General features: G+C 39.6%; 8 protein-coding genes across 9 annotated transcripts in view; 2 read left to right on the forward strand and 6 right to left on the reverse strand.

Annotated features, from left to right (window-relative positions):
- Positions 1-6,265: 6,265 nt before the first annotated feature.
- On the forward strand, positions 6,266-49,757 carry acot7 (acyl-CoA thioesterase 7; the record flags this gene model as incomplete). The annotated part of the gene is made up of 9 exons (XM_083895669.1): positions 6,266-6,417; positions 8,035-8,152; positions 9,733-9,889; positions 18,348-18,439; positions 18,730-18,844; positions 19,861-19,947; positions 31,678-31,794; positions 38,559-38,743; positions 49,642-49,757. The coding sequence occupies 9 exons, from the start codon at positions 6,266-6,268 to the stop codon at positions 49,738-49,740; spliced, it is 1,122 nt and encodes a 373-aa protein (XP_083751795.1). The 3' UTR covers positions 49,741-49,757.
- Positions 49,758-69,887: 20,130 nt separating this feature from the next.
- Positions 69,888-88,394, forward strand: gpr153 (G protein-coupled receptor 153; the record flags this gene model as incomplete). The annotated part of the gene is given in 6 exon segments (XM_083895395.1): positions 69,888-69,974; positions 69,976-70,373; positions 74,313-74,742; positions 81,127-81,316; positions 84,456-84,640; positions 87,549-88,394. Coding segments are annotated over 6 exon segments (2,136 nt in total).
- A 6,025-nt stretch (positions 88,395-94,419) lies between these two features.
- her3 (hairy-related 3) lies at positions 94,420-95,593 on the reverse strand (the record flags this gene model as incomplete). Its single annotated transcript, XM_083895462.1, has 4 exons — positions 94,420-94,889; positions 95,153-95,234; positions 95,338-95,433; positions 95,540-95,593. The coding sequence occupies 4 exons, from the start codon at positions 95,591-95,593 to the stop codon at positions 94,420-94,422; spliced, it is 702 nt and encodes a 233-aa protein (XP_083751588.1).
- Positions 95,594-102,358: 6,765 nt separating this feature from the next.
- LOC310931566 (taste receptor type 1 member 1-like) lies at positions 102,359-106,811 on the reverse strand (the record flags this gene model as incomplete). The annotated part of the gene is made up of 6 exons (XM_083894753.1): positions 106,708-106,811; positions 106,175-106,490; positions 105,312-106,037; positions 104,973-105,179; positions 103,674-103,797; positions 102,359-103,284 (listed from the first exon to the last, which is right to left on the reverse strand). The coding sequence occupies exons 2-6, from the start codon at positions 106,460-106,462 to the stop codon at positions 102,359-102,361; spliced, it is 2,271 nt and encodes a 756-aa protein (XP_083750879.1). The 5' UTR covers positions 106,463-106,490; positions 106,708-106,811.
- Positions 106,812-110,038: 3,227 nt separating this feature from the next.
- LOC310932170 (taste receptor type 1 member 2-like) lies at positions 110,039-114,018 on the reverse strand (the record flags this gene model as incomplete). Its single annotated transcript, XM_083895463.1, has 6 exons — positions 110,039-110,967; positions 111,060-111,180; positions 112,117-112,323; positions 112,451-113,176; positions 113,273-113,579; positions 113,849-114,018. The coding sequence occupies 6 exons, from the start codon at positions 114,016-114,018 to the stop codon at positions 110,039-110,041; spliced, it is 2,460 nt and encodes an 819-aa protein (XP_083751589.1).
- Positions 114,019-120,092: 6,074 nt separating this feature from the next.
- LOC310932172 (taste receptor type 1 member 1-like) lies at positions 120,093-124,030 on the reverse strand (the record flags this gene model as incomplete). Its single annotated transcript, XM_083895465.1, has 6 exons — positions 120,093-121,015; positions 121,270-121,390; positions 121,530-121,733; positions 121,916-122,647; positions 122,740-123,046; positions 124,014-124,030. 6 exons carry the CDS (start codon positions 124,028-124,030, stop codon positions 120,093-120,095), a joined length of 2,304 nt encoding a protein of 767 aa, XP_083751591.1.
- Positions 123,895-130,978, reverse strand: rer1 (retention in endoplasmic reticulum sorting receptor 1). 2 transcript variants are annotated; one of them, XM_083895389.1, is made up of 8 exons: positions 130,872-130,978; positions 129,103-129,184; positions 128,167-128,271; positions 127,362-127,458; positions 126,994-127,072; positions 126,176-126,311; positions 125,391-125,445; positions 123,895-124,093 (listed from the first exon to the last, which is right to left on the reverse strand). In XM_083895389.1, the coding sequence occupies exons 2-8, from the start codon at positions 129,181-129,183 to the stop codon at positions 124,083-124,085; spliced, it is 564 nt and encodes a 187-aa protein (XP_083751515.1). In that variant the 5' UTR covers position 129,184; positions 130,872-130,978; the 3' UTR covers positions 123,895-124,082. The 2 variants fall into 2 exon arrangements, with proteins under 2 accessions (XP_083751515.1, XP_083751514.1); XM_083895388.1 differs by lacking the exon at positions 123,895-124,093 and having other exon boundaries at positions 124,914-125,445.
- A 5,693-nt stretch (positions 130,979-136,671) lies between these two features.
- Positions 136,672-144,179, reverse strand: part of tp73 (tumor protein p73) — a gene marked incomplete at its 3' end in the record, with an annotated part of 17,364 nt that continues 9,856 nt past the window's right edge. The window contains exons 4-9 of the mRNA XM_083894698.1: positions 139,382-139,568; positions 139,142-139,257; positions 137,957-138,066; positions 137,165-137,307; positions 136,986-137,074; positions 136,672-136,803 (exon numbers count right to left, since the gene is read on the reverse strand). Of these exons, the coding sequence (XP_083750824.1) occupies positions 136,672-136,803; positions 136,986-137,074; positions 137,165-137,307; positions 137,957-138,066; positions 139,142-139,257; positions 139,382-139,568 (777 nt within the window). The remainder of the gene's footprint in view (positions 136,804-136,985; positions 137,075-137,164; positions 137,308-137,956; positions 138,067-139,141; positions 139,258-139,381; positions 139,569-144,179) is intronic.

Raw genomic sequence — 144,179 nt, forward strand, 5'->3', positions numbered from 1 at the left:
ACCGCCGTCTACCAATCACTGCAGTCAGTAGAGTCTCAGCTGCCGAGCAACCACAGGTTACCAGTTACGTCTGAGCTACAATGGCGGAGAAAAACCTAAAAGACCTCAGTGTTTTGTATTTGAGTGTAGTTTTTGGCCACATTCTTACATATGGCGCCTTTAACACTAGAACTAGGTACGTAATTCTCGGTAGTTCGAGTGTTAAAGAAATGGCCCACTATGACATTGAATTATCATACGTTACAGTCTCCTAAACAGATCACGGATGTGCACTGATGGACCAAACGTTGCTCAAACCCCTGCCTTTATGCCCCCTGACTATAAAAGAAAGACATTATTAGTTATGTTATTGTTCTATTGACCTTAAACATCTGCATAAGTCTGATTATTAGGTCTGTCAAAATTCGGACTTCTGTGTATGTGTATATATTTATGTATCTCAATTAGACCAGAATCCGACTCAAGCTGTCCATCAGCATCTTATTAATATCAGTCATGGTAGTGACATCAGTCAGTGTACAGTCGTTGAGAGTTAAGTTTGGATCTGAGTTAGGAGTGTTATTCTGCACTGCTGGCTCCTCCTGGATTTTATTTCCTCTATCTTTTTTAACAAAGTCATCCTTTTTCATCCTGTGTTTCCTTTTTTCTTGGGTTCTTTGATCTGTTAGGTCGACGTGATGAACTGATGGAGGCAGGTGATCCGCTGTGGCGACCACTTAAAGTGAGAAGCTGAGAGAAGAAGAAGAAACTGGCTAAAGAAGTGTTCCAAATGATCGATCTCAAGGTTTGTCTCAGAATGGATGGATGTGTTTGTGTCTGTAAAGAAATTGCCGTGAGAGTGGGACATGGAACAGAAATGGTCAATATTATAGCTCTCTGCAACCTTCTGTTGGAACTGAAGAAAATATTTATTTTATTCAAAGAAGAGGGACTTTGAATTGTGATGGCGAGCTTTGAACTGTGTTGAGGAGCTTGTACTGCTTTGAAGGACTTTGGAGTCTAGTGAAGAGCCTTGTTGAAGAATTCTGAACTGCAGATTAAGAACTTTGAAGGTCTGAATTATACTTGTCCGTGTAAAGCCTGTTGAAAGGTATTGTTACTAATATTAGGATTATTATTAGAAGAATAACTTTTGGGGAGAACAAAACCTCGTCCTAATGAGACCGAGCCTCATTTCTAGGAACAGGGTAAGTTTAGGGCTAAGACTAGGGCTTAGTCATTAGCTGGTTATAGTTAAGGTTAGTGATCACACTATGTTTAGGCTGTCCAAATCAATGGAGATCAATGCATTATCCTAAGAACAAAGCTGTACAAACCTCTCTGTGTTAGTAATGGTTAATACACCAGTATGTAGAAGATCTTTAACTGAAATTATATTTTATAATAGTTAATGTTATCCATGAAATGTACTGTACGAGAAAGCAGGAAAAAAAATTACTTGATGAAGATGTCAAATTATAGTTATTTACTTGCATTCCTGAACAGAAAAACTTTTTAGTGGTTTAATTTTATGCTTGACTCAAATTTGAGCATAAGAAGATGAATTCAATTTATTTGACAAATAAATAACAAAACATTTTTCAGTTTTAATCAAGTTTTTTTTTGAAAGATTTCTAAAAATATTTGTTTTTATGACACATGGTCTAATAAACGTGTTTGTATATAACAGTATACAATATTATATAATATATATAATATAACAATATTTGTTCAAACCAAGGTCATTTTAGTTTTGAAATTTGCATTAGTTTTTCAGTTTCCAAAAAAATCCAAAAAAAAAAACCTAATGGTTTGCCACTGAAATGTTTGGTGCCCTTTTTCCACTGGAGCCCCCCTGCCCCTGAAACGTCTGTGCACGTCACTGCGTCGCATACAAACCTGTTGACTCTTCCCTCAGATAACATGCACGTTACACACTTGTCATTTTAGAGGCGGGGAAATCTCTCTGATCCGACCTACATGGGCGGGGCTTCCTGTCAACACACTAGTCTCCACATCATATCTGTGTCCATGCCTTATTTCGTAGTATTTCCTGTCCGGATGAGTCATAACAGGCCGGCCGGCGTCTGATATCCGCTTTTACAGCAACAGCAGCAGCAGCAGCACACAGGAACCTAGCTGCAACACAAGAGAGCCCGAGAGAGAGCGTAACGTCAACCTCTTCATCAGTCTCCTCACCATCGTCATCCTCATCACTATCGTCATCATGTCGGTACCGCAGAAGCGCGAGGCGACATCCTCCGTCCAGTTATGCAGGTAAGGTAACCTTTACGTCACATTAGAACACGCGAGCGGGTAAATAAACGCGCTACTGACCCGACAAGTGACGAAGGAGAACGCGTCGCTGCGTGATGATGATGTCCAGATAATCCGCTTCATCATGTCCTGTTACAATACGCAGCACTGTACACACACTCACACACACATACATAAACACGCAACGTTTTTAACTGTGTTCGTTTGTCATCATTGAACTGGTGTGTGTGTGTGTGTGTGTTTCCTGTGGAGTGTTCAGTGTGCGTCAGTGCACCAGCGCACTTATGACCTCACCTCACCGCAGTACAACACCGGTGAGACCCGCATAACTAGCAAGGACATATTAAAGGTCGCCATCATTTCACCGAAACTCCAAATTAAAAAAAAAAAAAAAAGTTTTATTTCATAGCGCGTGACCGCCAGATAATCTGCTTCATAGGTGTGTGTGATGCATGTGTGTAACTGCGTCTTTAATGATTTCACCGCCACAGACACAACACAAAGAGTAACATTGAGAGAAAGCCGTGATTGCTATCTATTAAAATATAATGAACACGCTTCATTTTCCAGCAGGAGCATACAGTTTTGGTTATACATGTGTCCGCCTGCAGGGGGAGACATTTCCCTTTGTCATAGTATCTGTGGTGGACACAGTGATAAAGAATGACAGAAATAACAATGTTAGACCAGGCAATGGATCATTCTCAAAGTATATCAAGAAGAATTACAATGAACAAGAAGAGAGAGAGACAACTAAATATTTATTATTATTTATTTATTTCAAATAATGTGGTCCTTGAGGTTTTGTGTATTGTTAAAGCGGACCTAGACCGGAAGTTCCAATTAACGCTGTTTTTTAGTGTGTATCTGCGTCATTACCTTGTTTAAGAAGCCCAGAAGGTTCAAAACAAACAGTTCAGCCATTGCTGAGAACGCTGTGTTTTATTGTAATCTCGGGCTCAGCGAGATCTCTGAAAAAAAAACAGTCCGGGTACGTAAACAGCGGTTCTCCTGAACAGCAGATCCTCCTGCTCCGGGCACTAGTCCGGGTACATCCGGTTGCGTACATTGAACCACAGAAGAAGAATAACGTTTGTTGTGGAGGTGTTTCACGAGTGACAGTGTCTTCTGACTCTGGGTCAAAGTCATAAAAGGGACTGAGGCGGGGAGTCGTGACGAGGCTATTTTTAAACACTGTTAAAACAATGTTTTGATAATGAGTAGCAGTGCATCCACCGCTCCAGAGGGGGGAGCTGTGCTTCTGAGAGCAGGTGTGCTGATTATGTCACTTCCGGGTATTGGCCAATCACAAGACATTTGGGAAGGCTCAAAACTGGCTGGCCAATCACAACACACTCTGTCTTCTGGGTGTGAGATTTCAGTCTAAAATATCGAGGCTGAGGACACCATTAGAAAAGAGAGATTCTATTGGCTCGTTTACAGCAACTAGGAGGTTTTTGACCATACAAACAAGTTAATGTATGTAAGTAAACCTCCATAACTAACATATATGTGCAACAGGACCACTCTATGTGAGCTTTAAGCTTTACTAGAGTCTCACTGCACCCTTCTTTTCCATATGTGATTGAGTATATTTTAGAGAGTTTAGTTTAGTTTATGTGCCAAGTTATGTTTAAGTAATGAAAATAAAACGAATGAGGTCTTGCTTTCATGTACCTATTTTTATGTGTGAAGTATTTACAGAGGATAATGATTGTGTCATTTTCTAGGTCACGTTTAAACCAAATCAAATATTTTTTTTATCATTTTCTTTTATGGACACGTTACCCAGGAAGTGTAATGTGTTATCGAAACTAATTACATTACTCATAGCTATATACCATATTTTGTAAACACATTTAACAGTGATGTACAACAAGCCTAGTTCAGAACTGAAATCACTTTATTGAAACAAAAATTAACAAACAGCAGAACTGCAAAATAGATAAATAAAACATTAAATAGAAATCCAGTCTCTTCCAAACGGTATTATTTTCGTCACATCTCACCTGCCACGACCTGCTGCTGTGTCTACACATCGTCATAAGATCGCATTTAAAGGAGAAAAATACGAATTGCTTTTACATTTTAATTTTACAACATGAGTGATGAAGGCAACACCTCAGCTACTTGGTGCTAGTAAAGCGAGGCGACTGCCCGACGTGGGTGATTCTGTCTGTTAAATTTAGAAACAAACAGTAGTTTCAGCATCTATATCTGTCAAATATGTCCTAAACACAGCAGGTGCTGATTTTGTTTCAAAGTAAAAGCACTCCAGTGTTTCCGTTCCTCTGTTGATTACATAGTATTCAGTCTTTAAAAGTATGTTTTATGAGGTTCAAAGGTGAACTATGTTAAATAAAACACACAGAGTACACACTGAACACCATGTAAGAAGATAATAATGTGATAAGGGCTTATTTATACCTAAAGGCAACTAAAAAGTTCACACACCATGACCTGTGTTGAAAAATATGTGTAAGCCATCAGTGGCTGTAGGTGTGGCTGTGTTTCCATCCTCCCACCTACCGACTGGTTTATTTGTCTGTCTGCTAGAGGAACCTATGACACTTTTCTGTAATTGTCTTAAGACATTTAAAGGTGCAGTGTGGGACTCAAAATGTAGGTGAAGAGATAAAATAATGCTACTTAATTTCCAGAAATGTACAATCACCTGATTGTATGACTTGTTTAAGGAGCCGTATCAGCTGTATGGGGAACATAGTTCCTCCAACACGCTTGGAAGGGAAGGGTGAGGTATAATCAGCAGCAGCATCCAACACACTGTATCCTCAATAACCAGTGTGTTCATGATCTTGTTAATTTTTTTAAACAACAATAGGATTATTTTTGCCCTTGTTCATCGAAAAATCCCACTAAATCATAAATCAACTAAAGCTACACTACACATCTTTCAAAGTCCTTGGTGATTTTGATAAGACTTGGAGTCCACACTAACTGCAGATTTTTTTATGACGACTGAGCCTGATGCGAGATCACAGACGACATGATTTGTCAAATCAACTTGAGCTTACTAAACACAGAAAACTCTCACGAGAGCGACCATGTCTACGCCGTCGTTGTTTTGATATTCCCGCGACTTCCTGTCGCCTTCGTCTTCTGTCGCTATTTCCTGTGTCCCACCGACTCTTTTTCATTGGCTACATGTGTTTGCTATTGGGTTCAATAATCTAAGTAAGTCTAACATGTTTGATTGACTGCAACTGAGGTCGGGTCCAAGGTTATTATCGTAGCAACGAAATAACGGAAACTAAAATTGAAAAAAACGTTGTTAACTAAAACGAACTAAAATTGTAGCCAAAATGTGCTTAGTTTTCGTCTTTGTAAATGTATTTCATATATAAGCCATTTGGGTTCATATGAAATGTATTAATTTTGATTACAATGTGGGACATAAGGATATGCAAGTTATTAGTAGACGTGTCTCATGAGGGTTATTTATGTTATGTTCATGTGAGTCTTTAGTCTGTTGATTTTATTTTATTTTTACCTTTCACACTAACTGCAACCAACCACAGCAGTAATTATGCACATCAGACTAATTTCTTGTAGACTGTTATATTTATACTTATTATGACCTTTTTGCATATTGGTCCTGGCAAATACTCCGTGTGACAAAAAACTAACACAAATACTAAGTATTTACATTTAAGTAGTGTCCCTTCCTTGAGGTAGATTTTCTTGAAGACTGCCCACATTGTGACACATTGTCTGTTCACAGACAGACAGGTGCAGAATGTTACCGCCTTACATATTTCCTTCACACAAAACTTGTGGCTATTACACATTTCATTGGTCACCTGTAGGCATTTGTGGGTGTGTTGTAATCCAGTTTGACCAGTCAACATGGCGAAAGGGCGGGGTTAACATTAAACCGTGCCAGATATCAGTCGCTGCACCGGCACCAGGGCCCACACCACTCTCGGGAGACTTGAATGTTGAGATCATAGGCGTCGACAGAGGGCGGAAGAGTCAGCAGAGTGCAGAGATGCGTTGCTTTAGACCTTGGAACAGAAGGGTATCGGATGGGGTGGATAAGACCGCAACGCTGGTGGAGCGTCAAAGTCGGCAGGTTAGCAGAGATGTCAGGAAAGATGAAGAGGCTGCAGCTCAGCAGGGCTCCAAATATCTACTGAGCAGGTATCTCTCTCTCTTATACACACAGTATGACGTGTGCTGAATATACAGGAACATTTTTTATACTGTTTTCAAAAACTGAAGTCAATATGAAAGAGTAGAGATATTATATATACCAAATACCCACTTCCTTAAATGTTTTAATTGTTGACACACAATGTCAGAGGGATGTTGGTTGTTTGATAAGGTCTTACACTTCATGAAGGAGCCACAGCTTATCTACATTTTTTCCAGAACATCTTCATTTCCAGGTTTGACAAACACTGATGAACATTTTTTTTTTTACATTTTCTGACATTTTATGGACAAAACCAAACAATTAATCGAGAAAATAATCGACAGAATAATCAATTACTCTAAACTCTAGTGTAAAGCAGTGGTGAGTGGTCATCATCAAGACTAGAAAAGTTAAATACACTATAAAAAAGAAAACTCAAAATTTTAAGGCAACTTGCTGCAATCAATTTTTGAGTTTACAGCCCAACGAAAGATCTTGAGTTTTTATAAAAGTTCCATCAACTAATATTATTTTGTTAGACAAACTTGTAAGTTAGAGTTGTGCCAACCCAAAATTTCAAATTGTATTTTTTTAATACATTATTTACATTATCTGAACAATATTAGTTGACCAAACTGTTTGAAAAGAGAATTTGTGTTGGCACAACTCTAACTTACAAGTTTGTCTAACAAAATATTATTAGTTGATGGAACTTGAACCTTGAAATTTAGAGTTTTCTCAACTTTTTTTTACAGTGTACAGACCATTTACCATTCATTGTAATGATTTTTATCATAAGGTTCGCATTTCTGAGTCCTACAACTCTTCCATATGTGTTTTACAAAAGTAGCATTTGTTCGAACTAACTAAATGGCAGTTAGACTGACGTCACAGGAAGACATATGTAGTGATTCTTCGAGCAGGAACAGACTGTATCTGATTTCCGTGATTAGTCAGATCTGAGTGCAATCGTACATACTTTGTTTTTGCAATCTCAGAGTATGTCAGCAGATAAGACTGTAAGTCGCAAGACTAGTTTGACTCAACGCTGAACAAAAGCAGCACACAGCTGATGTGGATGAGGTGCAGAGCGCTGTCAGAGATAACGAGACTGTATATAGGTTGTATCTACAAGCACATCACATCACATATATGTTCTTTATTTTACATGATTATATCAAACAGCCTTATGCCATGGTGGAAGGCTTAACAGCGAAATGATAATCTTAATCTTAATAATTTAATAATTAAGGAAACTAAACATGATTGAAATTCAGTCCAGTGAACACACATTGTTTCCAAACAAAGGAATCAATGTAACGTTACAGAATACAACGGATGATAAACACCAAATAAAAATGTATGTATGTATTACATGTATTACAGAATATAAATAACATAGAAAAAAAGCACATAAAAGATAGAATGCATTCAAATATAGACAGGACCTGTCATTTAAATCTAAAAACACAAAGTCACTGTAACAATTAGACAACCAAACGAATGATTCTCACCACTTTTTAAAAACAAACAAAAAAACAAAGTGACAATAACACATGTTGAAAACGCGTCATCATCGTCAGACCCACATTTTGTACTAATGCACATATTCTTTGCGGCAGGATCATGCGTCCAGACGATGCCAACATCGTGGGCAACGTCCATGGCGGACACATCCTCAAGATGATCGAGGAAGCTGGCTGCATCATCAGCACAAGGCACTGCAACACACAGAATGGGGTGAGAGACTGAAAACGATGGCAGACAACAGCATCAAAATAAATAAAATTGTGCACATACTGTGCTAAAGAAATCGACGCTTATACTGTAGCTGGTTTTCACCATAGGTCATAGAAGGAGAACCACTCATGTAAATCATCAAATGAATGGGAAAGAACTGAAAAGTTACAGTAACGCACATTGTCCAGTTTTAGTCAGTGTCAGGTGGTAGTTTTCCAAAAAGAGAGAGAAAATTCAGTTTAACTTTTCATTCTCACTCATTTAAATCTCATATTTCCACGTTGCAGACATGATTGTGTATTGTTTGTGTATCGCATTGTTCACATTTTTTTGTGTCCCGTTTAAATGTTGAACTTTTACCTACTTCTCTCTTGAATCATTTGATCTCACCTGCTGTTGCATTCTGCTCATATTTTGATTAAAGATAACCCACATTTCATTGTTCAGATAAGACTTTAAAACAAGCAACTTCAGAACATGCAAAACATGTAAAAACACAAGAACATGTTTCTGTATGCATTACTTAAAGGGACACTGTGTAGTATTTATGGGTTTATATTACCCAAAATCCACTTTTTTATAGATATTATGTGCACTGCATTGTCTAGTCGCTGTATAATAGTTTTTGTTTAATTTTCGTAGTGTTTCAAAAAGTCATGTAAAATAACATGATCGCGGGCCGCGGTTGCATTGCCACTGTTCGCAGCGAGACGCCATGTTTCTACCGGAGCCTGTAAGGACAAACGCGAGGGGAACAAATCAAGCGTCTCTTTACTTGTAGCGGAAGTCCCGCCTCCACTCTCTCCGCTTCGTCTGCTACGGCCGACATTTGACCGGTTGAGGATACCATAGCGCTCAGGGAAGGGAGGGGGTGAGCAGAGGAGCAGTTCTTTGTTGTAAGTTTCAGCCTCTCCTCTAGATGGCACTATAAACTACTTACTTCACCTTTAATTAAACTTACTCCTTGCGAGGACTTCCAACCTTAAACGAGGACTGTTCAACATTTTTCAACAACGTTCCTGTCACCTGTATTAACCAGGTAAACGCTGAATCACAGATGATGATAATAATAATAATAATAATCACTTGTATTGTATCTGAGGTTTTGTTTTGTTTTGTTTATGAAGATAAAAAAAACGCAGTTTCCTCCGTCTCCACATATTTGGATTTATCTTACACAGACATCATGGTACCTTGGAACTCCTTTGACTTTGACAGTCACCAGTTCATGTCTGCCACTGTGATGAAGTGGTTAAAGTCCCTCATATGTTAGATGTACATTTTCTGCCACTGATTTTGTTACGTTTTCTGCTTGAAATATAAAACACATCACACGTGGCTCATTAATCTCGTTTTATTGGATTTGTTGATGTACCTTTATCTCAAAAAGATTTGACAGTGGATTGACAAGGTAAATCAGACTTCCAGATAAATCCGATGTCTAGGTACTGAGATTCAAAACTTAATCTACGGCTAATCTGCCCAACAGAGAATCATCCTCTGCCACTGAATATGCTATTAATGTTATTATTATTATATTAATGTATGATGTTTTCCGGTTTGCCGTCTCGTCTTTTCAGGACCGCTGTTTGGCTCTTCTAGTCCGCGTGGAGAAGACGGAGTTCCTGTCTCCTGTGTTTATCGGTGAGATTGCCCACGTCACAGCTGAGATCACGTACACCTCCAAGCACTCAATGGAGGTGCAGGTCAAAGTCATGGCTGAGAACATCCTCTCAGGTGGGTGACTCATTTTTAACTGTTCCACTTACCATCTATCTGTTCAAATGTTTTACATTTCTGTATTTTATAATGAAGGATTTAACTAATAGGAAATGATCAAACTTCACCCTCATTGATGGGGAGATAAGACACATATGTTTTCTAACGGAGGCTGCAAACTAATTTGCAGAAATCTAAAAAAGTGGGTTTTAGCAATGCCAATAATTTATGTAATTTGAGAAAACCTAGCAAAAAAGTTATCAGTGTATAGATCATCAAAGTATTTCAATCCTTTTCTGTGCCAAATCTGAAATGCGCCATCAGCCATTGAAGGAACAAATACATGGTTAGCAGCAATTGGGCTTTTATGTGAAAAAAGCTGTAGTCTAAGAGGACTGCAGTGCCGAAGAGGGTAGGTAAGGAAACAGGGTTACTAGCACAAGCTAGTGCTAGTAGTAACCCTAGTAAACCTGTAAAACTGATAACCCTGTTTACTAGCACTAAACAGGCCAGAGGGGAGGGTTTAAGATGGAAATGCCTCCAGTATAAAGTAGAAGCACCTAATATTTGCTGCCCAGTAATAGTACTGGAAATTAGACAGAGCCATTCGGTTCATTGAAGAAATGCTTTCCCCAACCGAGGGTGTTTACCATTCCAAATATAGGACAACATTAATGAGTCAAGAGCTCTAAAATAGGATTTTGGGATGAGAATGGGAAGACATTGAAATAAATCGAGGGTCTTTGGAAGCAACTTCATTTTAATAGAGTGTATTCTTCCAATAATGATCTTCCACCATCTTCAATGGGAGATCTGTATACTCAAGATTAAGAGCTTCTTTATGAATTGGGAATAGTGGTTGGTTTTGAAACAAACAAAAGTAGGTCGTCTGCATACAGCGAGACTTTATGTTCGACACCTCCCCTCCATATTCCCTGTACCTGTCCGCTGCTTCGCGAAGCAATTGCAAGAGGCTCATTGGCAATTGGGAAAAGGAGTGGGCTAAGTGGGCAAAAACGCTGTTTTTTAGTGTGTATCTGCGTCATTACCTAACAGTTCAGCCATTGCTGAGAACTCTGAAAAAAAACGGTCCGGGTACGTAAACAGCAGTTCTCCTGAACAGCAGATCCTTCTGCTCCGGGCACTAGTCCGGGTACATCCGGTTGCGTACATTGAACCGCAGAAGAAGAATAACGTCTGTTGTGGAGGTGTCATAAAAGTCATAAAAGGGATTGCAGCGGGGAGTCATGACAAAACTATTTTTAAACACTGTTAAAACAATGTTTTGATAATGAGTAGCAGTAAATATACCATTCCAGAAGGGAGTGCTGCGCTTCTGAGAGCTGGTGTGCTGATTACGTCACTACCAGGTATTGGCCAATCACAAGACAGTTGGGAAGGCTCTACGCCGGCTGGCCAATCACAACACACTCTGCCTTTGGGTGTGAGATTTATGTATGAAATATCGCGGCTGGGGAACAGCATCAGAAAAGAGGATTTCTATTGGCTCGTTTACAGCAACTAGGAGGTTTTTGACCATAAAAAGTTCATGTATGCAAGTAAACCTCCATAACTAACATATATGTGCAACAGGACCACTCTATGTGAGCTTTAACAATAAAGAGAGAGATATGAATGTCTTCATCTCCTCACTGTCATGCACAAAATACACAGGTTCTATTTGTCTGTATGTGGTCCAGGAAAGTTATAATTTGTTTCATCAGTTTGATCCAAATGCTGGATATTTCAATTATGGGCAAGGTCTTGTTTTGTGAAATTATAGAATGGTCTTACAGTGACTGATCAGTAGAGGGCAGCACACAGTAAGTAATGCAGCTCCTAGAGGTACAGCAGAGAGGAAGAGCTGAGACAGGGGAATAGAAACTCAGAGCCATGTTGTTTTTCAGTTTTCGTGTTTGTACCAAGTGATTCAGTCTGCATATGTTTATTGATTATTGATTTGTGTGCATTTCATTTGTACAGCGGACAAACCTGCACACGTACACACACACACACCACGTGCTTGTGCAGGCTTACACACACACCTCAGATTCCCTCGAGAGAAGACCCAGGGAGGATCACATTGGGCTGACCTAGCATAGTCACTGAACCTTTAAATGCCAGTGGCAACAGTGATGCACAGACTGATCTGAAACTACCAAATGTCACATGTGCACCCTGGTATAACTGCACGAATTTCTATCAAGGAGTGATATTGTCTTTACTCATTAATACTCGTAAGCACACACAAAACATATCATTGAAGTGCTCGTAATTAATGTGTTTCACCAACATCAGTGCAGTTGCTTGGTACATCTCACAGGCCTGTATTTTGTAATTTAATTAATTTGTAATTAGCAGCTATTGGCAACATGCCCATCGTCCATTTGAAGATATTAAAGAGAGTGACACACTGAGGAAGAGACAGAGTGAGGGAGATGAGAGTGAGACGGAAAGACAAATGGGAGGAGAGAAGCAGGCAGACGTTATCAATGGGCATAAAGATGGCTGCGTGAATGAACGAGGGAGCTGGAGTGAAAGTGGGGAATGTGATGATGGAAAGAAGGATGAAGGAAAGGAGGTGTGAGAAACAAAAGAAGTATCCCCTAGACAGTCGTTGCCCTAGCAACAGGCTTATACTGGTTGGTTGGTTGGCTGGCTGGCTGGTTGGTTGCTGGGTTGGAAGCAGGTTGACGGAGGGGGAGGCAGTGATATGAGCTGACAGGTGGAGAGCAGCGTATATACATACAGGCATCGTCACAGACACCCTCTTGTCACCACAGTGCCCTGCCAGGAAGGACCCCAAGCAGGAAGAGAGCTAATGGAGAGAATTTGCTTAAGGGACTGTTTGTGTTAAATATTTTGTCTCTTGAACACGAGTCAATTGGACGATCTTTGCAGGACCGGATAAGCACAGATGTTGGGAAAAACATTAAATGGAAAATAAAAACACACATATCCACCTGTTTTCTTTTTTTTTTAGATTTCATTTTCTCATAACATCATATTTCATTCTAATGAAAACCAAAACACATTTTGAGCGGCTGTCCCACTTTAAGAACAGGAATTATTTCCCTGCACTGTGGAGATGAGTTTATGTCCTCAGGTCAGACACACACACACACACACACACACACACACACACACACACACACACACACACACACACACACACACACACACACACACACACACACACACACACACACACACACACAGGCAGCGTTGACATTAAAGGAGAGCCAGAGGAGGCTGCAGCTTGGTGATCTATTAGTTCATAGCTATAGGATGTAGGTCATATGTGTAAAAATGTGTGTGTGACGTGTATATTTTATAATGACACAGCTATTACCCATAGAGACTTATGCATGTTTGTGTTTCTGTGGATTTAGATTCACCTAAACCTCAACAATTGTCCATTCTTGGTTGTTTTGGTTTGTTTTAAATCTAACATTTGCATGATTTTATTCATGTTTTGGTAAGTGAGAAAAGGGGGTGAATTAAATGTGTGTTTATCGTTTTTGCACCGTGCAGATGGATGCATAATGTCGCTGTGTGTTGTACTTGCAAGTCTGTGCATGGACATCATGTGTGTTTTCATCAGTGTTTGGCCCTTTAAAAGGTTCCTGCAGGGCCGAGGGGAAAGAGAAGATAACGGGAGCAGACGTTATTTGCCTCTGTCACGTTGGCTTAGTGTCAGGTCTCACACTCACTGTGGCACAGTCGGATACAAACTCAAAGTGGATGTACCTGCGCACACGCTCCGACACGACGTGCACACCCGACTCACTGACACACACAGCTGTGTAGGGGAGACCTGCGTGCATACAGAACTTGATCTGCACATGCTGACCCATTCTGCATAGGGAAATGTCACACATTCACATTCTCACACTTGGACAGATTCACACTGAACACACACACTATACTTCTTCACAGAAGAAGTCTCAAACTGAGGCAGGACTGGTAGGGTTCTCATGTTCCTGGTTGCACGTTTGCCTTCTTTTGGGCATTGTTTATATAAACACTAGAGGAGGAATGTGCAGCCATACATGCTTTTTCAGTTTCGTAAATGTACATGCTTCTTGTATACTGTGACAGAACATGCATTGCACTCTTTTTATTTATACATTTATGCTTTACTTCACATGTGTGTACACCACTCTCTCTTTCTGTGTGTGTGTGTGTGTTGGGGGTGGAGGCAAAGGCAAGCGTCCAGGTTCCACAGTCAGTCAGGCAGCATCTCGTCAGGCAGTTCTCAGTCATGGCCCCCCAGGGGAAGGCTGCATACTGTGGGCACGAGCCGTGATGATTGTCCCTGCTGGGGGGATTGCACATGCGCTCTAATACGCTGCACATGCTCATTCACACGACCCAGCACACACTTTTGCGCTCAAGGATTTGCATCTATGCTCAAACATGTATGTAAATGCACACACACATGCTGCACAGTGTGTAGTTAACGGCACACAGTCACGTTTAACACACATGCACACATCTAACATGATACACAGGGATACAGAGTTGCATCTATTCAGGAATGCAAGCTTGTGTATATACATACGCACACACACACACACACCAACATCTGCCGATATGACATTGCCACACAGAGCAAAAAACAGTGAACGTATTCAGGCTTTGAACCCACACACACTCAAGCAAAATTCCCACAGAGGTAATAATGCTCGAATTTGATGCACACTCCGGTGTACATTTGCATAAACACAGCACATAACACACACACACACACAGAGGAAGAGATGCATACATACACACAGATGCATACATAGAGCTGAGAGCAATGCATTATGGGTTGATGCTTAAAATAATCATGGCAGGAACTGTCATGATCCTGGTGGGTCACACAACTGCATATACTGAAACATTGCTGTGGGAATACACACACACACACACCCCCACACACACACACACACACACTCACACACACACACACACACACACACACACACACACACACACACACACACACACACACACACACACACACACACACACACACACACACACACTGGTTTCCATGACTTCAGAGGACATTGCAGTGACTTACATTTATTTGCTGGAGTATTACTGTAAACTAAAATTATTTTTTACTTTAAAATTACTACTTGCCTAGCCTTAACCTTAACCTCAGCCTCAACTTTCTTTGACTTGAGGTTTGCCTCCATAATTAAAACAAGTCCCCATAATGTTACTGTGTAACAGATTTAGGTGCCCACAACATAAGGGGTACCAGGTACACACGCACACACATTTTAAGTATTGTTTTCGTCTTACATTGAGTAACACAGTTTTATTTATTAATTTTAAACATTTAAATAAAAGACCATAAGTAAATGAACATTTATAAAAATAAAAATTCAAAAATCACTTAATAATGAGGGAACAGAGAAAATAATCCATAGGCCATGTCTGAGGTCTGTAACAGGACAGATGCCAACAGTGCTTCACTGCTGCAAACAAGAGAACATTTAGATTCTCTCCGCAATGTGTCAACTGTGGAGGTGTTTCTTTTCTCACAGTTGGATCTTCAATTTTAGGATTCAGCGCGAGAAGACAGGGGGAGTACTGTGCTCACATTAACAGTATTCAACACTCACATGCTTAAAATACACCTTAATGTTTAAATTGAGTGTTGAACGTTCTTTGTCTGTCATAAAGCTCCGTCCCAAACTCTACTTTTGGCCTGATTTCATTTATTCCTGTCAGGCTGTAACATCCCACAGTGCAGCTGTAATGTAGTTAAAGCTAATAGAGCCTTGGCTCAGCACAGTGGAAAATGTGGTTTTGATCATGGGGATCAAGCACTAAGAATGAATCTTGCTGCACTTTGACTGAGACTGGAACATGCTGTTCAGGAAGGGCCAGAAAACAAAAGAGGGTGTTCTGCTTGGAGGAAGAATGAAGGGTTATGGGTCCGAGACAAAGCGGAGAGCTGAGGGCTGAACGCAAGTAAAAGGCAGCAATAAATCAAGTTAAACTGTTTGCGGTGAAAGAAAGTGATGAGGCTGAGGAGGACAGAAAGAGATCAGTGCTGTTAGGAGGAAGGAATAGAAGGAAAGGAAGATTGAGATTAGAGATAAGTGCAAAGTGGGGTTTGGGATGTTTGAGGACAGAAAATGTGCATTTCACACGGTAAAAAGGTAGATTTAAACAGTTAGAATTGCTTGTTTGTTCTTTAGTTTACACCTGATTCTCTGCATGTTTGTCGACGTACTTATTGGGAACATTTTCTCTTTCTACAGGTCAATGCACTTCTGCATCTGTTCCTTAAATACACCACCAATTTCAGCATTTCAACATTTTCCTACCACTGTCAGGTGTCTGGCAAACTGCAGAGTGGCTCTTTACATTCACGGAGCTCCGTTTTCTAAAGTGAGAAGAAACCATGCACAAAGTCACTGAAGGTTTTTAGGTGAAAACAGTGACTGTAGTTGGCCTCGTTATTTTTTTTCTCCTTAATCACATGATAGCTGACAGTGTTTGTAGTTTGAAGGATGCAGGCGATAATAATATGGTCAAACACTGACATTGAGAGATTTCATATTCAAAGCCCTTTTCCTGATTACATTGTGGCCACGAGGGTTATCTATCAGACTGAGAATGGTTCTTTCTCCACTGATTCCTTCCAGTGCTTCTCCCACCAGTCCTTGTCGCGTTCTTCTACTCCTCTTCTTCTTCCTCCATCCTTAACACAGTTCACTTAAAAGGTCCAGCAGGAGCTAATAATAGACCGGAGTCACTCAGTCTTGGTAGAGTCAAGGATATGTAAATATGACTCTCTTTCCTCCTGTGTGCAACTTCCTGGTTGCTGGCAATGGCAGTGAGAGGAGGAGGAGGAGGAGAGAAGTGTGGTTGGTATGGTAACACAGCACAGTGGTCTACATGCATGGTTTTAACTTGGGTGTAAAATGCAAATGTTACTCCCTAAGAGTAGCCTGTCGTGAGCTACCACTCCCTCAACTTCACAGTTCTCCATTGTATCTAGGGATTCCTTTTTTCCTGAATTGCCCTGCATTTTTGTCCATGCTAATGGAATAGGTCGTGTAAATGAGGCTTCACGCTATGCATTTGACACAAGTAAAAGTGTGATTCGAAAGAATTTAAGGAAACAGGAAACCGTGCAGTCATCTCAACACCTTAAACTCATGATTCATTTAACCAACTGAACTATTTCATCAAATGCTGCATCCGCAAGTGAGACTCTTGATGACAGTGGTTTAATTTGAACCAGCTGGCCCTGTGCTGTCTTTAATCTGTGTACGCCATGATAACACAACCTCAAAATAGCCCCCATCTCTGTCTCGGTTAGGGAATTTAGAGCAAAAGTGTAGGCAGAACAGAGCAGATATCACTATGACAACCTTTATGCCTGATTGCTATGAGATGTGATTTGCACGCAGCTTTTGTCCTTTTTATGATTCTTACAGTAACTGTCTTTAATGAAGAAGAACTAAGGCCACAACCTCCTATGGCCAAAATATGCAAGTAAACAAAGGTCTGTTTTCAGAAGAAGTACATTTCATTCATTGATGATGTCCATGGTTTTATTCATGCATCTGCAGGACTAGAAATGTATAATACCATATAATACCATAATGTATTAGATGTTTGTAATAGGTCTGAACAATTAATCAAAATTATATCGAAATCACAATACGGCTCACTGCAATTTTCAAATCGCAGTGATGCGATGTTTTGTTAAAGCCAAAATGTGTGTCATAATATCATTTTAGATTCATTATTGTATTGATCTATACACATCTTACTTACAGACTGGAGAGAACATAATATCAAATATCACACAGTAATCCTTTAAATATGTTTTTCAAATGAAAATTAGTAAAAAATCACCCCTTTCTCTGATATTATTCCTATCAAAATAATCACAATTAGATATGTATTCAAAATTGTTCAGCCTTAATTTAAAATTAAACTAAAACAGCAATCACAAACGAAAGCAGTCACTGATGTATATAAACACATACACACTTTTTTCAGTTGAAAATGCTCATGAAAACATATTTTCCCATATATTTGCAATAAGAATAATGTGTCAACTGACAAAAGAATGAATGTCACATGAATGTACAAAAATGCTAACGCTGAACCATCAGCTAACCTCGAGGAGGATTTGTGTGCATGCAAGCTTGATATGAAATGAATGAATGTTGTGGAACAATGTTCTCATTTATATTCTATTCCTTTGTTTGTAAAAGAAAGACTAAGCCTGTGACAGCACCAATGCCTTTATATAACTTGGATTGGTGCGTGTTATGTCAACAGCCAGCTCTAAATGGTTTGCCCCATTTTTCTTTTTGGTTGATAAAACGTGCCTGGGTTGCAGCCACAAACCTGAAATGGAAAAATATCTCTTTTGGTTGAAGGAAGCTGTTAAAGTTCTCGTTGAAGTTTTCCTCAATATAATAATTCAATCTCGTCTCTGTGACTACAGGTGCCAAAAAGCTGGCCAACAAGGCGGCGCTGTGGTACGTCCCATGCTCTCTGCAAAATGTCGACAAGATTACGGAGGTGCCTCCCATCAAGGTACATCTATTCTGACCTTAAGAGATAGAGTTTGGTCTGTTTTCCTCTCTCCAGCTGCCTCTCTTACCTCCATGTGAATGAGAAATAACACACAGAGATAATCCATGAGAGAGAGGCCAGTGTGAAGATAAAAAATATTGGCATTTGACAGTGTGAAAAGCCCATTTGGCGCGTGGAAAAATCAGTGTGCTAAAATGATGTTGTGCATATTTAGAACTATGCACAGTTTGGGTTTTTCATGGACGTGAATGTATAAATGTATATCATGTACTTGCATGTTGTATGAGTAGTATACCAGTGAAGAGGAAGAAGAGGAGGGCAGGACGCGCTACGAGTGTCAGAAGAGGGAGAGACTGGAGACCAAACAGAGGATTGAAGCCGTGGTGTCCCCTTCACCCAACCCAGGTAGTGACCTTTGCAGATGTATCACTGCTCACACTGACGTAATAATAACTTTTTACAAGGCATTTTACATCTGTCCATCCATTCTCTACCACTTTATCCTCCTCATGAGGGTCGTGGGGGCGCTGTACCAATCCCAGCTGACATCGGGCGATAGGTGGGGTACAGCCTAGATTAGGGATGCCAGGGTGAAATTGACCTGGCAACCCTGGCCTAGACAGATATCATATTTAGAGACAAACAACCATTCACACTCACACCTAGAGTGTCATATTTACCTCGCATCTACTGTATTTGTTTTTATGATGGTGCATTGTTGTTTACTTAAGTCTTCCGCTGAGCTTGTGCAATTTCATCATCAGACTGCAGTGCATCATTTTTGGTATTTGATGTTGTTATTATTCTGTCTCTGTTTGGTCTTTGTGGACAGATATAGAGACACAGCCCGTCAAAAGGACAGCAGGACAGTTTACTTCTGAAACTTCGTACTTGATGTACTATACTCGGAGTGTTGCTGTGTCCTCCATCTGTCTTGACATACAGCAAATGAATGTCGCTGGGAGGGCACTGGAGCCAATCCCAGCAGATATAGGTCGAAAAGGACATGGACAGTTCACCAGTCCATCACAGGGTTCACTCCTATGTTAATTTAGTTTTCAATTATGCATGTATTGTGGGAGAAAAGAAGAGTATCCGAATAAAAACCCACATGTGCCTGGGGAGAACATGAAAACAGAAAGGCCCTCAATTGGTCGCAAATTTGGTTATTTTTGATGGAAGGCAACAGTGCTAACCACTATGCTGCCATGTGGCCTTTAATGTATATGCATTTATTTTAAAAAGTTATACTTTAATTACAGTAATTTCATCAAAAAGTGCTTACTTACGGAAGATACACTAAATGAGCCTGTCTGTGCTCGATGTGAACACATGCAGTTTTGTCTCTGTTGGTTTGATTTGGTGTAATAGACATTCATAACTTGTGGGCCTGTGTTTGTGTTTGTATTTTTTCACCACAGAAAAGCACAGCGTTGGTTTCAGCCAGTCCAGCCTGATCCATCTTGTGGGGCCCTCTGACTGCACCATACATGACTACGTTAATGGAGGTGAGTACAAGTGTTTGACAGTTGGCTGATTGGGTTTTTAGGTTGATACGACACGGCAGTGGTATCTCAGGTTTATATTTCTGCTGCATGATTGTTTTTTTCTGACCTCAAACTAACTTTTATTGGTGACCAACAGGTTCAGAAATCAATGTTTGGTGTCATTTACCTCATTTTCTCAAAATCCTGGGAGTTTTGTATTCTTTATGCCAAAAGAGAAAGTTACAATATTGTTTAATCAAACTAGTCAAACTTCAAATCAAACGTTGTGTCCTCTGCTCTCTCTTAGCAGCTAATCAACTGAATAAATCCTATAAATTGTTGTTTTAAGGTGGTAATAGCTTCTAGTTCAGCACTCAGTTTCCCTCTTATCACATCATCTATAGTTCTCTTTCATATTTATTTGTCACACATTGGTTTGTATTTTGCGAGGAATGGGCCAGATCATCCTCAAAATTAGCATGTATGGAATTCGTGCAGTGGGAATTCAGCAGACAGCTTGCAGAAGGAGATGATACGACACAGACGTTTGGAAGGATGGTGGGTGGGAAGGTGCAAGAGATATGAATAGTGAGAGAAAAGAGATAGACTGTGTAGATTTTGAGTTAAAAAAAAGAAGTAAAGATGTCAACATCTCACTTATTGCACGTTTCCCCTTTCTTTTCTGTGTCGGAAAATGTTTTTTTTATATTTATCCCAGCATTTTTCTCATGGTCCACCATCAAGGTTCCATTAAGCTGTAACATTAACCCCAACTCTGTACATCACAACATAGTTTCCTGTGGTGACAGAGCAGAGTCACAGACAAAGAAATACGGCCCAGTTTAATGTAAAATGAAACATCCTTCATAAAGGTTTTCATGGCCATAAGTGCTCATGTCAACACTGCGTTTACATTGCTGTGGGGCTTAAACAACTGCCTGGGTTTATGTAGTTCTTTCATACTTGTTGTCAGTATTCTATGCTGTTTTGAGCAAGACTGTAAAAGGAAAACAAAAAAAAACATCTCAATGGCACTGACCAAGCATTTGTTAGTAAACTAAGACAACAAAGGAAAACCAAAATCTGTGCTTAGCCGACGAGATAGTTAGCTCAAATATGTCTTCTTTCATTTGGTTTTTGACCTTGTAACTAAAACTTTGTACTGTATAATTGAAAATAAGTAGAGCAACTAAAACAAATACATATCCAGATTTAATGGTTTAGCCACCTATAGATAAAAGTTTGATTATCAAACGACAACAAAACAAACTTCAAATCCCCCCTAGAAACCATTCTGGCAACATCTGCAACAGATCCTACATTTTATCAGCACAGAACGGATGCCTTTTTTGTTTTGTTATCCGATGAGGTACATCGTCTTTAGCGGGATATTCCCATGAGAAGGAGATAGGACAAGACGGCAGTAATGGAGGAGCAGGGAGCAAAGAGAGAGTATAAGTGTTGCATGGTAGTCATGGTTGCCTTTTTAATTTGAGAGAGCTCGCAGAGAAATCTGTCCAATTGAAGATCAAATGTGGAACAAGCGTGCAGGTCATTTAGTATGCAAGCACACACATACACACACACACACAAAACACGGCTGCACTCTCTGTACATGCCACCGCTCATTAGGCAATGTTCCCTGTTGTTCACTGCTGCTGCTTTCACTACACTTATTTTGTTTACATAACCGAGTCAGGTCAGGCAGTCCGGCTGCTAGCTCTCTCTCTCTCTCGCTCCCCCTCTGTCCTTTTACTATACCCTTGTGGGAGAAAAGCAAATTGAGTTCTCCACGACAATAACAGTTTATTTGGATACCGCATGCTTCCCCATTGTGCTGGTAAAAGTAAAAAAAAAGCAAAAAAAAAGCAGTACATATTATGAGCCTTAGGAGATATAAAGCATATGAACATGAACATCTGAGAACAACAAACACACCATTTTGTATACACATAGGGAGTGAATTAGCATATTTAAAAAAAGAGGGAATCCTGACAGACGGCAGATGGTAATAGCAGAGCAGCGATGAGACAGCACATCCATACAACCAGGGATTTGATAATTATGTCACTAATACTAATGCAATTACATCTGTGTCACATTAATAACATCTATTTGGTCAGGATTGATTTGACAGCCATATGGAATCCCAGTCTGTCTTGTTTCAGCATCACAACCCTTAAAACACACACACACACACACACACCATGTTTGTTACAATAAACAAAAAAATAAAAAAATCAGATATTTTTTTTTACCAACTGTTCATAGGAACCGATTGAGTGAGTGGTATGTGTGGGTTCAGTTATTTGAGTCTTATTATATAAAAAAATGTAAATAAAACACATTTCTGCTGCTTGGCAGTGGGAAAACACTGTCACTGATAAATACCAAAACAACAGCAGATTATGAGGCCGAGGCCTGTGACTGTACAATGCAGACACCTGGGTATCAAAGTATTATACGTGCGTGGACATTTTCTAACTAAATGGATCAAAGGATCTGAAACATTGAGTCTCGTTAATTTGACATTTTTCCTTTTATTTCTCTCTCTTTCCTTATCTTTGTTGTAGCTTTTTTCTTTTCTTTTTGCCCACTTCTCATTATCTCATGCTCTTTTTTTTCCCTCTCTCTGCGAGTTACCCTCCCCTCCCCTCCTCCATGTTCTAAGGAAGCGTAACAACCTGTTTCTATGGAAACAGCAGTTGATTGCCACAGGTGGACACCATTGCAGTCCTGGTTAAATCAAATTGACAGAAAAAAAGCAGAAAAAAAAAAAAGAAAACCCAGAAATATTGTTAGATGTTTTGTTTTGATGTGGTGCTCTCTCTCTGTATGTGTGTGTTTGTGTAAGAGAGACATTCTGTGCACACCCCTTGACTTTGTGTGTGTGTCAGAGAGGGAAGAGGAAACCCAGATGTGTGACTATAAAGCAGATCTGATGCAGATCTGAGGCACCTCGCCTGAACATGGGAATACATCCGTCACCGTGGCTCCATATATTGTCTGTCCTCTGCTGTGATTCTTGCTCAGTGACTATATAAACATGTCTCTGCCTGAGACATAGGGATTCGGGCATATGTCCACTGGAGCTTGTTTGATCGACCTTTATTAAGAGAGAGAGGAGTTCTCAGAGGCCAAATCTGGCTATAATGAAGCAGACCCTCTTTTTTTAAAGCTCTTTTTAAAGCTGTGAATTGTAGGCATGTACTATATGGTTTAGGTTAGTGATAAGGCTTTCAATAAGCTGTCCTAATGAAGTTCTTGGTGGAACCCTCCAAAAGGGTTGTTCTACCTGGAGCCAAAAAGTGTTCTCCTATATGGACAAGCTGAAGAACCTTATATGGCTCTACTCAGCACTTTGTAGAGTGTAGACCTCATGGAGACCCAAAACCTGGTCCCAACAAATCAGAATTTCATTTCTGAGAAACTGGATAAGTTTAGGGCTAAGCTTTGAGTTGTGGATAGGTTAAGGTTAGGGATAATGCTTTGTTAATGAATTATTTTGTTCATTCTTGGGATTTTAATGGAAAGCAACTTGTGTCCTAAGATAAAAATATGCGAAGACCTGCATTTGAGTGTGTTGTGGGATGAGCCGATACGGTACTCAGTAATGAAATCTCTGGATCAGGTTGATGCAATCCAAAAAAAATCCTATATATATATCACATGTCACTATACAGACTGTAGAAATGTCAATCAAGATCAGCAACAGCATTTTAGCTGAGTCATGTTGTGGGCTGTTATATCTTTGAAATTACGCAGGATGGCACAAATGTCTAAAATAACTGCATCGGACTGATATCTGCATCTGCAGATACTCGAGTTTGTGATATCGATATCTGTATCAGACACAAAAAAGTGGTATTGTGCCATCTGTAGTATGTGTGCACATGGAAATTGATGGATCCCTTAATCAATTTCATTCGGCTGCCAGTTGTCTATAATGTGAGTCATGCTATGAAAATGTTGAGGTGTTGTTCACAGGTACAAAAACAATCCTTGCATCACACCAACCACATCCAGCAGTGATGCTCAACCTTTCTGCCTCATTCAGTCACTGTAATCTTTAAAGGGGCTGTATATATATTCATGCATTATTCATTTTTTAATGCAAATGAATTTCGTTGCTTACAATTATGAATGGACTTATATGAATTGGAGTTAGGAAAATGTAAAGGAGGTGATGTAATATGCGCTCCTGCATGCCTCCTGGTAAACATCAGCGGATGACCTCTGCCATCCGTTAATGAAGCAGGCTGAGTAGTGAGTAGCAAGTGTGTGAGCAGTATATTAGCATAGTTTGCATCAGAATGGAGTTTGCTAATATCACCAAGCAACCAACTTCTAGCACAACACATTCTCCAACAGAAAGGCCACACAAGCATAAAGAAAGAACGTTTAATCAAGCGCGAGCTGATGGGCCAAACAAAGTGACAGACGCTGAGTGAAAACTGGTGTTGCTTTCGTTTCCTCATCAGCGTGCATCTTGTCTGTGAATAAAACACTGCAGCCTCATTTGTCATCATTTTTTGGCTGGAGCCCAGGATGCTCACTTGCAGATGTCACTAGCTTCACAAGCATGAGCATAATAATGAGGCTGTAGTTCAGTTATGGCCACACGTGTTGCTTGGAACAACTGTTTTGCCCCTTTAACGAGATGGGATATCAGCCCTAAATTCAGTTTCTGAACTGAACTGTGGTCCGAAAACCTGGACTAATAACTGGAATGATGACATATTGTGTTTTTTCCAAAATTCACGTATAGCAAGTAAAACATAACGAGTGACTGTGACAGTCAGTGCATTCACATGCCTATTAAAAGTCAGATTTTAGTCAGGCAAGACGATCATTTGTTTTTTTAATGTCATGTAAAACGTGTAAAAGTTAGTCCGACTGAAATTGAGCCTGTCTTAATCGGACTATGAAACACATTATCCAGGTATGTTAGTCAGATTAAGACGGCCTCGATTTTAGTTGGACCAACTTGTTACTCGTTCTACATATGCACCAGCATTTCCTCTGTGGTCTTTGATGCAGAAGTCGAAAGAAACTAGAAAAGCACTTGGAGAGCACAGACCTCCACCAAGGCAGCTCAGCCCCCCACAAAATAGTGATAGAAATAGTTATAGCGTCTACGGATCACGCCCAAAATGTAATCACTTGTTCCTGGTCCCATTACGGACAAATCCGTCTGTGACTTTTCGAGTTATGTTGCTAACAGACAGACAGACAGACAAACAAACATACTCAAAAAAAAACATATACCTCCTGGCGGATGTCAACAATGAATAAACTGCAGTATTTGGATCAAAGCCATCCTTGATCTAATTGATTAACATACAGCAGGTATGAAGACATACCAAACCACAATACGCACTAGCTTATAGAGATACAGCACCACCTACGGAGGCGGAGTCACACATACACGGCCGCATGTATAATTGGGCTCGGCAAGTTGTCCGATTGCCTGTCCTAGTCAGACTACGGCATTGTAAATGTGCTAAGTGATAAGATTGCCCTCTCACCCCCAAAATACACCCCTGCCTACTTTATAACAAGCTGATTTGAAAAAGGTAGAGATAATGGCTCAGTGTTGAAGTAATTGCGCCCTAGTTTAAAACACAAATGAACTGGGGGCCATGTTGTACATTTAGAAAATTAATCTGCAGGAGCTTGTGACCTTTACCATCACAGCTGGAAGGTTTTTTATCTGAAAGCCCTTTATCTGATAGACTTCCCATCACAGGAATCATATCTCATTGATTTTCCCAGGCCCGCAGTGTGCAGTGAGCTAACAGTTTAACAGCAATTCGGACAGCATTCACCCCCCAATTTGCAGAACTCAGTCGCACATAAATTATGTTAAGATGCTACCCAGTGTTTAATAAATCATTCAGCTGCTGGAATGGTAATATACACAAAAGATCTGCAGCTTGTGGGACTTTGTAAGAAGATGTGGGTGGGTTGCTGCGTGGCAGTAATGTTAACAGGAGCCGTTTCTATAGTAACAGCTCATTAGGAGGCAGTTTGAGCCGTTTGATACTGTCCACGATTAAAGCACATATTGGGAGGGGGGATGAGAAGGACAGGAGGAGGTAGGGAACTGTCAGTGGTGGATAAAGGTAGGCAGAGGGTTAGAAGAGGGATGAGAGGGAAGGAATGAGATAAAGATGGGAGTAAGTGATAAGAGAATATGTAAGAAAGGCAGAGGTCAGTGATTCTTTGCCGCAATCTCTTGGTGTTACAGTCTCTTTCCCCTCACATCACTGGCTGCTTTGCTTGGAGTGCTGCGTCTGAGTTGTTTCTAATTAAAATGGCTCTAAGTTCTAACTCGACAGAGTTGATGAATGACAAGAGCTGCCCAGAAGAGTCTCCACTTTGTTCTCATGCCTGCTGCTGATGGACGCCTCCGAATGCGAATGTTTGGGTAAATCATCACATGGGATCTAATCACAGAGGCATTCTGCCCTGTGGCGAACTGGGCTGCACTAGGAACTTGGTTACTAATTGCCCCTTTTCCCCATTTGGAGTAGGTTGTCTTTCCCCTTCACCCAAGCCATCTCCATCCACCCTCCCTCCTCATTCCACACCCGGACTTTCGTGTTCCCACCCTACGGCAAAGGGAGAGTCATAGTGTGCCATGTCACCCTGTGAATGTGTAACGCCAGGCCTGGGGCTGACTTGGCCTTGCTTGTCCTCATTTCCAGTCTCACACTGAGCCTCTCTTCAACCTTTTACATCGACTGTACAAGGAGAGGGTTGGGGTTTGTGTTTTGGTTTTTTTTATGCAGGAGCTGCATTAACAGTTTCACTGATGGTATGTGACTAATGAAGACAACCATCTATGGTGTTCAAGGACAGCACTATTCTCCACTTGATTTTTTTTTTTTCAGTGTTGCAGTCACAGGGTTGCACCAGATGAATCGCTGCAGGAGGCAGGGCTGACAAGTGAAAGTGAAGCACACAGTTGCATTAAAATGAAATAAAAATGCTTAGGGACGCAAAAAAGATGACAGTAAAGGAGAGCCGGGTGAAAATCCTGTGGGGTAGTGAGTGACTGCTGTATATTTAATTTTTTTATGTATAGTCAAATCAATATGAGTGTATTATAGATAAGATAGATAGATACACCACTATAAAATCACCCTCGCTGGTCTGTGGGAAACACTGAAGTCAGTTTGTTGGATTATTTACATTATAAGACGTGATCAGCTCACACTTTGTTTTATGGCAGTGACGAACTCTCCTGCCATCTCTCATGATCTTTGGGGATCTGGTAAAAATATGCTCTCCCTTTGCTTGTCCCAGACTGTTTTGGTATCCTGGGGCACAACAGCCGAACCCATTTTTGACACCGACTGTTGCATGCTGGGATTGCATGAAGTCAGCTACCAGACCTCTATAGCGCATGATGTTAATTTTGTAAATTGTGCTCCCATTTAGAGGAAAATAGAACATGATAATGTGGACACCAGGGCTGACAAGTGGTGTCTTCTAATAGGAGGTTGCAACTTCCAAAAAATTGACACAGCTCAAATCGCCAATGTCAAGGCTTCACATCGGGAGTTGGTTTTGCAATCAGAAGACTACGTTAATGTCTATACACAGTCTATGTCTGTACATCAGTCATTGTTATGTATCGATGTGCCTCACGTCCACATTTGTCCTTCGTTTCCCAAGACAAACTTAATGAAGCGTTCCCATATCTGTCTGAGACATCTCCATTCACTTCTGTAGTCACTGCGCTGCTCACAATGAGGATTGCAATTGAGCCATTTTTAGAAATTGCTGAACCTTTTTCCCCCCCACAATGTGACAATATTGTAACCATGCACATTTCCCTCCCAGCTCTTCCGCCATCACAACCAAGTCTTTGTATATGACAGTATTTTCAAACGTGGAAAAAAAAATCACGTGGAAAGTCTCTCGGGGAGTGTGGCAAAGTGAATAGTGTGAACAAACTGCTGTAATTATCCCCCAAACACCCGCCATGCTCTTTTTCTCAAGGCATCTGGAGAGCTGCAAACACTGGGAGCTGGGAAACGAGTGCATGCGACCCCACTCTTACTACTCCACTCAGTATCAAAAACCCTCAGAATGTGAAAATCAGTCCAAGCCCAAAATAACCACGTCAGTTTCTGTTAAAGTAATTTCACAGAGCTTCAGAGTCCATGCTATTCTCTCTTATTGTTAACTGGTCCAGTCCACCATTGTTACCTCAGTGCAGTTGTCTTTTATTTACCCTGAAGATCATTTCATTCTGGGAAGAGCCCTCATATTACAGAGAAACACAAATCGCATTTTGTTTCTAGTCAACATTTGTTCATGGAAAATCAAATGAGATGAAATCTCATAAAGGTCAGGTCACATTGTTTCAAGGATTAATGTGATCAGCTGATTTGTGACTTGTGTAGTATATGGTCTAATGTTTAATGCAGATTGTATTCATCATTTTTTTTAATGAGTACATTTCATTTGTAATCCTTGTATCCCTTCATCATAAATGAATCTATAATAGTAGTACGATCAGGAATGTGGCCTCTCAGAAAGAAGGTCACCGACCGGTTTGACTGAGGTTTGACTGAGGGCCTTTCTATGTGGCGTACTATGTGGAGTACTCTCTTGTACTCCAACTTCCTCCCACAGTCCAAAAACATGCAGATGAGTTTAACTGGACACTAAATGGACCATAGGTGTTTGTGTGAAAGTGAATAGTTGTTCATCTCTGTATGTCGGCCCTGCCTTTCGCCCAATTTCAGCTGCGATTGGCTCCAGTCGCTAAAAGCTACTTTATGGTATCTTGACTCATAGACCCATTAGCTTCCACCACAATCCCAAGGACGTCAATGTTTTTAAAAATCGATCGGCTGGGGCCACTGTAACAGACTCAGGAAGGGTATCTAATGAGTTAAATGTCTAAATTCAATTTTGTTCAATACGGCGTTCAATCTCATCATTGTGTCAGGCCGTGCTGAATCTCCATTAAACGCTACATGCTCAGACACGACCGCTCATGGCAGCAGCAGCCTCTGCTTTGTACCCGGGGGAAATTTTCAATCTCAGCCGAGATCCCATCAATTCTCACAAATAAATAAATAAATCTTCACACTTTTCTAAACACATGCTGTTACCACCTTCCTGAAAAATGGCCACATCGTTATCGTTATCATTAAAAAAGTTTGTTGATATTGTGACATTAACACAACTTCAACTACTAGTTCTATTAAAGGTAGGTAATAGAAAAACAATAAAGAGCAAATTAAAATACTTGAGTTGCACAAAACCAGACAGAGAACTGCTCAAAATGAGGGAAATGAAAATGAAATATTACATTCTAAAAATAATACAAAAACAATTAACAAGTTCGGAGGCATGAGGATGAAAAAGTTGAAGGTGAACACATAGCTCATATTTAATTTCATTTAAAATGTGTCTTTAAATGTGATTTCAAACAAAAGGCCTGATCTCCTTTGATCCTTAGCTGAGACTGTGGAATGGACATTCTGTACATTATCCATCAGATAATCAGATGTCACTGCTGCACCGCTCGATGTCAAAGTAACCGTGGATTTAATTCCTAATCATCTTGTGTGAAAAACGAGAGACACTGCATTTGAGAGCGAGCAGCACTTTCTGATTTTACTCCTACACTTTTGGCTGCCATAAATGAAGAAGGTGGTACGAGCCTTTTTGGCCAAAGTAGCAATCAGCAAACAGACCTATTGATTTTTTGTGGCATGAGAAATACAAAAAAGCAGCTCCGAGAGAATGACTAAGGCAGCTGGAGTGTCAAGTGAAAGATCTGAATATCTTTAAATGAGCATACGTTCACAAAGACATGCACATTAAACACACACACTCCGAGATGAGAAGCAGATGCCATCCTCTTCCTCACTTCTCTCAGTTACTACCCACCCATGCAATCCAAGATGTTACACTTTCTGTGAGAAACTCACAAACAACTGTTTGCGTCCCACATGACACAAGCTGCCACAAGCTGCCACAGGGCCCAATGTGTGGTGCAGACTGACACAGGTTCACAGATTGTGAATTTCTGTGTATCCACACTGTGATCACTGCTGCAATAAGGAACTCATATAGGTTTCAGGCTTTATTTTGATTGTGAAACTGTGATTTCCTGCTAACGGCGTTGCCTCGTGCTTTAAATCATCAGCGAACTTTTAGCGTGACAAAGTGTTCAATAAACTAGAGATGCACGATATATTTGGCACGATATTGGTACATATTGGCTTTAAAATGTACTATTGGATGTCTGCAAACACACTAGTATCTACCGATATGAATAATGACTACAACAGTGCCAGTGCAACTATGCCGGCGCCCTTTATAACTATTTAGAGGAAAACCTATATATATATAGTCCAATATCTTGCATCCCTATACAGTGAACCTTTTGATGATACATGTATTTTCTCAGCTGCTTTGCCCAACAGCTGTATATTTAATCTCACTACTGTACTCACTACCTGTAGTCCTAAAGCTCCCATAGAACGGAAGTTCCATTTAACTCCGTTTTTTTTGTGTGTATTTGTGCCATTACCTCGTTTATGAAGCCCTTAAGGTTCAAAACAAACAGTTCAGCTACTGCTGAGAACGTGTTGTATTGTAATCTCGGGCTCAGCGAGATCTCTGAAAAAACCTGGTCCAGTTACGTAAACAGCATTTCTCCCAAACAGCAGATCCTCTTGCTCCGGGCACTAGTCCGGGCACATCCGGTTGCGGTTGTGTACAGTTGAACCGCAGAAGAAGAATAACGTCCGTTGTGGAGGTGTTTCATGAGCGACAGTGTCTTCTGACTCTGGGTCAAAGTCATAAAAGGGACTGCGGCGGGGAGTCATGACGAAGCCATTTTTAAACACTGTTAAAACAATGTTTTGATAATCAGTAGCCGTGCATCCACCGTTCCAGAGGGGGAGCTGTGCTTCTGAGAGCTGGTGTGCTGATTATGTCACTTCCAGGTACCTGACCAATCACAAGACAGTTGGGAAAGCTCTCGTTGGCTGGCCAATCACAACACAGTCTGTCTTCTGGGGCTGAGATTTTAGTCTCAGCGTGGCTGATGAGAGACTAGGAGTTTTTTGACCATAAAAATAAGTTAATGTATGTAAGTAGACCTCCATAACTATGTGCCATAGAACCACTCTATGGGAGCTTTAAAGAGGTGGCTGTTTGTATTGTATTGTCTTACAGTTTGCTGAGTTTTCATGCCGAGTACAAATGATTGATCAAACAATTTAAAATGTTATTTTCTTCCTCCCTATCTTCACAAACATATGATTTCATTGCAGACATTTTAGAGCTCTATTATCTAGGTCAGTGTTTCCAAAACATTTGGACGGGCACCCAGTTTCAAAAGATGACAAACTATTGGGACCCAAATCACAAATAAATTAGTTTTAAATTAGATTTGTGCATAATGTTGCACATGTTTCTGACTGTATTATACTGCCATTGCCAAGCCATCTATGTTTGAATGTTTCATTTTATGGAAGCTATTTGATAAATCTTGACACAAACCATCGCAACCCAGTAGTTGGTAATGACCAATCTACTGTCTATCATACTGTTGAGTTCCAGTAATCATCTCTCCTTTTAAAATCACTTTAGAGAGAAATGGGCTTAATGGACCTAGCAAATTGTGGCAGGATGTGACTCAGCATTTCTACGCTCCTGCTTGGGCATTCTGCGTGCGCTAATGAAATCAAACGCTGCTTGTGTTTGACACAGGTGTGACCATGAAGCTGATGGATGAGGTCGCCGGCATAGTGGCATTCCGACACTGCGAGACAAACATTGTCACCGCCTCTGTGGATGCCATCAACTTCCATCAGAAGATCAAGAAAGGTGAGGATGACACAGAGACACTAATTAGAGCTGTGGATCACTGATACATACACATGACTCAACCGCTTTAAATAATCCATACCTGTGTAATACAAAACAAAACAAGTGCTGTTGTGCAGGTACAAGAAGCTGTGACTTCATGTGTAAAAACTCAAATCCATCCTCAGACAGTGTTGCTTTAAACACTAGTCACACTGTTATTAATCGAAACCAGTTGTGTTGTGTCGTCCTGCTGCTCTATCTGGAAAAACACATCAGTGTTATGACTTAACTATTTTCCATTACTTATATTTGTCTCTGAGCTATTTCCCCACTGAGAGAAAGTAAGAAACCAAGTCTAATTCTTTCATTAATTTTCTTTCGAAGTGCTGTGTATAAATGTTTGTTTTCTGCATCTAGCAACAGATGCTGTGTATATTCTGATGTTTTTTTTTGTTTTTTTTTACACATGATCCAAAGTATTTTACGGACAATTACTGTAAAACACAATAAGCCAACAAAGATCAAACATACTCTAAAGTGCAGACACACACACTCACACACAGCCTTAAATATAAGACTGTTACTCAAAGTGTTGGAATCCAAACACGCTAAAAGTGAGTGAAAACAGTTTTGTCAAAGTGGTGAAGAACAGTGTTCTTCTGTACATGTACAGTCATAGGTTTATCTGAGCTCAGTGTTTGTGCCGTCTGTTCATGTGCTGAACATGAGGCGATCCAGACGTCCAGATGTTTTGATTATCTCAGGATATGATGTTAACAATGGACCAACTGCATCTCTTTCTATCATTGGAATATAACGGGTTTGAGACAACCTTTATGTACGAGCTGCCAAGTCCTAATTGCATCACATGCATTTTCAAACACTTAACCGTCATAAATAATTCATTCCAAAAGTATCTTTACATGGAGTTTCTAAGTAAGATGGAGTGGAGTTGTGGCACTGAAGGTTTTATTTGGTTTTCAGATCAGAAAACTGAACAGTACAGATGAGACCCATCACTCTGAGTCTTCCACAGTGAGTTAGGTATTTTCCATTTAACCGAAGGTGGTCAGTAGTCACAATTCCATTGTCCCACAGTATTTGGTTGCTGATTCAATTTGTATTTATTATGATTCTACATATTATAAATCCTAGTATTGCGATTTTCTTTTCCTCCTCATCATATTATTTCCTAAATCAAGTTGACCATTTATACATATTATGTGCATTACAACTTACAGATCACAGTGGATCTACAAAAGCACAAAACATTTAGTTTACAGGTATCTGGAACTGAAAAATATAGTTTTTCAATGTGTGAAATTTTCACAAATTCAGCCTGCGGGCTGGATTTGACCCTTTTGCGGGCCAGCTCTGGCCCACGGGCCATGACACCCCGCTTTAAGCTATTTCTGTCCATCAAGCTTGTAGGGATATCAGTATGTTGAAGAAGAAATAGTCTAAAAAGAAAACACAATCACGATATATCAATTATTAGAGACGTGTGTGTACCAAAAATAATCTTTATCTTTACCTTTATTTTGGCATTTTCTCATGTTTTTTTACTTCCTCTTTTGACTTTAAACCATAGCCAGTTAATTATAGATAAGAAGTATAATTTCCTGCACAGATTCAGTGAGAGGTTACAGTCAAATGTTGCTTCGAAATTTCACCTTTTGCACCCAGAAACCAATAAAAGCAGTGTGGAAATCAACAGACAATATTTTTTATCATAGGGGAGATTGAATGAATGGATGAATGAATAGTAGGTGGGTGAGAATCGTTAGGTGTAGAGGATCTTTGAGCATCATGAGCATGTCTGAAGTATATACCATTAAATGCTGTTTTATACAAGCAGAACATTTTAGTTTCACTACTCCTGGGAAGGAGAAAAATATCAACAAATACAGAAACGTATTTTCCACTGTGAGCGAGGACCACACACCAGCATACAAATGGACTAAATGAACATTAAGTGAGATGGAAAGCTATAGGTCCACAGCATTAAACACACTGAGGTCTCTGTCTGTACATGGCCATTTGTTTACAGGTTTTTGGAGGTCCCGCTGTGTCGAGCTTCAGCAGCCCACTCATCTAATTGCACATATTTTCTGTCATGTGGGGTTCAGTGGCAGAAGAAAATCCCTGCAGAGCACAGCAGAGACAAAGACACAGACACGTTTAATGTAATCTATAAACTATTTTACAACACCCAACTTTTAAGAGTTTGATGGAAGGTCATTTGAAATCTTCATGACACCCATTTATGGACGAATAAGAATCAATAAAGACCACATGTGATCAGTTATGCTTATAAGAGCTCAGAGATCCTGTGTTGAACTGATGAAGAACATACTGTATGTCATAAACAGCATAATTTTTTTTTTCTTACAGTCTTCCATTCATATCACATAGTTTGTCACCTGTTTCTTGATAACCACACAGATACACTGAGGCATGAAGATGAGTATAATTAGATAAATTAGATTAGAAAATGGCTGATCTTACATCATAGCGTGTGAATCACCTGTTTGCCTCATTTAAAGTCTTGTCTACCTACACAGTGAAGTGTTGGATGAAGTTTTACTGAACATTTGTACACTTTTGAACTAAGAATAAGTCTTTGAGTTGCTGTTCAATGATGTACCACAGTCATGTTGAGTCAGTGCTTCTCTCTCTTTATTCATCACAGTGAAATGCCCAGAGGAGAAAAAAGACTGAGAAGACAGGGAATAAAACTTCAATAGACGGATGTTAGATGAAAGGAGGGAGAGAGAAAGCGATAAACAATGGAAACATAATGCATATTCATAAGGACTGCGTGTTGTTTGTTTATCTAAAATCTATTTTTATTGATCCAGCTTGATTTGTATACTGGAGATACTTTGGGTCAATGTGCAGCCTGGGATTTGAGGAGATCCAAGCTAAGGCTTTCTGTGGCTTAATACTGTCAACGTCCACCAATGGCTCCTCCCACCGCCACAACCGTTTAAAGACTCTTACTTGTTGACAGTTGTGTTACGTATGTAAAAGGGAAAATAATGATGTTTTTGCTGCCTGTAGGCCCTAAAATTTCAACCAATGTGGAGCCAACACTGACCCATGACACACAAATGAGCAACAGTTTTATTGCCAAATAAGTAATTAACATACAAGGAATTTGATTTGGAACTTTGGTGCATGAAACGACAGTATAATATAGAAACAACACAATACAAAAAGAAAACTTAGACAGAAAAATATTTAGATAAAGATCTGCTGGGAGGAGTCTGATAGATTGTTTGAGCTCAGGAGTTCTGAGCTGCAGTGGACAATGTTGAGTGTCTGCACTCAGTCTATTATGGTTTTCCAAGCGGAATCCTGGATCACCATGTCATCTATGGAGGGGTGAACTGGCCCAGGTCGGTTTGAATCTTTTTAAAAAGTTATTCAAGTACATTTTTGTTAACTTTGCTAAATAAAGCAAGTAGTAGTTCCTTCCTGTCCCATATGTAATTTTATGATCCAATCCAAATGTATTTCTATAGCACAAACACCAGAATTAACCAAAGTGCAGGATATGAAACAATATAAACTAAATGCAATATAAAAAACAATAAAAAATGGAATATAAAACACTGAAACAAAGTATTAAGTAGTAAGTAGTAATATAATAAATATAAAACATTATAAAATGTGGTTTGGAGGGCCACACACACAGTTCTCCCCCATGTGTTCATGGGTTCTCTCCGGGTACTCGCGCTTCCCCCACAAAACATGCAGATTGGGAATGAACCCTTATCTGGAGGATAAAGTGGTAGAGAATGGATGGATGAGGGTTGGAAAGTTAAGGAAAATGTGCAGTACTGTACTTTCTTTGATAGTTAATTGTTGTTTCTCCTGAATGTCACATTTTTTTCTTTTTTTTCTCTGACCACTACAAAATGCGAAACCACGTGCGTACAAAAACATTTATAACAGCAAACAAAACACCACTCAGTCAATTTCTTGAACTTGTTCTTGCAGATCTATGGCTCAAAGGCATTGTAGTCGCAGCTTAGTACATATAACAATACAACTCAGTATGGACTCTCCTCACAGAAGATTAGTGGCATCAAACAGTTCCTTGGAGATGGGGCCTCTGCCAATGTTGGCTGACCTTCAGTACTCCTTCAGAGTCCATGATCTACTTTCAGAATAAATCAATTATTAATCCTGAAGGTCTTTAAAAAAATAACCCAGTCTTTTCAAGGCTCTTTTTTGGGGGGTTTAATGTCACTGAGCAGTTCATGCTTCACAGAACATCTGCACCACAGCTGCTTTACCTGAAACCTGAGACACTTTTATCTAAAGACTCCACTACACAGTTCCAGCAAGACTCTCTTTTTTTTGCTTTTCCATTAGCAATAGTACCTGGTACTTTCTTTTTAGATTCTATAGAGTGTACATAGAGTGTACTAAAATGTGACGTCGACAGACTGACAGCCACTGAGTGGACAGAGTGTCGTCAATGGAAGAGTTGTGAGCGCGACGTCTGACACAAGAATCAAATGGAACAATGCCGAACTGTAGATCAGTTAAAACGACTTCGAAATCCTGAGGACATGCGTTTATCTCCAACATTTAGCAAAGTAAATGTCTAAAATCTCAACACTTTTTTTGCGACTTTTTTTGCGATATCGAGAATGAACATTCTGGAAAGTGACGTCATTTGTCCTACGAAAAATGACATTGTGGATGGGAAGAATGTCATTGTGGATAGGAAGATGTCATTGTGGATAGGAAGAATGTCATTGTGTATAGGAAGAATGTCATTGTGGATAGGAAGAATGTCATAGTGGATAGGACGAATGTCATTGTGGATAGGAAGAATGTCATTATGTATAGGAAGCATGTCATTGTGGATAGGAAGAATGTCATTGTATGGGAAGAATGTCATTGTAAATGGGAATAATGTCATTGTGGATAGGAAGAATGTCATTGTGGATAGGAAGAATTGAATTACAGATATCTGACAAATATAATGTATTGTTGATGCCGTATTATAACCTACTTATGTGGTAGAGGTCAGCAATCATTCTTAATGCACGCCGCGATATCTTATCAAGAGCTGTCATATTTTCTGAAGAGCAACAGCCTGAGCCTGATTCTGTGAGCTGAGTCGTGTCTCAGGCTTTAACAATAATGGACGTGACTTTTATTTTGCTCAGAAATACAAACCTTGTAAGGTCCTGCCTTTGGTACACAATTTGTGGTGTAGACACGGTGTCCTCCAGGAAAATGTAGTCAACGCTCTTAAAGAGGGAGAAATAATGTTTTCTAGAGCCATATATATCTGAAAAAGACTGAATGACTAAATCCAAAATGGTTTATTCTAACAGAAGCTGGGACAGAAACATTTCAACACAAAATATTCTATTTTTCTCCGACTTGTTTGCTTCTGTTTTGCATAGAAGCAGCATCTCTTTCTCTGGCCTTACTTGACCCAACCCATCAAAAGGATGTTTCACACACAAAAAGCTTTTCAGGCCTCTGTGGACGTTTTTCTAAACTCAAACGTTAGTACAGTCATTCCCATTAGTTGATGTTTTCCATCAACCTTTTTTTATTGTCAGAGGATGTGTGCTAGCACTTTGGTTTTTGATTATGTGCCAATAAAAGTCTGTTGGTAAAGTTTGAAGTGCTGTATCTCAGTGCAGCAACTTCCGTCCAGGCGTCCACATTTAGAGACAGTGTTCCTTTCACTTATTGTTGCCATATCATTGTTTGTTAAGGTCATTTTGTATGTTATTTTTTCTCTTTTATAAGATCTTGGTCATGTACTTAGGATCTTTTTCTCAGGATAACACCTCCTCCTTGTTTCTATGGCAACAGATGCAATAATACTGTACAGCCTGAGGAAAGCGAATAAGGAAACATATTAGCAGGGCACAGTAATATTACTTGACTTTTGTCTCAAATCCCTGTAGCAACAAAAGGTGAGCAGCAGTATTTTTTGTGACGAGTGAAACATTAATGAAGCTCGGGTGGAAATCAGAAGCGAGGGTAGCAAAAATGCTCAGAATAAGTGGACATGATGTCCCCAACATTAACATCTTTAGAATGGTTTTGCTTCAATCAACTGTTCAGTTCTGCTTTAACCTTCAAAGACACATCCTGAATTCTAATAATCCAAAAAGAATAGAGCACATCACTGAGAACAGCGGAACAGACTCCATGAGGTTCATAAGGTTTACATTTTCCACAGATGACAATATCTGGATTCAGCTTCTTTCATGTGCATGTGTTTGCAGTCTGAGTAAATATACTGTATTTTAGTTTGACTAGTGCACTGCCCGTGCAAAATCTGTTTTCGTCATCTGCCTCACCTTGACGGTGCCTTATCTGACATAATCACCCACGCATCTTGCACTCACTTAACTTTTTACCCGAAGATACCTTAGTATGCTTATCCTCTCAGCTAGCCCACAGTGCTGTGTGAGTGAGAGGGGGAGTGGCTACAGTAGAGCAGCGACTTATCCAAACTGTGTCAAACTTGGCACTGCACTTACTCGTGCCCATAGCAAGACACCTGTCCAGTTTGACATCAATCAGACCATCGGTTGGGGAGATATGTGAATAACTCACGCACAGATTTCTATTGATATTACTCAAAACTTATATAATCAATATGGCGCAACGTAGCTACAACAATGTATTTTTCTATGGAAATGTATTTCGTGTGGACGACTGAAGGACAACGTAGCTTTTATGACACATAATGCATTCTGAAATGTTCTTATCTCACTTTTCTTTTTTCCAAGGTGCCGTGGTGACCGTGACGGGCCGCCTCACGTTTGTCAGCAACAGGTCAATGGAAATCCAAGTGTTGGTAGATGTTTCTCCACTGATCGCGGCAGAAAAAGGGAAATATCATGCAGTCTCTGCCTTCTTCACCTTCATCTCCCTGGATAAGGACAACAAGCCGCTCCCTGTTCCTCCTCTTAAGGTTGGTGCCAGCCACACTCTGTTTTCTGAAGCTTTTCAGTCATCGTTTAAATTCTATAAATAGGAATTTCATACGAAATGTGTACCCTTCTTTGTTATGCAGTGTTTTATGGTGGGAAAAAACTTTATTTGAATTGAATTGAATTGAATGACTTGAATGTGGGGGGGGGAGACACACATTTACAACAGCAAAAGAAGAAAGAAAGACAACGTAAAGATAAGAGTAAAAATAGGATAAAATAAAATACAATATGGTAAAAAATCACACTCTAAATATAAGTAAGACTAGAATAAAATAAAATAAAATATGGTAAAAAATTAAATTAAATTAAATTATACTGTAATATAGAGTAAGTAATAAAGTAGAGATTAAGATAAGAATGCACAATATCCAAAAATGTACACACAGTGTAGAAAAGGACTAAAACCGAGATGTGCACTCAGTTCAGAAGAGAAATCCTGAATAAAGAAACTGACATTTACAACATTAGCAGAGGTAAGTAGTATTTTTTTTTATTTTACAGAGAAGATATGATTTAGCAATTAAATATTTTTTTGGTCAAAGTGACATGACATGCAACTGCTTTATTTTTAACCCAACTCAATGTAATCGCTTATTAAATGTCAGTGTGGTCTTTTTTAATCTTCTCTTTTCTCATGGTACCAGTCTTTTTGGTCAGTGACATCTGTGACTTTTGGAAAGGTCACAGAGTGAGAGACGCTGTCCTTTATTTGGAATTTCTGCCTTTTAGTGTCTTTTCACTGCATTAAATCCTTATATGTGTCTGCGTTTGTCTTTAACCATTGGCACAGAGGGCTTCATGCTAATTATGCTCACAACCACGATGTCTGGTTGACTTAGCACTCGTTTAGCAAATGTAAAACTTCTGTTTACCTGTAGGAGGGGGGACGTCTTCTGTTTGATCTGCCCCGTCTGTTCACAATGGTCCAATCCCTATTTACATGCAAACACTGTATGCACAATCCCTCTGTTTAAATCAGCATATTCAATTATTTCCTGGTGCCATTCACTCACTGGTTGCTGCGTAATGATCCATTTAAAACTCCATTCTACCTCAAATCCCTAAAGAAAGGATATTGTTGATTATCATTGATTTTAACATGTATTTCATTTCAATCTAATAACTGTGCCTTCATATTTTGTGACTCAATATTCCATTTGAAATGTGGATTCTACCTTGGTTGAAAAACTGTTTTATTAGACTTTTTTTCTCTGCTGTTGAATCAGGTTCTTTTTATTTTTATTATTATTAGGTAATGATGAAAATAGTTTTATGACATTTCAGTCATCCAAAATCCAGAACAATGGGATTGAGCTGAGTGGGCAGCTTCAGTGACATGTGATAGATTGATCGCAGGTCATTATTCTGTCAAGTGCACACTTGTACAAAACTCTCAGTGTTTGCACCTGAGCCAATCATTAAACTTTGATTATGCGTAAGTACTAAGTAAGCCGGTAAAGTGCATTGAAAGTGAAGACGATTAAGCAAGAGCAACGCTATATCCTTTGTTAACCTGCACAAAATACACTTTTGAAAAAGTATAGCACCATGTAACACAAGTGTGTACTTGGAAATGTGCAGAGTAAAGCATGGAAAACTCATCTTACCTTAAACATTCTCATACACATGAAGACGCAACGTCACCTTTTAACACCGTGACACATCTTTTTGAGAACAGAACTGTTTGTACTCGTGTCAGATAGAATTGTGCATCTAATCTGTGTCCCTGCTGCCTTTTTCTAAAGTACCTGTAAGTCTCCACATTTCCATATCACAAAGACCCAATGCTTGCTTCTCCCATTGTCTGCCTCCCTCTATGAATTCATTACCTGGTTTTCCAGCTCGCTCAAGCTGCTCATGGCTTGTGTTTTAACGGCAGGGTATTGCAGTGGTGATGAGAGTCATTGTAATTTCTCTGTTCACCTCAAATTTATGAAAAGAGAGGCTGGGGTGGGAAAAAATACTTTAGTGATGTTAATAATTCATCCTCAATGCTATAAATGGAAATCTAAATGGAAATCTAAATGGAGCCGTGGGCTGCCTGTGCTCTGATGTTGCACGTCTGATAAACAAGGGCAAGGAATCAAGAAGTTTGTGTGTATGAGTGAGAGAGAAAAGGTTGCACAAATATACAATATATGCAGACTTTGTGTGTCAGAGAAAGACAAATAGAGCTCCTCCCTGTGTGTGTCTGTATGTGTGACAGGGGGCTTTGTGTGTTGATGTGCCTGAACAGATCACAGAGTACACATGCATGCAATTATTTATATGAGTGAGTGAGGAAAGAATGTCGAGGCTCAATCACTGCTATTTCAGTCTTGGTAAGTCTTTACCTAGAGCTTGAACATGGGATGAGGTTGACACAAAATGAGGAGGAGGGGGGACATTCGTAGTCTGTCTAGTCTCCTGGATATAACTTAGTATCCAGATTATTGCTGGAGAAATGATTATGGGTGGAACTTCCGGAGCAGAAGCAGAAGCAGCAGTGATTTTTTTATTTCCCAGTGGCGAACAAAGTGGTGGTGGTTTCAGGATTGTGCTGTCCTGTCCTCATCACTTGATGGTAGGTGATATACAAATTGATATACCAGGCTTTTGTGATGTGGGACACTTAAAACCCTGGTATACCTGGAAACATGCGACATCAGCCCAGCAATGAGCATGTTAGATGCGTGTGGACAGCACATACAGCAGTTAACGTAACTGCTAGACTCTTTGTGTTACATTAACACTAAATGAGTTAAATAAAACGCAATTCCCGAATGGTTAATGTCCTAGTTAGTGGTGTTAAATAGACACTTTTAGTGTTACTTTAACACTGCAAACGTTACTGTGTAGATGAAGGCAGAGGAATGATTGCATTGTCTCTACTGAGGTTTAACAGGTGATGTTCCCACATGTTAAATTTCACAGTCTTCGCGTTGACTTACCATCAAAAAACACCATCGGCAGACGTTGAGCCAATAACTCACACAAGGTATCATGGGGGGATAGAAATAAGCGAGTTGGAATCAGAGAGTTGTATGGGGTTATTTGCCAGGCACCATCTTTGGAGTCTTTTAAATCTGTGTTGAAGTGGCACTTGTTCCTAACAGGTTTATGCCATTTGATTGTTTTTGTTCGAGTTTCGCTTTATTTTTTCCTACTACTGTTCATTGCACAGTGACCTTGGGTTCTTTAGAAATTGAAATTATAATTATTATTATTCCCAACTACAAAACTGCCTCAAGAGAATACGCTGTTATGTTGAATTATCTTATATTATGGTATGTAATAAAATGCTAATCTGAAAAGTATAACCAAATATAACCCCATACACAGTTTAAACGTCTTTCCTTTAGACCATCTTTATTTGCTTGTATTTAAATCTCCTATTATAAATAGCCCATAATAAACAGGTAAATAATCTGTATCTGTTACAGGTGAATCCTTATGTGTGTTCATGACCTGCAACATCTGATAGGTTCCAGATTAAATCTGATCTGTTGTGGACACACATTATGAGATTTTACCTTAGAACTCAGCTCTCTCACCCATGTTTTAAGACATTTTCATAACATTTCTCTGAGCACCAGGACGAAGTCTCCTCATCCTCTCCTTTATTTGCATTTTCACTGAATGTCTTATCTTTCTTTCATTCACCTCAAAAAAATAAACACCCTCGTAAAGCTAAAAATAAACATTGGCCAGGACATTGTGGCAGCTTTTGCTCCAGTTGTGTTCTATAAATAGGCCGATGGAAAGGACCGCTTCAGCTATTTTTGACTGCAGGTGCTTTTCCCCCATTCTCTCATCCTGGCTTTTTCTCAAGTGTGCCTGCTGCATTTACTATCTTTAGATTTTCCTATTTTAGATCTCCCAGGGGTTAGGGACTCTCTCTCTCTCTCTCTCAACCCCCACCATTTCTCTCGTCTTTTCTGTGTCTGTGTGTATGCGGCTGCTTCTAGATGATCTGTCTCTAATGTAAGCATACTGTGGGTGATGCTGGAGCGGGGAATGAGAACAGCATGAGCAGAAGGGAGAATATCAGGGGGATGCTTTGCCTCTCAGCAGCAGTACCCTTGAAAATCACTGAAATAATAGATGGACGTGCTGCGCCAGCACAGATGTAATCAAAAAACGCCTCAGAGCAACTCGCTGTGTTTTGGATTATTTTGTGTTAGTGGCTGCATCAAGGTTAGAATAACATCCTTGTTACCAGATGGTCAGCTCTTTGAGTTGTTATCCCGGCCAAACTGAATAGGAGCTGGTGGTGGGAGAGTGTTGATGTCTAATATATTGTGAATGAAACTGTGTTGTTGCTCACAACTGTACAATTAAGCAATTTACCAATCACCTCTCACTCCCTCTGTTTGTCTTGCCTGTCTCCCTCACGTTCAGCCTCTCCGTCAGTCCCTCTTTTCTTCATTTCCCCCCCCTCCTTCCTCCTTCCTCCATCTCACCCCATCCTTGCTAGCTCAGGCTCAGCTGGCCTCCCTTGACACAAAAACAAGCCCGGTTGTCATGGCAACTTCCTGTAGTCCACATGAGGTGATGTACATTTATTTTTAGGTGCCTCCCATTCAAGACAATCAGAGACAAGTTAACAGGTACACTCTCGCCACAGTCACACAGCCATTTCTTCCTCTGCGGTGATCCAAGGCACTACACCGAGAACATTTTAGGGCACGAATATGTCAAGGATGCTTAATTTTTCATGATGTCTTATTCATGAACATGTATATGTAAAAGAGCCTGTACTCTTGACAAAATCATGGCCACATCTCAACCTTTTTTTGTTAAAGAACACTTTCTAATTTGACTCTTAGAGAGATGATAGGTGCTGGATCAATTCAATTTGCAGCACATCCCATAATGACCAAACTCCCATTTTTCGCCTGGAGATTCACAGTTTGACCTGTGCCATGATAGTTTTTGAAGCTGGAAACTCACAACAGATATCACCTGCAACCTGGTGTGGACGATACCAGCTGTCAATCACACTGGTATCCACTCATACGTGCTGTTCCTTTTAATCGATTTTCCTCTAAATGGGAACATAATTATTAACACAATTGACCTTAAACTAGCGATTCAGACATGAACTCCTCAGGAAACTGATGTTTTGAATCAACTGAGCTGGATATTTTCTTTTGCGACCTCCCTGGTGGCCGACTGCTACTACTGTCCCACTTCCTGGGTTTAATTTTTCAAACCAAAAGACAACATCCATTTTATATAATCTGTGGAATCATGTGCGTCTTTCTTTTTTTTCCCTTCTATCCCAAACATTTGCTGAAGGTTATGACATCCCAGATGAATGTACTTCCTGTGTGCTCTTATCTGTGTTATGTTAGGCACTTATTTACAGCTCAGTGCGACTTTGGAGACACTGGCGTTTGGCAGTGCCACTGATGCCCCGTGTGCCCACTCTAATAACAGCTCGTGCCAACACAAAGGAGCTCCTCTGGCATTTTGCTGGCTTTATCTGAGCGATGCTTCTTCTTTTTTTTTACAAGCTTTGTCCCTGTTCCAGGTTTACACCATTTGGTTTGTCACTCTGCAGCTAATGTGTGACCTGTGTGCCAGGTGAAACAGCTGGTTGTCTTGGCTTTTTGACCATGTTCATCCAAAGTACTTGGGTGCAAACTGTCTTTGTTCCCACTGGAGATTCCAGTGTAATCTGTAACAGATGATCTTTGATTTATTTATCCTTATTTTGTTGTATTCTTGTAACCATGTTTTTTTCTTCACTGCATTCACACAGTTATATGACGTCTTTTTGGTCCACGCTAAAATATCTTAACAATCGATTGCCATTAAAATTAAATCAAACATTATACAAACAATAAGCCCCTGATCTTTTCACCCAGTCACAGACACTGAGCCAGTGACTTGCAGAGCTTTGACAGTAGCGAACCTGCAGACAGAACTGGAGAACGTGATATATTATCTCTTTACTCTTGAATCAAATATTTAACTATAAATAATGTCACAGTTTCCAAATTGTTTCTGCATTGTCTTTCCAAACTGCCTTCAAGACACATGACGTCTCAAGTGTGATATATGAGCCAAAACACGCCGTCTGTTGTCTACGATAATAACACAGTTATTACAAGTTAGCGCAGAATTGAGTTGCCTTAAACACAATGGGAATAGAAATAAACACGCTTAAACACATAAAACAAGCACGAGTGGTTTTTGTGAGGTTGACAGGTTCTGCAGCCGAGAGTCACCGTGTAGTAGCTGATGATCCTGTGTAATCATAGTTATTAGAGCGCAGCAGCGATGGGGATACCAATTACATGGGGACACCGAAAGGACATTTTGAGCATGGCATTGCGTTGTCTCATTGAGTTATGCAAATGTGATCTACATTAGCATAAACATATGTATGTGCAGTCTCGCCATAATGTGCCTGTAATGCAAATAAAGCACATAATGTGTGCTCATACATGGACTGCATAGGAGAAGAATTGCTATTAGTCTTAAACGGGAGTCATTAGAGACAGACCAATATGTTTTTTTCAGGGCCGATACCAATTGGTAGTAGTCAAGGAGGCACATAACCAAAATTTGCAGCCGATAGTCATTTGCAGTAAAAGTGAACATATGGGCGTCAAAAAAAACGCCAACACTTAACTTTAACGTTTAAATGCCTTTAAGCATGCGTTTATTAAACAGCTTTTTAGATTTGCAACATCCTAAAGGTTTTTTTTTCCTTTGTTTTAAAATTATAACAAAAAGTGCAGGAAGCTCCCAGGCTCAGCAGCATGTCTTATGAAGTTGAATGAAATCTTAAACAAATACATAGCTCCCCAAAGTTTTCTACAGTAAATAAAGTTTTCAAAAAGAGTTCCCAGGGCCAGCAGCATCTCTTATAAAGTTAGTTAATTAATTATTTAATTCATTCATTCATTCATTCATTCATTCATTAGATATTAAATAAATAAATAAATCTCTTATCTGCAGTCTATCCCTATTAAAAACCTACAGTTCAAACAAAGACAAAAAGTGCACAGAGTTCCCAGGGCCTGCAGCATCTCTTATAAATTTAATTCATTCATTCATTCATTCATTCATTCATTCATTCATTCATTCATTCATTAAATTATTAAATACCTACATAAATAAATAGTTCTCTTATCTGCAGTCTATCCCGATTAAAAACCTACAGTAAGAACTAAAGAATACTCTCTGGGGGCACGTTTAATAACATTGCATTACAAGACAACAGTAGGTGAGGAAACCTCATTTTTCACTGAATACATGAAGGAGATTCCAAAAATAAAAAAGTACATGTAGGTCCTCTGTGGATTTATCCCTCTAGAGACTAGAGAGTGAAAAACAGGACAGTTTCATTCACATTAGACCCCAATAAAACAATACGACTGGAGGTTTTTCCTGTTCACTGAAACATCTCGACCTGTGCTTCAGTGCAATTAAATCATTTTAATTAATTAACCGTTTCTGTTCCGTCAACACATGCTGGGGCCACTTAAATTTAATTTACACACGAGCAGAGGTTAATGTTAACATCTTCCCTCTTGGACAGCTGCTATCTTTAGAACACCGTATTGACTTCTTATCACGTTACACAGTGACATCAAATAGATGTTTATCTTTGGCCACTGCAGAGAAACTCTCACCACGCATAATAATTTGTCATTATTGCGTGAACTGATTTCCTTGTGTTGTACTTACACTGCTGCAGTTTCTCACCCTTACTGCTCTGCTTTCTGTTTGACTGACAGTCAAATGTAATTTAATTTACACACACACACACACACACACTAGAGTCTGTGCATATTGATTTAGAATGAGCAAAAAGTAAAACAATATAGGAACTGTGGTGAATATTTGTCTCTCGCTTTCTCCAATTTTATTTTTGCTTTCAAAGTCAAGGCACTGGAATTATCCATTACTTTCAGATGAATGGCAAAAAGCCAATTTTGTGTGAATCTGCTTTACACAGACCATGTTCCCTGGAACGTGTTTGCAGCTCAACCTGACTTTTTCCAACATTCTCATCACATTTGAGTTGTGAGCAGGCTCTCTGATAGGATTTTTACTTTCGTTGTTTTGCACACATCCGTTACCACCGTGCTCTCTCCATAAAGTTAAGGTGCCATCTGCGAGTGCTGCCGAGTGACAGGTGCTCTTGACGCAACCAACCACCTGGCGTTTAACAGAAAAGAGACTCCATCAACATTTATTGAACATTTTGTGTACAAAAAAACCGAACATGTACAAGCTCACACACAACACCCTTCCTTGCTCGCCCAGAACAATGTGAGGATGAGGTAGTGGGTGAGCAGGTTGCACCATAATAGTAAGTGTTGACACGGTCACTGGTTATGTTGATTAAGTCACGCCGTTGCCAGGCAATCTAATTAAACTGTACAGGCTAGCAAGTGCTTCCTCCCACTAATCAGCAGCCAAACTGAGCTAAGTGAGGGAGAAAGACAAGAGATTTGCTCTCCACCGGTTAGAACATGCTGCTTCGAATTAAAACTTAAGTGTAAAAGGATCATTTACAGCAGTAAATCTACAGGGGCTTTAACAAAAATCCTGGTTATAAAAATGCATCAGGTTCAACACACGTATTACTAAACTTACACAGGAACATACATTCATTTATCTTAGGACCAGGGTGTCCGCGGGGTTTTAAAAAGCGTTAAAAGTTGATAAATCAACTATTGTTTTAATAAACCTTGCCTTTGGTTTAATGTATTCTTTCCAGCTTATGAGTTCCTTTGTATGGCTGTGTTCTATAGATTTAATCGCAACTAAAACAGTTTTGTAAGTTAAATATGTGTTGCTGATTACAGCTTGAAGGGGCGATAAGGTCTTAAAATATTATAAGAAAGTCTTAAAAAGGTATTGAAATTAACTTCAGTATTCCTGCATATACCCTGTAGGACCTTTCTTTGTGAAGTATGCACGTACTTCTCTTGGGCGCGCGAGTTTTCTTCAGGTACTCTGGTTTTCTCCCAAAGTCCATCCATCCATCCATCCATCATCTACCGCTTTATCCTCCACTGCAGGGTCGTGGGGCGTGCTGTGCCTATCTCAGCTGACATAGGGCGATAGGCGGGGTACACCCTGGACAGTTCACCAGTCCATCGCAGGGCCACATATAGAGACAAACAACCATTCACTCACACTCTCACACCTACAGCCAATTAAGAGTGTCCAGTTCCACCCTAATCCCCAAATCTGCATGTTTTTGGACTGTGGGAGAACCCGAAAAAAACACGCACACAGGGGAAGAACATGCAAACTCCATGCAGAAAGACCCTTGTTCCAACCAGGGCTCGAACCTGGATACTCTTGCTCCCAAAGTCCATGAACATGCAACACATACATACTGTTTATATATTTTTCGGGCACTAGTTTTTTGATTTGTATGTAAAAGCACTTTGTAAAAAGCTGTTTTTAAAGGTGCTATACAAATAAAGCTGTTATAAAGGTTAACTGGACACTAAGTTGACCATGGGTGTGAATGTGAGAATGAACGGTTGTTCGTCTTTGTGTGTTGGCCCAGTGATAGACTGGTGACATGACTCTAAGGCAAGTGGGATTGGCTCCAGTGGCCCTGTGACCCTCATGAAGAGGATAAAGCGGTAGCTAATGAATGAATTAACTTTATCTTATAAAGGGCTGTAAGGGGAGCTGGAGCCAATCTGAGCTCTCTGAAGGAGGTCTGTGCATCCTCCACAAGAACAGAGAAATGGGTTTGCTTTCTTGAGGTGGCAAGAACAAGAACACAGTTACTTCTGGCCAGGACATTTCATACGTCACGAGAAGTTCTCATAGGCCCCTCCCACTGCAGCACACGGACTTCAAATTTCTGACCAATCACACGATAGTTATCGAACACCACGCGTGATAAAAATTCTGCGTCGAGAACAAGCTGCGAGAACTTCCTTAATTCCAATAACGGTCCATCTTAACTTACATACAATCTGCATGTGTTTGGACTGTGGGAGGAAGCTGGAGTCGGTCCTCAGTCAAACCAGCTCCAGGTAACACGGCAAACGTGTCAGTTTTTCAGTTTGGAATTTGAACATGGTGACCTTCTTACTGTGAGGTAACGAGGTCAACCATCACACCGCATAAACTTCATAAAATATCTATTTAATCATTGAATAACTCCCCGAAGTTTTCCCCGTCAACATCGAACATCTAATTGTAAATGTCTAATGTTAGATTAGATAGATGTCAGATTATAAACATTAGATATTTACAATTATATGGTCGGATGTCGAACGGGAACGAGTTCATTGAGCTGTCACTCAAAAACTGCAGCCAATCAGCAGGCAGCTTCCTAAGCCCCGCCTGCAAACCAAATAACCACAGCGCAAAGAACAAATCACAGAGCACAAAGAACAAATGTATTTTCAAACAACAAAATACATTTTTGAATTATTAAATTGATAATTTTTATGCTTCTTAAAAATTCTAGTTTGAAAATATTGACACAAATCTAATTCCATAGAAATCTGCCTTCTCCAAAATTTCAGTATATTTTCTCCACCTTTGCATATTTCCTAAGATGGAAAACATTTGCCCCGATAATGTATGAATGAATTTACTCATGGTCCTGACTAGGGTGATGTAAATGCACCGGTGTTGTGCAGATGTTGTCCCTCCTGCAAATCACCACACAAGGTTTTGTTCCACGTCTCTGAAACTGCGTCTCACTTGCTCAAAAACAACATGGAGCCTCTCCGCGATTCACCCTTCATTCACTTCACCAGGAAGATGAATGGCTTCTACTGTCACCGTCATTTGATTTGAACGTCATCATCACTGCAAGTTGTGTGTTGTAAATGATGAATGTGACTGAAAGCAAAATGTTTTGTTGTTGGTTTTTTTTGTGCTTGTTTCTCAGATTGAAGGAGAGGAGGAGCAGAGACGTTTTGAAGAGGGCAACGCACGTTACCTCCAGAATAAAGCCAAGAGACTCGCTGCTCAGGCTCGCCAGCAGTGACGCGGCTCTGTCGACAGAACCACGCCCCCACACAACACTCATACAATATGAAGGAGTTGGAATCCCTCGCTCCTCTTCTGTAACTGTAGCTTCGTGTTAAACCTGTGATTCTCCTTATTTGTGCTGTACGCCAAAGTGTCCACAAATATCTCGCTGTGTATATAAGAGGCAGAGTACGTATTTAAGATTTGACGAGATTATTTTTATCGTTGTATGAAGACTGTTCATGCTCACTGTCTGTTTACAGTCGGAGTCATGGAGCTATTTTGTTTTAAGAAGGTTTTTAGGTATGAAGACTTGGATAGTCTGAGCGCAAGGAAAAATCATAATTAAGTGAGTAAATAACAATAAAAATAAAAGATCCAAGCGTGAGTCTGGGGCTCCTGCCTCGTGTCCTTGATGGTTTGATGATGATGTTGTCCTGGGTATGCCTCAGCAGAGTGGAACCACTCGATATTTTCATCACTTTCGCTGTCACTGTCGTTCACAGAGACATCAGTGAGCTATAGCTTAGGGTCTGTCTGTCACACTTTCACTCCAGCGTTTCATTCTGCCTTAACTGTGCTGTGCTTTTCTTGTCCTGGTTGCTGACGTGTCCTCATCCATCCTGCAATGTCTCCTCTGTTCTCCTCACTATCTTATACTCTTTTTATACTCATTGCACCCTGACTGGAACCAGAAATAGGGGTAAAACACGTCAGTACACATCTGTCTCTCTTTGTAGATATCTGAACAATGAATGGGGGTCAGCTGCAGCCGGTGAGAAATCAATATCCATATAGACATGTAGGGCTGAAAAGGATGTGATTAATAAGCTGCCATAAAATCTCTTGTTCAAATATTTTTGCAGCAGTGCTTTGCCATCTGTCAGCTGGCAACGTTCTCAGACTTGGATGTGATCAGTCGGGGAGATATAGGCGTCCACACCCTGTGCAACAGATAAAGCCGCGACTAATTTTAGATGTTACTAAAAAATCTGAGGTTTATGAGAAGAACATCAACACACGTGTTTGGACTGTTTTTTTTTTCCTTACACAGACGAGAACTGATTTGTCATTTGATCTTGAAGGTTATTGTTTTCCCTCTGAGCACCCCCCCCCCACACACACACACAGCATGTGTACATTTCATTTCCCTCATGAAAATAAAGTTTGGTCCAATCTGCACTGGTGGAAGGAGGAAATCTATTTTTAACCCCCCACTGAAAGTCGGCGAGCAAACAGGGAGCCAAGATCTAGAGATAGTAGCGGTGGGAAATATGAGCCTTTTTTTTTAAATAAATAAAAAGCATCATCTTGTGTTTAAAACATTCAAAGATGAGCGTTATTTCTCAGCGTTCATCATTACTGTCTTTGGCCATTTTCAACTGGTAGCAGCTGGCTTGTATACATACAGACCCACTATATGGTAACCATGGTTACTTATGTGGGAAAAGAGACTTGAAGTGGAGGAAGTTGTCATAAAATGATGTTTCTCTGGTAGCAACAACAACAAAAAAATATAATTTGCTTTAGGAGACGCGTGTTAATACAGCCACTGATTTTACTGCAGGACAGAAATGAAGGCAAAAGCTTAGCCTATATTTCCATTCATGTCCTTTTCTCAGCAGAAAGACACTGACAAGGCTACTTAGAAGATAAATGATCCTCCAGTAGTGCAGACGGAAAACCATTAAGGAAGTATAAAGTGATAAAGCGGAGTGGTGTAGAGAAAACTATCTGCACATCGAAGTGGCTTCAATTTGCATTTCCTCCCTGTTGCGCGTGCGGCTCGGCGACTTCTGTGTCTGCGTTGTCAGTCGTTCTCTGACAGCGGAGCTCTGATTCCACACAGACGCCGGAACCGTGAGCACCATTATACTTCAAGGTCATGTGAAAACAAGTGTGCCGATACGCCGCCAGGGTTATGCCGGCAGAAGTTTCCGATGCTCAACACTCAGCACTGAGAATGGATAAACAATTGAACGTTTCCACTTTGTTTGTAGAGGTTGTTTTATTTGTTCATTCTTGGAACACCTTTAAAAACAAGGCAGAGATACGAGTCAGTGCTAGTGTTTTCTGGGCTTGGAGCCAGCAGGGCTTTCCTTGCAGAGGAGTAGGTGACGGGCTGTGCTTTGTCTGGCCTGGATCCTCCCTTTTTTGTACAGGCTCTGGGGAGTTTACTGGAAGCTCCACTAAATTAGGCTACCTTTGCCTTTAAGGTACACAAACTCCTCCACACAGAGAGGTGGGGATCCTGAGAGGGTGTGGAAAAGCAGATTGTAAAAGACAGCAGGACATTCAAAACAATGTTAAGTATTAAACAGCTGCCGTGTGTGTGTGTGTGTGTGTGTAGATGTGATGTGATGTGTGATCATGGAGCTGACGGTAAAAGTGGAGGGCAGCCGTGTGCCAGCAGAGCCAGTGGGCGGGAATGCCTTCTGTTACTTTTTACTTCCAGGTCACCTAACATCACACAGGAGAAGCTCGGCATGGGTAAGCCTGCTGCTTTGAACAAACTCTCTTACCCCGTCCAATTCCAATGATTGACTTATTTATGTCTGAAAGTACCGAAATAAAAAAGCCGACAGCCTGAGGATACAGTGGTTAGCTCAGCGGAGGGGGGGGGGTTTCAGTTTGTGTCTGTGTGGGTTAACTCTTTGCGGTTAGGTAAAACAAACTCTCTAAAATGACTGTTATTAAATCACAACATACATGATCTGAAGGCACTGTACATAGTAAGGCAGAACACTTTTATAATAATATTGAAATTGGACCTGGATCCTGCAGCCTGCAAGATGAGGACAGAGAGAGAGAGAGACAGGGAGGAAAGAACAAGGTTAATGACATATAATGAAGTCTTATTCATACCCTGAGTGAGTGTGAGTGCTCCACAGAATTTCCCACAGCAGTCGAGGTCTATATCAGCCTAACTGAGACATTATGTCCGACTCTAGAACCCAATCTTTTAAGATTAAGATTACTTTATTAGTCCTGCAGTGGGGAAATTTCCAATTTCTGCATTTTAACCCATCCGTGAGTTAGTGACACACAGAGCACACAGTGAGGTGAAGTACATGCTAACCCAGAGCAGTGAACTGCCTGCATTCAGCGGCGCTCGGGGAGCAGTGAGGGGGTCAGGTGCCTTGCTCAAGGGCACTTCAACTGCGGACAGGTCATGGTTGGAACCGGCTACCCTCCGGTCTCAAGCTTGAAGCTAGCTAGGCCATATTCCTGCTTTATCCGTCAACATACTGTAAGTAATGAATTTGGGCAAATGTAATTATTGACTGTATTAGCTGAGAAGCTCAGGGGAAATTCTGACTCAGCATCTTAGGACACTTTTGTTTTCAAAGCTCTTTAGGAATGAAAGAACTGACATCTCCCAGGTGTGGTTGTGTGAGCGCGCGGCTGGCTATCCATTTTGATGAATGGGAAGCAGGGACAGTGTGGAGTACTCATCGGGCCAAATAAAAGACAATGAAAACAATCCTTTTAGTAGTTACAAAATAAACACTGGGGACCTCTCAATGTCTCTCCTCTCATGCAGGGCCTATTAGTTTTCTCTCTGGGTACAAGCTGAGGCCTGAGGGCAGAGAAGTCTTCTTACAGAAATCATCCAGTCTTATGTAACAATCATGTAAGGTCAGTGAAAGAGGCCAATTTACAGGAGCATGAATAACAAGAGGAAACGCACTAATGTGATTGATACAGTGCATATGAGATACAGTGAGTCCAAACATCTCATCTTCTGCTTAATCAATGCTTTCCGTATCGGCTGCAGTTATTCATTTATTCATTGTCTTGGGCTTTATCCTCCACATGAGGGTCACTGCTGAAGCCAACCCCAGCTGACATAGGGCGAAGGACAGGGTCCACCATGGGCAGGTCACCCAGTCCATCTCAGGACATCTCACATTCACACTTATGGTCACTTTAGAGTGTCCAATTAACCTCTGCATGTTTTCGGACTTGGGCGAGGGAACCGGAGAACCCGGAGGAAACCCACGCACATGCAGGTACAACATTAATCTCATATCTATTGTTTCATTCTGTTCCGTTTATATGACTCCGTAAACCATACAGAATGGACGATTAAAGCAGATCTTGCTTACTTGTGTACTTTATTTGTATATTCAAACTTAACTGTACGTTCAGCTCTAACCAGCCTCATTACTTCACTATGTGTCACACTCTAAGCGCTCCCCGGAATAACAACAACTAGGAACAACAATCCTATTGTTACATCTATTACCTCTGACCCTTTAGCGGTGGTTTCCTACTACATTCTTAGAAATAAGGGTTCCAAAAGTGTTCTTCTACAAGGGCTGAGGTTTTACCTTGAACCATTTGGTTTTCAAGGGTTCTTAGTAACACTAATGGTTTCAGTAAGAACCATCTTGATCCAGAGAACCCTTTAAAACCCCTTTCCTGAATAAAGTTTTTTTTTTTTTAAAGGGTTCTTGTTTCTACCTGGAACCAAAAATGGTTCTCCTATGTTTGTGTAGTAAGCGTCCACTTCCAAACGTGACACGCATTAGCAGCTTTTAAAAGACCATAAGATGGAGGCTCAATCTAAAACCATGGAATCCAAAACCAACATTTTTGTTTTGAAGGTATAAAATATTTATACAAATATACGTATGGGTAGTTTCTGCCAGTTCAACCCTCCTGAGTATAATTAACTTCTATTTCTGTTCATCGCTGATTGGAAAATAACAGTTTTCAAGGCCGTGGGGAGTTTTAGACAAACCTCCCCCTAATTCAAACTATGTCTTTTAATAATTTAACTGTAAAGAAATAAAGAAAGGAGGGGAGAACTGAAGCGCCCTGTTTTGAATGAAAGAACGACAAGCTTTTCAGTTTATTTATGTGCAAATGAGCTTCTCTTCAGTCAAAGCTGAATAAAAACACTTTTATATTGACCTCGTTCACGCTAGATATGTAGTGGGTAGACGCTGTGCATCAGCATCATCACCAGTCAAAATGACGACCTCTTTTTCATGAATTATTTCTTATTGCAGCTCACTCCCACCACCCCCTGATCGCAGCCGCGCGGACGAGCCTCAGCAGTCGGGAGCGCGCAGTAAGTCATGCCTCATCCGTCGCTCGTCGCCTCCTCGTCAGTGTAGAGAAACAACAACAACAAAAAAAGCAATTAACAAACAAAAAAAACAAATCCGTGCTGTTCCTGAATTTCCCTCGTGGTTTTTTGTGTGTGTGTGTGTGTTGCTCGTGCGCGTGTCGCGTGGCGAAGAGAAGCAAACGTAAACGCACGTCGTCGATCATTTCTCCCCCTTTTTGTTCGGTTCAGAGGAGGAGCAGGAGAGGAGAGGAGAGGAGTACAGCTGTGGTGATGTGGTGTTCCAGGGCTCATCCTTCATCGCTCTTTCCTTTAACTCAGTGAGGAGCAGATGTAAAACGGACCTAAACTGATGTGACTCAACGAGCGTGTTTTTCAACATGAGCCTGTAGGAGCCTGGGCGCCATCTGAGAGAGGTAAGATCACACTGATCACACTGATCACTGCTGATGTCTATCATCACACACTCATATATATATACATATATATATATATATATGTATATATAGATATATAAAACATCAAGGCTTCAATCCAAACAGGTGGTGTCCTGCATCAGCTCAGCAAAGTAAAGTAGAGCTCTGCACTGGTGCATGTGAATGTTTGCATTAATAACATTCCTGTGGTGTCACTGTACTGTTATCTGTTATCTGACCTATTTATGACCGATCATTGATAAGGAAATTACAGGCAAGATGGAGTAGTGGCCTAAGTCTCAGTTGCTTATATAAGGTACATACATATATATATATATATATATATAACTGTGAGAGTGAGGTCTTTAACATGAGAGAATAATGATCTTCACACAGGGATCATTGGATTTGACCATTGTGAGACAGAGTTTAGAGTAACAGAGTGATGGGAAACTCTCATCGTGCTGAAATATGTGCACAAATTCAGCTTTGCTGTCTGATTCTGAGCTCGACTCGATGTCCTCCAAGTGTTTTTATTTATAGCTATTTCTTCAGCATATATAAGTACAAGTATGGCGTTATAGTGAGATTTATTACACTGAGATGATGATGGTTTCAGATTTACAGCATGTATTTGTGTCCTTCGGCATACATCGTATCATCTTGATTTGTTTTTTTTTATTCAGTAAAGGTAAAGTTAAAGTGCTTTTAATATCTCACAGTTGTGACAACAGCACCTTTACCGTTCACATTGACCTATGGGACGGACAGATAAATGGAGAATGAACTGCCGTTTTAAAGTTTAATGTTTAATATGTTTTCCCAATCAGAAGTAGAGAGTGGTTTACATGCAGTCACAGATGAGGAGGAGTGTGGCCACAGATGCTTGGACAGAAGTGCTGGAGCCTACATGTGACAGTTGTCACTACAGATCTTAGTGTTTCACTGGGCTGAATATGTGACATTTGTTTTGTTTCTGTCATTTTCAGAGCGTGTTAGCCTGTGTTCACACTCAACCATTTCCCTCTCCAAACACACACACACACACACACACACACAGAAAGGCTCTACTCTCCCTCAGACAGCGTTAGCCTGCATGATAATAAGGGATAAATGACAATGAAAGATGAATCCTTGAAAATGATTCTTTTTCTTTCCATTTTTTTTTACTGACCATTGTTCCATAACATTGCAGTGCACGTCTGTTTCTGATATGAACTCTAAACCTCGTGCCATATGGCACCCAGTGATCCAGCTACAGTCATAGTTGGAGGTAGCTTTACATAAACAGGAAGAGAGCTCTAGGGTTACACTTCTGATGGAAAATTCAACCACTTACTCTGTGACCACCTGGTTGCTCGGCTAGTTGAGCTCAAAACTTGCCTCAGGATCATCACACAGCATTTTGTTTTCTGACCACCATCTTTTACCTTATTAGTTCATTTGTGCTCAGGTGTCAAGGATTATTACCATTATTGACTAAATGCAGACCACAGCCAGAGTTGAACATAAATAACAAATCATTTTAAACAAACACAGTTTCCTGATGTTTTTCCAGGCCTCACAGTTAAAGGTTCATAGCAAACTTATCTTAAACCATTCATTTCTGTCACTATCAGTGCACTGGAGCACATTTCATTCATTATATGTGTTGTTGTTTTCAGGGACAATACAGAAGAAAAGTGTGGCTCATTCTCAATTTCACCTTTTTTTCCTACACTTTTAGAAATAAGGGTTCCAAAAGTATCCTTCTACAAGGGCTGAGGTTCTAACTGGAACCATTTGCTTCTGAAAAACCCTTTCCCAAAGAAAGGGTTTTTCAAGGGTTCTTGGTAACACTAATGGTTCCAGTAAGAACACTTTTGATCCAGAGAACCCTTTAAAACCCCTTTCCTGAATAAAGACTTTTAAAAGGGTTCTCCTATGAGGACCAGCCGAAGAACCTTATAAGAGTGTTCAAATCTGGGGAAGGATTCTGACGTAACACCTCTCAATTCTCGATATAATTCTTGATAAGTTTGCTTTAAAATAAGTCACAGCACAGTATTTATTTAACGTTAACAGATGTGTCCATGTAGTAGGTTTGGTAAAAGTTAAAAGTTATTAGGAAAAAGTTAGGAACATTTTCTCCAGGGAACAGCAAAATAAGAGGAACTTTCTAAACTTACTTTGATTTTAAAGAGATCAGCAAACAACAACTCTCAGAATTTGCTCAGTTCAACTTCAGTGTCGGTGTAAAATGATCAAAATGAAAGTCAATCTGGAACCTGATCCTCATCGATGGGCTCTCACTGGTATTCATTTCACGTGTGCTGTGGAGAGAAGAGTACAACAGACTCTGTTTAACTACACAGCACTACAAACAGTCCATCACAGGTTCAGAAGATTTACATTTCCTCAGAGTACCACTGAGCTCATATTCGTTGATAGTAACCGACGAGCATTTGATCAGTCAATCTGATACTTAATCTGAATCTGTGTGTATCTGACTCAGCATACGCAGCTTTGTGACACCATCCCCTAGCTTTCCTCTGTCCTTTATCATAATAATAATAATGAATTTACAATGATACACGTACAGTTTCAGATTTAACACTAAAACTGTATGTTCATGTAAGGTGTAGCATGCTACCTTTAGTAGGGTTCATTGGCAGAAAATGAGTATACAAGCCACAAGGAACAAACATTGAACAATCAATAATATTGATTGTTCAATATGGTCTGTCAATTTAAAAAAATCGATTTTCTTCCCAGAAATGTGATCTTGCTACTAGCTTGATTGACAGAAACAGCTTAAAATAGCAGTTAACCAATTTACCAAGTTACATTTATCAGTGTCATCTGCAATACAGGCGTTTGAAAAGACATTACTCAGTTACATTTGAAGACACATTTACAGGATATAAACATTGTCTGGTATCATGATACAATCGTAATGGCAAGTATGTTTGTATGAGCGTATAATCTCTTTAAAATGAGATTGCTCACGTGTAATTCAGGCAGGGGTCGTGCTTTATTGAGGCCGCCATCCTGCGCCACCATGTTACCTGTTTTAAAGCAGAAGCTACTTCCTGGTATATGAACCGTTGTCGTGAGTTATATGTTTGTTACAATCTGCATGTCATTCATTTTTACACTCTGAACCTTTGATGGATTGGGACATTTTTTTCTTTTCAAGAACGTCTCGCTGAAGAGTAAATACAAGAGATTCGTTTTATACCTGGCCATAGGGAGACAAGCCATTTTAATTTTTAAAATGTATTCACTTTAAATAGCGCCCTTATAGGCTGATTGATCTAAGAGCTAGTATTGCATTCACTTTGTTATTTTGATGGAGAACCTACAGCAGGAGGATATTGATTCAGCAGAGAAACCGTCTTAGCTGTCAGGAAGGTCAGAGGCAAAGGTCACATGACTGGAGCTGATAAAGTTTCACTTTTTCCTGCACGGAGATCACACATGGACTTTAATGGATCCAGAGGCCTCATTTATTAAAAAAACACTTTATATTAGGGAACACATATTCACCATTAACTAGGTGCCTAATAAGTTGCCTACGAGCCCTTTATTAGTAATCATTAAGCACGTATTAAACACCTTATTCTACGTAATCTTATTCTACCTCTATTACGACATGAATTAAGATTTTTCCTACATAAGGTTTTAATATGTGCTTAATATTTACTAATAAAGGGCTAGTATGCTACTTGTGTTAGTAAGCACCTAGTTAATGGTGAAAGTGTTACCAAAAACCTTCTCAGAATTAACCTGAAGAGTTGGCAGAGGGGAAGATACACAACGTGAAATAGAGATACTTGTTGTTGTACAGTGCATTATCTGCAACACTGTTACGTTCTTCACAATGGAAAAAAAACAATATTTTTTTATATAATAAAACCAAAACATGAAAACATCATTAGAAGCGTAATATGATCATATATGGAAAAATGACTCTGATCTTCTGAGCTGAAGCACAATTATCCACATTGACAAAAGCATTGTTTTAAAATTATAGCATTCTATTTTATTATTTTTTTGCAATTACAAATACCTTGTATGCATTTGAATGTTTTTTTTCTGTGTGTGTATGTGAAGATGCATATTTCAAGGAGTAACAGTCAAGCAGGTATTCCTTTATTTGTATAAAAATATGTCTCATCCCTTTGTGCAAACCCTTATCTTGTTATGAGTCATAACAGTTTCTGGTTATTCATCCTTCTGCCACTGAAGTCAGTGGTCAGTGTTTCCATGAAGGACTTTTTCACGCTTCCCGTCAACTTGTTCTTCGTAAATGTCAAACTTTGCGTAGAAAGAGAGACGCGCGTCTTCTTTTGTGCGTAAGCAAACTTAAAAAAAAAAAAAAGAGTTCCCAGGTTCTCTGGTTGGAGAAAATACTGTGATTAAATGGAAGAGGCTTTTGCTCACAGCATGTTATTGTTGTTTCAGTCCCTCCTGTTGCGCGTCACAGGCTATAAGTGGACACAGAAATGAAAGCATGAACGGAGCAGAGTTATTGTGTTATATGACATTGATAGATTAAAATATATCCGCGAACACATACTGAACTTTGACCTTATGTTTTCACAAACAGGCAGGATGAAAATGTGGAAAAACTAAAATGTGCTCGATCAAATGTAGATTATTTCAGTACCACGGGGAGTAATAGTGGGCACTCCTCACCTCTGCCTGACTGATAATTATATTATTACAAGAAAGCAGCTGACTTGAAAGAATGTTGACAAAGGAAATTGAATTACATGTTCATTATACTGTAATTACCATTTCTGATATCTTTGGATTATCTCAGCGTGACTTAAAGGTGCAGTGTGCTAACATTTAGGAGGCTGTGCAGATATTGAATACACATAAGTAGGTTTGTACAAGTGTATAATTGCTTCATAATCAACATTGTCTGGCTTCGGGAGCTGAAGAATAAGCCTGTTATATGACCTTTAGTCAAGGGCCTTGCTTGCCGCCATTTTGAGTTGCCATGTTTGAATGGATAAAACATCCAGAGCGTGCTTTTCATATGATGAAGTGGACGATTACAACGCAACAACATCCTGTTTGGTTTGTGAAGGCCACTGTGAAACCACCACGAAAGGGCAGTGTGATTTGAAGAGTCCTCTGTTTGTTACTGTCATAATACAAAAGTAAATGTCGTCTTCTGGTTACAATACCTTGAGATTTTGGTTTTGACAGGGTCTGGACAGTTTTTGAAACTGGAAGTTGACAGATTAACAGGCGCCCACTGGACAATACAAGTTGTCAATTACACTGGTGTTCACTCATACTGTATATCATCTATTTTCCTCTAAACGGGAGCATGTCATTTACAAAAGTGCTGAAACTAGCAAATGAGACCATTAACTCTGTTTACTGACGTTATAAATCAAGTGAAAATTAGACCCATTTCCCCATAGACTCACAGCTTTGACTTACCCTGCAAACACGAATACGACATCTAATTTTTAATCATGGTGTATGGTTACAATCTGCAGTCTCACCATTGCGCACCATATGCTGCTGTCACACCACCACCAGCCCCAGTCAGTACCAGTCAGAATCATCATGGTCTGGCAGTGACATAAACAAAAGGTAGACTGCTCCTTCTCTGGGTAATCCAATGGCATATTCCACTCTTGCTGTCTTCTCCCATGGATTTTGCCTCCACACAAACCCACCAGGTTGGAGTCAGGAACAGTGGGATTGGACCTGGGTGCTGCAGGGTCATCCAGTTCCTATTCCAGGCCCAAAACTTTGGTTTTCAGTTCCTGTTCAGCTCATGCCAGTGAATAATCATAGAATTTTACTAATCAGTTTTAGAGAATAGCTAGAGAAGACCTGCTATAAATCTGTCTGACAATGTGAGTTTTATTTAATCTCTTTGGAATCTGTACCTGGCAGTGGCGTACACAGTCATTTGGAAGGGAAGGAGCATTTTTCTATCCAGCGTTGAATGTCATATCTTCTAAGGACATCCTCTGGGACACTTTCATGTAGGGACAGTAGCGACTTCATAAAGGCACCCTTTTTGGTTGGAAGGGCACCCGTAGGAAAGAAAGTTGCCAGGCCATCTTAAAGGGCACTGCATCACAGTTCTCCATTAGAAAGACACTCCTTTAGAAACAATCCGTTTTTTAAATTTCTTTTTTGCTTAAAGGGGAAATAAGTAGTTTATAGTGCCATCTAGAGGAGAGGCTGAAATTTACAACAAAGACCTGCTGCTCTGCTCACCCCCTCCCTTCCCTGAGCGCTACGGTATCCGCAGCTGGTCAAATGTCGTCCTCGTCGTCTTTCTCCGTGTCAGCAGATGAGGTTCGTGAGGCGAGGGAGAGGGCGAGCTACCGCGGCCGTAGCAGACGAAGTGGAGAGAGAGTAGGCGGGACTTCCGCTACGAGTAAAGAGACGCTTGTGTTGTTCTCTCGCGTTTGTCCTTACAGGCTCCGGTAGAAACATGGCGTCTCGCTGCTAACAGTGGCTATGCAACCACGGTCCGCGGTCATGTTATTTTACATGACTTTTTGAAACACTACGAAAATGAAACAAATCTATTATACAGCGACTAGACAATGCAGGAGCACATAATATCTATAAAAAAGTGGATTTTGGGTTATATAAACCCATAAATACTACATATTGTACCTTTAAGCAGCCACAAATGAATGGCAGCCAGCAGTTGCACTTCCTCATACCTGGGATGGTACGGTTCATGCATGTTGGTACCCTTGTCAGCATAAGGCAGAGGAAACACAGGTATAAGTTGTCTTTGATAACCTGACGTTTGGCCCATGCCTTGTTTATTTTCACGGTAACCACAGTCTCTATTTTTAAGGACACTGGGTTAAAGCAGATTGTGCTGATTGTTTGTCATGCAGCAGTGAACCTCTCTGGGATTCTGGTAACCAATAACTTAATAATGAGCACTTACGGGCTCTGAGGAAGACTGATTGTGTTTTGGCCTCTGAAGGGCACAGCGATCGCTCAAGAGTTGAAGGAGAGAGGAGAGCTCTACACCTGCACTCTGTGGGTGATACTTTACACTGGCTGAATCCATAATATGACAGATTAATAATCTGCACGTAAGCAGTTGTAGTAATGCAGAGCTATATTGCTATAATAGTGCAATTTTAAGTATTTAATTATATTATTAACTATAAATGAGAGTAGAGAGAGAGGTATGGTACATTTTTGTTTCCTCCCCTATCACAGACCATTTAGCTTCACCTTAACTACTGTTAATTAGCTGTTTTATTTCTTTATTACCCATTTACTCTTGCCAGGAGGCTCTAATTGCCTGCACATTTTGAATAATAACCTTAATAACCTCACTGTAAAATTAGAGAAGTGCCTCTGGTAAATCATCTCCTCGGCTCAGTGTTCCTTTGGTACAAAAGCTAAGACTGTAAACTATAAAACAGTTTTTTAAGGACCTCATTATTTTAAGGACTGTGGGTCTGCCCATGGCCAAGCGGAAAGGGCACATGGATTAGAACTGGAGGGGCACATCCAGAATGGGAGGGTTGTGTCAGGAAGAGCATCCAGCATAAAAAATCTCTGACAAATCAAACGTGCGGATCATCGGCTGTGGCGACCCCTAGAGAGGGAGAAGCTGAAAGAAGAACAGGAGACGTATTATGCAAAATAATTTTTTTAATCATTTGAATGCTTTTATTTGGGACTCTGGAGGCCCAATGAGTAGGCAAAGTGTGAAAAAAGATGACTCACATCATGTTTTTGTGGTCCGCCTCAGTCTAAGTACAGGACATAAAACACACGATGTTGACTTGCGCACTCATTGCTACGTCATGAGACAATGATACATTCCTGGAATTGTTGTCTCGCGGAGCTCCGCTTTGACCCCAAAAAACGTGAGGGTGCAGGACAGGGCAATAGTATCTGGAAGAGTGGAGTTCCGCAAAGTGCTCTATTCTTGGCTGCACAGTGCAGCCCAGAGTTCTCCACAAACTTCCAGCCTCAGAGGATTTACGTGTCCAGTGGATACATTTTATATATGACGGCAATGTGCCGGCTAGAATCTGCAAATGATGGCCAAATGCTAACTGCTGTTAGCTGCCAGAGCCTCAGTGACGCTGACGTAGTTTCCTGTGTCTCCTTTGCATTTAAAGAGACAGGCACTCAAAAGCAAGTTTTCTGAACAGGGCTGTTTTGGCAGAGTGATTGAACTGATGTGGTGCTTCATCCTTAAGGTATTGTGACCAAAGCATGTCACAGACATGTTCATTAGGACACCAGGGAACTAGGTTAACTTGTAGAAATAGGGTATAATATGAGTCCTTTAACCTATGAGTATGCAAGTATAGATACATTTAAAACGTGTTTTCACAAAAACCTTTAGTAAGTTAAGGCCAGATTGTAGAACAACACAGAGACTATAAGCTGTAAGAAAAAAATGTGGCCTTTCCTGTTGTGAGCCTAAATACTTGTGATCATGGGGCTGAATAACAATCACCCAATAAATGAGATTTGATACCTGGGTACAGAAATGTGCTGGCAATAATCTGTGGATCAGGGTTGCTGAAAAATATTAGAGTGGGGGAAAAAAGACTTACAAGAAACACAGTTCCAATTATATTGCAAATCTAACAGCAGCGATATAATAGATTTAATTTCTTTAAAGCGGAGCATGGAATAAACTGAATAGCTGCCCCTGACATTTCCCAGACAAAAAATCAGCCCAGGACTGTGTAAACACTGGGCACTGGGAGTGTTTATAACTGTTAAAGTGAAGCTGGGTGCCACTGCAAAAAAAGCATACCTGCTGACTCAACTGTCCCAGTAAAGCAGCTGTCATGGATAAGCATCTGTGACGTAAAAATTAAAGACCTAGGTTGTGCTCTGGGGCAAAGCTGTGCTGCCTCCTGGGGCTGAGTATTTACCTCTGTGACAGCTCCAGGGTTGAGTGGCTGCAGTCAGACTCCGTGCAGCAGAGAGCTTTCAAACAGACGTTTACTCCCAACGTCTGCCGGTTCGAAGCTGTGAAGGGATGTGGTCAGATTTCACTCTGCAGTGAACGTGGTTGTGTTGTGATTCTTGGAACAGGTTTCTTTGTAATTACTGGTTTGATCCCTCATCCATCTGGGCCTTATAGATCCTTTTCTGGCCCCACATGCCAAAATCTGTTCAGACACACTTGTCTGTTCGTCTCTGTGTCTCCACTGATGATAGTTTAAGGTGAAGAATGAAAAGCATCTTCAGTAGTGTTGTAGTGTAAATGTCTAAAGTGATAAGAAGCCTCACTCTCTGCATAGAACAGTAAAACAGTAATGTTGACTAGTCTTTGTTGGAAAACAACATTAAATAAGATTATAAAACATACCTGACATCAGGTAACTAATATGTTCTGCAGTTCACACACTTATCTGTTTTTTATACTCAATAGATAACCTACTTGTCGTGCTTCTTTATTTTCATCAACACTTTTTCTAAACACCTTATTACTATTATTTGCAAGGCTCAACCTTTGACACACTAAGGCCTTATTTATTTCATTTGCAAATTAAACAAGTAGAAGCACTTTATTCCTTTAAACAAAGTCTCTTTGTTTGAGTCTCAGAAATCAATTACCTCGCGTCACGCCAAAGGTTAATTGCTCCACCAAATTTCATCAGTTCAAGATATGAATTATTTATAGGACTTTGCTCTGAAGCCGCTCTTCGTATTTGGACGTAAACAGCGGTGAAGTGTAAAATGCGTAATTATTAAAAAAGGCGTGGCGTGTTCCTAGTTTCCGATCTTCCTTGTATCAACACCTCAGTGAATCTGTGCAACACTATTAACACTCAATATCTTGATGTTAAAGCAAAAAAGTCTGTCCAGCATGTGTGTAATGGTTGGTGCTGATTTCCCCCGTGTCGTGGACAGATTTGGCCTGGAGGCCCAGGGGATTGTGGGTGATCAAGCTGTGAGATCCACTGTGGTGATGAAACTCACCGGTCATCAGTCAATCAGCGCTACAACCTCCTGCTTATGACTGTAACGGCAAATAATTATTTGTGAGTGCGCAGGCAGCGCTTTCACCATCATGTTTATGTTTTCTCTCCGTTCACGTTGTAGTATTTAAACGTATTTTCCAGCCGTCACAGAAAATGCGGTTTAAGGAAAGCTCAGACATCGCTTTGAGTGAGAGAACATAAAGAGAAAAACAGAGAGAAGATGCAAATTAGCTGCTGATTATAATTATAAACGTTAAAAGTTCAGTTTTAGTCGGACTAAGACAAAAATTCAGATTTCTAAGGTCATGTAAACACGTTAGTCCGACTAAACTAATCAAACTAGTCTTAATCGGACTAACCTGCCTAAGTAAGTTCTTTGACCCGGAAATAGAAGGAGACGACAGCATAAGACATTTCACCGTCCATCTCGTCATTCGCTGTTGTTTTTCTGTGATGTGTAAATTTCAACAGGAAACCGATTCAATACCCGCTATCTTACAGAGAGATACAGCGCCAACTACTGCTGCGGAGTCAGACGTACGCAGCCAATAAATCAATTTCTGGCTCGGCAAGTTCTCAATTGCCTGTCTTAGTTAGACTACATCCTTAGCTGGATTAAACGGTGCATGTAAACAAAAACAAGTGTGTATTCTTTTTCACATTGAAGCCACTGATGCACAAAAATACACAGGTTTACAATGTGGCTGTGCAAATAACTTAAAATTAATTCAATTCAATTTTATTTTAATTGTATAGCATATTTGAATCACAACATACATTATATAAGTCACTGTTCATAGATAATATTGTATAGAGAAGACGAGAAACAGCCATCTGCCTCGACTGGTGGGGGTGAAAGGATAAATGGTGGACAGAGAGGGTGAGGTAGAGACAGAAGAAAGAAACCAGGAGCAGATACAACAACTGAATGAAGTTCTAAGTTTAGACAGGACAGTTCTGAGTCAGTGATGACATGTTTATAGAACTACAGTCATTTATACAAGCAGCAAATTATACTTAGTCGTCCGTCACAGAAACATCCCAATCTCTGTGTCATTGTGCATATGGTGATCCTTTACAGTCACAATGCAGCTCATTGTCTGTTCATGATAAGAAAAAAAAATCACATTTATCTTTGGCCTAATGGGTACAGCACATATTGTAGTGGTGGGACAAATTTCCATTGGCAAAGGTGTGGAGTTACATCGCTGACACGTAAAGTGTTTTCTTCACGAGGGGGAAAACTTTGGGGGGAAATATATCATTTTCAGGAACAGAGGTGAGTTTTTAGGGATTTAATCAATGCCAAAAGAGGACATTACATCCAGCTGTTCGTCGAGGCACAATAACTGCAGTTTGCTTATAAACATGCTGGACTGACCTTGTTAGACCCTGCTGAAATTGTTTGTATGTAATTGAAACGTGATGTTTTCCCTCTTCAGCCTCAGGTCACTCAAGTTTTTTTTAAATTCACAGTTCTCTGTCTATATTGGTGAATTACAAACATAAGAGGAGAGACAGCGATGGGAACTGTTGTGTTCTCTGTCATGTATACAGTGCTTGTTTTCGGTTAATCCTGTGAAAGGTACGATAAGCTGAAATCAATAGCACCTATAATTCACATAGAGTGAATTTCCGACAGCCTAGTGAATGATAACAGAACTGGAATATAAACAATAGACGTTTGTAATCTGATTGATAAGACATTGTATAATTACCTTGAACTTAGATGTCAAACTAAGGCATCTGTTGCTTTCTAGTTTCAAATTTCATTGGCTGAAAATACTGTTAGTTGTGGTTCTTGAGCACATGCACAGCTCTTCATTCTTGTTCCGTCTGTTAGTGAAGTTCAGTTTGCATATGTTTAATATAAATACCTGGCTCTCTTTGTGCTTAACCTCACTATACAATTGTGTTTTAAAGCTGCAATACCTAACATTTGGGTGTTGTTGATGATGTTATTAATCCTCCCTCTGTTTGGTCTATGCTGCATCCTTCTTCTAAAAATAGGTACTGAAATACAATCAGACCTGGTCACCTGACCTTGTTTTGTTCTTGTTTTTTTTAGCTTTTTACCTGAAGGTTTTTGTGGGCGTACTCTAGACTGTTTGCAGCCGTCTCGCTCTACTAACACAATGTTGCTGCTGCCTCCATGTGTCTGAAAAACACGGAGAGAGTGTGAGATTGTGGAGCTGATAGGTTTAATCAGCAACCACTGAAATGAGTGTGACAGACATTTGTTTGTGTTTATAACACATGCACTAGTTTAAAGTCTCAACTGTCTGCTGTGGCTTGTACCTGAAGACATGCCGTGCTTGCTTTAAAAAGAAAGAAAAAAGGTTAAAGGCGACACAGTAAAGTATATTCCCACTGAGTGGATGATGGTGAGGAGCAGTAGATTAATAAACTGAGAGGTGAACATGTGATTTAACCAGTTATAGAACAAGTGATTTACTCTGTACGAGACCTCTTTGTGTTTGAAAGTGACACAGACTCCTCTCAAACTAAACTGAACTACCTCACTCTCAATACTTTACCTGCATATTGTCAGATGCTAACTTTCTTAAGTCTTTGTTGCTTCTAAGATAAAAAAAAATAGACGTGCTGCATGTTTCAGTCACGGTGTGACACTGTTGTCGTCATCTTACAGTCAGAAGACAAACTGTGGAAACTACCATAGGGATTCCTGTTCTTTTAATATCGCAGCCTGCTGTAACGTGTTTTCATGAGTTTTTAGGGTGTGAAAACACTTTTGTAAAACACTTTGTTTTCTTTGGTCGATCTTGCTTTATTATCTTTTTGTAAATGGGACGTCTTGTAAACTAAATTCTCATGGACAATCAGTCTTATCAGTTTTACTTAAGCTGAGTGTAATAGATGCATAGTTTAGAGGAGTCAGTCAGATTTAGCTATGCTTTATGCTGACTCAGGTGTCATTTTAACATTATTTCATCAGTAGGTGTGTTGATGTAATGCCATCGTTTAATTCTTATTCAACTGTGCCATTTTTGTCTGGATCAGAAGTTCATATTTTAGCTGTTACTTGGAGGTTAATCTCCAACCTGAATATGATCGGCTGTCAGGTATTTCGCTGTTATCATTTCCACCATCCCTTCTCTGAGCTCCTGCCCCCCAGCACGTCAGTGTTTGGACAAGCCAAAAGCCAGGAAATAGCTGTGAGGTCATGCTCCAGCTGTGCCAAGCATGTTTCCCACCACAGTGAGAAAACCAAGTCGTAACTCATTTTGAAGCCTTGAGACCATGTTGATGTTTTGCAAACAGATTAGCTGTCATTCCCATTGGTTTCCACTCATACTCATCAAGCTTCATCATCTGATTTCCTCCAAACTGTAACATAATTGAGCAATTAAGACCATTAAGTCCTCAAATCAAGTGAGAAGTTTTCCCATAGACATAGATAATTCATTTTGGCAATCATCAGAATCACCCCCTAGTGGATATTTAATATATTTTTATTTCCTGGTTGGATTCAGGAGGAAACTGGAATACCACATACATCTTTTATAAATATGTCAATGGAGAAAACCAAAGTCATATTTTCTGATTTGTGAGCTGTGATTTACTGGAAATAAGACACAACTGTAGAAAGCTACAAGCTTTGTTTTTAAATGTGTGCTCCCAAACTGTTGGTAATAACACTACATACAATTCTGTTTTGTTAAGTGAACATTTTAACAAGAGCCGGTGTTGATACTAACCCAAAAAAGCGCTGTACAAGAAAGTGAAGTCCATGCCCCAAATCATCATCACAAACTGCTGTGAAATCATTTCTGTCAAACTGGCTCAAAATCTCTTAAACTGCATCAGCAAAAAAAACATAAGCAGAAAACAACGCAACTCCATTAGTAGGATTGCAAAAGAGAACTGTTTTAACTATTTGAATATTGATTGTAATTTATGAGTAGCAGAGTAGTGACTCCAGTCTGTATGTGTTACAGACTGGGTTAATCGATTACAGATCATTTTTCCTGAGGCTAAACTAACAGATCTGACATCTTTTAAAGTTATATCTAAATGATCTCACACAGTATTAACCATGTTAAACATTTTAAAAACCCCTTGACACCTCTTTTAACGATTAAAGAAGTTTTTAACAGGTCTTTTTAGCCTCATCTTTATGAATTACAATGTTTATTCATCATTTAAAATTTGTGCCACTTAATTTTCGAATAATTGATCAACTACTCGATACATTTTCTTGCTGGTTCAACATTTCTTTCCAGTCACGTCTCTGCTCAGGAGTCTCAGCTCCGTCACAGCTCCCACATCAGCGCAGTTTGGACATTTAATTCTATAAAATGGCAATTGCTTAATGCCATTTTCTCCCATATCACTGTTCAGTATTAACCACATTATACGGCTGTCTGTCAGTTTTATCAGCAACCGCTCACTGCTGTGATTAATGTAACTCTATTAATCCTCTGGAATGAGAAATTATGGTTGATTAAGGATTATTTTGAATTGGACTGACTAATGTCATTTTCCTTGCATCTTCATTCACTCTCTGATCACTGTGTCCCTCCTTTTTTCTCTCCCCCTTCTCCAGCCTCAGGCTTGCAAAGGAAGTGGCCCGGCCCTGCTGTCCTCCCCCCTCTAACGTCCCACTGTGTCACACCACTGCTGTATTCTGTTCCCACTGTGGCCGACCCATGGAGAGTGCACACCCACCCAGATAGGATGCCTGCCCTGCCCGATGCCCTGCATCCCCTCCTGCCCGTCACCACCTCCTCCTTCTCCTTGCGTGTTCCTGCTCTTGCCAACAGTTCCTCTAAGTCTCCCGAGGCTCCACCCCGCCCCACTACAACATGGTGGATGAGATAACCACCATGAAGGATGACGTCATCAACGCCAACACGCTGGCTTGGCTGGTCTGCTCGGGCGTGTCCATCCTGGCCAACACGTGGAGCATCCTTAGCGTCAGTGCCAAGCAGAAAAAGTGGAAGCCGCTGGAGTTTCTCATCTGCACGCTGGCGGGCACGCACATCCTGAACATGGCCATCCCCATCACCATGTACTGTGTGATAACTCTGCGCCGCAATCACTCCAACTACGATTGGAACGAGGGTCTGTGTAAGGTGTTTGTGTCCACCTTCTACACGCTCACGTTAGTCACCTGCTTCTCCGTCACCTCGCTCTCTTATCACCGCATGTGGATGGTGCGCTGGCCTGTAAACTACAGGTAAGATAGATGTGTTGTGTGTGTGTGTGTGTGTGTGTGTGTGTGTGTGTGTGTGTGTGTGTGTGTGTGTGTGTGTGTGTGTGTGTGTGTGTGTGTGTGTGTTCAGTTTACACATGGAGGCAATGCCACTTTTAAAGGGGTGTTTCTGTCAAAACTTAATTCTTTTAACATATTGCCGGGTATTATTGCAGGAGACAAAACTTTATTTACAGTTCATTAACATTTTAATTGTTAATAGTAATAATTAATAAGGTAATATTATACCATCTCCCAGGAAATATCTTAGTAATAATAGTGGTAATCGTGTGGTAATGACATAGATTCGTGTTGTGAAGAGCCATGATAGTTTTTGCATCACCTGCAACCAGACACCTATTGATATGATATTGATACCAGCTGTCAATCACACTGGTGTCCACTTATATGTGCCATGTTTTATCATCTATTCTCCTCTAAACGGGAACATAATTAACATTAATGCAAATGAGACAGAAACCGTGATTGAGATCATTAACTTTTCAGAAAATGAAAATAAATGAGAAGTGAGAAGTAGACTTTTTTTTTTTCTCATGAACTTCCATTCAATTCAGTTTTTTTTGCAACCAGTGGAGTCGCCCCCTAGTGGCTGTCTGCCAGATGAGTCCTTCAGGTCATTTCTATGGGTAAATCTAAATGACTATATTATAAAGTTGAAATGCATCCTCTTTTATGTTCCACAAACCATCTTTATTTTAATACTATTAATATGGTGTTTTGTTTTGTTTTAACAATATTTTTTATTAACTGTTCACTTTCAGTAAAGGATGGTTACACAATATGGTTCACAGAAATAAAAAGCAAAACAATAAAAAACAATACAAGACAAACAAATCAAAAAACAAAACAGAACACCAGCTCAGATCCATATAAATAATATTAATATGGTGTTTAATGCAGGGACTAGTTACCTGGAAGCACCTGTGGTAGTTTATGTGTTAAATCTAATTAATTCAGTAAATCTATCTGTTTTTAATTGATTTCATGATTCTATCACAATAAACCAAACATGACATTCACTGAAAAAATAATCAGCATGAAAACTGTTGTCAGTGCGATCCGTGGATTATCACCATGGCTCGATACCAGGACTAAAGTGAGAGAATTGGTTTTGTGTTGCTATTCACGGGAGCTAACGCCTTCCGATGCATCGACACTTTCCGTCACAAACACTTGGTATTTTTCTGTTTTTCATATGTTTTCGTTCATGTGTTAATCAGAGCGATATTGTGCGGACACACTGAAAATCAAGCACAGTTCTTTAGCTTTCGTTTCACATTCCAACATGAATTACTCTGAAGTAGAATCTATAAAGAAAGGGGGATGTGACTGCTTTTTGTGATGAATGTCACTTTGTTGACCTTTGTTTTGGCACAAGGTTCATTTCTCCCCTGCTGGTTGCAGTGGTTGGAGAGAACACCATGGAAAACCCACACTAAGACTTCGCCCAGACTTTGCTGACATTACAAAGTAACTCTGAATAATGATAATGGATCAGGTTCACATCACACAATTTCTTCTTTGCTTCCTTCACAAAACAAGAGTTTGATTCTAGTCTTCATTCAGGAGTGTATAAAACCTGCTTCAACAAGACTGATGCACTGATGATTATCAATGAGCAGTCATCAACTTTGCTCAAATAAGAGCCAATGATTTTCAGACAATTCGTGATAAACATAGTTGTGATACAAGTTGTGTATCTTCAGAATATCTCTGGTCATCAGACAGTCATTTTCAGATGAAGGTTTTTAGCGAGCAAAATACTACAAGTTGAGCACAGATGAAATCTATCTATTCATAAATGCTGAATACTAACACGCTACTGTGTGGGTTATTGAAATGATACAGGAACTGATGCTGTGGTGCATGTGGTGAGAATCAATTTCCTAGTGCCTCCCTCTTCCTTCACTACTGAAAAAAAGTTGTGATTGTACTTCCTGTGGCATCAGGCCTGCAGATGCTCAGCCTACAATCAGCCCGGGCCAATTTCACAGCTCTGTGCAGATAAGCACACATTCAAATAAGATGTGCAAACTTCCTTGAAAATATAAGCTCCGTCTTACTATCTCTATTGCTTGTACAGCTGTCACTGGTGGTCGATGCTCGCACAGAGATACCAGGTGATACACTAATGCTTGTACCTCCCTCGTCTGTTCTCTCTCTCATTCCACCTAATTGTCTCATCTCCTGTCTGGAAACACGGACTTCCCTCTCGAAGCTTGATTTCCAGTCACGATCAACAGTAATGGCATACAGCGATAGCTCAGGTGTTTGCGCTGTGTAATCGCTCTTCATCTTTCAATTCAAATTGCTCCACATTTGCCTTGCTGAGCTTGCACGGCTGCCTTTTCCTCTGACATTAACGCACAGCGAAGGCCTCATTATGAATTCCTACCTTGTACTTGGGCAGCTGTTCTCATCGCCCCGCGCTGACTATCTCTTAGGACCATTTTCCCTTGCAACACTCTTTCTCTGGTAATAGATTCAAGCAGCTTGGTGACGTAACCTCGCCATCATGCGTACCCCGGGCACATTCAGGAGAGGCTGGCATTATTACTCACGCTGACAACAAGGCCCACTTGTGTTTTCACAAAGCCATAGCGCAAAGGTAGTGGCTGCTGCTGCTGCTGCTGCTGCTGCTGCTGCTGCTGCTGCTGTCGCTGTCGTCTTATTGTGTTGGTGCATATAAGCCGATACATGAGTAGTTCCATATTTTTAACCACATTTTGGAAAATGAGAAAAAGGTGACATGCCCTAGTTTTCTCGAGGCAGACAGACGGGGCTTCTGCGCTAATGAAACAGGAAAAGTACATTTATGTTAGCACTCTGTCTACACATCCTATATTATTATTATTATTATTATTATTATAACCTGGACTAAAGTGACCAGTGACTTGTGAATTCATGCAATAGACTATGTGCACATTTGTATTCTACAAGGCAAAATGCGCCTCCATTGTGTATTTCATTGCCGATGCCTTGGACAGCTCACTTGAGGTAAAAATGTTTTGGAAGGATAGTGCAGACTTTAATTAAATTTTGGAAATGAGAACACCAGTCACTGCCTGCCTTTTTTTTTTTTTTCCCTTTTTGCTTTTTTTTTTTTTTTTAAATGTACTCCTGCTATTGCAAACCTTGCAAAGTAGCCACGCTGCCAGAGGACACAGACATATTCAGCAAATTGCTCGACTGTAAAAATGACTTGGAGGTGAGAGGAAATAGAAATCTCCTCAAACTGAAATAGACCTGGATGACAAATAGACTGACGTTTATGGAAAGCAATCTTTTGCCATCAGCAAAGCATTGATTTCTCTCCATTCTACTCTACAGTTAATCTCAGTGATGACTGTGGGGTTTTATTTTAACTCATATGTCTGAGGGACACATCTATTATTTTGTCACATGTCTATTAAATTGCCATATCCTAGGTATTTTATTGTTAGATTGTTCTTTCTGCTGATAAACTGTACTTATTTCTAGTCTGTCAGCTTTTAAATCTTCTCCGTGCCAAGTAGGTGAGTGAGAGTGATGTTGAGTTGTGTTGTTCAGAATTCCACCTTTTACAAGTATGTAATTTATTTATTTCTCAGAACTTCTACATAAACATACTTTTAGCTCAATATTAGTGGATCAAGCACCTTAACAGTGTGTGTGTTAACAAAATAATTTCCTCAAAATAAAAACAAAACTAAAACTACTTAATCATCTGTTGAATTAAACTGAAATAAAAAAGAAAACTAAATAAAAATAAAAGCTAATTTCATGAAAGCCTTGGTCCATACTCTTCCACCAGTAACAAGGGACAACGTTGACAGGTTTGTAAGACTCCAACTGGATGTGCCTGACAAAACAAAGAGGCAAAAACAATGTTTTAAACATAACCGTGATCTGTTTCTGTTTCAGGCTGAGTAACACCAAGAAGCAGGCAGTGCACACAGTCATGGGCATCTGGATGGTCTCCTTCATCTTGTCCACACTTCCAGCCGTGGGCTGGCATGACACCATCGACCGCTTTTACACCTCTGACTGCAAATTCATCGTGACAGAGATCGGCCTGGGCTTTGGCGTGTGCTTTCTGCTGCTGATTGGCGGCAGCGTGGCCATGGGCGTGATCTGCATTGGCATTGCTCTTTTCCAGACCTTCTCCATTCAGGCAGGTCACAATGCCGACAAGAACAAATTCAATGTCCCCACCATAGTTGTGGAGGATGCCCAGGGCAAACGCAGGTCATCCATTGATGGGTCGGAGCCTCTCAAGACGTCCCTGCAGATCACTTACCTGATCAGTGGCATCGTCTTCATCTACGACTTCCTGACCGGCTTCCCCATACTGGTGAGTTGACTTCCCAAATATGCTGTCAGTGATAGAGTTGGTCCAAAAGCCAATACCTTAAACTTGGAGTGAGTGTGTCAAGATCTGTTTGTTCCATAGCAACCGCTGCAAGACTAAAGAACAGCAGAAATCTAAAGGGGACATGTTATGCATCAACTTTTTAATCATTTTAATACTTATATTTGGGACTCTGGAGGCCTTGTGAGTAGGCAAAGTATGACAAAAAATGACTCACTCATGTTTTTGTGGTCCTCCTCAGTCGAAGTACAGGAGATAAAACATGCGATGTGGACTTCCGCACTCATCGCTATTTCACAATGAGACATTCCTGGAATTGTTGTCTTGCAGCGCTCCGCTTTGTCCCTAAAAAACTCCAGAGTGCAGGCTAGGGCAATAGTATACAGAAGAGCGGAAGTCTGCGAAGTGTTCTATTCTTGTCTGCACAGTGCAGCACAAAGTTCTACACAAACTTCCAGCCTCAGAGGATTTGCGTGTCCAGTGGATACATGTTATATATGACGGCAATGTGCCCGGCTAGAGCCGGCATATGATGGCTTTTACAAATGCAAACTGCTGTTTTGGCAGGGTGATTGAACTGCTGTGGTGCTTCATCCTTAAGGTATTTTGACCAAAGCATGTCACAGACATGTTCATTAGGACACCATGGAAGTCCGTTTACTTGTAGAAATAGGGTATAAATAGGGTTTTCCTTTTTCCACTGTTCCATCATGTTCTGCAAAATATGATCCCACCACCAATTATTCTCCAACTTCTACTATGGGAGTGTTCCAGTGTGAATCTGCTGACACCTTTGAGGTCCACAGACTTTAAACAAAAGGGTAAAAATAAAGAAGCATAACTGATAATAATAATATTACATACAGTAGTAGAACCCTTCACAAACCACCAGGGGGCCAATGACCCATATTTTGGCAATCGCCATTTTACAAGATCAGCTGAGCTTTTAAAAATCTCTGGTCTAAAAGACTATTTTTTTCCAATTTTTTTTGTGCCATCTGTTTCCACAGGAACACCTGTGTGCTGAGCTGCAAGCAACAACACAAAATGATAAATTACGGCTCATACGCGCAGAGAGTGCAGCTTGTGTTATGATTGTGACGTGAGTAGGTAACACTTTATAATAAGAACACACTATTGGCATTAGTTAAGCATTGATAAGTAATGAATTCATCATTTATAACTCATGAATAGTCATTAGTATGCAGTTTATAAACACAGTTATAAATGTTTTACTCATGTACTTGTGAGATGATCAAAGAGCTGGTTTGTTGGAGGTGGATGCTGATTGGCTGCTTGAGTAGAGCAGCTATTTGGACACTGTTCCTCAGCTGATGAGTAAAACATTTATAACCGTGTTTATAAACTACATACTAATGAGTATTCGTGAGTTATAAATGATGAATTCAATAGTTATTAATGCTTAATAATAGCTGATAGTGTGTACTCATTATAAAGTGTTACGACTGTGAGTCAGTCGTGGTGTTAAATAATCCTCTCATCTGCTTTACTATGAAAACTTGGGTGTGCACTCTTTGAGACGTGACTCCTGTGGTGTAAACTGGTGTGTTGCCCTTTCTTAGAAAACAGCCACACTCACAAGTGTACAGTGAGGTCAGGCCTGTGACCTCTTTTTCACACGCACTGTGGGAGACATACAGTATATGCTGAATGAAATCATCAGTGGAGAGAGAGAGAGAGAGAGGCAACAGGGTTCATTGGGGTAAAAATTAAAAATTAAGGTGAAAAGAGCAGCGGGTGGAATTATCCACCACAGCTCCTAGTCCTGGACAATACCATGCTGTTTTATTATTTACATGAACTCAAGTGCTTCTGCTCATGTAAGTGGGTCAGACTAATTGAGCATGGGTGGTAAAGTATGCGCGTCTTCTTCATATACAGTCTGTGGAGTGTATCTGATGTCGGAGGCGGTGGCGGCGGATGATAGCGACAATAATAACAGCACTGAGATACAAAGACGAATATGTCTCCCTTGTCCCCGTATGTGACACAGTATGTGTGGGTGCCTTACGCTTGTCCCAGTTACACATTGCTCGACTTCCTGTGCTGAAAACCAATCACCAGTTGGGTTTAAAATTCTACCCTCCAGTTCTCATTGATTTTTTAACAAGTTAGCTCTTTGGTTTTGTTTGTGCAGACTTGACAGCCAGTAGAAAGCCTCAGGCTCACAGTTTGTGATGCATCATTCTACAAGTCGTCATCCCGTCGTCAGAAAAATTGGACTGTTTCTATCAAAGCACAAAGCCTGTGCTCGTGTCTAAGCCCTGGGGGAATTACAGCTTAATGTCTTACATTTGAACAAAAAAAATAAATGTGAAATGAGATCGTATATGAAATCACTCTCTGAACATGCAGCTGAAGAAGAGCATGGTTATCAAAGTGCCTCGGTTCTGTAATGATTTGTAGAAGCCATCTGTTACTAGTGTTAGTTTTATTTAAAAAAAAACATTTTTAATTAAGAGTTGTACACCTAAGGTGGGCCACACACAACCCACACAATATACTGTTGAAACCTGAAGCACACTGTGAGATAATAGTTCTCTCGATCATAAAAAGAAGAAATACAGTCGTCTTCTGTTTTCTTATTGTATTGCTTGTAAACGACTATTCTAGCTGCAAACGTCTGGTTTTTAATGGAATATGTACATAGGTGTATAGAGGCCCATTTCCAGTGTTCTAATGGTACATTGTGTTTGCTAATCACGTTAGAAGGCTATTGGATGATTAGAAAACTCTTGAAAACCCTTGTGCAATGATGTTAGCACAGCTGAAAACAGTTTTGCTGGTTCTTTGACGAAAGCAAAGTTTGAAGGGTAAAATTATTATTTTGAATAAAAATCATTATTTCTAATCTTGTCAATGTCTGTGACTATATTTTCTATTCATTTTACAATTACTTTTAATGGAAAACACGGAAAAATTCTATAGGTGTCCCCAGACTTTTGACCGGTACTGTAGTTTGGCTGGCCATGCGACCTATATTTAGAAGCGACTTATATATCAAAAACATACACTATCATCTATGACCACAAGAGGGCACCGTCCACACTTGTGAGAATTAAGTGCTGCTACTGCCCCACAGACAAAATGACATGACTAAAGCATAAAGACAGGGAGAACGCAGATAAAATTCCACCAAAAGATAAAAGCTACACTGCATAATTTAAACTGCAAATTATAAAGTATGCAGCCGAGAATGTTAATCGAGCAGCAGAAAGAAGGTTTGGAGTGAGTGAAAAACTCGTCAGGGACTGACGAAGAGCCGAGGTCACTCTTAAAGGGGATCATAACTCGGGCGCGATGGCCAGAGCTGGAGGAAAGAGTCCACAAATGGTTCTTGAACAGTGTGCTGCTGGAGTGCGACTTATAGACCGATGCGACTTATATATGCTTTTTTTTCCCCGCTTCATGACGTATTTTTGGACAGATGCGACTAATACTCCAGTGCGACATATAGTCCGGAAAATACGGTACTAGCGCAGTACCCATTGAATATATTCTTGTTTTCTTGAGTTTTTTATGTGTTTTGGACAGATAAACTTGTGGGGCGTCATATAATATGCATTTGCATTTCTTATATAAGCAATGAGAACGTAGTCTTCTGCAAAGTTTGAACCCTGTCCAGAGAACTGTTCTGCAGATTTGTGATTAACAGACAGACAGATTTTTTTTGGGATGTCCAGTATTTTTGAAACAGGTTAGAGAGATCGTACTCACCCCATTCACCTCTCCCCGATCTTTAACTCCCGCTGCAGTCCTCGACACTTACAAGGGCTGTGGGCGACTTTAATAAGCCGGTTCTTCATGCAGCTCAGCTGTGGAGTGTAGAGGAGCTTTATTTGGGTCAGACTCATAGTGACATTGATTTCATATTACCTGTGTTTGATAAAAGAATAGCTCATTTTAATCCTATCCACTCTGTCCTCTCTGCCTGGCACACACACACACACACACACACACACACACACACACACACACACACACACACACACACACACACACACACACACACACACACACACACACACACATACACACACACACACACACACACACACACACATACACACACATACACACACACAGCCAAAAAGCGAGCAACTGAATATCACTGTAACAGTAGTGAAACAGCGACGCTCCTCAGTGTTTGTACAGAATACAATCGTAAATGCTCTGTTCTCAGAACAGAAGCGACATTTTCAGCATTTTGGTGGCAGTTTCACATCACGCTGTACACAAACACAACAATGGTTCAGCTTCAGACCTCCCTCCCCCTCCCTCCCTCCCTCCCTCTTTTCTCTAATAGCAGTACTTGCAGCCTCACAGCAGTCGCCTGTTCTTTTTTCTGTTCTTTCTCTCTAAACTTCAGTCAGGCATGTTATTTATTTACTGGCAGTGGCCCTTTGTGCGCTTTGCAGCTCTGTTATCAAGGATCAGACCAGGATTTGATATTAGCAGACACTGAATATTTGTATAATATGGTTATTTTGGTTGTAATAATTTAGTATATTAGCATTATACTGCTCGAAAGAAACAATAAAGAACATTATGTAGTTTTTGCTGATGAGTCATATCACAATGATCCACTAGGATCAAGGAAACCCTTGAATTTCTATATTTAAATGCACTGTATTACTTGTTTTTTGGTGTACATGATTACATTAGGAAGAACTTCCTATGAGGATGCAAAGTAACATGTTTTAATTTTTACTTCACCCCACAAAGTGGGAGTGAAATATTGTTTTTAGCAGCTCTGTGTGTCTGTTTGTTTGTTTGTCTGTTTCTGCACCTGCACTTGCCACTATGACCAGCAGATGGGGCCAGAGGCTTGTTGTGTGAATGGGGTGAAGTCTGCCATCTTTGATTGCCTTGTTTTTTAATGTGATATGAATTTAGATTTTTTTTGTCTCCCATAGAAAAAAAATTAAATGGAATATTACAAAGCCCTCCCTACCTGAAGCAGGCGGCAAAAAGTCTCTTAAAATGTATTTATTAAATAAATAAATTTCTGCTTCTACAGTCACCACTGCGTTTCTCTTCGTATCCAGTGTCACAACTCTAGAACAAACAACTTTGTTTTCTTAGCAGGCCGTAGTTTCTACTACAGCAGGATGTGAATTAAGGTTACAGTGAATGAATGAACTTCATTATTAAATCCTTGCAGGTGAGAGTAATTACTCAGCACAGATGAGCTCACTGGTCTTGAGGCACCGCAGCTGCTGTTTGTGGTTCAGGAAGAGTCAGAGCACTGGGACATGAGTTTGTGAAAGTCAGTGTAATGTGAAAAAAAAAAAAGGGAACAACATAAGTGTCATTGTTCCTTCGATCAGTCTGCTGTCGTCACGCTGTGTGTTGATTCGTTTGAGTGTGTGCGTCACAATTGTAAGTTTTAACAACATCCAGCACCTTGTATCCAAATGTAAAATTCAGGATCACAGATGAAACTGTGTTCTGTTGCTTCATAAAGCTGAAAGTAGATGAGAGAGTTTATCTGCAAAGACAAAGGCTTATTATGTGTGTGTGTGTGTGTGTTGTAGAAAGTAAAGATCATATTTTCCCAGCAGTGACAGCAAAACTAACTGCTGCTAGCCATCTTTATGACCTGATGTAATGAGCTATTTAAATGCATGGAAAGCTGTAACACACAAATGAGCGTGTATACTTGTTTTCAATTGTAAGGCCTCAGACTGAGAAATATTGAAGAGAAACAAGTGTGTAGAGAACAGAAAATAACCACCGCGGTTCGAAAAAGTTCCTGATGTTTCAAAAAAAAGTGAAGTAATAAGAGTTATTTCTGTGTGGAACCTCCAGGAGGTTGATGCACAACGAGACAAAAATGTGTGTATCCAACTTTTTCATATGACATTATGTTATCTGTAGTATGATAGACGTAAAAAGGTCTTGTGCAGCCAGAAGTTGTTGAAACCTGCGATCAAAAGTGTAGAGATCATCACACTGTAGCACCAACACTCAGAGTATATGGAGTAGAAGATACATCATGACCCTTTCAAGTGCACTCGCAGTTAAGTTCATAGATATGTTATAAATCCACAGACATGAAAGAGAGAATCTCAAAGTTCAAAAGTATGGTATCATACTTTTTTTTTTTTAAAAGAGCTGATTTCTGAGAAAACAAGGAATGATTCAAAACGTAATGATGCTTTGTCTTCTATATTACACACATTGTGTGTGTGTGGTTGGTGCTCAAGTTCAAGGTGTGACCAGAGAAGTCATGGTCATTCGGTTAATGCTAATTTCCTGAATCTCCAACAACAGATTCACTGGATTTAGGACTGACGTGTTTCTCTTTTCTCTGACCCTGTGGCCGACACACACGCCGTGCAGGTGGTGAGCTTTGCCAGCCTGAAGTTCGACCGCTCCTACAACTGGATGGTGTTGTGTGTGCTGTGGTGCTCCATCGCTCAGTCCATCCTGCTGCCTATGTTCCTCTGGGCCTGCGACCGCTATCGGGCTGACATTCGCATGGTGTGGGAGAAGTGCGTCGCCATCATGTCCAACGACGACGTGGATGAGGGTAAGCATCAGTCAGGTGTCTCCCTCGTGCCCTGCTCCCCCCCCCCTTCACCTGATGATGTGAATGATTCCTATCTCTTTAGACAGCAGTGATGTTAGAGTCTGTGTGAGGAGACACACAGATACTGAGATACTGTTCATACTGTTTATTCACAACAGAGTTTCAGAATATATTTGTTAGAGATAGACCGATATGTTTTTTTCAGGGCCGATACCGACTATTATTAGTCAAGGAGGCGGATAACCGATATTTGGAACCAATATTAATTTGCAGTAAAAGTGAAAATATTGGCGTCAAAAGTTTGAATAATACAAACACCAACCTTTAACTTTAACCTTTAAATGCCTTTAAGCATATGTTTATTAAACAGCTTGTCAGATTTTTTTTAAATCTTAGACAATAGACATCAAAAAGTGCAGGAAGCTCCCAGGCTCAGCAGCATGTCTTATAAAGGTAAATGAAAACTTTCTACTACTTTCTACGGTAAATTAAGTTCTTTGAAAATTTCAATATAACTTGTTATATGTTATTTATATCTCTCACTTATCTTTGTTTCTTTGTTCAAACAAATACAAACAGTGCAGGGAGTTCCCAGGGTCTGCAGCATCTCTTATAAAGTTAACTGAAATTTTAAATAAATAAATTGATCTCTTATCAGCTGTCAGATAAAAAAAAAAAATGCTGATGCTGATATGCGCCGATATACGTCAAAATGCTATCGGCCCGGACGATAATCGGTCTATCGCTAATATTTTTAATGTTCTGCTATGATTGTCTCACAGCTCTTTAGTTTATAAAGTAATGGTTAAAGACAGTTTAAAGGCATGAGTCTCTGAATGTAGTGTTTGGAAACAGAAAGTTGCGTTGTGAAATCCTCTGGATTACAGAGACGGATGTGATTTAATAACCCAAATAGTTTTGTCTTTTAGCCCAGGGAGAAGTTTTACTGAAGCTGCAACAGAAGTTAGTATCGAGCTAAATACAATCAAACATTTGTGACAAGAAAAGCAAATATTCCTGAAAGTGCATCACTCAATACACGTCTCAATAATATTTTATATACTGTAAAATCATGATGTAGCTGTAACAATGTTGTGTGTGTCAGTGGTATTGTTGTGTTTCTGTTAGACAATACACTATTCTATTTTTCCGTTGAACAAGAATCACAGTTTTGTCAGAAGTCGCTCCTCATAAGATGCCACAGCGCCTCCTGGTGACCCCGCTCATGATGCAGGTTTAAATTGCTAATTGACTGTGAAGAGCCTGTGATTACTGCAGCTCCACAGTGTCATCATCCCTCTGCTGTGACTGCTTCGCTTGGTGCTCTCAATGTGAAACCATGCATTTTTGCAGCCTATCGTCTATTTTGAGTCACCGCTATCAAACACCCGAGTTAAACAGGACAGGAGCTGTGAAGCTACGTCATTATTGTTATGGAAACATTAAGCTGATGTAGTCTCACTGGAATAACAGTATATTGTAAATGCAGAAATGTTTTTTACCTTTGGGTGGAAAACCTAAACTATCACAAGACCACAGCTCTAAATAATATATAATAACAATTACATTTACAGTAAATATAAAATGATGTGAAATATCATGCATTCATCTAGAGCGCCTTCATTTTGTCTGTTTGTAGTTTCGCCGATAAAGTTATTTAGTTTATTTTAAATAGCCGTTTGTTTTAGTTTAAGGTTTAAAATCACTGGTCAGTTGTTATCATGTGACCTATACTGTAATATGACCTTTGTTGTCAGGAGAAGTGACTGATCAAGTGTCTGTGTATTTACATTTTAGATACTAACACGTGTTTTTCTGTGTTTTTCTGTGTAATTTACAAAAATGCTTTGCTGTTTCACGCTTTGAGAATGATGGGGAAAAAGAGAGAGTGAAATATTGCTGGACCAAGGGCAGACTGTTTTTTTACCTCGTGGCATTTCTTTTTCTCTTACACTCCAGTGCATTGTAAGCGGACAGTCTTCCTCTAGAATGCACTGGCACGAGAGGATGATAAAATAAATGATTTTCCACTTGTTTGTTAGAGAAAATGGAACAAATGTATTAAAAATCTGGAAAGCATTTCCATGTCATTATGATGGTCATATTTTCCTCAAGTCACAAAGGGACACAGCCACATCCTCAGTAATATATTATCTTTATTCTGTACTTATTTTTTTTTTTTTTTTATCATATTACTGTATATTTTACAAGCAGAAGTAGGACGTGGTTAGAAAAGTCGGCCTTTCATCACAGAATAGAAACTGAAATGAAACGTTTCACAAGGAGTCACAGACACTTCAACTATTTATAATTTAGGTCACATGATAATCATATAAAATATTTGTGGGCTCACTCCATGACAGATCGTGACAATGAATGCAAGCTAATGACAGTGTGAAGATCTGTCTGTTTTCCTATTGGCACTGTTTAAACTCAACCTGATCTGAACCCCTTCTCTCCTGTCTCTAACCTTCCAAACCTTCTGATCCTCTCCCTCTTGACAACCTCCCCCCAACAACTGCTTGTTGTCCAGCAGGAGCCATAAAAGCACACAGGCTAGTCCATGTTCTGAGTGATAATTAACACTGCCAGTTCTCTGCTTTTTTCCAGAGGGCTTGCCATGTATAACCCATCACAGTTGTATGTATAAGGATCGTTTCCTGTTTTTTTTCAAAGCTACTGACTTGCATGCCAAGCTGCCTGTGCACACAGCCTCTTCCATCTTTTCCATCTTTTGGCCAACATTTTCCTCAAGATCAGCATTTTACACCCATCTCCAATTGATCTTAAATGAACATGAATGCAGTCAGTGAGTTTTTATTCACAAAGATCACCAAAGACTGTTTTTTACCCCCCAGACAGTAACCCCTTTACTAGCTCTTTGTCAACTATTTGGCATGCTTTCTGGATCGTTGGCTTTGTATCCCCTTTTTAAGCATTGAAACTCAATTATTGGTTATTTTTGTTAAACTGTTTTAAAACAAATTTTCCTGAGGAGGCTCGTATGAAAAATCAACAAATCAGAGAACAATTGAACTTGTCTCTCTCTTATCTATTCGTCTGTCTGTCTGCTGTCTGTCTTGTGTATTGAGTCCAATGCTCTCTAATCCTGATGCCCGTGCTTTTCTGCACTTTGCAGAAAACAGCCAAGATGGAGGAATTCATGCCGACTTAATATATGACAGACCATATGACTATAGCTCGGCGCCTGAAATCGTGACCATAGACCGTAATGCCAAGTATGAGTTCTCAACCTTAGAAAGGGGGGTTCTGCAAGGGTATCCATTGAGGGAACAACAGGAAGATAAAATGCAGTATTTGCAGGTATATTTTTTTTATTGATTTTCTTCATTTCCTTTACCTGATCAATTGAACTGCAGCATTTGAAAATGACACTTCATTGCTAATGTGCATGATGAAATGGCCTTGCGGGCCTTTGCAGTATCGTGCATCTTGCATTTTGTGATGCTATCTCTTCCAGATACGCCATTTATTTGTCTTTTCTATGTGAATCCAAAAAACACTCTCGCTGACTGTTGTTTGGTAAATATGACCATCAGCAGTCCCATCACCACATTAGATGTGCTTCATTAAACAGCTAGAGTGTTCTGGCCATAAACGTACATGCAACCGAGTACATTTTGATTCAGTAAGAGGGTAAGAGTTTAGTAACTGACTTACCTTCTACATTTCAGGAGTCCCTCTCAGGAAAGCACTACAAACATCTGCTCATGTTCTACCCATAAGCATTGTGTCCATTGGATCCAGCATCCATCCCAGTCAGATGCAGGGCTGTGAAGTGCTTCTCTTCAGCCTGCATTAACATTAACACAGCTTGTTCTGACACGCAGCCTTCTAGGGCAACACAACAAAAACGTTTAATTTAATAAAACTTTTTAAACAAGAAAAACCTGGCCCAGAATCAAACATTGACATCAATATTAATGATGAATATATGCAATAATAAAAACTGTGCGGGACTTGGCCTGGAAGACTGTGGTGATGATATGTAACTTTACAAACAACTGATGCAACTCACACAATGTTAACCTTAGTAAAGCATATTAAGACTGTGTCATCTTTGTCATAAACAATGTAAAATTACATTTGCTGGAATAATTATTATGCATATTTGATTAAAAAAAGGAAAAACACCAGATTTCCACCATTATAATTGATATTTGAAACACCAATGCCCTATTCAATTTGATATTTTTAAAAGAAGTCTTGAAACAGAGATGTATACAGTAGCTATCATTACTTCCAACCATCACTCCATACATTGTTATGTGTCCTATACACCTGTATTCATGTCACTAGATTCCTGTGATTGCAAAGTGATATTGACTCTGCTATTACTTGTTGTTTGTGTGTGATTATGAAACAAATGAGGCGCATTTTTCTCTCAGTTACAGGATGACTGGTTGAACAGTGACACAGTTGTGTTATTTCTGTTGCTGCGTGTGAGGTTAAGGCCCAGTTTAGTCCAAGCCGACACATTATTAAGTAGCACCTCCATTTGTGATTTGCTATGACACCTCTCAAGTGGTCTGATTACAGAATAAAGCCTCTTTGGCTTTATTGGCTAATGTTTGAGTCTCCCTCTCTCTCTCTCTCTCTCTCTCCCTCTCTCTCCTCATTCAAGTCCTGCATCTTAATTCATTCGAATGCTTTTGCTGCCCTCTGCTGTTTAGCCCTCTCACCTAACACACTCTATGCTACTGTATCGTCTGCTGTCTTCATTTTTCTCTGCAATCTACTGAAAGCCACCACTGGGGGGCAGGCTGACATCAATCTTGTGGCTCTTGACGTCACCTTGACAAATTCTCTCTCTCTTGCATAGTTGTCAGAACAGAATGGAATGTGAGTATAACACATAGGAAACTACCAACCTTTGCAGTTCCAATAAAGAGTAGTTCTTCAGCTATAGGCCTGCCTGCTAGCGTATGTAAGAGTTTATAAAAAGTCCATAGATGTCTGAGGAATATAATCAGGTAAGACTTTATTTTGATAGTCCATAGTCCACTCTTTACTGGTAATCCACAGTTGTTAAGTATCATGTCAACAGATACATCTGCTGTTCTCAACTGGTTCACTTTAATCGGATGATCCTGACATAAATATACAGATGCAAGTGTAGTATCACGACTAACAGTCAACCGATAACTGACCGTCAACAGATAAACAACTAAGAATTTACCATTGTAGCGATCACATTAACTAATCAACGATACTCAACAAATGAAATGCTGACACAATCTACAGAGGAGTAGTTAAATGGTGGTTAATAACACTTTTTATAGGGTTGGAAACACTTGAAGCTCAACTTAAAGTCTACTGGCACAGAGTTCATTGTGTATAACTTACCAGTCGAATAAGTGTCAACTTATTATCTGGTTGACATGATACTGAATACCTCTGTTGGTTACTATTAGAGAGTCAACAATGGACTATGAAATTAAAGTACCTATGATTGATGATCATAAATAACTTGGACAAACTTGGACAAGAATCGTTTCAGAACAAAATTGCAATTATTAGCGCTATGAGCGGTTGCAATTTTATGTAATTGTTCTGTTTTTGGATTTAAAAAAAAAAAATGTTCTATGCCAACTTTAAAGATGTAACACATACACGTTGGAGAACAATTTCTATATGGTTGAATCTTCATCCTTACTGTTCATTTATAAATGTCAGTATTTTAATGGTGTCTCATGTTGTCATGCTTTGCCATGTTTAAGATCTATAACACGAACTGAAACTTTAACTTTAACTTGATGTTTCATTGGAAATCAGATCTCACAATATCTGTCAGGCAAATTTGCAATTTGATGTTTACCCCAAATGATTAATCCTTACCAAAGATATGAAGTAATAGATACAGAGATGTACCAGAGAACATGGTGAGAGAGAGATTTCCTATGAGCTACATACAGTATGTGTCATCAACACAAACATTTCAAAAAGTAGCTATTTAGATTCCTCTTTATTGAGTGCAAATCAGTATGACGTCCAAAGTTACAGTTCACTATCAAAGTCGCTCCTCCAGTCACATAAATTTCAAGAATCCCACGTTTAATATTCTTATTTTTAGAACTGATCTATGATAAATAATCATTACACTTGTGCAGAGCCAATGCTAATGTATCCTATAGAGTGCCATAGAGTTCTAAGCGAATGAATGTCAAACCCATTTGGAGACTGAAGTGTTTGGTCTGTGTCTTGCGTGCAGGTGCCCCCTACAAGAAGATACTCCCACGACGAAACCGACATGTGGACCAGCGACCAGATCCCCTCATACCTACACCGATGGGGCTCTACCGAGGACATGATTGTGAGTGCCCACTACAGCTCCACCTTGCCGCGCCACGAGAGGCGCAGGAGCAGCCTGGTCTCCTACCACGAGGAGAGCCACCATCACCATCATCCGCATCGCAAGCGGCGGCGATCTGAGGATAGCATGCACTCACTCAAGCACCTGCCCCGCGTGGTTTGTGGCGGGGAGCGCTACGAGGATGAACTGCGCTGTTTCAGCCGTGACGAGGTGATTAACTTTATAGATGAGACGCCGTTGCCGAGCCCCAGGAAGAGCCCTCGGCGCACGTCCACCATCTCACTTATCCCCAATGTGTATGAACACCACACAGTCATCCTCCCTCACTTTCCACTCACGGACTTTGAGCGTGAACCTCAAGCTCTCAGGAGGCTTTCAGAGCACAAAAGGAGCAGCAGTCGGGGCAACTCGCCTGAGACTTCCCCCAAACCAGAACGACCTGGTGGAAAGAAGAGCCATGGGGCTTGTGGCTCTGGTAAAGGTTACCAGGAATGCCTGCACGATGGGAAAAAGCATAGTGGAGAGAGTTCACCTGGGCGCAGCCATCAGAATCAAAGGCACTCTACCTGTAGGCCCAGGACAGGCAGTGGAGCTGCGGCTGGTGCTGGAGGTGACTGGGGGAACCAAAAGCACCTGAGCAAGGGAGAGAGTAAAGGAAGCACAAACAGTTTTGTAAGTACACCCTCTGCTTCGTCCTCAGGATACATCACCTTTCAGTCTGATTCTGTGGGCTCTGCTACCTGAAAGCAACATTTCCCCTTCATGTCAACATTATTATTATTATGAAACTTGCGATCATAATGAAAACCACTGGAAAAGTGGTTGTTATGGAAAAGTGAATTATTTGGCCTTTTAACGCGTGCCATTGCTCCGCTTCACTATGGGTTACCAACATGTAGGCAAACGGCCTGTTTGAGTTTTGAACATTTGTTTCTGAATGGACCTCATGTAGACTTGTAGCCTGGTGGAAAGGTTGAGTGGTCCTTTATTTCAGCTTTCGCATCACAAAATATCCACAGAGGACACGTTTTTTGTTTCCAACACTGACACAAATTAACTTTTTCAATGGTGTGACATTCCCATATCTTGTTTTTTGCTGTTTAATATTGTTTTTCTATGACACACTCACAGAATCAGACGACGTAGTTGTGTGGGTGTTGTTTTTTATCTCTTTTGTTTTTGCACTTCAACAAAAACTCACATAGGATATTTTTTTTTTTTTTAGCCTGAAGTGGTTTTGTGTTTTGCTGTGTGGACACATTTGCTTTCAAACCAAACTTTTCTGAATACTTCTCATTAACATTAAGATGGACTTAGGGTTATGCTACAATACATGTTTTTATTTAACATTTATTTTGTTGATAAAGACTGAGAGTGGTAATGCGTATTGGTTTTACAGCTTAACTGTGTCACCCCCCAACATTTCTTAATGAAAATGTGAAGTCAGTTTTGAAAGGATATTGACTTGTCATGTATATACGAAAGAGATTGGATTTATGGTTTTGGTGTTCTTTATTGTTTTTGATGATACATTTGCTTGAAACATTTCCCCCTTTTCTTATTGTTCACATGGCGATGTTAACTTGGGAGGTCATCGGGTGCAGCATTTTTCATTTACATACATAACATCAAAATAATATCTGGAAATGGTGCTTTATTCTCAGCCACTGAGCACATCAGCCTGCATCACTTCTTTGTTTCAGTAGCATGTTAGAAAGCACCAGTAATGCAGGACTTGTAGGAGTGAAGCTCTAAAATACGTCCGAAGTTGATTCCAAAGTTGAAACATTACAGACATCAGGCCGACGAGATGTAGCAGAACTTAAATGCTGGTGCCAAAACCTAAACCAACAAAAATGTTAGCATTGTGTTTAGAACATTGTGAATAGAACAGGACTGGAGTGTAATCACTTAGAGTAAGTTATACTTGTGTTTGGTATTTTATCTCATAATATACAGTGATACTGCAAATGGTTCTGTTCTGTAAGGTTGTAAAAATAAATGTAAGCTTTCCCAAGGCATCAGTAAGGCATGTTGTAGGACAATGACAATTTGTTTGATTACCTGTTTAGAGAGAAATCGTGGTTGTTTCTGCACACATGAAGATATAAAATACCAAAGACTAAAAAGCACCACAAAATCAGCAAATTCTCCATAATGCCCCACACATGGTCACTCAGAATGGATACAGGAGTAAAGCAACAGTACAACCGGCTGTACAGAGCCCTCAATCAATCAATCACTTAATTTGTTGTGTTTATTTTGTAAAAACAAAATGAAAATTCTTCTGTTGACAAAATACAGCAGAACCAAGATTAAGCGTTGACCTCTTGTGAAGAGTAGCTGTTAACATGAATGTATTTGTACAAATTAGGTGAACAACCTCATAGAAATGATTGAGAATATACCTTAAGTAATTGGCTGTAGGTAAAAGTCTTAACTCAAGCAAACCCAGTTGCCCACAGCTAACTACTTAAGATGACCTGGATGACTGAGAACCTTCACAGTCGTTCAGATGCTGAGTTTAAATTCTTTCACTCACTACAGCCTGATCAATTTGACAAGTTAAACTTTTCCTTGAAATGTATATTTCTTTAAAAGCATAACGTCACAGTTCCCCTGTCAAACTTTGCTGTGTCATAAATTCTCTCATTTTGTTGTGTTTACAAATTTCAGGTATTATTTTGTAACATATTCAGAGATTTATGGCTCAAATATGAATGATGTTAAATGTTATGATTTTCTTGTGCAGATGATGACTTTGTTAAAAAAAAAAGAAGAAGAAGATATGACTGATGATTAAATTCACAAGATGGTGTTTCAGAGGGTGTGTTGTGCCAGATGCTTACTATCTGTTATGTTGTTGTGGAACAGTTGTGTGCATCCATGAGTATATTTTCTTAGTTTTTCCTTATGCTGTTTTTTATTAAGTTGTTTGACCATCATAAAGAAATGGTTACTGTACTAGATAGATAGATAGATAGATAGATAGATAGATAGATAGATGCACATGCCCGAGAACCAGGATTGGGAAATACTAGGCAAAGCAAGCAATTGCCTGTGGCCCCAGGCTGAGATGAACCCCACCAAGAACAGCTGATGGCACTTTCCTATGGCAACAACAATTTGAACTTGTAATAATACAAGTTTCATGATCAGGTATGTGCAGGAGCCTGGAATGAAGCTCGCTCACTCACTCATCTTCTACCGCTTTATCTTCCACATGAGGGCCACAGGGGGCGCCGGTGCCAATCTCAGCTGACATAGGGCAAAGGGCAGGATAAACCCTGGACAAGAAATTCACTAACTAGGCTATTTGGTTAAGATGGAAGGTTCCCCCAAGTCACTGCTGCATATGGGGCCATTGTATACTGTAACTGTATATTTACTTATTTTGGCCAGTAAATACTCACTGGTTTCTGCTGCATGGCCTCTCTTGTGGAGAGGTTGATTTTACAGCAAAACTGATAATATGATATTGCATGAGGTTGAATGGACTGAAACCACCTTCTCCTATAGGTCTCTTTTTTCATGACATGATTGCATCTTGTGGTGGAGAAAATGATTGACAATGCAGAAAGCTGTGAAGTATTTACGGCCTTATAGCTTTAATTAAAATTTACACATTACACAGCAGTGGTGCAACAGTCAAATAACATCTCCTGGGCTCAGATCTGACCGTTTTATATAAACCAACGAGCATGCACTCACTGTCCTCCTTCCATGTGAGTCTATTACAATACTGAATGCATGTGTGTGCATATAGATGTGTGTGTGTGTGTGTGTGTTATTCGGAATTCTTTCCAAATGTTTTCCTGTTTTTGTGATAAACTTAAAGAAAATATCGCAATATTAGCAAAATGATGAAGATGAATGTGTGTTTATAACTGACATTACTAGTAAATCAAAAGCTGATTCAAAAAAAGTAAAAGATAAATTCCATGCCAAAGCAGTGACCCTATCAACAACGCTCCGGACGTCACGTGACCATGCACGTGACTCTGCTTCTTGAGCCGCCATGTTGGCGGCAAAAATGAACAGGACCGGTGCGTGATTTAACGTCCATGGATTTAACCTGTCACTGTTCACTGCGCTCTTTAAATCCACGGTGATCGACCGCAGTGAATAATATATCTGATCTTAATAGTGTCTCCGGCGTGTTTGTCATGAGTTCATACTCATCCTGACATATTCAACTTCCTGAGTAACGTCATCTTACTCCAGAGTATGACTGAAAGTTTACACGAGCCTGGAGGGAAACAAGTGGACGAGATCTGGCTTCGTGACGAACATTCAACTCTGGAGTCACTGGACAGGGTAAGTGTTGCGTTAGCATAACGTTAGCATTAGCAGCGGGCAGTGCAATGTAAATGGTTGTTAACGTTGATGCGCTGTGTGTCATTAGACAGAGAGACCTGTACTTAATTCAGAGAGTGTTCTTCTGCCGCAGTGATTTACCTGGTTATGTGGTAACATGTTCTCCTGTTAGCCTGTTAGCCTGTTAGCTTGTCTCTGACTGTTTTGGCTTCTCGGGGCACAGTAACTGTCCATCATCTTCACTTTTATGACGAAAACAGCCGGCGAAGAGACGAGTTGTGTGACATATTGCTTGGTTTATGTGCTGTCTAGTGTCTTCTGTGTGTATGTGAATGAACCGCGTTGTTTGTGGGCGTGTCGGAGGCGTTACCTTGATTGTGTGACGTCAGCTACCGGTGCTCAACTTTGTGTAGATAATATTATTGTACATTTGGGTGGCAACAAAGACAAAGCAAAAACAAATCTACGACTTTTCATACTTATTACATGTCTTAATTTCACTTAAGGCTTGTTTTTCAGGCGAATTATTTATATTAATTAAATGATTTGCTGTATTTAAACAGGCATCTTATTCACACACCTTCCATGTAGATGTGGTTTCGCGTTGTCCTGTGATGCACACACTTAATGAGGAGACGTTGGTGCTGCAGCTACGGCAGCTCGTGTGTCTCAGTTGCACAAATAATCAAAAGATATGGATGTGAATATCAATATTCTGATGTTATTGTGCATGACGGAGCAGTGAAATGAGCAGAGTCTGTAGCTCTTCATCGTCGTCTGCTCTCTTTAGAGCGCCTGACTGCTCCCAATCTAATGCTAAAACCTTTGTGTCCTCTCAGGGACACTAAGCGTTTGATATTAGTGACGAAACGAGGTTACTGATATACTTGAGAGTCACGTGGCGTTTCTTTTCTTGTATAAAACAAACTTTTCTTATCCAGTGTATTGAGGAAAATATTTACAAAGCAACCACTCCATTAAACTCCACAATTTTTACAATTACCTACCGGTCATATATTATAGCCAAGAAATGTGGTTCAGTGAAATGCAAACCATAACCATAAGGATTGTGGCTCTCAGAAATAATGAATCACATTTAGTCGCGTTACTGTGATTGAGTATAGGTCTTTGTGTACTTTTTAAAGTCATTTTTAAAATTTGTATTTTTTTTTTTGAAAACACATCCGTTACTGAGTAAAAATGTGTGAATGTTGGCCTGAATTAAAAAAGATTGGTTAAATCATTTCTGACAATTCACCCATTTTGACTGATACGTTATGTGCTTTAATTTGTATTGTTAGTTTAAATACAATTAATGTTTCAAGAATCCCAACCTTGTTTAAACGTAACTAAGTAACTTAAACAAGCTACTTCTTTAAAACAACTTCAGCTTGAGTACATTTTTCGGTCAGTACTTTTACTTGAATGGAATATTTCAGCACTCTTTCCCCCTCTGGGAAAATATACTCATTAAGGCTGATTCTTAATTTTAGATCAAATATGGCAGCGCTTGATCAGCGACACTGTGAATCCTCCAGTTCACATGGTTGCATAGTCTCTCTCCGCCAATCTGTGACAACATCTGATTACTTTGTTACTTCGTGAGATCTTTTCTTTAAAAAAGTCTTAATAAATTCTTCAAAAACAGAAACAAACAAATGCTCGCCATAAGGTGCTGGAGCTGTGATACTTTGATTTGTGGGAAAAGAAAAGACACACAGTTTGGTTGGAGGCACCGGGTCCTCTGCGCTGCACAGGCGCGCCCCTCTTCCATGCAGGAGCGGTCTTTTGAGCATGTGCCATCTGAAAGACATGTGGGCGTTTCAGCGATTCTCCTCGCTGTAAGGTGCCATCCTTTCCAGCGATGCTCATAAAGAATGGAGAGACACTTTATGGCATCCTGACCAAACCAAAACAGCGGAAGAAATCCATAAACTTTAAAAGACAGGAGAATGGTTTTGCGCACATGGAAAGTAGGCCACAAAAGAGGCAGAGGCAACGGGGCATGACTTAAAATAAATGAAATAAATATTGGCGAAATAATACCTATCTTCTGAAGGCACTGTTTGGCTTTGCTGTCCAACTATTTGATTTGAGCGCCATTTCCTCGGTACTTATGCGTGAACCAGAGAAGAATGGAAGATCTTGGATCTTGTCTTTTTTTCATCAAATATCTCCTTCATTTTATAAATAAATTGGATGAATAGAGGACAAGAGACAGAACATATGGCACTCTCTAATTAATAAATATAATCAATTGATCAAAAGCTTTAAAGGACTTCTACTTTGGTCATACCATGAGGCTGAAAAGATCATAATGTAGAGATGAAAAAGACTTTATTTTTGCAACTTTTATTATGAAAATAAAACATATAACATTGGCAATATAAGTAATAACATTTGTGAACATCTATACAGTGCATTTATAGGAATTAAGTCAGTATACAGCTTTCTACCAAGGCCTCCAAACACTGTGCTGAGTGTTTGAAACTTCGTCCCTGTGTCTCACAGAGAGACACTTTTTGTGACTTGATCTTTGTTCGTTGTTGTTGTGCGCGGGCGCAGCAGCGTCCACAGCCTGTTTTACTGCAGCTGAGCTTTCACTCGGTCGTAGACGGGACGTGGTCGCATTGTTCGGTTCCGGTGCTTTGGTCCTGACTGTGTTTCTCTGCTCGTGTGCAGCGTCCGCAGATGGAAGGAGCCCTCGCGCCTCCTCCTTTGACTCAGCCGCGATCAGGCCGCTGTCCATGGTGCTGGAGGCTTGACCTCGTCCCAGAGAGCGGCACAGTTTACTGGAGAGCTGCGATAGCATCCAGTGATCCATCCCGTTCAATGTGTCTGTCATGAAGTACTGATTGACGTTTGCCAGACAACTGCGGAAGCCGTTTTGGTAATCAGAGAACTCTGAAGCAGCGACAGAGCCTGTGACAAAATGAGAAACATCTTAAGGTCAGAGATGCAGCTAATAAATGCATACAGTTTTCTTATAGCACACATTAGCAGAGTATCTGAATATGTGAAGTCTTATATATACTGAGTATCAGAAAGATCTATGTTTCACCCATAGTTTGAACCTTCCCTTCAGGAAAGCGCTTGTATGATGACATAATTGTTATGGAACTTCGGGATCTCCAGTCAAGTTTTACTTATAGCTTCCATCTATATTTGAAGAGACTTTAACTCACAGCTCTGGATCTTTTGCAGGTTCCTCAGATGTTTCACAGTGAGCTCCAGGATGTCGGCCTTCTCCAGTTTGCGCTTGCGAATCTATGTGTAAAGAGATGACATTATTGAGCCAGTTCCCTCTAATGATGTAATTAACAGTTAACATTAAATGAAGGTGTGTTTTTCTTTCCACCAGCATACTTACATTAGTGCTGTAGTAACTCTCCAGAAGAGTTTTTAACTGGTCCAAACACTTGTTAATGCGAGCTCTGCGTTTCTTCTCCATGAGTGGTTTGGATACCTGTTTTGAAAAAAAATATATAAAAATTAATATTTTATACAACACTTTTCAATACAACATTGTCCTCCTTAAAGCTGGTTCCTCTCAGTGTAGTTGTTGAACGCACCTTGTGTCCAGTGATCGGCTTCGACTTTTCTTCGCAGTCTGTTGTCGCCACCATTCTGTTCGCTTCGACTTGAAGTTGTTTTCTGTCCCTCTGAGTAAGAATGGAGGAGCTGACCCTGGGTGCATTTATATAGAGACACTCACTTAACATCTCAATGCAAACAGTCCCGCCTGTCTCTTGTGCCTCATGAGGGACGCATGACGTTGCAGATCAACCCAATCAAACGGCAGAATACGCCATTTTTATTATACCGTTGGAAATATATTTTATTGATTATTTCTCACAGCTTCTTTATTTATGCATTTTAATAATGACCCCATTTCTTTCAACTTCATTTTGTTTTTAATTGTTCCCTTAGTTCTTTAGTCAACCAACAACATCATGTTAACAAATAGTGACTTGAGGAGAGTGAAAGTAACAAATTAATGCAACGTGAAATAGATTATTGGCGTGCATACATGTTGCATTAAATTTAGTGCCAATATCCACTAAACAACGTGTGGGGCAAAAACAGAAATCAGCGTATAATCATAATCATAATGTTTCTTTTTGGTGAGCATGTGGAAACTATTGCCTCCTATAGTTAGTCTTTTATATGTGAGTTTCACGCCACCCGCTCGAAGGCAGCACCGTGGTAATTCTCTTCGTGTCCCCAAGACATTTCGATTTTCTGGTGCCTCCACGAGTTTTAAAGTGTTACACCTGCGAAGTGTCACGCGATTATCAAACAGCATGTTGACCATTTTAAGCCAAATATGCAGTTATGTAGTAGTTTTACACACCAACTGCACTTATGTAACGAAGATATTTATTGAAAAATTGTTAATTCCTGAGGATTCTTTTTGCCATTGTGCGTCTCCAGGTTTTTGTTTTCTTACCAGGCGCACTGAGGCACCGAGGAGAATCGCGGGCCGCCCCTTATCCTCGGTCCCTCGCCTTCCGATTTTCCACACTCCTCTCTGAAAGGAGTGAAGGCTTGGGAAAGTCATACCAGCAGAAACAATGTCTTGACTAAAGGCTCTCTGCAGTCCACTGCGCATCATGTGTGCTGCCAAACTCAAAACACTTAATTGGGGTGAATTAAAACCACTGTGTGCAGGCCTATATATGAATGTGTCGTTATAGGGATCGTTTTTATTATGATTTTTTTTATTCCCTTTAGTTATTATTTGGTTTTGTTTGTGCAGTGAAATGATCATGGCAATGGTGAGACACCCATGTTACCCACATCTTCTTCTTCTTCTTACTTGATCCGGTACACAATGCGTGTGTTAAAACGGCTGAGGGCCTAAAGAAGGGGTATTTGTATTCAGTCTGGGGAGCGCACCCGTGAAAAGAGGCCAGTTTATAATGGTGCGCCATTGATCTTTTCTTTGCGTCTGCTTTGTGACCACAAACGTGTGGGCATCAAAAGACTCTCGCTCAACTTCTAAAGTGAACACACATAGCTTCACTTCTCCTCATTCAGTCGATAATACAACAAGCAGAATCTGCTGATTCAAAGTCAAATACAGTCTCATCTCTCAGCTTTAAATGTACAGATTTCATTTTCATTGCCATAGGTGTTTTTAAAGTGTATACATGTGTATATAAGATGAGTTAATAATTGAATAGTCCCACAACGAGGCATATTACAGGAGCACAGTGCAAGGGTGAAGGCAAAACATATAGATGTTTTAATTGTTGGATCTAATTAACATGAATTACATCGCAGAAGTGACTTTTCAAATGTGAAATGTGTCAATCAGGCTGAAGCACACGCATAATGTCAGGCTTGTGCCACTCGACACTAATTGCGTAAAATGTACCGAAACATTGCAGGCCACAGTTGCGCTGCCGTTTTCTGAAGGGTTTAATCGGTATGAAATTTGGCCGAGGTGTCGTGGTGTAAGTGAGCTCTCTGTTGTCCTTTGTCCACACTCAGCGCCACATTATCTGCGCTTTCACGCTCGCCTTTTAACACAAGAGCGTGGAGCGTTGATTTGCGCCTGCAGTCATGGCTTCAACAGAGTTGCCTGTCTTGTTATTCTGGGCAGAATTTCACCGCTGATTACTCGCTATAATTTCAATTAGTGTTGGTTTTTCTATTGCAGAATGACAGGGAGGGAGTGGTGTTTTTTTTTTTTATTAAAGATAATTTCTCAGGGAATGTGAACAACAGCATTAAAAACGATTTCCCTCCAGTAGCACATCGCATCTCTCAAAAGCCTCAGTTGTCATCATCTATCCATGAGAATGGCGCAACACGAACTTGTGTCCCAACTAATACAAGTGCCATTAAATGACAAGTTAAGTGTATGTTTATAAAAAGGCTCAGGCTCTCGCTTCACTTTCACTTTTCAGCCTCAGGTCATTCATTAACCCCATCAGACCTTTGTCATGGATGCCTGTCGGTGGGGTCCTGACAATGCTGCTGCAATAATTGGACTATTGGGGAACTTGTTAACAACAATTAGTGAAGCAATTATGCAATTACTGCAATCAACTTTTTTCTGCCTAGAGGGAAACTGAGACATTTGCAAGCCAATGGTTAGGCCTGCAACAAACGACAGCCTGTCATAAAAGAAATGCACTTCTGAGGAAAACACTGGGTGGGTAATTATGTTTGAAAAATAACAAAAGACGACAAAGAAGCATGTGATTTGGCGCCGTCCATGGATTATATCAATGTAAAATTACATTTATAGATTTAGAGAAACACGTAATACAAACCACTGCAGGCTGTAACTGTCAAAGTGTAATTGAACACACTCTGTATATGTGCATATGAATGTATTGCAATACATGCATGTTAAAACCATGATTTCATTTCAGAGCAGAACACTTAAAATATGCAAACACAGGCGCGTAATTTGACGCACCTGGAGCGGAGCAAATCGATGTACCGCCTTCCATTCACAGTGACCCGAGGCAGCGCTGGTGTGACTAAAACTCTCATTGTAAGAAACACAGTCACAGTAAAAAGAGCAGGTACATGGACTTGTGGACTGGGGAAAAAAAATATTATAAATATGGACAGGATTGTGGGGAGAGCCACGCGACGGACCTGTTAAAGAAGCTCTGATCAAACATCAAACAGAAAAACAGCATCATGAATTTCTATAGAGTGGTCTTTGGGTTATTTAAAGACTTCTTACTTTGGTTTGGGAACACAATGGCCAGTGTTTGCCTGTGTGTGCCAGGGTTAGCGCATGAAAAGACCAGAGGTGCCCATTAACATCGCTTAGGCTTTTTTTCAAGGGCCGAAATGAACTGGCTGGAAAGTAACTTTATAACTCGCTGGAGGATGAAGCCTTTGTCGAGCTCTGAAGTGAAAGACATGAGTGCCTAACAAAAGGCGAGCGCCATTGTTCAACACTAAAGCGCATGGGCATTGACGCGCCTTGAATTGCAAAACATCTGCCATTTACTCTGAACGACGTGAGCGAGATTTGAATGAGAATGACGAGTCCTCGGCGCACTGTCTTTAGCCGCGCGTAAAACAACAGGCTCATGAGCGACGTGGAAATGGTTGGAGATTAAAAGCACATCAGAACAAACCGTTGCATTACTTGACTCTCGCCACTTCATGAAACAACACTGTCATTTTCCAGTCCCTGAATCTCTATACATGCGAACTGTAGTCCACATTACTGCATTTCGGCTTGATGGATTTCTGATGAAGTGATGAAGTGATAATGAGGATGAGATCCAGCTCTTCATGCTCAGCCAGTCTGTCAAACCTCGGTTAGTTTTGAAACAATAGCGCACGAACTAAAAATTAACCCAAACGAATGGTTTAGTGAAAGGGACCACAGTCTATGTTGACAGTAAATATATTTAAGCTCACTCAAAACTCATTAACTTTGTCCATCTTTGTTTTTAATGCAAAACAATTGTTTTTTTTTGCGCCTAACTTTTAACTGAAGTTAATGAATAAGGACCAGATCCCTCAGCATCCACGATGGAGACGTCACCTCCTAAAAAAGGATGATATTTTAAGGGCCAATCCCATATGGCGACCAAATGCCAAATAATTCTCCATTCAAGTGCGTTTTGTTTTTGCCTCTTGTGCAGAAAAGGAGAACCAGTTTGCTGGCCAAGTTTTTCCCATGGCGTTCCCTTTATCTGACAAAAGTGGAAAATTGAAAGGTACCAGTGAAAAGCCACGGGGCGTTCCTCCGATTTTCCTCGCTCCATATTTTGTAAAAACAGAAATATGTGTGCGTCTCCCCCCTCGGCACAACCGACACATTTAAAAAAAAAAAAAAAAAATCTAACAGCCTTAAATACTATATTAAACATTATGCACCTGAGCAATTAAAATAATACAAACGTGTTTTCTTCAGCTTCTAATCTTTTTAAATATGTAATTAAATGTTAGTGTTATTCTTTGTCATCCTGAAACTTCATAATAATAGTAATCATTGACTAATCATCAAGTGGGTGAATGCGCGACAAAAAAATCGCCTGACAACGTGTGTGGTGACTGTAGCCTGATTGTGAAATTGGTATGAAATTGTCAATTTGTTGGTGTCAGCGTTCAGCTCCCCAGACGCGCCATATGCCATGCTAAGTGGCACTATTTACCAATTCGTTCCTAGTTTCACGGTCCATCCTCCCCTTCTCCGTGTCAGGAAGCTGAATAGCCGCAACAAAATGGCAATTTACCCGCTGGAATTGTCACATACCCCCTGCGGCCAAACTCTTTCCGCTTGGCTTGGTGTGGGCACCCCGGCATGACTGAGCTTCACGGCGTGAAACTTTAAATGGAGAAGGAAATGGATGGTGGACCGTCACTAACCTCCTGTCTCAGGTCATCGTCGTGGATCGTGGGGTTGCAACACTTTGTGGTTTATGGTCCACACGCCCCCACATGGGAATATAGCAACAGGAAACTTTAAAAATAAAATATAAATAGTTTGAGTTAGGGCCGGTCCTAGATTGGGATTCGGTGCCCCCCCCCCCCCACCCACAATGTCACCCAACACACACACACACACACACACACACACATTGATAAACAAGTCGTAAAACACTACATAGTATGGTAGTCAATAGTGAAGTTTACAATAGAAGTATGGCCCCTGCAAGCAAAAAAGATCACAATAAGAAACTGCAAATGGAAACATAAACAAAACACTACATTACATATCATTTATATTTGACTCATCTGAACTTCCACACACTCTTTCCTTTGTCTTTACTTTACTGGTTAATCCTGTGTTTGTCCTACTAAATCTGCTGTAAAAAAACGCCTATTACGCCAGGTTTATTCAAGACATGTACATACACATGTTGCATGAGTTAAACTCATTGACAGCTCGCTAAAAGACCAGCTTTAAGTCGCATCACTTCATTCCAAATTCCAATGATCACAGAATTTGGCAGACAGAAAAATTATAGATGACTGATAGACGCCACTAGATGGCGCCCTAGGCGACTGCCTATAATATAAACTATAAAGTAGTATCAACTATATTATAGTTGATACTACTTTATAGTTTGGAATATTTGAGGCACTTACTTACTTATGCCTAGCTCTTGTTTGTACCCAAAAGGTTGAAATGCACTTGTTGTAATTCGCTTTGGATAAAAGCGTCTGCTAAATAACATGTAATGTAACATGGCCTATGCTGGCTCTTAGGTGTCGAGGCCAGACAACAGCAAACAACAAATAACTAACACAATAAATGATATGTAGACTCCTGACACACATTTGAGGTAGAAGAAAGCACTTTAACTTCAACAACTGAATAGACGAGGACACCGGCGACAAAGACACCTGCAAAATAACAACTTTCGAGCCAACAGTAGTCCCCTTCTGTGCAGGTATCTCATTTCTATTGGCTGCAGCTTTTGTCACATTTATTTATTTATTTTACCTAAGTCAGTTTAGAACCAATTCTCATTTACAATAATGACTGGGCAAGGGGCAGCACAAAAAGGGGGCACATAAACAGCACAAAAAAACAGAGCAAACACCAACATCAAACAATATTAAACAATGCATAACAGTCACGTGTTGAATACAAATGGTTAAAAGCAACAGTCGCAAGTTGTTGCCCTCACTAAGTTTTCTAACTAAAATCTAAATCTTCTATTAATATAGGTACTAATCACAGCTGCATTTTGTTTCATCAACAGTGGATTGAGTGGCAATACACTTTCACGAGATAAACTAATAAGTGAAATTAAATAAATCCAAATATGTGCAATGAGAATGCAAACGGATCTCAATGTGGTGACTGGTGTGAAAAATAAAACCAGATACAGTTTGGGTGTAAGGTGGCGCCATCATGTGGTGAGATTTCTCTGACACGTTGCTTCAAAATACAAATTCCATGCTGTTTTCTTTTTGTTTTTGGTAATAATAATGATAATCATCATAATAATAATAATTCTTCATTTTGTTTATGAATAAATAATTATTATCACTCTTTCATGTGAAGGATTTGGTTTGAAAACATCACATAACCTTGAACAGATCATCAGCCAATAACTGACCACGTGGGTCGCTTTATCATGAAGCAAATTTTTTATACGTTCATTTATTATTTTCATATTTATTTTTATGCATCATTCAAAACTGTCACCAAACATAGTCTATTTAGTCCTAAAAATCACTAATCTCTAACAAAGCTAAAGTTTCTGTTTTAAAACATGTCGAGAACCATGTTGTGACATCAAATGAACCTCATGATCAACTATAAGTGATTCATGTCTTTATGTTGTCATTGTTATTCCATTCCATAATCCAAAAGTAGAAAGATTTACAGATTATTACAAACGTATTGTACATTTTCCGAGCGCCTGCTGCACCACTTTCCCTGAAATCAGCTACTGGCTAATTGTTTTGGTATAATTCTGAATGAGTCCTTGGAAATACTGCTGTGTGTTTTTGTGAGGTTGAAAAACGATAATGTAACATTTTGGCATGAAATACCACAGCAGAAAGCAGTAGAGACTGAAGAGTACTGCCACAGCATTAAGAGTTGTAATACCCTTGCCACGTGTGAGGCTGTGGTAAGTGGCAAAAAGGACCCAGGTGACGACGAGCAGGAGCAGACAGAAAGTTATTACTTTGGCCTCGTTGTAATTTTTTGGAAGGTCTTTTCCCATGTAGGAGAAAACGAAACAAAGAGAGCACAACAATGAAAGTAAAGTAATAGAAGGATAAATGACTGTCATATTCACGTCACATTCGAGTATGATTTTGTCCGGGTACCACAATGTTTCTCTGGGCTTCGGGGGTTCATATATATGGCCAATGAGAAGGAAGAGTGCCTGGGTAACCGATACCACAGTGATGACCAGCCATTGTCCGTGATATTTTATCCACCAACTGTGGGCGTTGGGAAACTTGGCAGCTATTTTGAATATACCAACAATCTGAAAAGAGCGCACAACAAAGCACGAGATACAAACAGTGTAGAACAGAAAGAATGGCAAGTATCTCAGGACGCAAAAAGAAAATGTTGGCTTGTCAATGTAAAAGAACACACTGAGACTACTCAGACCGAGGCAGCCTAAGATTAGGAAGCACATTGGTCCACCAGCAGATCTGACAACAGGAGTGTTGTAGTTCATGGCAAAGAGAACCGACATGGCGAGTGTGATGCCCACCAAGACCAAGGCCCCGACCATGATCAGTATGGCTGCACCGTCTGTGAATCTGATGTACTCCACCAGCCGAAGTTTACACGATGTACTTCCTTCTTTGGACCATTCTGTCTTCGCACATTCTATGCAGTTGTATGGATCTTCTGTGTAACACAAGAGATGGACATTTTTTTTAATTTAAGTTTAGAAAAGATAATCAGGCACATTCTGTCTCTCTCTATAATACTGTAAGGTCTCATCCTTAAACATGTTCTGCTCAGATTTTGCTTCATTTAAACTTTTGACAATTGCAGGGATTTGATTTTACTTTATCTTTTAACAAGACAAATCTGGATATGATAATAAAGGGAAACTGGTTCACTGCAAGTCATTTCCTCAACAGATTTGATTCATACGCATAGCCAAAAAGTCACAGTGGAAGGGGAATTTGAAGTGTAATTCCTCCCAGCCACAGAAAAGAGTTTAGCAAGCAACAATGATGGCGCAGTGTTTGACTTTTTACTCTTTCTTTCTGTCATGCATAATGATTTACCTGTGGTGTTGATATAAGTTCCAGGCTCACATATTTTACAAAAGAAGCAGCATTTGTGGATTGCGTTTTCCGGCTCCTTTGCAAATCCAACAGGACATTCTGGGGAACACACTGAAGTCGGAACCTGCACAGCACATGTATGGAACAATGACAGAATGTAAGTGCAGTGAAAAATAATGCTGTGGAGGCAGCTATTAACAGGAAAGTGGCCATTTCCATTTGTGAAGATGTTTTATAGAATTGAGCTATCCAAATAGACATGGTTTATATGGTTTCAATAACTTATTATTTTTTTTGCATAATATTTAGTAAATCTTGTGTCAGTCATACATTTACACCTGATGATTGTTGTGTGGTCTATGCAACTGAAACATAAATACAATTCCACTTTGGGAGAACGACTGGATCAATCACTGAGGATGTTAATTCATTCATTCATATTCTACCACGTCATGTATCCTCTTCATGAGGGTGGTGGGGGTGCTGGTGCCAATCCCAGCTGACAAAGTGTCTCTCGGACAGGCCGCCGGTCCATCTACCAACTACCATCCATTCACACACTCAAAGCTACGGACAATTTAGTGTCCAATTTGCCTTATTCTCAAATTTGCATGTTTTTGAACTGTGGGAAAAAAAAACACTTAGGAAGTGCAATAATTGCCCCCCCCCCATCCCCCAACCCCCCGTGCACGCCACTGGCTGCATTAGTTTCGACTGTTTGCATATGTAAATACTTCATCATTGTTCATTCCCAACCCTACTACACAGTCTGTATGAATCAGAGAGGGCGACTAAACTGGAACTCCTGCAAAGAGCAAATTCAAAGTAAACACATTGTGTTACCTTTGACTTGTTTTTTTATATTTGAAATGATCAAGTCCATCTAAAAATTAAAAAGTAACTTTATTCGCAAACATTGATCGACACCACAAAATTTGACCCCGATCCAAGATGCACCAGTAAACATTGTTCTACATTGTTGATATGGAATTTAAAATTGTTGTGAAATTTTAAACCTGATAAAAGGCGATCGATTGCAATTAATTATTGATCATGATTAAGAAAAAAATAATAACGTGACAGCCCTGTGGACACATTGTATATGTAAAGCTCACTGGGATAATGTATGTTGTGATTTGGTGCCATTTAAATAACATTTTATTTTATTTGATCTGTTCACCCAATAGATTTAAACCAACTTTATGCAGGGTTGAAATTCTTCAACATACAGCACATTGTAATAAGCGTGCATGGAAGTGCATAAGTAGAACATGATAGCCTACTACAAAATTAGCTTACCTCTCCATCTGTGAACCACTTTATTAATGTGCTGTTGATGGAGAAACTGGATGATTTGTAAAAGTTATAAGAACCGATCTCCCGTGGAACACCACTCTCATCCCAGAAAACTATGGAATAGTATCCGAACCTGGGGTCACCATTTTCATCAAACTGAATTGTTTGATTTAAAAGTGTAAAATTTGACTTCATCAGCTGTGCTTGGACCTGGTGTGAAGACACACAGTTAAGACGACAGTTACATGCTGTACAAATGAAACAAGTTAAATAATGAACAATGGGTAAAAGTTAACTTTTAATAAGCTTCATCATTATGAGTATTTGTATTTGTATACTCACCAGATATGGGTACACTGTTATGTTGTCATTACATGTGCCGGCTCCACATTGCAATACGTTGTGTAAGGCATGGGCGATGGAATATACAGCAGAATACACAGCGAAGGAGAAGGATGGGTCTGCAGTAACGACATCTTCAGCACTCAAGCTGCTGCAGTTGTAAACTTCAGTACAAAACCTGATTTCTTTTTTGTTCTCACAGAGAGTCTGACTGCGAGAGGAATAGATGTAATCATCAAACCCAGGTATTGTAATTTTTGACTGCGCGATCCCAAGCACTGTGCCAATATTCCCGATTCCTTTCATCTTGGGGAGCCTCGTGTGCAAAGCCCATCCATCATCTGCTATCCAGACCTTGTCTGTGATGTTTAGCTGTATCGCTGACTCAATGAGAGTTTCAGCCCTCACTTTTGGAGCGAAAACGACAATTACGTTTATTTGCTGTTCATCGATCTGTCTGAATATTCTGGAGTAATTAGAATTTTCATTTAGGCCCTTATTGTATGCCAGGCAGATATTGGTATCCTCAATTCTGCTGATGAACATTTCGAGTCCATCGTTGCCAAAACTATTATCACTGTTCAGGAAAGCAACCCAGTGCCATTTAAAGTGTTGCAAAATGTCCACGATCACTTGTATGACATCTGCATTTGGACTCACTGTGCGTGAGAAAGAGGGGTACACCCATTTGTCTGATAGGACAGAGCTAGAAGCTGCGTAACTCACCTGCCAAAAGAGCAATAAGGAAATGAATCATTTCTGGTGACAATTAATCGTCAAATGTAATGTAAACAAAAACTTACATCAATAAAAATTCTTAATTTTAATGGCTACACGTTAAAATGTAGTAATAGTAAACTTACCATGGGAATAATGTCCACCATGAACAGTGGGGCAATAGTCAGTGCCTGACTGCTTGAAAAGGGACCAACCACTGATATTACTTTGGGAGTGTTCAACTTTGTTTCACGTTGCTTGTGTGGTTCACCCCGAGCTTGGAAAAAATCATTGTCTGAGAGCAAGTCGAACATTTCAGGAAAGTTGTGAGCGTCTGAGCAGTAGTCAAAGATTTCGTAGCCAAGAGATACATTTGGCAGTAGGTCGGTGGAGTTATTGATTTCCTCTACGGCAAATCTCATCAACTGAAACATTCGATAGTTTGAAGGAAATAAGGTTTGACTGCAAACAAAGAAAGAAAAACCAGCACGAGAGTCAAGTGTTGCTTCAAAAACACTTTATATTGTTGTAGCAAAAATGAGCGTGAGAGCTACTAAGCTGTAGCAATTGATCTTATATTGCAAGGTGATTGATATTGTGATAACAATATATAATATACCCGTTGCACTGTTTATCCGTCATGAGTTTCAACTACAAAATATAAGCACATAAGACTCACCTGGAGCAATTGATACCTTCTGGTCTGTCGTGAAAAACGGTACTACTGATGTAATGAATGTTAAAAAGTCCACCTAACAAGTAATCTCCTTCCAGATGAAACTCTGAGGCTGAGACACTGCTTTGAGTCGAGGCACAGAGAATACATCCCAGCAGACACAGAGAAGCAGGGAGACGTTTCGTCATCGTTATCGTTTACCAAACTGATGTGAACTACACTCATATTTGCCTCTGACTTTTGTTGTGACACACAGGTGGTGTTTTAGCCTCAGCGATCATTTCCATGCATGTGGGATACATGGTTGGAAGAGAACTCACAAATCAGTATGCAAAAGCATTTTAAGGTGCTGCTGCATTGGCTTCCTGTGATACAAGGTTGAAACAACCACCATGATGAACAAACAAGGCAGCGCCTTTGTCGTGGATCAATATGGCAGGCTTTAAAACTACACTTTACTTTTAAAGTCGCTCTCTGTCATAGACATAGATTTATATAGATAGAAAAGATTTCTACCTGCATCGTTTTGGAGACTGCTTCCTTTTACCACAGCACTTATAGAAGACAAGAGGAGAAGTAGAAACCCAATGTGATGCGACCCTTTGTTGAGTGAACCCAATTTGAAGCCTTGAGTTGGGTATTTTGGTCAGCACCATGTTGCTTTCATTGATTAGAAGTGCAGGGGTGGGCCACACTGTGTCCATGACTTAAAACATGCTGCGAATCCACTTGATTTTAAACGAGACCATCATTTCTGAAGTGGACATCATGGGCTGTTGAAGAAGATCTGAAACTAGTTATTGAGGACATAAACCCCTCATATAAATGTTCACCTACAGTGTGAGAAATTGAATGATTTTCTCATTGACTCAGACAGAGCACACGGTTCAGACACAACATGACGGCTTCCCAAAAATGAAGGCAACCACCTTGATCACCCCTGGGAGGCTGGTCATAAACTCTGCTTCTGCACAGACTCTGGTCTCAGATAATGTCACCAGTACGAGATGGTTTCTCCCATGTTAGGAATATTTTAGCTCATTTTTGTACAATAAGTGGAGAAGTTTCATCCATACAGTTAGTGGTGCCAACTCAGACAGCTGGGTCTCCTCGCTGACTCAGATGTGAGTCATACCATGCAAAAGTGCTTTTTTCCATGCACTTTTTTCTTCACTATATGATCCCCATACTTTTTTGGGCTGATATATGAGACAAAAAAATGACCCCCACATAACCAGCAATCTCCTCATGTGGGACAATCCAGACAGCTCAAGCTATGCTCTGGTATTTTTCATAAAGAAGAAATGACACTCCTGATGACCGAGTTGCAACAGTTTAGCATTGGCACTCATGTTTTTTTAGTTTACTTTTTTATTTTTTTGCAATATGAACAATTAAATGGCCAGTCTTGACACAAGTACAGTTCCTGAAAAATCGCTAACAACATATAATCCAATCTACTGTGTATGTATGTGCCCTTTGCATAAAAAAAGTCCCTTTCAATCCACAGTGAAACTGCAGTGGTTCAGATTACGATCAGATTCAGATCAACTAAGAGTCTCTAATTTATCCTGAGGACAGATTGCGGTCGTGCATGCGTGTAGTCATAGTTTTCTGTAATGTTGATATGTTGTCCAACTGTATATTATCAGAGAGAACATTATACAGTAACTTTTTCATGGGATCCAAAAACTTGTAATAGTTTATAATGGCAGTAAACATTTCCCGGAGGAGTTATTGCTGTCAATCGTGTGTTTCATGTCTATTCAACAGCCCATGATGTCGGCTTTATTAATTATATTCCCATTTAATAAAAAAATTATGATAAATCATGGCACCTGGTTTTGTTAAATAGTTGCCTGGTTGCAGGTGATGTCTGTAAACAGTCCCTTGATTGGAATTTACCTGGTCAAAAAAGACCAGGTAAAAAAAAAAAAATGCTCCATCCACATTCAATACATAGACTTTATGCACTTTGTTGTATGTTCAGTTAGACAGACATCGTGATGTCTCGCAATATATTGATTATCACAGAATCGTTGTATCGTGGCCCATGTACCATATTGCGAGTAAGTAAAAAAAAAAAAACCTGTCATGTCTTGCAGATCTGGGAAAGATGGAACACACAAATAAATGAACATGAATCAAAATACTGGACACGGTGGAGTGTGCAGGATCTGCTCATTGTTTGTCAGTCCAGTTATGGAACAGTTTTTGTTGGTGGAGGCATATATCTGGTTAAATAAAATTAAAAATGATATCTTAACCTGTAACTATTCGATATTGTTTGTAGAACTGTTAAGCAATATCACATTCTGCCACACTTGCAAACAGCTCTCCCTCTCATGAGATATTGTCCCAAAATGTCCCAAAAGCAGAGCAATTATAAATAATACACCAGAAGTAAAACATTTATTTCCTTTTTTCAAATTTATTTTCAGCTTTTTCACACACAAAATCTAAATACACATGAAAACTGCCGGTTGTTGAAACCCAAACACTTTTGCTAATGAAGTCTCACACACATTTAAAAGTGATTAAAAGGTTTAGAATACAAAACATTTGAATTTACAAAGTATAAAATAGTATAAAAGTAAATCATGTTCCCAGATGGAAAATTATAGGGTGTGAATGTGCCAATTTAAATGGCAGAGTGTGGTGAGATGAGATTTAAAAATGCAGAGTCTGAGTATTATAGCATAATATGTTGTAGTTTTATCTTCTATCTTTTTTATTAGATACACATTTTTAATAGCTTAAGTAACTCTCTTTCCACTGCACCCACTGACTGGACTTACCTTCTTTAACAGGATCACACAAAATGGTCATATGTAAATATACACAAATGAAATAAACCGTGCAGCTTTTGTTTGTGCTCGGGCGTCACCTCCTCTTACAAATTGTATCTGCACAATTTAACATTGCACCACACAAGTCATTTGAAAGAGGAACATTTGCAATCACACAGCAGATGAAAGTGATGGATGGTCCGGACGACGACTGCAATTTGAATTCGTCCTCCACTGGAGCAGAGCTCCTTGTTCTGCTTTTCCTCACAATTCGAGGCAGAGTCAATAGTGAAGTTAAAAGGCGCATGAAAACATGAATACAACAAGTTAAATAAAAAAATTATGAAGTAGAATGAAAATCAGTCCATCTCAAATGCTCTAAAATATGTGAAATACGTGAAATATTATTCACCTAATGTATATCAGATCTGTACATTGTACATTGATGTTAGTCTGAAAGGTTCAAAATGTTGATTGACAATAAGGCGGGTAAAATAGGTACACAATGTCTTACTATAATGTTTAACATATTATTTAAAAGTCAGCTACTGACTAATTGTTTTGGTATAACTCTGAATGAGGTCTTGAAAATACTTCTGTGTGTTTTTGTGCGGCTGAAAAATGATGATGTAACATTTTGGCAGGAAATACCAAAGCAGAAAGGAGTAAAGGCTGGAGAGTATTGCCACAGCATTATGAGTTTCGATTTGCTTGCCACGGTAAAGCATGAAATCAGTGGCAAATGTAGTCCAGTTGAGGATCAGCAGGAGCAGACAGAAAGTTATTACTTTGGCCTCGTTGTAATTTTTTGGAAGGTCTTTTCCCATGTAGGAGAAAATGAAACAAAGAGAGCACAGAAATAAAAGTAAAATTGTGGAAGCAGAGTTTGCTTTCATACTCATGTCACAACGAAGTATGATTCTGTCTGGATACCACACTGTTTCATTGTAGGGCTGGGGGGGGCCATATGAATAGCAAATAAGTGCTAAGAGTACCTGAGTAACAAATATCACGGTGATGATCAGCCATTGTCCGTGATATTTTATCCACCAGCTGTGGATGTTGGGAAACTTGGCAGCTATTTTGAAAATGCAAACAATTTGAAAAGAGCGCACAACGAAGCATGCGATACAGACGGAGAAGAACAAAATGAATGGTATGAACCTCATGATGCAAGAAGAAAGTGTTGGCTTGTCAATGTAAAAGAACACACTGATACTACTCAGATCGAGGCAGCCTAAGATTAGGAAGCACATTGGACCCCCAGCAGATCTGACAACAGGAGTGTTGTAGTTCATGGCAAAGAGAACTGACATGGCGAGTGTGATGCCCACCAAGACCAAGGCCCCGAGTATGATCAGTATGGCTTCACTGTCTGTGAATTTGATGTACTCCACCAGCCGAAGTTTACACGATGTACTTCCTTCTGTGGACCATTCTGTCTCTGCGCAGTTTACGCACGTGTAGGGGTCCTCTGTTTGACACAAGAGAAAAAAAACTGTTAAATTGAGCGTGACTACCATTTTATCAAGACAGTAATGCACTGCCTGATGCACAGTGACTTACCTGTGCTGTTAACATAAGTCCCCCAAGGACAGATTTCACAGGTGAAGCAGCATTTGTGGATTCCATCTTGCTCCTTTGCGTATCCGTCAGAGCATTCTTTGGAACACAGTGAAGTAGGCACCTGCACACGTGGGAAAGAAAATACATAACATGCATAACATACAATGACATCCCCTCATATTACAACACAATGAACTTCACTGTTTCATGTTGTGAATGCAGGAACCAGTGGTGGAAAATAATGAATTACATTTAATCGCGTTACTGTAATTGAGTAGGCTTTTTTAAAATTCATTTTTAAAGGTGCATCTTTGGCCATAAGATCCTCCTTTTATGTCACAGACACTCAGGAATACTATTCATATAACATACTGAACTCACCAACAACAACAGTATAGCCAAAATTTTCGCATTTAAAAAAAAAATCTTGTTTTGAAATCATGTTTTGGCATGTGGCGCCACCTACCGCCGTCTACCAGTCATTGCAGTCAGTAGAGCTGCCGAGCAACCACGGGTTGCCAGTTACGTCTGAGCTACAATGGCGGAGAAAACGAAACCTAAAAGTCCTCGGTATTTTGAATTTGAGTGTAGTAACCGTTTTGGCCACATTCTTACATATGGCACCTTTAAGTTTTACTTTTACTTCAGTATTTTTTTTTTTTTTTTTTTGAGGTACTGTACTTTGCTACATTTTTTAAAACAAATGTTGGCGTGAATTAAAAAAGAAAAAGAGGACAGGTGAATTGGTGTTAAGTCATTTGTGACATTTGATTAATTTCTAAGGGTTTAATTGAATACAATTAATGTGAGATTTGTGTCCCCTTTTTGCATGGCACAAGAAAGAACCCCAACCAAAAGAGTAACTTTTACTCTACATTAGTACATTTATACAAGCTACTTTTTTACTACTTTAACATTTTTCATTTAGTACTTTTACTTGTACTTCAGTCAGATTTGATCAAAATAGTGGTACTTTTGCTTGAGTACAACATTTCAGTAAAACCTTTTCAAACAAAAACACAGTATTGTATGATACTGCAGAAAGTAAACGGCTTACCTCTCCATTTGTGTACCATTGAACTTTGCTGCCGTTGACGAAAGAATGGACTGATGGGTAAAAAGTATGAATGCCGATCTCCTGTGCGTCACCACTCTTGTTCCAGAAGACGATAGAATAGGATCCGAACTTGGGGTCGCCATTTTCATTAAACTGAATTCTTTGATTCAGCAGTGTAAAATTGGACTTCTTCAGCTCTGCTAGAATCTGACGTGGAGACAAAGTTCGAATGACTGATTTACTTTGGGTATAGAGAGATCTGTGTTCACGTTGCACATTATAGTTTATACAACATTACATTTAACTGAAATAATCTGATTGTTTGTATATTTACCTTGTATGGGTATACTGGAGCATTGTCATTGCATTTACCAACTCCACATTGCAAGGCATTGTGTAAGGCGTGAGCAACAGCATACGTGGCAGAGTAAACGGCAAAAGAGAAAGATGGGTCGATGGAGACCAGGCGACTGGCACTCAGGCTTCTGCAGTTGCAAACTTGATTACAAAACGCCTGCTTTTCTTCACCTTCATAGAGCGAGTGGCTCACAGTTGAATAGATGAAATCACTGAAACCAGGTATCGTCACGACAGATTGAGATACTCCAAGAACAGTGCCAATATTCCTGATTTCTTTCATCTTCAGGAGCCTCTCGTGTAAGGACCAGGTGTCCCCTGCTATCCACACTTTGTCGGTGACGTTTAGCTTTATGGCTGAAAGAATAAGAGCTTCGGCAGTCAATTTTGGAGCAAAAACAACAATGACAGAGATCATCTGTGCATTGATCTGTTTGAATATCTGGCTGGAATTCGTCTTGTCAAAAAGGTTCTTTGAGTAAGCCAGACAGATGTTAGTGACTGCAATCTTCTTTTTGAACAACTCTAGGCCATTGTTGCCAAAATCGTCATTGCTCTGAAGAAAAGAAACCCAGCGCCATTTAAAATGCAATATGATTTGTACAATCACATCGATGATGTCTTCATTTGAATGCACTGTTCGTAGGAAAGAGGGATATTTAACTTTCTCTGAAAAAGCAGAGCTCGCAGCTCCATAGCTGACCTGGTAAAAGAGTAATCAAGAAAACGGTATTATTATTCAGTCACAATAAATACTTCATTGTTGAGGTCAACTTTAAATTACAGATGGTTAGTTTACCATAGGAATTAGATCCATCATGAAGAGTGGAGCTGTAGTCAATGTCTCACTGCTCGAAAAAGGTCCAACCACTGCAAAGACTTTTGAATATTTGGACAGATTCCTCTGTAGCTCACCCCAAGGGTAGATCGAGCCATTGACTGAAATGAGGTCAAAAATCCCGGGAAAGTTCCGTGATGCCAAACACTGGTCAAACAACTCATATCCAAGAGATACATTTGGCAAAAGGTTGGTGGAGTTATTGATTTCCTCTACAGCAAATCTCATCAACTGAAACCTCCGATAACTTGACAGTATTATGGTTTTACTGTGGACATAAGCAGAGCAGCAGGTTTCACATCTTATTTATTTTGTGGTACAAGAATCTAGGTCAGATTAAATGCTACACTAAAACAAAGTTGATCATGTAGCCATGAACTAGATTGGGTTACATGGGAGGTGTAGCCACTAAGCTAGAAAGTCACTGGGTATACAAGACAAAGCAAAACTATCCATTGTTGGAAAAAGTATTACACTAAGAGCCGGGAAGTGGTTTCAACATCAGAACATTTCCATTCCATGCGTTATGCGACTCACCTGGAGCAGTCCATGGCTTCTGGTCTGATATGACGAAAAGTGGTGTTGTCACGATGTATATCAAAAAGACCACCGATCAAATAATCTCCTTCCAGCCTAAATTCAGATTCTGCCGTGTCCGTACATTGAGTAAACACACAGAAAAGAGATTCAAGAAGACACAGGAACATGGTAAAGTGTTTCATAGCTGCAGGTATCACTTATTTGGTAATGTGGCTTCAGCAGGGATTAACCTCTGCTTTTAATAAGCAATGTGAGGCTGGTGATGGCAAACCCCCAGTCGTCACTTCCATGCACTTTATGTCCTACTTATGTAAATGGCTCAAAGGAATAGTAATGCCATAGTAATAGCATGCAAAAAGTAAAAAAAACACACTGTGATGACTACAAACAGAGTTGAACAGTTATCTGTATTATTCTTCATAAATAATGAATAAATGTATGTACATATATACACATATGTAGGTTTAGGAAAATATACAGTATTTCCTGACTCATCAAGCCACTGTGGCTGCGAGAACATAGCTATGGGTCATGGGATGCTACTCCACATAGGACCCATGTAGGGCTGAAGCGATTACTCGATGAATCGATTACTAAATTAAACCTTAACTATTTTGATAATCGATTATTTGGTTTGAGTGTTTTTTTTACAGAATTAAACCCAGTTTCTGTAATTTTTTTCAGCTTCTTAAATGCGAATATTGTCTGGTTTCTTTGATCCGTATAACAAAGAAATCATTGATCAATTATCAACATTTTTCAACATTTTATGACATTTTATTCACCACATCCCAACAAAGTAAATGAAAAACGAGGATTATTTTTATGTCAGACAATGTGTGACGCCCGTTACACGCACGCACGCATGCACGCACACACACGTCATCATTTACAAGCCAAGCATAACATATAAGACATAATGCAGCTTTTTGGGGGGAATTTCTCCCATAGTCTGTTGATCCGTATGATGAAAAAAGGCAAAGAACTCTGAAAATGTCCTTCAGCTCATTGAGTACTTCCCCTGTTCTTTTCTTTTCCATCATTGTTTTCCCTCCAAATCTTTTCATAATTCTGCTTAATTTTCAACCGACTTATCCCACAACAAAGGGGAGACGACATCCTGCATGTGACGGGGTTGATTGACATCAGTCTAGCAGCTCCATAGTGACAGCCACCCTCCTTTTTTTTAATTAACAGTCATTACATCAGATGTATACATTTACATTTAGAAAACTATCAGTCTAGCATCGATTTAAAATGTGTGACATCGTCTCAAGATGTAGGATGTGGGACAAGGGATGCAAATGCTGTGCAGTCCCACCCAAAGCGGGACACCTGGTCAACCTCCCTATCTATGGAGGACAGGGGGACTGGTCAGTAATGGTTAGTGATGCCACTAACTGTGAATCAGTGAAACCACGGGAACCTAAGTCTTATATGTACCTAATGAAGTGGCAGTTGAGCTCTTCTGCTGCTGTAGCCCATGTAATGTTGCCTTTCTGTCCTCTCCCAAAGTCAATTAAATCATCTTTCTGCCCCATTGTGATGCTTGGTTTGAGCTTCTATGGGTAACCTTGCCAATCTCTACATGCTCAAATGCAGTGAACTGCTGCCATCTAATTGGCTGATTGCTTATTTGAATTAAAATTCAGTTGACAAATGTTTTTACTGAAAGAAGTAGCCAGTCAGAGTGTGTGTATTTCATCACCCACCCCATTGATAGCAAAGTGTAATGTTGCATTTTGTTTGCACTACATTCCTCAAAGTATACTTTTGACCTTGTGGCTTTAGCTTACACCTGGGATAAAGCTGTTTCAAGTACAATGCAAGCATTTGAGTTAGAGTCAGACCAGTGCAGTTGTCATTTTCTCTTACATCGCCCACATCATTTAAATAGGAAATGCACTTGTGGGTGTTTTGGTGTTAGGTAGTGTGGTCGGGCGCGTTGTTGATACATTGCTATTTTGAGGCACTTGAGGGGTTCACTGAACACCTGGCGAATTTGCCATTAAAATAGCAACCTGACAAGCAAATGGTACAAACTGATTTATTGCTTATTTTATACAAAATACACCTCACGCGATTGAGAGACGGATATATAATCCCTTTGACCTGTGCGCCTGCCCAGCAAGGCTTTTTTGCCTGGCATTAGACTTGCAAAATTGATTTAGATACATCCATCCATCAAGTGTACTTAAACCATGCACTTTATACTGTGATCTTACATCCGTAGGTTGCTAAAACCGAGCCACATTACTGTGGTAATGTAAGGGAAGTTGAGCTTAAACGGCTTAAGTGTAAATTTGTGGCACCAAAAGAAGAAGAAAAAATTCACACCACATACTGTAATTGTTAGGAAATTTGATCATGTATGTGTTGATGTTATAGAACACTTATAGAACACGGCGACCTTGAGTGTCATGGAAGGCCCCTCCAAATATAATGCATTATTATTATTATTATTATTATTATTATTACTTGTTTTATGGTGCATTTACCAAACCACATTTCACTCTTCCTGTTTTAATTCAACATAGGTGTGAATGTCATAGTTGAACACAACCGGCCAATAGTCAACACGAAGAATGTATACATTCTTACAGTTTTTATATCGGTTAAAACAATGTACTGTGTTGTTCAAGGTGAACTTTCAGATGTGTCATGTTTCTCTTTTGAGAAGGACAAAGAGATGATTCAGTAAATATGGGGTCATGAGACTGTGTGAGATCATAAGCAAATACATACAAATTAATTAATTCAACCAGGTATCCGTGGGTCAGGCTAAAATGCTACATCCTCCACCAAATGAGTTCTGCATGGCTTAACATTGGACCACATATGTCGTCTGAAAGGAAATCATTTGCAATCACAGGGTGAAGTTAGGGAAATGAAAAGGTTCAGTAGCACGTTTTCTTAGTCAGCAATGATTGTGATCAAAGGAGTTAAAGAGAAATAAATGCGGTCTTACTGATCGTAATATACTTTAAAACAGAGTGTATAACTTATTTACACTGTTAGACATTTCAGCAATTTCTACAGTACTTTACTTCCAATACTACAGTAAAATACTTTTAAAAAGTTTTCCAGTAAGTTATTGTTAATTTGGTCATTTTGTGTGATATGAGTGGTATGCTACCATGTTTTTAAAAATTGTGGTAAGTAACCAGTTTGTTTTAAGAAATACGGTAGGCTACTAGTTTCCGCCTCCTCCCAACGGCCAGTACAGCCAACCCTGCGCTTCCTCTACCAGATCTGCCTGCCTCTCTACGGTGAAGAGCTACAGTACGAGTACGTCCCTCAACATTTTGCATGCTCAACATCAACAAGTCCCACTATGTAAAGGTAAGCAAAACCTTGACCTTGATCATTTGTTTGATAGGCTATCCAGTCTTCGTTGAAATTAAGACTGGATAGCACTGATTTAATTTGGTAGGGTTTCATAATATAGCCACTGCTAGCACTAGCATGCAGGAGGACGTGATCTTAATCTCCTAGCTTTCTAGGACGATTGTCCACATTAAACGTCTTAATTTTTTTTCCAATGACATAGTGGTTTGTCATCTATGTAGCTAATGGTTACCTTGTAGCATATCCCAAAGGGGATGTGAAAAGTTCATCTTCATCATGCTGATCATGTATCTGATTTTTTTTTTTTTCATCTGCTTATCTCTTTTCTAGATTATTAGTGAGAATTAACCCAGAGGAAGGTACAAAATGCACGACCAAAATAAGTGTGAGCAGAAAAACAGGACAGGTGGTGAAGAGAAAGTCGGTACCGGTATAATAGCAGAGTGGCTTTGTTTGTGTCAAGACTGGCACAATTTGAATGGCAGCACTCCGACTAGGTGAGACACTTGCAAGTATCCTAGTATTTTATCCTGACTCTGATCTATCTATCTATCTAAAAAAATCATCATCTAACTATTTGTATTCTTTTTTCCTTAGGCACACCTGCGACAGTCCAGAGGTGGATGCACCATGGATTGAGAGAATCACACACACACACACACACACACACACACACACACACACACACACACACACACACACACACACACACACACACACACACACACACACACACACACACACACACACACAGTACACACACACACACACACACTGTACACACATACCTCAGGAAGTTTGTAGAATCATTTATGATTTCAGTACAAAAACGTTATATATTCCAACTATCCCAACAGCATGTAATCTTATGTTTGTGTGGCACATTGTACGGGTCTTAGTGTGCGTAAGACACTCCATTAATTTGTGTAGGATCTACAAATATTACATTGTGTACCATTTAATGACACTATTTTTTTTGTATGTTTGTTTTGAAAAATAAATTTTAAAATATTTTGCAACGTTTGGCTGTGTACATTTGATTATCAGTAATATACTTCTGTATAGGTTAAATTAAACAATTTTATAACAGTGATAATAATTAATAATATTAATAGTGATCAGTACAGTACTGTTTACCTGGGTGTTTACAGTACTGTACAACTAATATATAGTATGATACTGTAATCTGAGATACAGTAATCATACCGCAAATCTGAATTACAGTAAAATACTGGCATCAGTGCTGCCAGTATTTTACTGTAAAAACCCAATGAAATGTCTAACAGTGTAGGACTCTGAAACAAAAAAGTTCTCGCAATGGTGTGTAAAAATAAACCACAAAACCTTTGTACCTACTGTGTGTGCGTCTGTGCACAGCATGTGTAGTTGAATTAAACACAAACGGAGGGCGTGGTATTTGAGGTACAAAATGAACGGAGAATTAAAATTAAAATAAAACATTGGCGAGGCAACGAATACTCCCACACACATGCAGAAAATGCTGTTTTACTGTATATTGCCATAATGCCATTTCATAATGTGTACACACCACAGCGCAGTGAGGCAGTTGTTTCTACGTGGTGAGATTAGTGTGATACTACAAGTGCAGTATCTATGTGTAAATATTTAAATGAATACATGGTGGGATTAACCATTAATCCAGACTCTGTGAAGGAGCACAGATTCTAGATAGAGTTTTGAGTATCACAGGAAATGATTGATTTTATTGCCGCAAAGAAAAAAGGTTGTATAATAGTAAACTGGAAGACTTTTACCCAACGCTGTTTCAGTGAAAGACAGTATATTGCGCTTTATTACACACGTACACACAGTCTGGTTTCCATGACTTAAGAGGAAATTACCTTGACTTAAACTCATTTCTTGGAGACTTCCTCCACCCCTCGACATATCTTCGCCTGAACATGTATTCATTTAGGTTATGGGGACTTGCTTTTTGTCCCCATAAGGAAGATAATTCCCCATAATATGACAGTGTGAACAGATTTAGGTCCCCACAACACAGTTTTCCTTTTAACAACTCTGCATTGACAGTCATTCATTTGGACAAAGCCTAAACGACAAAGCCTAAACAAAGCATTATCCCATAATCAGTTAATGTCCAACCCCAGGGTATTAGTCTCTAATAACCGACCTCAAACTAAGACCTTTATACAAATTATTCTCCTTACATTGAAAACTGCATTATTTGTGATTAAAATACTATAATAAATATTAAAAAAATGTTTTGTGGATATATTTTAGCAACCCCCCGACAACTTTACAGCCTTCATGGGACATCTTTAGAGGAGCTCACCTCCTACATAACTGGAACCCTGCCTAACCCTAACCCTAACCAGTTCTGTCAGACACTTTTCTAAATGTAGGGACGGTGTATTGTGCTGTACTGTGTCTCTTATCAGGCACTGTTTATGCTGATGCACCGTTATGTGTGCTATGTTCACCATGTTCACAGTCTCACTCGAGTCCTGCTGACAGGGTTTTTCTGTCGGACGACGGCAGAATAAGGAGTCCCAGTCGCTTTTTTTTCAACACAGCACACAGGCTACTCACACCCCCCAGCATGTTATTTTGTTTGTTTCGGGACTCCTTGCTGATGAGAACAAATGTAATATAATATTGTAACACGTGCACGCAGGAGCACAGCAATAACTGTTGGTGGTTCAAAAATAACTTTATTACAAATGTGTATTTAAAATAAAATAAAATTGTACTTAAAGTGGCAGAACACAGCAAATATGAAACATTTTATATTTGTAGCAACTTCTGAGGCACATACTGTCTATCACTCATACATACTTTACACACATGGATATTTAGACGAGCTGATGGACATCTATTCCGCTGTGTACACTTGCACCACAGCAGCTACTGGCTAATTGTTTTTGGTATAATTCTGGATGAGTCCTTGGAAATATTGCTGTGTGTTTTTGTGCGGTTGAAAAATGATGATGTAACATTTTGGCAGGAAATACCACAGCAGAAAGCAGTAGAGGCTGAAGAGTACTGCCACAGCATTAAGAGTTGTAATGTATTTACCATGGTAAAGCAAGTATTCAGTGGCAAATATAATCCAGGTGAGGATCAGCAGGAGCAGACAGAAAGTTATTGCTTTGGCCTCGTTGTAATTTTTTGGAAGGTCTTTTCCCATGTAGGAGAAAATGAAACAAAGAGAGCACAGCAATAAAAGTAGAACCACAGAGCCAGAGCTGGAGGTCAGACTTAGCTCACAACCAAGTATGATTTTATCTGGATATTTAGATGTTTCATTGTAGGGCTTGGGGGGTTGACGTGAATAGCCAATGAGAAGGAAGAGTGCCTGGGTAACCGATATCACAGTGATGACCAGCCATTGTCCGTGATATTTTATCCACCAACTGTGGGCGTTGGAAAACTTGGCGGCTATTTTGAAAATGCAAACGATCTGAAATGAGCGCACTACAAAGCACGAGATACAAACAGTGTAGAACAAAAAGAATGGGAAGTATCTCAAGATGCAAAATGAAAACGTTGGCTTGTCGAAGTAAAAGAACACACTGAGACTACTCAGACCGAGGCAGCCTAAGATTAGGAAGCACATTGGTCCACCAGCAGATCTGACAACAGGAGTGTTGTAGTTCATGGCAAAGAGAACTGACATGGCGAGTGTGATGCCCACCAAGACCAAGGCTCCAACTATGATCAGTATGGCTGCACTGTCTGTGAATCTGATGTACTCCACCAGCCGAAGTTTACACGATGTACTTCCTTCTGTGGACCATTCTGTCTCTGCGCACCTGATGCACGTGTAGGGGTCCTCTGTTTGACACAAGAGATGGACAATTTATAAACTTTTATGTCAAACTTGTATTTAAGGTTTACTTACTTCGTTGTCTAGGTTCACAGCGATATACACAGAGCTAACAGTCTCATGGCATGTCAGCAAGTCAAAGAAAGCACGGAATACTCAGCAGCAGTTTCTGATGATTCGATCTCACCGAGGCAGAAAATGTTGGCACTTAAAAAAGAAGAGGATTTTTTTTTTTCTCTTGATTTGATGCGTAATTGCTTACCTGTGGTGTTAATATAACTTCCATTTTTGCAAACTTTACAAGTGAAGCAGCAGTGCTGGATTCCATCTTGTTTTTTTCTGTATCCTGCGGGGCATTCTGGGGAACACAGCGATGTTGGCACCTGTACAACACAGTTGTTGAGCAGGAAAGTAAAATGCAAATATGGAGAGGAGAGTATGATAAAGGAGATGAGATGGAAATGCAGCTCTTGGACATTGCTGATACAAAGTGTTCTTTTAAATCCCCCTGTTTTTACTTACCTCCCCTTTGGAGTGCCACTGAATTTTAGTGCTGTTGATGACGAAACTGGATGGGTGAAAACTATAAAAACCAATCTCCTGTGCATCACCACTGTGGTTCCAGAAGACTATAGAATAGATTCCAAACCTGGGGTCACCGTTTCCATCAAACTTAATTCTTTGATTCAACAGTGTAAAGTTTGACTTCTTCAGCTCTGCTAGAATCTGACGTGGGACAAGACATTCACAACATTCACGTTACTTGCACATGTTCACAATGTACATTTGAAGTCTATATGAAATAGGGGTTCTAGGTTTTGGTTTATTTCAAGTGTGAATGGAGCTCATGGAGCACATTCTTGTTTACCTCCGTTATGTATTCTTGGATTATTTATAGCTCGACTTACCATGGGTGGGTACACTGTAATGTTGTCATTGCATGTGCCAGCGCCACATTGCAATATGCTGTGCAAGGCATGAGCTATGGCATAAACAGCAGAGTACACCGTGAAAGAGAAGGAGGGGTCTGCAGCAATGACATCCTCAGCACTCAGGCTCTGGCAGTTGCAAACCTGATTACACAACTGCTGTTGTTGTTGTTGTTCATTCTCACAGTGAGTGTGACTTTTGGAAGAATAGATAAAATCACTGAACCCAGGTATTGTCTTGAGTGGCTCGGCGACTCCGAGCACAGTTCCGACGTTTCTGATTCCCTTCTCCTTGGGGAGTCCCTTGTTTAAGGACCACGCATCTCCTGCGATCCACACTTTGTCGGTGAAATTTTGCCGTATTGCTGACTTGATGAGAGCTTCTGCCGTCCATTCAGGAGCAAACACGATTATTATGTGGACTCTCTGGGCCGTTATCTGTTTGAACACTTGGGTGAAATTTGTACTATGACTGAGTCCTTTGGTGTACGCCAGGCAGATCTCAGTGTCCTTTATCATATCTATGAACAACTCCTGGCCGTCTTTGCCATAATTATCATCAATGTAAAGGAAAGTAACCCAGCGCCAGTTAAAGTGAAGTAGGATGTTGATGATCACTTCTATGACATCCTTGTTGGGATGTACTGTCCGGAAGAAAGAGGGAAAATTCTGTTTTTTTGAAAAGACAGAGCTTGCAGCTCCATAACTAACCTGGCAAATGAACAATAGACAAACTATTATTATTTCAAGTTTACGTTAAACTTAAGTTACATTTTAATTTATATAAAATATGGCGTATTTACCATAGGAATGAGATCCATCATGAACAGTGGTGCTACGGTCAGTGTCTCAGCGCTTGTATAAGCACCAACCACTGCAATCACTTTGAACATTTTGGACAGATTCGTCTGTGGTTCACTCCACGGATGGATCGAGCGGTTGACCGAGAGGAGGCTGAAAATCCCTGGAAAGTTGCGGGTGTCTGAACAGTGGTCGTATATGTCAAAGCCAAGCGATACATTTGGCAGGAGGTTGGTGGAGTTATTGATTTCCTCTACAGCAAATCTCATCAACTGAAACCTCCGATAACTTGACAGAATTAAGGGTTCACTGTGAAAAGAGGAAGTGACAGAGGTGTGAAGGTTGTTCACATAGTCGTGCAGACTTTCATATAGCAATCCTGTAATTAGCAATTGACCCAAGTTAAACCAAACCTGATGATTTCATGAACAGTTTAATTTAATAAAATATCCATTCATTTCTGAGTCTCACCTGGAGCAGTCGACGACTTGTGGTTTCTCATAGTAAACAGGTTTACTGACACGATGAATATTAAAAAGTCCACCTATCATATAATCACCCTCCAGTTGAAACTCTGAGACCGTAGGTTGTGACGAGGCTTGTAGTAGACATCCCAGCAGACACATCGAAACAAGAAAAGCGGTCATTGCTCCAATTCTCATTTACCAACCATAAGTGTGTGGACTCTCTTTGCCTTCAATAACAAAGTGACATTCAACCATCAGTAATCATTTCCGCAAACTATAGAAATAGTCAAATCAGTATGCAAAAATCACCTCGAATGTTGTTACAGGCAGCACGAATAAACCTGCTAAAGAAGGACATGATACAATATCAGCTTTCAACATATGCGACAAATATATCCATTTGAAAACTACAAAAGAGATGAAAGAGAAAGTGTTTAAGCGTTTTTTTTTAATAACTGTAGCACAAGAAAACAAGGACATGCAATCCATGAGAAACATGTTTACTTAATCAATTTTAGAACCCAATTAACCAATTCTGCTTTTGTCAATTTAAACTGATATGAATTTAAAGAAGAAAAAAAAACACATCAGAAAACAATATGGTGATTTAAAGAAAAAAAAAAAACTAAAAAAAAAAAAAAAACACCAAACATATCTTAAAATATATTTATATATATATACAAATCCTCCAGACAATCATTTGAAACATACTTTTTACAGCAAAATGTTGTGATCCCTTACTACAGTGCTGGTCAAAGTCTAACATGACTCATGGTTCCAAAAAAATCAAAAAAAATCAACTGGTTTACAGAAAAGACAGCGTCATCGCCACCCACTTCATCCATTTGTTATAATAAAAGCTCGCAATCTCTGTTTTCTTATGTTTCCTCTGTAAAAGAAAGAGAACAACAGTTGCTTGGAATGACTAACAGATTTTTTTTTTCAAAATAAACACAGATTATTAAGGACTACAACAATTGGTCTACACAGACTTAATCATTAACTTTGAAACACAGATGGGCAAAGGTTTCAAAGCAAAAAGGCCATTGCTGTATAAGTGGAATCACTATATTATACGATTAGCCCCCTTTTTATGAATTCGAATTGAAAAGTGGTCATAAAAATGCGTTTGGAATAGTTGTCCTCAAAATGGTGTAAAAGAACAGAGGTTTACTTGACATTTTGAGCTAAAATTGGATTTTGGTGGGGTGGGAGGGAAGGTTCGCAAAAAACAGTATCCCATCTGACGAACTGAAGGTGAACTGAAGGCTATGGGAAACTACATGGGTTGGGTTAAGCAAGATTAGCTTTGGAATATGCACTCAAGTATGTTGCTGTCAGTTGATGGTTACCTGGATTGATGTCGGCGTACCATGACCATCTATTTGTGCTGAGTAATAACTGGCTTATTTTAAACATGTCTTGAACGTATGTCCAAGTGTAATGTGACTGCATTTGAACAGAGGACAACTGGCTGACACTTAGACGTCAGCACAGCGCCACACTTATGACAAAAGATGAAATTATACAACTTATAACTGGTGCATTTCCTTTCCGATTTTATATTAAACATCTTAATTGGTTACTCTTCATTAACACTACTGACTTTCAATATATAACTTCTTAGAAATAATTAGGAACCAATATATTATTCAAGAGTTGGTCATTTTATTTCAGTTTGGAAAAGGACATGTACTGAAATCGCCATCTTTGAGGGGAACATTTGTTTTTTTTGTTTTTGTTTTTAAAGAAAATTGAGCTCAGAAAAAATGCACTGCAAAGTATTTTTTGCACAGTTCCTTCCTGGTGACTTTATACTTACCCTATGGGGTTAAAATGCAAAAGGCAACACTGAATTTTGTTTTACTTACTACTGAACAAATGCAAAAAAAACAACTAAAAGGAGGATGAGGAGGGTCCTCAAAACAGCAAAAAAAAGGCCAAATGCCCAGGCTAATTAGATCCTAGCTGTTCATACCATCTAACATGGTGAACAGTGGATCATTTATTTTTTTCATGTTACTGTTTCACTTACAAAAAAAAGGAAAGATTTAAAAAAAAAAAGAAGAAAAGTCTATAACTCTCATCACTCCCCACCAGCTGTGACCATCAGATTTCAAATGAGGAGGGGGGGAGACTAAGTGGGAGTTTTTAACTAGCAAAAGGTTTCGCTGTGTCTTCCTTGCCTTTGTATGTCCTCTTCCCGTGTGTGAAGGGTATGTATCTGTACTTGATCATATGCTGGAGAAAATAGAAAAGAAAGAGGAGCATTACCAAATGTACATGTTTGCCAATATAGAACAAGGATATGGATAGAATAAGTGGCTGTATAAAGTACATTTTCAAAATAAGACTACATAATAGGCCGGACACCATGATGGCAACATCTGTACATAATACATTTTAATCAAATTTGAGGATTAAAGGTCCAGAATGTAGTGTATAATCACTTTAAAATGAAGACTGTTTCATTCGAATTGCCTTAAATTAAGACTCAAATCTGAATTTAAAGTATGGCTGCCATTTTGAGCCAACATGTTTCTCCAACAGCCCAAATCTTACTTGCATTTCACATTTTGAAGCAGGACAAATCATCTCAAAAACAACATGAAGCCAAACGTTGAATCAATGAGGAACAGAGAGAAAACAGCAGAAAGAGAGGGTTTCAACTAGAGGAGCACACCGGACGATGCATTCAGCAGTTTCACCATTAGAGGTCACTAATTCTCATCGATTCTTACACTAGACCTTTAAGATGTTGTATGTCTACAGTATCTGTACGTTTATTCTCTCCTTTATTCACAGAAGGCAGATTTATCAAAGGGTAACCGAGTCATCTCTGCTTGAATTGTTGTACTGCACAATCTAAACTGTTGTGCATCTGACAACCAAGTTTCTATATCTGACAGCTGTGTCTCCAGTACAACCAGTCAATGTACTGAATAAGTCAGTGAATGTACAGTTTCTTTACCTTGATCTGCCTCTTCATGGTGATGCAGAAGAGCATGATGAAGTACATTACGAGAATAGGCCAGAACACTGGCACATTGAAGGCATCAAAAAAGGTACAAATCATTGCAATAACGATGCCTTTTGTTGCAGAATGCCTGGAAAGAAAGGAAACAGAAAGTGTGGTACAATTATTTTAGGTCAATAAATAGTATTTTGGTATGCTGTGAAGGAAGGTTTCTTAAGTTCATAACAAGAAATAGATCCATAATGGAAAATGCAGAAAAGCATGTGTGGAAAACACAGACTACTCTGTCAGTAAGGCCAAAATGACTTAAAAATACCTTGTTCACTGAATATATAATTAACAGTAATATGTTGTCATTTCCGTTTCTTTTTTTTTTTTTACTATTTTGTCGGCACAGCAGTGAACCACATTAAAATTAGGAACCACAGTCACACGCACAAGACAAATGCTGACTGTAGAATGACTGATGCAAAAATGGCATCACATTCTTCCTGCTTTAAAACGAGACAGAGTTTGCATAAACACAAGCCTCAACACAAATTTTAAATGAAAAGTAGCAGGTTGGGACTTTCCATGATACATAACTTTTATGACGTGGTTTTAGAATTTATACATTTATGTAACAACAATGGCCAGTGTACAGTATAATAAGAACCAAGTAGAAATTAAGTTAAATCGCACAAAATGTTTGCGTCACTTTACCAATATGCATGACTTCACCTTGGACCATGCAGGTCATTTGAAAAGAATATACTTTGCAATTTCTCTGTGGATGGACAGTGAGGGGTGCCCAAACCATGAGCTCGACTCACCAGAATTTGAATTCAGGCAACCTCCTGATGAAGGGGCGGAACTCTTCGTTCTGCTTGGTAGGAAGAGATGGGCCCTCATCTGCACCAGATATAGGGATATTATCACAAGATAATGTTGTGGTTAGTACAAAATGTTTCGATCACAACTCTACATAAAGAATAAAAATATACTTGGTACAATTAAAAAGAACCCTAACAGATAAAATGCACAGGACATGAAACATTATATTCAGAATAATGTTGTTGGTGAAAGTGTTTGTTGTGTAAGACAGTTGGAGTAACATTTAATTAAAGTAGTCTAGGTAACGTCCCACACAATCAACCAAGTGCATAACATAATCACAAAGGATCAGATTGAATCAACTTGCCTTCGTCAAGCAGTGAAGGATCCACTTTGGGTGACAGAAAAGCAATGAAGAGGTTGAGATGGTAGATGCCCAACGCATATGTTACTATATACCAACCCTGAAAAGAAACATTGGCATGTTAAAAATGTGTTCTATCCAGACACAAAACATCAAAGTGCATCTTTACTAGCAGAAATTGCATAAACATATGAGAAAGAAAATGTTATAGATAGATAAGTGAGTCAAATATGATCTGCGTTATTTGAACAACTAAAGCCAAGAAGTATCTGATAAACAGTCACTCTCATTTTGGAGTGTCCACTAATCTGGATAATTTCTCCGCTCAAGAACCATTTCAACTTTTAGAAGACCAATCGTGCAGCATACCAGATTATGTTGCCAATGTAAAAAAAAAAGTGGTCAGTTTGAGGGGACTTTGTTATGGTTACTGTTTCATTGCAGTCAAAACAATGTCTTGCACCGTCTTTCAGTGTGTTTAACAGTAATCCACTCAGTGATAGTTCTTTGAGACAAAATTAAACATTACTGTGTCTATTTTGAGCAGCAACAATAAGACTCCTTCACAAATAACTTAACTTCATTGCAAAACTTGTCTTAAGAATATATTACAAGGTTTTTGGTAATGATTTGTCTTGCAGGCTAGAGGGAACTTAACAACTCTCATTGTCTAAATAAATCAGTAACACAGTTGATTTTATAAAAAAAACAAAACATATTTTTCTTTTTTATTAAAATATACTTGCATAGCTTGCATTTTCTAAATTCCATGAGCAAATAACAAGATATAAAAAGGCAAAATACTAACCTGTAGTATGTAGACTCTGATCATATAGACTGCAGTAAGTAGTAAAGTAGCTGCCCATCGCATTGCATAGAAAGGTGTTGACTTGTCCAGCCATGACTGATAGATCTGTTAAAAAACACAATGGAAACAAAAACAAGTAAGACACAACCCTATCTTTAACACGATAGAGCTTCTGTTGGTTTCATTTTCACTTTGCAGGAACTGAAAGTCTTCTTACAGTTCAGACAAACAATGTGATTGAATTAACTGATGACCACCCTTCCACTTACAATACAATGCAGAGATGACGCTAAGATTCCAAGTGATTATTTCAACTGTATAGGAAATAAATGTAAAGCTACATTGCAACACATGGGACATTATGTCACTGATCATTTTACGATTATATAGTACAAAAAGCAGTCGATTAACACGTCACAAACTTGCTACATTTCCCATTTATATTTCTGTAACATTTCACTTAATTATGTGGTCATGTTTTACAGGTTTGAACCAGGAACCTAGATATCAGCTGATGTTTTCTCCTCTGTCGAACGGCCTACCCAGTAATATAATCTGGTAAAACATGTTTTGAATTTCACATGCGTTTCTCCGATGCTCTTGAGCAGACACAAGATAACCGGAGGGTGCATAAATCCAAAGTTTTCATTCAGTGAAAAGGTGATAATTGTTAAGTTATACGGTTGCAAAATCTGCCCATGGCGTAACTTTAAACAAAAATAAAGCAGTGGGCTGTAAAAGTAATATCAATCTGACCAATTTTGATGGGCAAAATTGGTTAATGGGTGTGATTTTAACCAATACACATTAAAGAGTTTAGGAAAATATCTAAATAATTAAGCAACTCAGGAAATTCAGAGCTTAGTGATGATGAGATACAATTAAGCATTTGTGCCTGGCTTCAATTTATTGCATATGGTTAAAGTGACATGTTACCTGTCCAATCCTTGTGAAGAAGGCAGCAATTAAAGATGGTTTCCCATGGATTGACTCCCCAACACTGTCCCCTTCTGACATTCTAACGGTGAAGACAAATGCAACATTTGAGTTAGTGGTGCATGATGGGTATAATGTACAAGTTAATAGGCTAATGTGGTTGAAATAGAATGTTGTAGCTGCAGGGAAGTTTCATTAACTACACTAACATCCCCCACTCTTGTAAATATTTGCTGGAATTTCAGGTTTGTAAGAATGTGAAATGTAACACTCAACTTGGTTTTTGTTGAGAGACTCAACACTCAAAGACATGGCCTCATCTTCAATCATGATCATGTGTTTCAAGAATGACTTATAATGATAAACTGAAGTTTTATGCACTTTAATGACAAATAGCATATTCATTAAGCCTGGGTCAAGGGAATAAACCAAATGAAATGTGTGACAAGCTTATAGAATAAACTGATATTGTAAACTAGAATATGCTGTCATCTGGCATTACCTGTTTCCTGTCTGGTACGACTAGATCAGAATGATACCAACATAACTAAGTGACACGATGTTAATGACCAGAAGAAATTATTATAGTAATGAACGTAAGAGTAAGAAAAAAAACTAGATTCTTAGAAGCATTTTTCTCCCCCGAACCATTAGTTATGAGTTAAGTGAAAACTCGGTCGTGGATATTGTGAGGCGTCTGTATTTACTTGACTCGCATAGTAAATAAAGCGAAATATTTATTGATAGATCAAATAATACACTGTTTTCACAGAAAATGCTAATGCGCCGAGAAGCCTCCATAATGGTTGTTATGGTCGAATCGCAATTGAATCGTGAGGTACGTAGATATTTCCTCCACAGTTGATCAATGTACATTCTAAAACATTAAGTAAAACAAACAATGGCGACACATTTCGACATAATATCGCAAGATTGGTTAGATATCTAGTGAGTGAATTGCCCACCCCTCAGTGTAGTGAAGAATCACGTTACGATCGTGTAATTTACATAGTTATTGTCAACTGGTGTTACGGTTACATGGCATATACAATGAGCTATATTTAAACGTGTCGTTGATGAAAAAGGCAAGACCGTGAAGAAATGGTAGCTGTTGCGGCTCGCTTACGTTACCAGCAAGACTAGCTAACCGGCTTCACGGGGTCGTGGAGGCATATTTTACGAGATGTATATAAAACACCGTTTCTGTTGGCAAAACAATTACAACAACTGCTACAGACTTTATGTGTGTGATATTATTACAGGGTTACTCACGTTAGCTCACAAATTAGCCCTCGATATAGCTAACAAGCTACCTACATGTACATTGCCCTTTCGCCCAAATTGAATGTGTGGGTTATGTAGTCTTTGTAAAGGTTCAGTCGATACCAGCCGCCCTTAAAATGAAAACGGGAAAACAGTATTTCCCATAATTCAACCGCACAGGACGTTACAGCACCTAGCAGCACAACATGTAGTTCGTGGCTCGTTTATTTCACCATTGCAATGGATGTGTATCCGGCGAATGATGAACTACAAGTACCAGCGATGACTTTGAGAATCTGACAACTCACTTCCGGAGGTACAGTGTAGGTTTGCTACTGACTCCACAGCTAGCCATTCAACCCTGAGAGAATTCACAAAACTAAACACATCATCATCCACTGAATCATACATTTTGTTTTAGTTTGTGTCTTACTTGTAATGCGTCGCCGTGTGTATTTGTTGTGCCTGCAAATGCAGTGAAATAATAAATGACAGTCGTTCCTTACCTGATACGGCCGCTGTTTTCACTACCCGGCTCTACCTAGCTAGCTAATCGAACCACGTCTCGCGCAAACTGGTGGTGTGGTGAACACGTCAGTACTTCCGCGAGGACTCCAACGCCAGACAAGAAAAGAAGATCCCGAGAACATCGAACCACCGTAGGAGGACTCTTATGTCAAGTATCAGTTCAGTTTTATTTTACAGCAGGTTTGATTGGTCTCAAAGCTTCGTCCTTTAATATAAGAGCTCATGTGTGATGTCATCCATCAGCCTTAAAACGGACAAATACAAATTAAATTATATTTGTGAAGAAGGCTGTTCATTTAATTTGTTTCCTTAACCACGAAAGAGCCCAAGGACGCAGGGGCAAATAACTTCAGTGACATATTGAATCACTGAAATAAAGGAAACATGTGAAACATCAGGGTTAGATCATAGACTTGACTTTATTGATTCCTTGGGATTACTCCCTCAGGGAAATTAGATTTCCAGCAGTGTACAGTAGTGATGACATAGAGCATAAAATAAATAGTAAACTCTAAAAAATATAGTATACGTATAAGTATGGATAGAACAAAATAAGAATAAAATAAGATAAATATTTCCTCCTCCCCCCAAGTGAGGAGTTGTAGAGCACGATGGCATGATGGAAGAAGGAGTTTTTAGATTTAGAGTCTGTTGGTTCTACACCTGGGAAGTAGCAGTCTTTCACTGAACAGGCTCCTCTGGTTGATGATGACGGTGTGCAGGGAGTGGCTGGTGTTGTCCATAATAACCAGCAGTTTGTCCAGTGTCCTCATCTCTGCCACTGTCACCAGAGAGTCCAGCTTCATGCCAGATGGTGGTGCCATCTGGAGGGAGGGAAATAATATAGAGCATTTATTTAGGACAACTCAACAAGATTTGGACCAAGAGGTCCCGTGGGCCAATTTGTGGAAATCTTAAAGTACCATTCAGAGTTTTGGTGTGAAATTCCCAGTGCTAAATTGATCAATGTTTGGTTGTCCTCTAGAGGAAGTTATGGTCTTCAAATATCTGGTTGTGTGGATGGAAGAAAAATGGACATCGAAGTCCCACATGGATAAAGTAAATTACATATGAAAATGTAAACATTTCTGGGCCAGGTTGAGTGTCAAAAGGCCTCTTTAGATTTGGAGGATGTAAGGGGAAAAACAAATCATATTTCCCCGCTTGCACAAAGCATTGTAGTGGAACAGAACAGTGAAATGGAATCTTTCTGGTCTCAGGTTCCATTCTGATTACTTTCAAAGCCAAACGTGGAATTTTCTCTGCTTTAAAGCTGCAATTTAGTTAAGTTAAGCTAAACACTCATTATATGTAAAATGGGAAGTCACACCATGGCACAGCACTACTAGTATACAAAGCATAAGCAGCATACATAGCCACATGAGTCATATCCATAGTAAACTCAGTGTCATTATCCCTACTCTTTATACACACACACGCATCACAACAAGGCTTTGAGTAAAGTAAAGAAAACGAAAAGTAGACATTGAAGAAAGGTAATTATTTTAATATCCACAATTAAAAAAACAAAACACTGACCTTTACAACCTCATAAACTAATGTAGATTGATGAACAGTAGTTACACACATCTTAATATTTATTCAAACATTACCTGGAATATCAAAACAAAGTACTGTCAATATTTACATTATAATAATGCATAATACTGATCATAAGCACAAAATGATCCCAAATGATTTTACTTTTAAAGCATTAAAGTGCTCTTTCTTTGACCAGTTAGTGGTTAGTGGGTCTGAAGGCCTGAGCGAATGACTGCAGTTCTGGTACAGATTATTATCATGGTACAAAGTTAGTGTACTTACAACAAACATATTTGACACCTTACTAAGATTGCACCGTGGTTAATCATGTTAAATGGCAATCTAAGAATAAAACTGGAATGTTGCTATTAAATATCCACAATCAAGTGCCATGAAGATACACACTAGGTACACAAATAGCTATAATTAGAACGAAGACCCTGCCCTGCAAGGTTTTTAAAAATATACAGAGAAATGCTACTATCTTGTCTAGTGTCTTGATAAACAGGTTTGCCATTTTATTATTCACAACTCTGATTAAATCCCTGTAATTAAAATATAATACTGTTGCAGATATTTTCGTTTCAGCTGTTTCTATGCACTTTGCATTATTGGACTCAATGACATTTGATATTACTGTACTGGGTGATTTAGGTTTCCATTATGAGTTTTCTTGAATAGACTACATGCTTTTTTAGCAGTGTAAAGATAAGAAGACCCGGGTTTGAGACCTGGTCGGAACAAGGGCCTTTCATCATGGAGTTTGCATGATCTCCCCTGGGGTGCGTGGGTTTTCTCCCGGTTCTCCGGTTTCCTCCCACAGTCCTAACCCTCAATCCTCATATGGAGGATAGAGCAGTAGATGATTAATGAGTGAATTCATATAATCATAAGGGCACACTGAACTGTAGAAAATAGATCAGCACGTTATCATGTCCAGTAAAAATATACACAAGTGTTTCTTCCCCTTAACACATTTACCATTCACCTGTTTGGTTTAAACAGGAGACACAAATAAACTAAACATCAATTCTTTAACCACTTCTAGTCTAAAACATTTACAAGTTACAATATATACATTTGCACAAGCAACATATGACTTAAAGAACAATAAATAAGTCAGCTGAGAACTTAAAATATCCATTGTGAGCTTCTACTGTTGCTACAGTTGATGAAAATGAAAGTGGGTGCTGTTGATGAAAAATGTGTAATCTGTTATTGCACAGAGACTCAACAGCATCCCATTACCTAAGGTCATCAACATTTATACCTAGCAATTTTAAACATGGAGTCCAAACAGTTTGCGTTTCCATTGGCATCTCCTTAACAACTGAATTGTCACATTGGTAGACTTGAGATGTCCTTCGTGTTACCTTATGGTCAGTCTTCTGGGTGGAGCAAGTGTTCAAGCGCAAAGTAAAGACAGCACAGGGAAGTGCTTTAATACAACAAACATGTCCCGCATTGGATACAGAACTTGATTTTCGGCAAAATCACTGACAGATTTACAACAGCAACACCCAACTGCACATTTGAAAGACCCTATCCACACGTTTTCTAATCCATAGATTGGCTGATTATGATTCCTGTGCCGAAACCGTCCTGAGTTCTCTTCAGGCTCAGTGAACATCACTCTCCATGAACTCCTCTTTGATGGAGTGCTTGTTGCGTGACATCTTGCAGTCAGGCATATCGAAACCAAAGTCGGCCCACTCATCAGCACCTGATGCCATCCCTGATGTCCCAACAACACCTGACCTGTTGGGGATAGTGATGGTGTGGCGGACACGGAAGTGCACGGCCTCCATGACGCGTTGGCGTTGTAGTTCCCCGCCGGCAGCCCCGATGGCTGCCATCGCTGAGGCAGCCATGTTGCTGCTGGAGCGAAGAAGCTGCTGGCCATGGTAGTCGTGGTGATGAGAAGAGGTCGGAAGTTGGATGGCAGCACCTTGTTTCATGTCCTGCAGACCCCGCCAGATGGCGAGGCGGGACTGCTCTGGTATCTTCAGTGCACCTAAATCCTGATAAAGACACCAACAGACATGGATGGAGCGTGTGACAGACACAAAGTCGGAAAACAGATGTTTTCTGCTATATTTTCATTTACTGTGTCTTCTTAAAACATTTTCTATCAAGTTGTAGAGACACAGTTGTGTGGATGTGAGTGCTGGAACAGAGTAGTTACCTCCATGGAGAGAGTCTGAAGGTGGTAGACAGACTGGAGGCCTTGGGAGGTGAAGTACTCAATGAAGTTCTGACAGCCCAGACTGGTAAGAAAACTGTACGGGGAGAAAAGCAGGGCTGCTTAGATCGTCATTTAATCACAGCTACAAAACTATAAAAAAATAAGAACTTCATCAACACTGATGAAGTGTGCAGTTGTGCCTAAGGAGAACGTAATATTTTGCCAGTTGCAGCATTTATTTTGAGACAAATTTGATTAGTATATCCTGTCAACTTGGTTGCATCCCATTATGTAACTCGCTTTTCAATCTATTATTAGTGTATTTGAAATAGTTAGGTTTGACTGACGTCTACAGAAAGTATACATCTTGATAGATGTAGTGGATGTTAAACCATAGACATGCATTTATATTAATGATTCATAAGGCCATTATTGCTTTGGTGAAGAACCTTTATTATAAATACATGAAATGTTAAGGTTTTGGAAAAACATACAATGTAAAAAGAAGCTTTCTGTACACGTTAACTGTAAAATAAACAACGATCTAGCAAATAAAAACGTCTGACGTATCAAAAAATGTTAAATGTGTGTTAGTAAACAACTGCATTGAAAAATTATCTTTGAAAAAAAAAAAAAAACAGTTTTAAATTAAATACAAATTAAACAATGAAAGTCTTTTTTAGAAGAAAAAGAAAATTCACTATAGTGCATTTCAAAGGCTGTATACACAGTGACCCAGTGAGAATGATTTTAGATGTAAGTGTATGACACACAGTTTGGCCTTTTTAGGTGACGTAAACTCCTCTGACAGCCATAGTGGAGGTCAACTCTGGAGCAGCTTGGCTATATGAGCAGAGTCAATGGACATGAGCACCATCTGGTTTTGACACTAATCATAGGGCAACTCATCGGAGCTAATTTAGGTGAGTACACCAGATGTTTTGTAAATTACTTTCAGACAATTAACAAAGACATAGACAAACACAATTACTTTGTACTACTGGGGTCAGGACAGTTTTGTGTCATCAGGGCCAAAATTTGGAAGCAGACAAACCAAAAACACCCTTTTATTAACCTATCCGTACTAAACAAGCTTTCCACTAGATGCTCCTTTTTTTTAACTGTATTAATGAAACAGACATCAATAACATAGAGCCAACACTTGCACCTTCGTTATGGCACCGGCCAAGTCTATACAAAAGCAGCCACGCTCAAATCAGACTGTCTGTATAACACACTTCCATCTGGACACATTTCACTGCGACAAGTAAAAAAAAACAAAAAAACAAAAAAAAACAGTTTGACCAAATTTGTTAAACATAGTCAAACAAAAGTTGTTGTTTTGGCATCAACAAGTGCATCTGATTGTCTGCTGGCCTTTTACAGGAGAATAAAGTAGGAGTGTCATTGGAGGGTGAGGTACCTGACAAGGCTGGGGTCAGGATTATATGGAGGGGGCGGGCTGCAGTGAGAAGCAGACACTATAGTCTGACTGCTGTGGCCACCGTTCATGTCACCGTTGCCCTGCATGTGGTGGTTGTTGAGCATGTTTGAACCTGTGAGACAGAGAGAGCGGTCAGTAAATCATCAGCAGCAATTTGTGAAGAGCGAAAAACATCGTCCAAAACGCTGTCTTTGCGTCATATTTTTCCCTTTTTAAATCAAATCGGTTCGCTTCGTCCGATTTGAATCGCATACAGAGTAGGTACTCACTCATATGAGCTATGGAGGTGGGGGCAGTGGGGTGTTGCTGGAGCTGCTGCCCCACCAGCTGGTTGGCTGAGGGCATTTTGTTGAGGCCTCCGTGGCCATGGAGCTTGTTCATGTTGGACAGCGGAGAGTACGAGGACGGGGATGATATGTGACTCCTGGGAAAAAAAAGCAGAATCATTTGGTAGAAGTTAGTGTGCGTTTGTGTTGGACATCTGCCAACAATTTCACAAATTAAAGTCTACTTTTTGCTTTTTGTGTGGAGTTTATAACCTCACCTTCATGTGGGAAAATGAGCAGCTATACGTGTGCTTGTGCATATGCATGTGTGATGGAGTAACTCACGGTCTCTGCAGCAGTTGCTGCTGTGTTTGTTGTCTGTAGGACTCCACCAGCTGCTGTGGCACCAACTCAACCAGCTCTAAACTGTCTTTAATCTTCATCAGCAGCTCAAAATTCTCCCTACCACGAACCTGCAGCCAGTATAATGCCAAACATAAGCAATGGTGTAACCGCAGGGTTGCGTCGTACCTCATAAGGTTCATTGGTTTTTAACAGTTTTTGGCTTTTTTTCATGTCCCTGTGGATATTTTCACATACACGATCTGAGGGATATCTATATATTCATATAATAAGGAAATTGCTTGTTACTTACAGGAATATAGTAAATCTCTTCATCTCCATGTCGTCTCTTCCTCATGTTAATATTTGGACTAGGAATATTCGGCGGACTCTGTTTAAAATCTGAACACAATGGAATGATACTTTAACAGGTTTTCGAACACATTTCACAACAATGACGCCAACTTCAATTGTTTCAAAAGCTCTACTCACTGCGCTTGCTGGCGCTGCCATTTTTGGCCACACTCTCATTCAGAGCCTGTTGTTCCCTGAAGTGGTCCTCGTCGGCTTTGCGGTCTCTGCCGGGACACGCACATATCCGACCTTCAAAGGACCTTCTGCCCAGGACTTGACCACTGGAAATGTGATAGGGCACAGGAAATAGACTCATTAATGTGGATTAATTCACTGAAAACATCACAGAATGCCCCGAAACAGGGTCATTCCACGACATGTAATACTATTTATAGTCTGCTGTGTCTAACGTAACATGTATTTTGTTTTGAAATGATGTCCTCTCGTATGCTAGTATTATTGTGAAATTTTGTAAATTTGATAAAACGCAAGTAAAAGAGCCATAAATCAATACATATGACAAGGACAGTGCTTGTTGGAGTAAAAAAGAGATGCCTTTTTTAAACCTTGGAACAGAACAACCGAGATATTCTGTTAAAAATTTTTTTTTTTTCACACTATATAAACACACATGAGAAAGAAGTAATGTTTAAAATCAGATGGAATTCGGGAAATAAGTCACAGTTCAAAGTTCGCTTGGCTTGTTTTTATGAAAAAAAAACCTGCAAAAAAACCAGCCTATTTTGTGACTTCTGTACAATTATTGCTACTTTATATTACTACTAAAAATGTATATAAAATTAATCATAACAACAGCACATTTTTTAAAGCCTGAATATTTGACCTATGACCACCCCCCCAGGATGTCCATATAAGGAGTTGTGTATTACTCCCAAGGCAATTTACCAAAGGTGTGTGTTACTGACTTACTCCCTTGTCTCCAAAGTGATGATGATGAGGATCGGTCTCCTGTTCATGCCACCCACACAGCTGCTGTTGCACATGAAGTTGTATAGGATGGTGGTAAACTCAGTCCCCACCTGCAATGCAAAAACAATGAACCCCAAAACAATAAGTGCATGCCTCTGGTTGGTGTTTGTGTACAGGAACAATATAACATCTTCACCTGAAGATTGACTCTGTCAAGCGGTACTACACTCTTAGAAATAAGGGATCCTTCCCTTCCCGAAGAAAGGGTTTTTCAAGGGTTCTTGGTAACACTAATGGTTCCAGTAAGAACCATTTTGATCCAGAGAACCCTTTAAAACCCCTTTCCTAAATAAAGGGTTTTAAAAAAGTTCTTGGTGGAACCCTCCGAAAGGGTTCCAGGTGGAACCTTTATAAAAAAGGTTCTACCTGGAGCCAAAAAAGGGTTCTCCTATGAGGACAAGCCGAAGAACCTTATATGGTTCTACTTAGCACTTTTATAGTGTACACTTTTAGAGTGTAGGGATTTTTGAGCAGTGGAGTTCTCTTGAGCGTTTCATAGGTGCAGTCATCTCATTTTACTATCACAGTGTTCATACAGTATCACTCATTTAATGATTTTGTGAATGAATGGACACTTTGTATATATATATATATATATATATATATATATTCTTTTTTTAAATGACAAACATGACAAAACATTTTTAGTTATGTGTTAATCTATTTAAGGATGTTTGTGATTATCTTTGTCCCTTTCAATATGACTGAACCGCCACTAGAGGGCAGTGATACAGCACATTGGTAATCATTAACTTCATCAGTGAAGATTCCTCACCTTTGAGACTCAATGTACACGGAGTCTATATCTATTCACGTGTCTCTTTTCCCCCCTTTTTTTAACGAATCAGTAAATAAACAGAAATGACCTTGACTGACCCATTGACTTGAACAACAACACAAAATTGACTTAGTATTAGGAACACATTTTAAAAATCATTTAAAATGTGAGATCTGCTATATATATATATATTTTGTTTTTTACCAAACCAAAATCCTTGCTTCAATGTCATGAATTTAAATACCAAAAATGGATGAGAATTCACTTATTTGCAATTCATAGATAACAAGTTGCACATACATAATACAATGTTGTTTTCTCTATACAGAAGCTGATGAACCACCAACCTGTGGTGACTCGTAGGGCACGAAGACGCTCTGTCGGCCTGTGACAGGATCGTCCACATACTGAGACAGGTTGTTCCCCTCCACCCGGATCAGGTGACTAGCTGGGGCTGCTTGACCTTTGAGAAGAAAGATGGAAGAAAGGTAAGGATGCATTCTGCTTGTTCATAACCCAGTCTTATTTTTTTTTTTTTTTTTAATACTTGAATGCACAACATTTATCTGTGTCTCCCGTGTGATTACCATCATTAAAATCCCGCCCCAGTTCATGATTGGGGCAGCGTTTGACCACTTCTGTGACATGCTCCGCCTTCTTGTAGACGGGCATGGCTCTGATGATGCTGCCATGTGGAGGAGAGGAGGACAGTTTGATCTGGATTGGACAGGTTTTGGCAATCTGACAGTAGAGCTTCTTCAGCAAGGGAGAGTACTGGAGGAGGAGGAGGGGGGGAGAAATAAAACACAAGGAGTCAGTGGACACTTGACAGTGATCGGAGATGATATATTATGGCAACTATGAGAGTCTGTGTGTGAGTGAAAGAGACATTTCCATGAGAGATTGTCAGAACATTCAGTCACCATAAGTATCCTTGTGACAATGGACAAAAAGGCATAAGGTTGTACGCTCATCGAGTACTGCTTTAAAATGAAATAACCATATAATCCTAATGCATTTTAAGTCATAAAAAAGATAAATGAACAAATAAAAATCTCGGCGATGATGTGACATACATGATGCTGTATATATATATATAAAAATATATATATAAATGGTATATATATCGTCATGATGCATGACTGAAGAACAAAACTGTGTCATTCGAGGAAAGGGAGAGTGTGAAAGGAAAGAGAGAGGGAAACTATAAAACAGTCAGCACTGAATTGTAGTCTGTGTTGTAAAAGTAATTACTGTGTTATTAGAATAAATAATTATTATACGGTAGGGCAGGTTTGTGGGCGCTGCAGGTGGCAGACGTTCAAAAGGACAGACTGGGGGAAAAAAATGTCCCTTTATGATTACCAGCTGGGGGGAGAAAATGGGTGATAATTCAAAATGTTGCTCGATATTGAACAGAAGTCACACTAAAGTGTGCTACAGTCAAACTCAGGCAGAATGTGCCGAGTTATGTTAAAGCCAAGTTTTCAATAATTCCCTCAGTTTACGAGCGTCTACACATGCGCGTGTGTGTAACTGCCTGTTCAGACGCATCCAAAGGCACACGGACAAAAGCCTCAACATGTTCCAACATAATCACAAAATCTGAAAAATCTCCCCCACAGAAATCAAATTGGGACCTTCCAGGAGAAAAATGAAGACCGTTATCCTGTATGGGCTTGTTGCAATGAGCTGGAATACAAATGAAATATACAGCTCAGAATTTGTCATATACTGTGTAGATAAACATGTTTTTTTTTTTTTAAATGTAATATATAGAGCTGCAACTATTGATTATTTTCTTAATTAATTAATCTGTCGATTATTTTCTTGATTAATCTTTTGGTCCATAAAATGTCAGAAAATGTAAAAAAAACAAAAACCTTGATCAGTGTTTGTCAAACCTGGAAATGACAATGTTCTTTAATGTCTTGTTTTGTCCACAAACCAAAATGATTAAATTCTAAGGATTTCTTTGTTTATGTGGTGCAAAGAAACATGGAAAATATTCACATTTAAGAAGCTAAAACAATCAAAAATCTTGTTTTAATTCAAACCAATTAATCAATTATCAAAAATAGTTGAAGATTAATTTAGTCATCGATTAAAAATCGATTAATCGTTTCAGCTCTTGTAATACTCCCTTTTCAATATTTGAAAAAGAGTGTGAGAAAGAGTAAGCGAAACAGAAAATATGTGAATGAATTGAGCTGGACAAACATTGCTGGAAAATTGACCAGTTAAATTGTCTGAATCTTAAACATCACACCAGGTTATTTTCAGAGTTTCAATTAGGAGAAGCTCGTCAAATGACAAAAAATACTTAATAATAACCCTTAAAGGTGCATTATGTAATAAATCTAAAGCAACTGGCCATAACATATGTCACAGAGACTCAGGAATGTTCATATAACAAACTGAACTCACCAACAACAACAGTACAGCCAAAATATTTGCATTAAAAAATATATTTTGCAGACTTGCAGTTTATGTTTTGAAATCATGTTTTAGCATGTGGCGCCACCTACCGTCGTCTAACAATCATTGCAGTCAGTAGAGTCTCAGCTGCCGAGCAACCACGGGTTGCCAGTAACGTCAGAAAACGAAACCTAAAAGACCTCTGTATATTTTGAATTTGAATCTAGTAACCATTTTTGGCCACATTCTTACATATGGCACCTTTAAATGTGCCATGTCTTCAAAAATAACCCTGCTGATCTCTTCGGGGTTCATCTCACCCTCTGCTCTGATGAAAGTTGCTGTATAAAGTTTTCTGCTGCATTACTGGAATTGTTGTATTTGCTTGACCGTTAGACCACATCAGTGTCCACATTAGGGTCCATTGATTCACTTGCCAGAGGAGCTTCACCCCTTTCTCTTCCCAGCAAATCCCCAATTTATCTTTTACTCTGCCACTGATGGAAAAGACGCTCCTGCACCTCATCATTTTTCTTTTCCATAAATATCCACTCAGTACTTTAGATGTACATCTCTGCTTTTTATAAATTGACACTGATTATTCAGACTCTTTGATATTTGACTGTCTTCCCTGAGGATTTTGTGTTGTGACACTGTTACTAAGACCCTCACAACAATACACTTATTGCAGACTCTCTCTATCACGCACGCACGCACGCACGCACGCACGCACGCACGCACGCACGCACACACACACACACACACCCTTAGCCACGAGCACTCCCTTGAAGGCAGTGGAAATACCTGTGCACAACATTACCTTTTTCCCACCTTTCTTTCCCTGACAAGTCCCAACACTTCTTCCATACCATGAATAAATAATTTCCCTCAGATACACCAGGCAGACGGGCGTCTTTTATTCACAGACCTATTTTTTTGTGTTGCGACATTTGCATTTAAAAGCCAGTGTTTTTCTTTCCATCCCAATTACAACACACCATTTAACTCTTTCAGTGATTGAAAAGAAGAAAACAGTAACTGGTTTTAACTCATGATATTCAAATTATGACGCAGTGGTCGTGTGACGTATTCCTCATAGTGATCGACATGGGTGGTCCTCAGAGTTGTTGACAAGTCAACAGCTATTTCTGCAGGTTAACTGAACTCAGGTTTTAAACAAGAGAATAATACCAGAGACAAATCCTTAATCTTGAGTCACACAAATACCGTGACTCAGTGGAGGAGCAGGGGTTTGATGTCAACGTGGCCCTGGGCAAGACACTGAACTCCACATTTCTGCTTAGGCCTGGCAGGAGTGTGTGAATGGATCTGTGAATGAGTATGAGCGATGTGCACTTTATAAATGTGTGAGTGTATGGATGAATGTCAGAACGGTCACATGTGCACTATGTTTTAGAGTACTTATGTATATACAGTCCAGCTTCTTGTATTGATCACTCCAACCATTTTTTTTTTTTTTACAAATTATTCTAACATACACTACCATTCAAAAGTTTGGGGTCACTTAGAAATGTCCTTATTTTTGATTATAACATTTACACTCTATACATTGTTAATGTGGTAAACGACTATTCTAGCTGAAAATGTCTGGTTTTTAATGGGATATGTACATAGGTGTATAGAGGCCCATTTCCAGTGTTCTAATGGTACATTGTGTTTGCTAATCACGTTAGAAGGCTATTGGATGATTAGAAAACCCTTGAAAACCCTTGTGGGATGATGTTAGCACAGCTGAAAACAGTTTAGCTGGTTCTTTGACCAGAGCAAAGTTTGAAGGGTAAAATAATTTTTTGGAATAAAAATCATTATTTCTAATCTTGTCAATGTCTTGACTATATTTTTGCAACTCTTTTGATGAATAAAAGTGTTACTTTTGATGGAAAACACAAAAGAATTGTATAGATGACCCCAAACTTTTGAACGGTAGTGTATAACAGTTCCATGACTCTCCCTAAGCAATAAGCCCAGCAGTAGTAGAAAAAGTGCAGGTCAGCAGTATGATGATACTGTTTTTGAACATGTCAGAGTTCGTTAACGAGTCATAAATGACTTCTGACTCCAGTCTTCCGGGATGCAGAAGCCGTGGGAGATGTCTCAACTCGTCCAGCACACAAACTAGTGTACACATGCACCGACAATGAATCGGTATGCGCACACATACACATCACTTGGTGGGGCCCCCCCCCCCCCCCCGTACTCCTTTTTGTCAGAATGAAGTATTAATAAAGGAAGTACAGTATCTATGTGATGCGTACCCTCCTGTCCAGACAAGAGATGCATAATATTCACACCTGTATGATGAACAAGCTGGGCTTTGTTTCACGGAAGGACAAAAAAGGATGGAGAAAAGTGCAACACCAAAACTAAATACAAATCATGCAGATTAGGTTAGAAACTACCAATATTCAGTTTAAACAAGGTGATTTGCTGATTTTGAGACACAATGTTAGTGAATTACTTACGTTTCAAAGCACTTTCAATGTAAATGTACGAGAGTTTTGTGTTAAATACTGTCCTTGTTGAGGGGAAAAACAAGCTCCTCCTTCTCAAGCCCCATCCCTCTGGAGCAGATGTAGATATTTTCTATTTTCCTTCACATGGTGTGTACTCCTGTCATTTGTCTAAAATTACAATGCGATATCAGCAAAAAAATAATACAAGGATTGTTTAATCAAATGTGCCAGAAAACCAAGTCATCCCAAAACCATCCATCCATCCGTCCATCTATTCCTGCCTCAGCACATCAGACAAATGTAGACAGGCCCCGGCAGGCTCCTGGAGACGAGGTGATAATTGCCAGACCGTCATCCATATACACAAGCAACAACTTGCCCGCCACAAATTCACTTAAGTGTCCAAATATCGAATACATTTATGTCCGCATGTACACGCACACACACACACACACACACACGCGCGCGCGCACGTGCACTTAAAGTAATTGCA

The sequence above is a fragment of the Microchirus variegatus genome, assembly GCF_963457635.1.
Source record: "Microchirus variegatus genome assembly, chromosome: 9".
NCBI lineage: Eukaryota > Metazoa > Chordata > Actinopteri > Pleuronectiformes > Soleidae > Microchirus > Microchirus variegatus.

What these genes read in the sequence shown, in the direction of transcription:
- rer1 (XM_083895388.1), bottom strand. Translation starts at nt 129,183, where the DNA reads ATGTCAGAAGGGGACAGTGTTGGGGAGTCAATCCATGGGAAACCATCT. An exon ending in TCTTCACAAGGATTGGACAG is followed by an intron (nt 128,272 to 129,102) that starts GTAACATGTCAC and finishes GTTTTTTAACAG; the next exon opens with ATCTATCAGTCATGGCTGGA. An exon ending in TTGCCTGAATTCAAATTCTG is followed by an intron (nt 126,312 to 126,993) that starts GTGAGTCGAGCT and finishes CTTTCTTTCCAG; the next exon opens with GCATTCTGCAACAAAAGGCA.